Source organism: Mirounga angustirostris, unplaced genomic scaffold (assembly GCF_029215605.1).
Source record: "Mirounga angustirostris isolate CCGP_5_RB_7025 unplaced genomic scaffold, mMirAng1.0.hap1 SCAF_6, whole genome shotgun sequence".
Classification (NCBI taxonomy): domain Eukaryota; kingdom Metazoa; phylum Chordata; class Mammalia; order Carnivora; family Phocidae; genus Mirounga; species Mirounga angustirostris.
In genome coordinates this window covers 70,534,561-70,678,739 of record NW_026991714.1, presented here as the reverse complement: position 1 = coordinate 70,678,739, position 144,179 = coordinate 70,534,561, and positions in this window count along the sequence as shown.

Below are 144,179 nucleotides of genomic sequence, written 5' to 3'. Positions count from 1 at the left end.
CTATCCCTATACTATGAAGAGTTCCGATCAAGAAACGATGCTATACTTTGTCAAATACTTTTTCTGCATCTATTGAGAGGATCATATGATTCTTGTTCTTTCTTTTGTTAATGTATTGTATTATGATTGATTTGTGGATGTTAAACCAACCTTACAGTCCAGGGATAAATCCCACTTAGTCATGGTGAATAATCCTTTTAATGTATTGTTGGATCCTGTTGGCTAGTATTTTGGTGAGAATTTTTGCATCCCTGTTCATCAAGGATATCGGTTTGTAATTCTCCTTTTTGATGGGGTCCTTGTCTGGTTTGTGGATCAAGGTAATCGTGGCCTCATAAAATGAGTTTGGAAGTTTTCCTTCCATTTCTATTTTTGGAACAGTTTCAGAAGAATAGGTATTAATTCTTCTTTAAATGTTTGGTAGAATTCCCCTGGGAAGCCATCTGGCCCTGGGCTTTTGCTTGTTGGGAGATTTTTGATGACTGCTTCAATTTCCTTAGTGGTTATAGGTCTGTTTAGGTTTTTTATTTCTTCCTGGTTCAGTTTTGGTAGTTGATACATCTCTAGGAATGCATCCATGTCTTCCAGGTTATCTAATTTGCTGGCATAGAGTTGCTCAATATACGTTCTTATAATTGTTTGTATTTCTTTGGTGTTGGTTGTGATCTCTCCTCTTTTGTTCATGATTTTGTTGATTTGGGTCATTTCTCTTTTCTTTTTGATTAGTCTGGCCAGGGGTTTATCAATCTTGTTAATTCTTTCAAAGAACCAGCTCCTAGTTTTCTTGATCTGTTCTACTATTCCTTTGGTTTCTATTTCATTGATTTCTGCTCTGATCTTTATGACTTCTCCTGCTGGGTTTAGGCTTTATTTGCTGTTCTTTCTCCAGCTCCTTTAGGTGTAGGGTTAGGTTGTGTACTTGAGACCTTTCTTGTTTCTTGAGAAAGGCTTGTATTGCTATATACTTTCCTCTTAGGACTGCCTTTGCTGCATCCCAAAGATTTTGAATAGTTGTGTTTTCATTTTCATCGGTTTCCATGAATTTTTTTTAATTCTTCTTTAATTTCCTGGTTGACCCATTCATTCTTCAGTAGGATGCTCTTTAGCCTCCATGTATTTGAGTTCTTTCTGACTTTCCTCTTGTGATTGAGTTATAGTTTCAAAGCATTGGGGTCTGAAAATAGGCAGGGAATGATCCCAATCTTTTGTTACCGGTTGAGACCTGATTTATGACTAGGATGGGATCTCTTCTGGAGAATGTTCCAAGAGCACTAGAGAAGAATGTGTATTCCGTTGCTTTGCGGTGGAATGTTCTGAATAAGTCTGTGAAGTCCATTTGGTCCAGTGTGTCATTTAAAGTCTATATTTCCTTGTTGATCTTTTGCTTAGAGGATCTGTCCATTTCAGTGAGGGGGGTGTTAAAGTCCCCCACTATTATTGTATTGTTGTCAATGTGTTTCTTTGCTTTTGTTATTAATTGGCTTATATAATTGGCTGTTCCCATGTTAGGGGCATAGATATTTACAATTGTTAGATCTTCTTGTTGGATAGACCCTTTAAGTAGGATAGAGTGTCCTTCCTCATCTCTTATTACAGTCTTTGGTTTAAAATCTAATTTGTCTGATATAAGGATTGCCACCCCAGCTTTCTTCTGGTGTCCATTACCATGGTCAATGATTTTCAACCCCCTAACTTTCAATCTGGAGATGTCTTTGGTTCTAAAATGAGTCTCTTGCAGACAGCATATCGATGGGTCTTGTTTTTTTATCCCATCTGATAGCCTGTGTCTTTTGATTGGGGCATTGAGCCCATTTACATTCAGGGTAACTACTGAAAGATAGGAATTTAGTGCCATTGTATTGTCTGTAAGGTGACTGTTACTGTATATTGTCTGCGTTCCTTTCTGGTATATGTTGTTCTTAGGCTCTCTCTTTGCTTACAGAACCCCTTTCAAAATTTCTTGTAGGGCTGGTTTTGTGTTTGCAAATTGGTTTTTGTTTGTCCTGGAAGCTTTTTATCTCTCCTTCAATTTTCAATGACAGCCTAGATGGATATAGTATTCTTGGCTGCATATTTTTTTCATTTAGGGCTCTGAATATATCCAGCCAGTCCTTTCTGGCCTGCCAGGTCTCTGTGGATAGGTCTGTTGCCAATCTAATGTTTCTACCATTGCAGGTTACATATCTCTTCCCCCGAGCTGCTTTCAAGATTTTCTCTTTGTCTCTGAGACTCGTAAGTTTTACTATTAGATGTCGAGATGTTGACCTATTTTTATTGATTTTGAGACGGGTTCTCTGTGCCTCCTGGATTTTGATGCCTGTTTCCTTCCCCAAATTAGGGAAGTTCTCTGCTATAATTTGCTCCAATATATCTTCTGTCCCTCTCTCTCTTTCTTCTTCTTCTGGGATCCCAATTATTCTAATGTTGTTTCGTCTTATGGTATTGCTTATCTCTCGAATTCTGCCCTCTTGATCCAGTAGTTGTTTCTCTCTCTTTTTCTCAGCTTCTTATTTTCCATCATTTCATCTTCTATATCACTGATTCTCTCTTCTGCCTCATTTATCCTAGCAGTTAGCGCCCCTATTTTTGATTGGACCTAATTAATAGCATTTTGATTTCGATTGGGTTAGATTTTAGTTCTTTTATTTCTCCAGAAAGGGTTTCTCCAATAAATTCCATGATTTTTTCAAGCCCAGCTAGTATCTTTAAAGTGATGATTCTGAACTCTAGATCCGACATCGTACTAATGTCCGTATTGAGTAGGTCCCTGGCAGTCAGTACTACCTCTTGTTCTTTTTGTTGAGGTGATTTTTTCCGTCTTGTCATTTTGTTCAGAGGAGAACAGATGAGGAAACAAAATGCTAACAGGGTAACAACGTCCCCAGAAAATATACTCTAAACAAATGAGAAAAGACCTGAAGCCGGGAGGAAAGAAAGGGAAAGAAAGAAAAAGGAAAAAGAAAAAGATAAAAACAAACAGAAACAGAACAAAACAACCAAACAACAACAACAAAAAAACAGAATATGACCAAATATGATCAGGCTGCTGCATAGATCAGTGCCACACACTAGATTTTGGGTGTATTTTGGTCTGTTAGAAGAAAGTGCCTCCCAAAATTTTAAAGAAAGAAAAACTTGTATATGTACAAAAATAAGGGTTGATATGATGAAGGGATGGAATATGACTGTAAAGATGGAAATTATAAAAAATTTTATAAAAGGAATTGATAAGAAGTTGTTTGAAAAAAGAAAGAAAAGTATTTTTTTTAAAAAAAGGGAGAGAATGTGATCAGGCAGGAGAGTAGAAAAAAAGCATACACTAGAGATTTAGGGTATATTTTGATCTGTTAGAAGAAACTATCTCAAAATTTTAAAGAGAGAACAACTTATATATATATGCCAAAAATACAGGTAACTACTATGAAGGGATAGAATATGATTCTAAAAATGAAAAATAAAAATGTTTTTTAAAAAAGGGATTGATAAGATGTTGGTTGAAAAAGGGAAAAAGAAAATTCAAAAAAAAAAAAATTAACATTGAAAGACTAAAGAATCATGGTAGAAAAGCCATGGATTCTATGTGCGTAATTCCCCTAGCACTGGAGTTCTGCCGTTCTCATTGATCAGTAAACTTGGTCTTGGCTTGCTGTTCTCGCTGATCTTCTAGGGGAGGGGCCTGTTGCCATGGTTCCCAAATATCTTTGCCGGAGGCAGAACTGCCCCATCTTTGACAGTCCGGGCCAAGTAATCTGCTCGGGTTTGCTCTCAGGAGCTTTTGTTCCCTGCAAGCTCTCCATACAGCTTTGGAGGCCGAGAGTGAAAATGGCGGCCTCCCAATCTCCGCCCCAGAGGAGCCGAGAACTTGGGGCCCTGCTCCTCAGTGAGCCCCCAGAGAAAAGCAGTCAGTCACTCCCAACTCCCGGCCACACTCTGTGCTCACCCGGCCCGTGACCAAGCATTTCTATCTCTGGCACCTGACTCGATGTGGAGTCTCCAAACCCAGCAGATCCCTGTGGTGTGCTCCTGAGCCGCTCCTCCTGGTGGAGGAAGAGTCTCCCCGGATCTGCCGCTTGTTGGGTCCCTGCTGGAGCAGCAGTGGCCCTACTGTGCCCCAGATCACGGTTTATGGCAACCCCGAGCTGAGAGCCTGCACCTCAGCTCCGTCTGTGCAGCTGGCTTCCCCGCTCTGATACCTGGGAGCTCTGCCACACTCAGGCACCCCCGGTCTTTTGTGACCCCGAGGGTCCTGAGACCACACGGTCCCACGAGGATTCCGCCCCCCGCTTAGCCACCGGAGTGATGTCCCTCAGCGGAGCAGACTTCTAAAAGTTCCGATTTTGTGCTCCACGGCTCTATCACTTCCCTGAAGTGGCCGACGGAGGCCCCTCCCCCGCCTATCATCCCAAATATTGCCTCGGATTCACTACTCTGCACATCCTACCTTCCAGAAAGTGGTCGCTTTTCTGTTCAGAGTTGTTGCTATTCTCCTCTTCAATCTCCTGTTGAGTTTGTAGGTGTTCTGAATCGTTTGATCCCTACCCAGCTGAATTCCTGAGACCAGACGAAATCCAGGTCTCCTACTCCTCCGTCATCTTGCTCCCTGGTTGTGTCTGCATTTAAAATGGACGGGAGTCTCGGCACCTAATGAGAAAGCCTTGTGAAGTCTCACACATTTTGCATTACATCTTACTTCACGCTTAAAAATTACCCCTCTACAGCATAATTTAAAAGTGTGACATGGAAATCAATGTCAGAAAAAAAGAAGTGGAGAAATAATTCACTGGAGATTTAGATACATATAATTTTTAGGTTTTGTATCTAATGAAAAGGCACCATTTGAAAATAGTTTCACCAGGTATAGTCCCAATTACTACACTTGAGAAGACGTTAAAAATTACACCCCTTCTGGGGCGCCTGGGTGGCTCAGTCGTTAAGCATCTGCCTTTGGCTCAGGTCATGATCCCAGGGTCCTGAGATCAAGCCCCCACATCGGGCTCCCTGCTCAGTGAGAAGCCTGCTTCTCCCTCTCCCACTCCCCCTGCTTGTGTTCCCTCTCTCACTGTGTCTCTCTCTGTCAAATAAATAAATAAAATATTTAAAAAAAAAGAAAATTACACTATTTTAAAGACAATTAAAAACTGCCTTTTGAAGAACTACATGAAAGCTCATCTGAGCAATCCTTTCATCTGTGACAACTGAGTATTCAGAATCTATGGAAAATCGCTGCCTATCACCAGCATGCCTCTGGAAACAGTGGTCAGAGTGCACCAGAATGTACCAATTTCACAGTCAGTTCAATGCAACAAGCATCTGTGCAGCATCTGCCGTGTAACAGGAGTAATTCTAGGTGCAGAGGGAAACTCAGGGAGGAGCAAAACAATGCCCCCAACCCTGTAGGAGTCCACCACCTAACAGTGTAGACAAAGATCACACAAAGTACCTGTCCTGGAAACAAGAGCACTGGTAAGGAGCCGAGACGCAAGCAGTGATGTCAGATGCAGGGGATTACAGGAGGATCATGAAGTGACACCTGAGCTGGACCGTGAAGGCAGGTTAGGATTTCAACAGGTGGAGATGGAGAATTCTAATCTCAGAAAATAATAAGCAAATACTTTGGACGTGTGAAACTGCATTTGTAGAACTAGAAGGACTGCCTGAAAGTTACAAGGCAATGGACAAGCACAGCTAGTCTGGGCTCAGATCTCCAAGTCCAGAACACTTGACTGGGCAGAGTTGGCAAGTCATGCCATTGATGAGTAGCACGCTGCTCCTTAATGCCTCTGTTTATTTTCATAACTCTTACTTTGTACATTGCCATTCTGTTTTTCCATGAGAGTCACTTCAAAAAACAAAATATCTACAGATGTGTTTTTCTCTCAAATTTTTATAAAAGCTAAGCAGATATTAAGAAAAATTATGCATTCTTACTTTTTAAAAATTTGACCTAATATATCAATGATAAAATTATATTATTTTTCAGCTCTCATCTGGGCATGTTGTGAGGGGTTTTTTACACATCCTTTTGTCTGTTTAAAAATTAGATAAGTACATATTATACATAATTCCCACTGTGAGCCATTCAGGTAATACACAAGTGTGTGAGTAGACTATGGCAATATTGTTCACAACCCATCTTACTCTTTCCATACCTTTAAGTGGGACCCTAGTAACTACATAGTGTGTATTCTGCTAGTTGTTTATTATACATAAAATGTAAATGTAACCCTAATATAGCAACTGTTTTGAATTTTACTTTTTCTAATTAGCAATGACTTAGAGGTGTTTAAATCACCCTTAATTCTATTCTCCAAAAACTCCAACTATGAAAATGTGTGCTCATTTATCTTTCTCCACATGTGTAAAAGTTTAGTTTGTAAATTAAAACAGTTTAATACACATATAAACTTGAAAGACTTTACTCAGAACATCCAACTTTCAGTAATCTAATGCTCAGAATTTTTAAAAGTAATTTGATATCAAATCATACATGTCATTAATCCTTTTGATGTATACTTTTTCTTCTCCTTTTCTGAAAGCTGTCCTGTTTCTTTCTTTTTTTTAAATATTTTATTTATTCATTTGAGACACACACAGAGAGAGAGAGAGAAAAAGCATGAGCAGGGAGAGAGGCAGAGGGAGAGGGAGAAGCAGGCTCCCCGCTGAGCCAGGAGCCCGATGTGGGGCTCGATCCCAGGACCCTGGGATCATGACCTGAGCCGAAGGCAGACGCTTAACCATCTGAGCCACCCAGGCGCCCCAAGTCCTCTTTCTTTCCATATACTTTTCTGCCTTATGTTACTGAAGTTAAAACCTCTTAATAAAACTACCATGTTTGTCTATATTTATATAATCATACACAAGCAGACAGATGGATACATATCCATACATGAATACATATATGCAATAATCTATGTGTATAGATATTTATCTATCAATTTATAGTTTATCCTCATTTCTCTTGGATTCCGTATTTGAGAATACCCCTACTCACTACAATTTATTTGTAACCTGCAAACACCACCATCCACAGCACTTCCACTGTCACTCTTGGACATGTACAGAGCAGTGGAAGCTCTGAGCTACCCAACCCACACACCTTCAGCCAAGACTCAGAACGATGGTACTCATCCTTCCTTATTTAGCTACCACAAGGTAAACGAGGGTCCTTTCTGCAGTCTTGTTAGTTCATACTTTTTTAAATTTTTGTGCTTTGTGTTGCTGATTTCACTCATCAAAATGGTGCCAAGTGTGGTGCTGACATGCTATAAGTCCAAGAAGGTTGTGATGTGCCTTATAAAGAAAATATGTGTATTAGATCAACCTCATTAGGCATGAACTATAGTGCTGCTGGCTGTGAGTTCAATGTCAATGAATCAACAATGTATAGGAGATATTATGTATTTAAACAGGAACACACAAAAAATAAGTTATGTGTTGACTGGATAGCAAAAATGTTTTGGCCAAGAGCTCCCAAGAACCTAACCCTATGTTCATTTCCCCTGGGAGCAACTGTTCCTAATTTGCTGATTCAGTATTTGTAGCAACTACAGAGTCCATAACTACCACAAATAATAAGAATTGACAGTATCAATATCTATCCAGCTATCTATAGTTTCATCTTTTTCATAATATGGACTGTATTTTATAAGAGAATTGACATAAGTTTCTGGTTAAGTGTTTCAATATTATTTATGTACTATATTTTTCACTTGAGATTTAACTAAACTATTATAATCATATGGTATTTCTATTCTAAACTATCCCTTTAATGGTTTACATGAAAATATTTCCTGCAATTGTAGCACTCTAGCATTCCTGAGATAAAGCACAGTTGGAAATACACAACATACCTTTTTTTCAAAAATATTTAGCAAAATATAAATAACAAGTAGAAATTTATATATATATATATAAATCATAGTATATATAAATCATATATATATGTGTGTGCATATATATATCTGTATTATTGTACAACAGGATTAATTCATCACAAACAAGCTCACATAATCAGCACTGAAATAAAAAAAAAAAAGGAATACTGGCAGGTCAAACAAAAGCCCTTATTCTGTGCCTTCTCATTCAAAAACATCCATGTTTCCTAGGGAATTGAGATGATTATGCACATACAAAAGTAAGATGCATGCTTAGAAAAAGATCTGAGAAGACCCTAAGCTTTCACCTCAGGGTGATCCATAGGTTCAGCAAGCTTAGGTAAGTGTCAATGGTGTGCTGCAGCACCAACAATTTTCAAAGACTTTAGACAAATTTTTGTTGGTTTGTTTGGTTTTTGAAATCCAGCATTCGTTAAAATCTGACAAAATACTAGTTAAATTTGGGCTAAGGGACAGAGACCTCAGAGACCATACATAACAAGGAATATAATCTTTGCAAAATACAGTCTGTAAAGTCACTAAAAATTTAGACTACTACAGCCTTCAACAATCAAAAAAAAATCAGCAAATTCTTATAAAATGGGTGAGTCTAATTTCGATATTTACCATATTATATCAAAATATTCAAGTTCCAACAAAAATCACAATGCATATAAATAAACAGAAGGTATAGACTATTCAAAGAACAAAATATATTGACAAAAATCATCCCAAAGTCTACATATTGAATTTACTGGAGAAATGCTTAAAAATCACTAATATACATATACTCTGAGATAAAGGAAATCATACACAAAAAAAGCAAAAGAAATCAGGAAGACAGTATATGAATAAAATAGCAATAAAGATACAGAAAAAGGACAAAAAAGAAATAAACAGAAAACATGGAAGTGAAATTTATAATAACTGAAATTTAAAAAACACTAGTAGTGTTCAAAATCAGACTGGGGCACAGAGAATAAAGAATCAATGAGCATGAAAACAGGACAACTGAAATTGAGTCAGAGGAGCAGAAAGAAAAAAGAATGAAGAAAAGTTAACAGACTAAGATACCTGTGGGAAACAGCAACAACAAAGAATCAACATATGCATTGTAGTAGCCCCACATGGAGAAGAGAGAGAAAAATGCATGAATGGTTCAATGTAAGACAATAAGTCAATATAATATGTCACATTAGTAAAATGAAAGAAAAAATACATGATCATCTCAATTGGAGAAAAAGCATTTGACAAAATTTAACATTTCATGATTTAAAAATTCACTCAGAAAACTGGGTAGAGGGAAAATTCCTTAATATGATAAAAGAGTATAGCTAACATCACACTCAGTGGTGAAAGAGTAAAATCTTTCCCTATAACAACAGAAACAAGACAAGATGCCCACTTTCACCACAACTAGTCAACACTGTACAGGAAATTCTAGAGAGAACAATAGGATAAGAAAAAGATGAGGGAGAGGAGTTCAGATGGTGGAGGAGTAGGGGGTCCCCAGGCTTGCCTTGTCCCTCAAACACAGCTAAATAAATACCAAATCATTCTGAACACACAAGAAGTTGATCAGAGGACTGAGAGAACAAATTGCACAACTAGTGGTAGAAAAACAGCCACCTTGTGGAAAGGTAGGAGCTGTGGAGAGTTGACTTGGGGGAGAAAAGAACTGTGGGTGCTACAGTGGGGAAAGAGCTCTCATCACAGAGAAAGGAGGGAGAGAGAGAGAATGAGTGAAGCAGTACACAGGGTACTGCACAAGAAAAACTCATCCCCAAAGCCACAGACAGGGAAAAGGAAAGGGGCTGAATACCACAAGTCTTTATAAGCAGCGGAGCTCAAAGTCTGCCGTTCTAGGAGTCTAAATCATAGCCAGGTTTATGCCTGGCAGTCTTAGCAATGCTCCTGTAGGGAAGAAGTGTGGAGGCCCACAAGCGGGCAGCATCATCTGAGGATCCCTTGGGTTACACAGAGAGTAGTAATTCCTCTTCTTGGAATGCATTAGGGAGAGGTGGCACAGTCTCTCCAGGGACAAAAGACCTGGAGGGCACCACTGAGCTGCCCTGTTCACCAGCATAGGAACAGAGACAACTGCCAAGGGCAGCAAGCCTTGGCACTGCGTTTTTGCTGCACTTTATTATATACTCTGAACCACTGCACAATCATGCAACTGCTTTTCTGGGACAAAATGGCATGGCCATAGTGCCCCCCAGTGGAGGCTGGGGCCACATACAGCAACCCCGACCCCTTGTGTCCTGCAGGTGCATCTTCACTAGGGCAAGACCAACTGAGAGTCAGAACAGCCAGTGCCTCCTCTTCCCCAGAGGATCAACACAAATCCACACTACGTGGATCCCTGAAGTTGGGAGTTTTGAAATCCAGCTGTGTCTGAGATAAAACACAGGAGTACTGGGCTGCCTGGCAGACAGACAGCTCAAACACAGTCAAGGTAAAGGTGGGGATGTGGCAGAAGCCCAGGATACAAGTGAGGTCATTGCTTGTTCTTCTGTGAGGGCTTCCTGAAGAGTAGCAGGCATGAACTCCCCGCCCTGGGAATGAGAAAGCAGGGTGATACTATGTTCCCCCTACCCATTAGCACTGACTGACTGCAGTGAGCAACACAGTGCCCCCCAATGGGGGCTGGAGCCACATACAGCAAGCACTGACCCCTGTGCCCTGCAGGTACATCTCCACTGGACAAAACCAACTAAGAGACAGCACAGGCCCCTCCCCCAGAAGAATAGCACAAACCCTCACATACAACAAGTCTACTGATCATAGACTGCTGCAAAACTTCAGCTCCAAGGGAAATAGGATCTACCTTCTTTAAACAAGCAAACCAAAACACACCTCGTTAAAATTTGCCACACAGTGGACAAGGTCCAAACACCCCCCACTGCAGGCAAGGAGAAACTCTGCAGAGGACTGATCTGAGGGAAGGAGCAGCCATGACACAACAGCAGAGTGCACGCTCTGAAACGCCCCCCAAAGCACCAGGTCAAGAGAGTATAGGACCTTTTCTTGATATAGGCATTACTCTCAGGATCAGGACTATAACTGTCTTTCCTAACAATGACACACACACACACACACACACACACACACACAAAACAAAAACAAAAAAACAGTGACCTAAACAAAAAGACAAAATGGAGGAATTCACCCCAAAAGAAAGAATAGGAAGAAGTAACACTGGGGATTTACTCAATACAGAAATAAAATGCCTGAACCAGAATCTAAAACAACGATCATATGGATACTAGCTGGGCTTGAGAAAAAACATAGAAGACACTAGAGAATCCCTTACTGCAGAGATAAAAAGAACTAAAAGCTAATCAAGCCAAAATAAAAAATGCTAAAACTGAGATGCAAAACTGACTGGATGCCATGACAGTGAGGATGGATGAAGCAGAGGAATGAATCAGTGATACAGAAGATAAAATTACGGAAAATAATGAGGCTGAAAAGAAAAGGGACAATAAGGTATTGGATCATGAAGGTAGACTTAGGGAACTCAGTGACTCCTTAAAGCGTAATAGCATTTGTATTACAGAAGTCCCCCCCCAAAAAAAGAGAGGAAAAAGGGGGGAAAAGATTCATTTGAGCAAATTATAGCTGAAAACCTCTGTAATAAGGGGAAGGAAACAGACATCAAAATCCAAGAATCACAGAGAACTCCCTTTAAATTCAATAAAGGCCCACCATCACCATGACATATCATAGTCAAATACACAAAATACACAGACAAGGAAAGAATACTGAAACAACAAGGGAAAAAAGTCCAACAAATGAAGACAAATCAGGTTCTTAGAACATCTGTCCACAGAAACTTGGCAGGCCAGAAGAGAATGGCAGGACACATTCAATGTGCTGAATGGGGAAAAATGTGCATCCAAGAATACTTTATCCAGTAGGGCTATTATTTAGAATAGAAAGAGAGATAATGAGATTCCCAAACAAAAAACTAAAGGAGTTTGTGACCACTAAACCAGTTCTGCAAGAGATATTAAAGGGGACTCTTTGAGTGGGGGAAAAAAAAACCCAAAGTAACAAAGATTAGAAAAGAAGAGAAAACACCACCAGAAACATCAACTTTACGGGTAGCACAATGGTACTAAATTCATATATCTCACTATGGACTAAATGCTCCAATCAAAAGATATATGGTATTAGAACAGATTAAAAAAAAAAAAAAAGGCCCATCTATATGTTGCCTACAAGAGACTTATTTTAGACCTAAACACACCTGCAGATTGAAAGTGAGGGTATGGAGAACCATCCCCATCAAGCTAATGGATATCAACAGAAAGCTACAGTAGCCAGACTTATATCGGACAATTCTCTCTTTTTCTCTCTCTCAAATCTTTAAAGAGAGTGGGCACGAGTGGGGGGAGGGACAGAGGGAGAAGGAGACAAGCATACTTCTCACTGAGTGGAGAACCCAACATGGGGCTCCATCCCAAGACTCTGAGATCATGACCTGAGCCAAAATCAAGTAACACACTTAACCAACTGGGCCACCCAGGTACCCCTAGACAAACTAGATTTTAAACCAAAGACTGTAACAAGAGATGAAGAAGGACATTATATCATAATTAAGTGGACTATCCATCAAGAAGATCTAACAATTATAAATGTCTATGCCCCCAACCTGGAAGCACCCAAATATTTAAACCATATAATGACAAATGTAAAGAAACTCAATTGATAATAATACAATAATGGTAGAGGACTTTAACACCCCATTTACAGCAATGGACAGATCATCTACGCAGTACATCAACAAGGAGACAATGGCCTTGAATGACACACGGACAAAATCGATTTAACAGATATGTTCAGAACATTTCATCCTTAAAGCAGCAGAATACACACTCTTTTCCAGTGCACATGGAACATTCTCCAGAATAGATCACATAATAGGTCACAAATCAGGCTTCAACAAGTACAAAAAGATTGAGATCATTCCATGCATATTTTCAGACCACACACTGTGAAACTTGAAGTCAACCACGAGAAAAAATTTGGAAAGAACACAAATATATGGAGGTTAAAGAACATGCTACTAAAGAATGAATGGGTTAACCAGGAATTTAAATAAGAAATAAAAAAATACACGGAAACAACTGAAAGTGAAAACACACCAGTACAAAAAACACTCCGGATGCCACAAAGGCAGTCAGAAAATGGAAGTATATTGCAATACAGGCCTACCTCATAAGCAAGAAAAGTCTCAAATACACATAACCTTACACCAAAAGGAGTTAGAAAAGGAACAGCAAATAAACCCTAAATCTAGCAGGAGAAGGAAAATAATAAAGATTAGAACAAAAAATAAACTATATAGAAACAACAACAACAAAACAGTAGAAAAGATCAACAAAACTATGAGGTAGTTCTTTAAAAGAATTAATAAAATTGATAAAACCCTAGCCAGACTTATCAAAAAAGAAAGGACCAGAATATATAAAATCATGAATGAAAGAGGAGAGAGCACAACCAACAGCATACAAATACAAATAATTATAAGAGAATATTATGAAAAATTATATGCCAGCAAAGTGGGCAATCTAGAAGAAATGGACAAATTCCTAGAAACATACAAACTACCAAAACCAAAACAGGACGAAATAGAAAATTTGAACAGACCCATAATCAGCAAAGAAATTGAACCCATAATCAAAATCTCCCAAAAAACATGAGTCAGGGCCAGATGACTTCCCAGGGGAATTCTACCAGACATTTAAAGAAGAGTTAATACCTATTCTTCTCAAACTGTTCCAAAAAATAGAAATGTAAAGAAAACTTCCAAACTCCTTCTATGAGGCCAGCATTCCTTTGATTCTAAAACCAAAGACCCCACTAAAGAGAATTACAGACCAATATCCCTGATGAACATGGATGTAAAAATTCTCAACAAGATACTAGTAAATCGAATCCAACATGACATTAAAATAATTATTCACCACCATTAAGTGAGATTTATTCCTGGGCTGCAGGGGTGATTCAATATTCACAAATCAGTCAACATGCTATACCACATTAAGAAAAGAAAAGGTAAGAACCATATGATCCTCTCAATAGATGCAGAGAAAGCATTTGAGAAAGTACAACATGCATTCTTGATAAAAACCCTCAATAAAGTAGGGTGGAAAGTAGATGGAACACACCTCAACATCATACAGGCCATATACAAAAGACCTACACCTAATACCCTCAATGGGGAAAAACTGAGAGCTTTTCTTCTATGATCAGCAACAAGACACACTCTTGTGATATCCACTCTCACCACTACTATTTAACATGGTGCTAGAAGTCCTAGCCTCAACAATCAGACAACCAAAAGAAATAAAAGGTATCCAAAACAGCAAGGAAGAAGTCAAATTTCCACTATTTGCAGTCGACATGATACTCTATGTAGAAAACCCAAAGACTCCACCAAAAAATTGCTAGAACACATGAATTCAGAAAAGTCACAGGATACAAAATCAACATACAGAAATCTGTTGCATTTCTATGCACCAAAAATGAAGCACCAGAAAAAGAAATCAAGAAATTGATTCCATTTACAACTGCATCAAAAACAATAAGATACCTAGGAATAAATCTAACCAAAGAGGTAAAGGATCTGTACTCCGAAAAGTATAGAACACTTATGAAATAACTTTAAGAGAACACAAAGAAATGGAAAAACATTCCATACTCATAGATTGGAAGAACAAACATTGTTAAAATGTCTATACTACCCAAACCATTCAAACACTGAATGCAATACCTATATCAAAATACCAGCAGCATTTTTTACAGAACTAGTACAAATAATCCTAAAATTTGTATGGAACTGTAAAAAAAACCCTGAATAGCCAAAGCAATCCTGAAAAAGAAGAGCAAATCTGGAGGCATCACAATTCCAGACTTCAAGCTGTATTACAAAGCTGTAATCATCAAGACAGTACGGTACTAGAACAGAAACAAACACATATATCAATACAACAGAATAGAAAACCCAGAAATGGACTCACAACTATATGGTCAATTAATCTTTGACAAAGCAAGAACGAATAACCAATGGGGAAAAGACAGTCTCTTCAACAAATGGTGTTGGGAAAACTGGATAGTTACATGCAGAAGAATGAAACTGGATGACTTTCTTACACCATATACAAAAATATAAATTCAGAATGGATGAAAGACCTAAATGTGAGACAGGAAACCATCAAAATCCTAGAGGAGAACACAGGCAGCAATCTCTTCGACCTCAGCCATAGCAACTTCCTGCTAAACACATTGCCAGAGGCAAGGGAAACAAAAGCAAAAATGAACTATTGGGACTTCATCAAGATAAAAAGCTTCTGCACAGCAAAGGAAACAACTAACTAAACTAACAGACAGCCTATGGAATGGGAGAAGATATTTGCAACTGATCTATCTTATAAAGGGTTAGGATCCAAAATCTATAGAGAACTTATCAAACTCAACACCTCCCAAAAAGAAATAATCCAGTTAATAAATGGGCAGAAGACATGAATAGACATTTTTCCTTTTGTTTTTTAACAAGTTTTCTTTTCTTTCTTTTAGATTCTATTTATTTGAGAGAGAGAGACAGAGAGAGAGACAGAGCATGCATTAGAGGGAGGAGGGTCAGAGGGAGAAGCAGACTCCCTGCTGAGCAGGGAGCCTGATGTGGGACTCGATCCTGGGACTCCAGGATCTTGCGTGACCTGAGCCGAAGGCAGTCGCTTAACCGACTGAGCCACCCAGGGTCCCTGAACAGACATTTTTCCAAAGAAGACATCCAGATGGCAAACAGACACATGAAAAGATGCTCAACATATCATTTATATTGAAATATAAATCAATACTAAGTACTAGAGAAAGACAAATGTCATATGATTTCACTCATATGTGGAATTTAAGAAACACAACTGATGAGACTATGGGAAGGGAAAAAAAGAGAAAGAGGGAAACAAATCGTAAGAGACTCTTAATGATAGAGAACAAATTGATTGTTGATGGAAGGAGGGAGGTGGGGGATTAACTAGATGGGTGATGGGCATTAAGGAGGGCACTCAGTATGATGAGCAATGGGTGTTATATGTAAGTGATAAATCACTAAATTCTACTCCTGAAACCAATATTATACTATGTGTTAACTAACTAGAATTTAAATAAAAGAAAAAGAAAAAGATGAAAGGTATCCATTTTGGAAAGGAAGAAGTAATATCTGTATTCACAAATCACATGACCCTACACATAGAAAATACCAAAGAATACATAAAACATCTACTAGATCTAATAAACACATTCAGCAGAATTGTAGGGTAGTTGTAGGGTAAGATTGACACGCAAAAACCAGTTGCATTTCCATACAAAAGCAATGAATAATCCAAAAATCAAACTATGAAAGAAATTCCATTTATAGTAACATCTAACAGAATACAATAGCTAGGAATAAATTTATGCAAAGAATGAAAGACTGGTACACTCACTGAAAACTACAATCATTGCACAAATAAATAAAGAACATAAATAAATGGAAAGATACCCCTGTTCAAGGATTGGAGATTTACTGTTATTTATGTACCAATACTACCCCCCAGATCTACAGATTCAATGCAATCTCTATTAAAATTCTAACAGCCTTTTATCAAAAATGTAAAAAATTATCTTCGAATTCATATGGAACTGCAATGGGCCCAGAAGAGCCAAAACAGTGTTGAAAAAGAACAAAATACTCACACTTCCTAATTTCAAAGCAGTCTACAAAACTACAGTAATCAAAACAGTGTTTTACTGGCATGAAGATAAACATATACAGTGATGTAAAATAATTTAGAAATAAACCCATACATCTAAAGTACTAACACTTCCTAATTTTAAAGCAGTCTACAAAACTACAGTTATCAAAAGTGTTTTACTGGCATGAAGATAAACATACATAGCGATGTAAAAGAATTTAGAAATAAACCCATACATCTAAGGCCTATTGATTTTTGACAATGGTGGCAAGTTCATTCAACCGGGAAAGAACAATCTCTTTAATACATGGTGCTGGGACAACTGGATTTGCACATGAAAAAGAATAAAATTGGGTCTTTAATTCACACCATATATAGAAATTAATTCAAAATGGATCGATGTCCTAAATATAAGAGCTAAAACCATAAAGCTGTTAGAAGAAAACACAGGAGTAAATCTTCATTACCTTGGACTGAGCAACAAGTTCTTAGACACGATACCAAAAGCATGAGCAACAAAAGATAAATAGGTAAATTGAACTTCATCAAAATTTAAAAATTTATGCATCAAAAGACATTACCAATAAAGTGATAAGACAACCTACAAAAAGGATAAAATGTTAGCAACTGATATTTGACAAGGATATAATATACAGAATATATAAGGAACTCCAACAGCTGAACAATAAAACCAAATGAGATATATCATTTTTGTACACCAATCAAGATATAGAACTTTTCATACATCAGAAAGTTTCTTTGTGCTCCTTTTCAGAAAATCTGCCTCCCCACCAACCCCAAGACATCGTTTCTCACCATTGATTAGTATTGCCTCTCCTTAAATTCGTACAACTGACTCCTAGGGAATGAACTCTTTTGCATCTGACATTGTTTTTCAACATGATGTTTTTGAGATCACTGTTTTTGCACATGCCAGAAAATGTTCATTCATTCTCATTGCTTAATAGCATTATATTGTATATATGTATCAATGTTTTTTTAAATCATTCTCCTGTTGAAATTTTGGGGTATTTGTAGTTTGTGCCATTATAAGTAAGTGCACTCTGAACATTTTTGTACATGTTTTTTATAACATATAGTTTTATTTTCCTTGGGTAAAAATTTAAGAGTGAAGTTGCTAATCACAGGTAAGTGTATATTTAACATTATGATAAAGTGCCTGAAAGTTCCCCAAAGCTGCTTCCTCATCTTCCACTGCCAATAGCAATGAATGAAAATTACAATTGCTCCTCATCACTGCCAAATTTGGTAATTTTCAGTTATTTTAACTTTGCCTTCTATATTGGGTATTAAATAGTATCCAAATACAGTTTTTTTTTTAATTTTTATTTTATTATGTTATGTTAATCACCATACATTATATCATTAGTTTTTTCCATGATTCATTGTTTGTGTGTAACACCCAGTGCTCATTCAGTACGTGCCCTCATTAATACCCATCACCAGGCTAACCCATCCCCCCAGCCCTTTCCCCTCTCCAAATACAGTTTTAATCTGAATTTCTCTCATGACTAATAATACTGAATACTTTTCTATGGTTACTGACTTTTGCATATATTGTGTATATGTTTGTATATGTTGTTAAGTGCTTATTGAAGTTTTTACTCATTTTTTAAAAGTTTTTACTTTTTATTACTGACTTATAGGAGTTTTTAAATATGTTATGAATATAAGTTGTTTATTAGATTCATATACTAAAAGTGTATTCTCACAGGTTGTGGCATACTTCTGCATTTTTTCATCATGGGAAAATATAGAAAGATAAAATTTATTTTAACCATTTAACATCATTTTACATGGTATTCCCAATAAAAGAGATTTATAATTATTTCTATGCATTTGTCTTTTTAATAATTTGGAAAATAAATAGTGGAGTTACCAAAAAAAAAAAAAAAGTAATACTAGCTTTTCTACCCTCCCATGTGGTTTCTTTTACTGGAGATCTTGTTTCTTCATACAGCTTTAAGTATGTCAACCCACTGCTTTTTAGCCTCCATTTCTGATGGGAAATCCTCTCTTAATCTTACTGAGGACCCATTATATGTGATTAGTTGCTTCTCCCTTACTGCATTCAAGAATCTTTTTTATCTTTGTCATTGGACAGTTTAATTAAGTGTCTTGGTATGGGTGTCTTGGAAGTTATGATACTTGGGATTCACTGAGCAGCATGGATCTGTAGATACATGTCTTTCATTAGAATCAGGGAATTTTTGGCCTTCTTCAAATATTCTTTGTTCCCCTTTCTCTCTTTTTTCCCTCTGGTACTCCTATAATCATATGATAGTCTCCTTTATGGTATTCCATAGGTTCATTGTGTTCTATTCACTTCTCTTCGTTCTTTATTTCTTTCTGCCCATCAGACCAGATAATTCAACTGCCCTATATTCAAATTCACTGGTTTCTGTTTTCTGCCTGCTCAAATCTGTTAAAACTCCCCTCTTCCCACAAAGAATTTTCCTTTCAGTTACTGTACTTTTCAGCTTCAGAATTTCTTTTTGGTTCTTTAAACAATTTAATCCTTTTCTGGACAGTCCCATTTTAATCATACACCATTTTTCTGATTCCTTATAGTTGTTTGCTCTTGTTTACCTTCAGCTCTTGGAGAATATTTAAAACATTTCTTTCAAATTCATCAAGACAGACAAAACAATCAATTATAAAATAAGTGAAAGATTTGAATAGAATTTTCTCCAAAAAAGACATACGAATTGTCACACAGCATACAAAATAATCCTCAACATCATTAGTCATTAAGGAAATCCAAATAAAAACCACAATGAAATACCACTTCACAACTACCGGGATAAATATAATAGAAAAAGGGGAGGTTTAAATAACAATTATTAATACACAAGTATTAAACACATAGAGAAACTGGTAGGAATGTGAAATGGTACAGCTACTGTGGGATAAAGTTTGGCAGTTCCTTGAAAAGAGATGAAAATAAAGATTCAAATAAAAACTTTTTTTTTTTAAAGATTTTATTTATTTATTTGCAAGAGAGAGAATGAGAGACAGAGAGCATGAGAGGGAGGAGGGTCAGAGGGAGAAGCAGACTCCCTGCCGAGCAGGGAGCCCGATGCGGGACTCGATCCCGGGACTCCAGGATCACGACCTGAGCCGAAGGCAGTCGCCCAACCAACTGAACCACCCAGGCGCCCCTCAAATAAAAACTTATATGATAACATTCAATGCAGCATTATTCAGAATAGCCAAAGATGGAAGCAATCCAAATGTCTATCAATAGATGAATAAACAAAATGTAGGGTATACATACAATGGAGCATTATTTAGCTATGAAAAATAAAGCTCTGATATATGCTACAACATGGAAGAACCTAGACAGCATTATGCTAAGTGAAAAAAGTTTGCCACATGTAATCCTGTATTTTTAAATTCCACTTATTTGAATTTCAAGAATAGGAAAATCTACAGAGATATGAAGTAAATTGTTGGTTCCTACGGTTGGGGGGGCAAAAAATAATGAGTTATTGTTTAACAGTTACAGAGTTTCTCTTTGTAGTGATGGAAATCTTTTGGAAATATATAGTGGTTATACTTGCACAATATTTTGAAAGTAATTAATGCTACTGACTAATACACTTTAAAAACAACTAAAATGACAAATATTATATATATTTTACCACAGCAAAACAAATTAAAGATTTATTTTTTCTTCATTTTTTTCTTCATATTTGAAGTATATTCTATAGATGCAACATTAAGTTAAGCATTATGTTCTGGCAGATTTTTGAAGAGGACTGTCCGTTTTCTTTTTTCATTTTATTCTTTTAAGAAATAAGCTATCTTCTTAATCGTTGCTCTTTGAAAGATTGTATTTACCTCTACTTCCACCCACTGGCTACTTTTAAGATTTTCTCTTTAACATTTCATATTCATAACTGTATTCTAAAGATCTCAACTGCAGTTTTCTTTGTATTTATTCTTCTTGGTGTTTACATAAATCCTTCTTTCTCTGTAACTTCCACCAGTTCTTAAAATTCTATGGACACTATCTTTTCAAATATTGTTTCTCTTCTCTTCTTGATACTTCAAATTGCATGTGTGTGTGATGGGCAGAATGTATTTTCTTAAAAGTTTCCATTTGTGTGTTTTTATCAAAGAAGGTTCAACTTCATGCTAATGGGAAGATACTATTGGGCATAACCTCATTAATTCCATCACAGAATGAATACAGAGAATGTCTTCCATCTAAGTTAAGATTCCCACTAAACATAAAGCTACAGCTACATTCTGATATTTGGGGAGGGTGGTGCTCCCCTTGCTTCATATAGCAAAGTGAGTAATTTTACTGGAAAGAGTGACTCACGCTGGTCATTAGGAAGAGTTAGACCTGCTGTTCCATAATAGGGACAGAGAGAAATGTTGCTGTAAATTACTGATCTATTTTGTGTCTCTCAGTGATTTACACATGGGCTGATAACTTTCAGGAATAAAGATTTGGGTCATCCCTCCCCCAGTGCAAGCCACCAAGATCTGAAAAAATGCTAACTCAAAGTAAGGAGACTTATGATAGAAAGAGATTATGAATATTAGTCACAGCCCTCAGGACTAGCTGCAGTAGCAAGAGCTCTAGCTATCTTACTAACTCTCCTGTTGTGGGTTTTACCCTAAATTGTAACTAAAAACAATCATGTGGATTCTGGGACTGAATGGAGCACACTTACTTTGAGAAGTGGAGCTGATCAGTGCAAGGGGTCAACTACCATGAAATATGTTAGTATTCAAATTAGATCTCTTCATGTTCCTTTCCCTGGTTGTGCAAGTCTATTCCCAACTTCTATTAGCTCATTTCCTAATGGTCCACATTTTCAAAATTTATCAGAAAGTAAACTTGGGTAAGTAGAACCACTTTGAATAAATACCTAGAGAAGCACTAAGAACTAGAATGACTGCTCATAGTCAATCAGTCACAGATGGAAGAATATGAAAATGTAGCTTCCTTTCTTCAAGCCAGAATAAACCCTGTAGTCAAAATGATACTTTGGAGTTTCTCCAAAATTGAGTCAAGACTGGGACTTCACATGAAATAACACCTTTGTTTTTCTTCTTCCTCTTCATTATTGTGCTTCTCATCTCCCTTACCAGTTTCTCCTGGAACACCTTCTGAAAAAATCGCTCTCAGATACAACTTCATCTTAGTGTCTGCTTGTAGTAACCCGATCCAGGACAACCAATTATATGATTTTGTGTTGAAGTATGTGATGAACTTTAGAAGAATTATATATAAGTTCATAAAGAAAACATGGATAGCTAAGTATAACACCACAGTTATAACGTGTAGTTTTAGAAAAAATAATATTTTTTACAACTTACCTATGATCTAAGTATATTCTATTAGCAGTATGAAATAATGTCACAAATTTTGGTAACTGTTAATGTAAAATATAAAAAAAAAAAACAGTCATCATATACACATATTATAAATTTCCCCTTCAGACAAGAGGAGGGAAATGACAGGGGCATTTTGTAACAGATCTAAACATGAAGAACTCAATCTCTGTAACCGATCAAAAAAAATGATTCTAGAATATACAATGTGCATATCCACTGAGAATTTCTCCCTTCGTTTAACCTTAAGGACTCTATGCAGAAATGCTGTAGATACAGTTGAGGGTTGGTACATACTAAAGAGAAGTTGTTTCCATGGCAACGATAACCCTAACCTTGAAGAAGGGGTTAAAGACATAAATTCATATTATAACTCAAATAAAATTCACTGAAGTCCATGAAACACAAATGCAATGTGATCAACACAATCTGATATATTAAGAACGTCTTTCCTTTATAGGAGACTGAGGCATTCAATAAAAATCTAAAGTCCATCTGTGTTACACAGTCTATATTACTTCCTATCATTTTCAAAAAAGTGATGCAATAAAAGGAATGTTACCTAATCTTTAGTGTTATTTCAGAAATAGTATATAAATGGGATTATTTTCCATCTATTCAACAAAAGCTTATTTGGTGGCTGCTACATTTCAAGGACTTTGTTAGACAACAGACAAAATGAAAGGACTAAAGCATTGCTCAATATCATTGCAGAAGGCTAGCTGTAATTTTTTAAAAGATATAGCAATAAATAATCTTAATATAATCACCAGATAATTGCCTAATATAGTTAGTTCCCAAATAATTTTGGCACTCCCTGAAACTAGGATCTTCAAAGTGAACATCATCAGCTCCCCACTGATACGGCAGTAGAAGCTGCAGCACCAGCAGCTGGAAAGGCCGCGACTGTAGAACCAGTACCGACGAAACTGAGGAAAAAGGGTAAAGTTCTACCAGTTGTCAAGTTGAACTTGATAACATTTTCTTAAACATCTTTATGTGCTTTAATTACCTGCCATTCATGGGCAACACCTACCATCTATGTTGAGCAAAAGCAGTTTATCTAATTTAGAAAACTTTTTTACAGAAAAACAAAAAACAAAAACAAAAGAACTATCCTCTGTTTGCCAGGGAAAGACGAAGTATACAAATAAGTCAAACTAAAATACTTTCCACAACTAAGCTAGATATAGATACAATTTAAGAATAAAAAGAACTTCAAAATCAGCCAAACAGACAGGAGACCTAAAGTTTATTTTGGGTTCACGTTATGATGGGTTTGGGGGAGGGGGGTCTATCATATAATATCTGAGAATATAAAAACCTCAATTCACAAATGACCGTCATGTTCTGATTGTTATGTTGTTATGGTGGGTAAACTGCTAAAAAAAAGTACGGAAAGCCAGTATCAAAAAGATGGGAGTTTAGGATATCCATAAAACAATACAGCATTTTTGATGCATTATGTGACTGATAAAATAAAATCTGTGATTTCCTAATGACAATTATGGATGATATCTATCCATAAGGTTCCCGCCCCCTTTTTTTAGGCACAAAGTATAGAGCATCAATTACATGTTAAAAAATTGTGGGTCAGACTTAAAATTCTCCAACAAATCAATCACTAAAGTAGCTGTATTGAATTGTATCCTTTTCTTCTACGTGGTGGTGGCACTGAAATATTCTGGTTTCTCTTTACCAAGTTTTCTTAAATTTGGGCATAACTACAAAATCACTGACATCAGATGATTATTATATATATTAAATTTTTATTTCTTTCAGTGTATTTCAGTTAGACTGGTGCAGCTGGCACTACAGTGATGGCTAAGGGCACAGACAACTCATGCCTCTGCTTCGTCAGTAACAGGCATGCCCAGCAAGGGGGGTTAACAAGTCACCGAGATGGAAACTGAGAGGCCCTGGAACCAGGGGGCTAACCAGGAGGCTAAACTAAGCACGCTTTCTCATGTTAACGGCAGAGATGCAAGGGGGAAAACAAAAATACCAAAAGCTTTTTAGGCCTTGGCTCAGAATTGGCACACTGTTACATATGCCTTTCTCCTATTGGCCGAAGCAAATCATGACAGATTCAGTGGGAAGAACCAAAAACCATGTGGCAAAGGCTGTGGAAATACGTCTGTTTCTGGGCAATAAGTTAGACTCCAAACATTAACACCGTCTGAATAGTCTTCTGTCCTAACTCCAATTATTCACTCCCTGGGCTGGGAATGATACATCAAAGCATGCATCCTCTAGAATGACTCAAACATGAGCTGGGAGCAGTTGTTATTCCATGAGTCAGGTCACATCAAAATCTAGGACAGGATGTTATGATGTTTATGACCACTCTGGGAAACAGCCTTCCACAGGTCTGTCTTCTCTTCAAGAATCATCTTGGACCTCACCACATAATTCCTTATTATTGCTTTCTGATATTCATTCTAAAACAAAAAACACTATCTCTCAATTTTGTCTCTTTTGAAATAAAAGGTGTATTTCCTTTAAAAATTGTTCTATGGCTATGTGTTCATAAATTAGAATTAGCTTCAAAACTGATTTGCCAAGTCTGCACCCTTCCCAAATGAGGTATCTGTAACTGGCAGAGGATGGAAACACACAGCAATATGAGAACACAGCCCCTTTCTAGTGCCGTTCTACAAGACAACATTAGCGAGAATGCTTGATGAGTGTGGCTCGTTTAACAAATAAAACTGTTGTGTTCTCCTTGATTTTAACTGGGGGATAAACGGTGTCAAGTATAACAATTACTTCAAATTGCCTATCAGTCCTGCATCTAAATATTCTTAATCCAAATGTCTGAAATACAAAATTTACATTTCTATGATGGCAGGTCAGAATAAATGTCAAATCAGGTCACAATGTATAAAGAAAAAGAGGAGGAACAGAAATGGAGAGTGAGAGATAACTGCATTCTTAAGAAGTCTGATTTTTTCCCCTATTTTCCAATATCATCATTTTCTGTCTTTATTGAGCACTTAATACCTTCCATGCACTGTGATATGTATTCATAAACATTACCTTACTTAATCTTCACAAAACACAAGATATTCAAAATAGGAGTAAAGGTGCCAATAACACACATTTACATCACTTATAAAAGAGTCAGTGAAAAGTTTCATTATTTATCCAGTTATTTATCAATAATCATCAGTAATCTTAGGTTCATTATCAATAACAGAATTCAACACAGCAAAACCTGTGCTCATCTTCATTAATTTTATTATCTATATAATGAGAGCCTGACTTAAATTTTTACTCTCATTATTTATTTTATTGCATAGATTACTTCTATTCTTCCATGGATAACCTTCTTCCTCTGCTAACCGGTAAGGCACTTAAACCCTGACATAGCCAGTGGAGACACAAGCTGGGGAGAGTCATGGAGACTGAGAGCAGGAATCCCCATAAGCCACTGGGCTCAGGCCGCCTGCCATCCAATTCTCCCTGAGGCCGAGAGCGGCTTATCCATGCCATGTCCATATCACTCTGGGCTTGAACTGCCATTCCAGTTTACATCTAAATACTTCAAACATATTCGGATTATTATTTTTTTAAGTCATGGTTTGTTCAGATTTGCTCACATTTGCAACTGTCTTTGCTCTGCGTGAATTAGCACTTTCTATACTTCTTTCTTTTGGATCCACTTCTTCATACTGAAGAAAATATCCAGAAAAGACTTTTTTGAGTTTCTGGGTGTGGTAAGATCTTTGACATGTCTTCGTCCCACCATTATTCATGGAACATAATCTGGCTAGATACAGAATCTGAGGTGAGGAAGTATTATTCCTAAAAAGTTTGAAGATACTCTTCCAGTACATTCAGCTGTGAATGAAGCCATGAGAAGTCTGCTCTCAGTCCAGGTTTTGAGTGTTGATATGGGTGATGTGAGTCCACTTATATATATAAAACCTTAGTTATTAGGAGTCTGAACACTTGTCATCAATGAAAGGCACACACCGTTGCCCTTAAGACAACAGTCATGAATATATAAAATACACACATGCACACCCACGTATTTTGGGTGGAATCAAAAGAGAATGAGCTTTAGAGATAAGCTGGTCTAGATTTTAGCATTTCTTCCACATTAAGATACAGATTTGGTAAAATTCTCAACAGTGTGAACTTATTTGCTCTCTCTGTGATTCAGTTAACAACTGGTAAAATAATCAATGTGTTCTGTGTGGGTGTGGGTGTGTGGAGCCCGGGAGCGGTCTACTCCTGCTCCCTGCCATGCTCAGTGCCTCGCCATGCCAGCGGAGTGCTTGACTCGGTGTCACTGCCCTGGTAATGCTCAGCAGCAGTAATTCTGTTTTTCTCTTCTACTCCTCCTCCCCTCAGACTGGATTCAGCATTCTTGAGAGACAGAATGGGCAGACATACTGCTCCAAGTATGAGGCCGCAAGTGTTCCTGGGCCCGAGTAATCTGCACACAGCATCAGAATAAGCTTCTGCTTTTTCTATTGTCCTTGGTTACCTCTTGTTAAAAAGCAGATTAGTGCACTCACTAACAAGATGGGGATATAAAATAATGTCATTTCCTATTTTTCCTATGAAATTCATTGATGTATTTGTCAATGCTTTGTTGACAGGAGGACCTTGGAGGTTTCACTAACATTCACCGCTTATGCTAAAACCAGTCTGGTGCACAGAAAATTTGATTTCCATGAGACTTGTTATTTAAAATTATGTTTTTAAAAAATGGTTTAACACTGAATCCTCATTTTCCTTAATGACAACTTGGGAAAATGGTGTATTTCAAAGTGATTCCATGGAGTTATCACTACCGTGAGTAGAGGGCAACCTGTAAAGGTAGTTCATCTGTCAACGGGAAATTATTCATTGGCTGGGGACCGAATCACTCGATAATTTTAGGACAGTCTAGGATAAAACATGATCCTGTAAGTAAATTACTGTTATTTAAACAGAAATACAGATTTAAGGTGGCTGCTGATACTGGTCTCAGATGCAATATACAACCAATTTAGCAAAACGGCATGGATTCCATATACCCCACTCTGTCTAGAGATAATCAGTTAAAAAGTCAATTGAAAATAATTGAAATAAAAAATTGTAATCTGATGTTATACAGAAATACATATTCAGTTACTTTTCTCCTAATGAACCTGGTTTTTTACTTATAAAGTATTTGTCAATTTTGTCTTTGGAGGACAACTGAGAATATTACTCTGGAAGTTTCATATGTGGGGTATAATTTAATTTCCAATTTACATGTGACACTTACTTCCCAGTAGTTAAATGTACCAATTCTTAAAATGGGAGATATCTTTCAATAAATCTTTCAATATCTTTCAAAAAGATACTCAATATCTTGAATATCTTTCAAAAATGGCTTAATGTGCTCAGAGCTTGCTTGCAGACCTATAAATAAAAACCAGCAAGTAGCTTTCCCATGGCAGTCTGGAGATGGCATGCAGGAATGGCATCTCAGAAGGGGAGGAAGAGAACTAGTCATCAGCCTTGAACAGCAGGCGCCTAAAGGAGAGGACATATTGGAGTCTGCCACATTCTTCAACCTTCAGTGACACTGTGTCCATGTGACCAATATGTCTGGCAAGGAGACCATCTGCCATGTGGCTGGGGGAAGACAATTAAGGCAGGCCAAATTGCATCCTGGGCCTATGCCCACATGTTGGCCACCCTGAGTGTGGCTCAGTGATGCAAGAGCCGGGCATCACTGCTCTGCACATCAAACTCTGGGTCACAGTAGGAAATAGGACCAAGACCCCAGCACCTGGGGTGCACTCGGCCCTTGGAGCTTGTGCCTGTTTAGGAATGAAAATAGGGCAGATTGAGGATGTCATCCCCACCCCTTCTGACCACACCTGCAAGATGGGAGGTCACCACCCATGAACCTACCCCTCAAGTATTGCTTTCTGTTAATAAACTGTATTTGTGTAAGGCAAAACAAAAACCAGCAAACACCCAACAAATATATTTGCTTGCACATAAACAAGACTTTGGTGGGTAGAAAAAGACACTGGATAAATGGAAGTTACATAAATTTGTCTTAGCATATGCTTGAAAGTTAACTCATATTCTATTAAACCAGACAACTAGTATACCCCATCATAAACACAATCTGTTTTCATGAACAAAACCACAGCATAAATACAAGGCCAGTTTTTGGACATTTAAGTGGCATCAGAAATGCAGACGTTGCAAGGATTCAACGTCTTCTCTTACAAATACATAGGTAAAGTGGAACTGTAACTGCAATGTAAAGTAGAAGATAGTAACTTCCTTCACTTGCTTGCTTTCTTCCACAAAGCATTTCCCAATGTTGGGGGTAGAGGACAGAAACTGGAGGAACTAAGTCACTGAGTGGACACTCTGACTCTAACTGAACGTCCATGAGTTACACCTGCTAAGATCTTTCTGGACTCAATCAATGCAGATGGAGTCAGACACACATGTGCTCCATCTGTTTTGGTCAAAGTGCTGAGGTGTGCCTCAGGAGATGTGGGCCTAAGCTAGAAGGACATCACTCCCGCTGCTCAGCGGAAGAACAGGTAGAGGACTGTAAAGATCCTCAGGGTTGGTGAACGGCAGGCGGCAGAGGCACGCCCATGCCACACACTGAGGGAAAGAACAGAAAGTCAAGACTGAAGAAAATACGTTTCTCACACAAAGCAAGAACATCAAGGCAGTCAGTCCCTACATTGTATTAGTGATGACAACTTTTACAGGACAGCAATCCGTCCAGAATATACACATCCATGTTTTATAGTATCAACAACTTCCGTTAAAACCACTGATTTGATCTGCAGGTTTTAACGCAAACTATGGGATGAAAATACATGAAAGCATCTCTCTTTCTCTTCAGAATATTCTTCTGCCAAGTCCTTGACTCTATTAGAAGAAAAATAAAGACAGAAAGATGAAAAGGAAGGGAAAGGACAGAGAAAAACATAAAATAAGAAGGAAATGGAGAGACTGGGGGGGCAGTGGAGGAGAGGGAGGGAGAGGGGAAAGGAGAGGGAGAAAGGGAGAGGGAGAAGCAGGCTCCCCGCTGGGCACAGAGCCTGACATGGGGCCCCATCCCAGGACCCTGAGATCATGACCTGAGCCAAACTCAAGTCAGATGCTTAACCAACAGAGTCACCCAAGTATCCCAAAATATTTTTAAGTATTTTCCTGGACAATCATGATTTTCTTAGTTAAGAAAATAGGGCATGTAGCATAGTGTCAGGGATATGGAGCTGCTGCTGATGGCCACCGGATGCAGGCACCAACACTGTGCCCAGCTACGTACACTGTTGTCATGGTTAATCCTCTTACTAGAAAAAGCCGAAGGTGAGAACCAGACTTCATAATGATCTTGAACTGATAAAAGGTTTGAACGTCCTACAAAAACAAGATATGTCAAAGTCTTCACACTGAGGAGGGGAGGAACAGAAAACAAGCTAACGGCTGCTGGAGACGTGAGCAGCACGTGAGGCTCTGTATCTTAGCATCAGTGAGCCATTTACCATGATGAGCCTGAGGTCTGCTATAGAGGCCTGATCATTCCCATGAGCCTAGAAAATTCCTGCATACAGCAGAAGCAGCTTGTTGGAAATGCTGATAACCTGGAAAAATGAAGACTGCACACTTGCAATAATAATCGAGGAGAACTTTTCATAAAATATTTCTGGATGATTGTCTTTCTTCTATTTCTGTGTGCATATGTTTGCAGTTATTTTAGTAATTTTTATTTTCATTATTTTTAGTAATTTCTAACACAGGACATGACTGAATAAAAAAAATACCTTTAGGGCGCCTGGGTGGCTCAGTTGGTTGGGCGACTGCCTTCGGCTTGGGTCATGATCCTGGAGTCCTGGGATCGAGTCCTGCGTCGGGCTCCCTGCTCAGCAGGGAGTCTGCTTCTCCCTCTGACCCTCCCCCCCTCATGCTTTATCTCATTCTCTCTCTCTCAAATAAATAAATAAAATCTTAAAAAAAAAAAAAGTCTCATAAAAAAAAAATACCTTTACTTTAAAAAATGATGTTACGGGGCACCTGGGTGGCTCAGATGGTTAAGCATCTGCCTTCAGCTCAGGTCATGATCCCAGGGTCCTGGGATCGAGTCCCACATCGGGCTCCCGGCTCAGCGGGAAGCCTGCTTTTCCCTCTGACCCTCTCCCCTCTCATGCTGTTTCTCTCTCGCTCGCTCTCTAAAAAATAAATAAAATCTTTAAAAAAAAATGATGTTACGATTAGAAATAATATTGTATGCATGTTTTTGGAAACAAAGTATTGGTCTTCACAACATATGAGAATCACAGAGATGTAACATTTCTTTTCCAATGTTTATTTTAATTAGTAAAATACATCTGTGGGCTCTCATTAATGCAACACTGTTTTCATTCACTAACTGCAAAACTCATGCGTGATATAAAGCTGCAAAGAAAAACGGCCCTCTTAGTGGGAGGAGCATAGACTATCTTCAGAAACAGGGGCTTTATATGAAGATATATTTTAAACTTATTTATTCTACCTTTTCTTCCTTAAATGAGGAGCCAAAAGAGCAGAGTTACTTATCTTTTTAGGATCTATACAATGGCACCTTTTAATCTTTTCTCTTAATATAAATAGCACCCTCTCTAGGATAACACGTCTCATATTCTCGTTCAGAGACCATTGTTGGATCCCATGCGGGGGTATTTATTATATATGAAGTTCCCAAACCCTAACACAGATCTAGGCAATCACACACATGACACTGGAACACTGGAATGATTTATGTTTTACACGGGAGCCAAGTGATTTTCTTCGTTGCAAAAGTAGGAGAAATAGAAGAAGACTTGGTATTTGTTGAGCTCTTAAGATTCCAAACACCGTTCATTTTCTGTCTCCTTTAATCCTGAAAATACTCCTATTTTTATTATCTAGCAGAAGTCAGACATCCAGAAGGCTAAAGAGCCTGCCCAGGACAGTGTACAGTGGAAAAGGACATAGAAGTTCTCCAAACTCATGTTTGCAGAACTAGAGATATCAGTGAATCACACAATGTATAGGAACAGGAATTTTTTCTTGGATAAACATACATTTGACTTAATCCACAGATTAACTTTCCTCTAACAAACCTCATCACATATTCTCAATGCTGATTTTGTCATCTTCAAAGGAATGTGATTTTTTTAAAGGCTGAACATTTGTTTTTTTAAAAAATAGCAAATCGTATATAAATATAACATCCCAAATGAGGACAACAAGCAAAGAAACAGTCTAAATATTAAAACCAAATGAACTTTTATAGCTAAACCATATACACAGTAAATTCAGAAGCAGTAAAGTCACTATGAAGTATCTCTCCAGTATCTTGTGAAATATGACCTGAAGAAAACAATTCTCTGGGGTTGCTAGGACCTAATATCAAGTTTTTTGGTGATGTCTGCAAATCTGCCATACAAAAACAGCAAACCAAGTAGATAAATATGAGTAGAAAAGACAGCACACATGGGTTCCCTACGCTCGCCCCACGACCAAGGTTCCGCAACAAGCTAAGGGAGCTGCTACCTCACTGAACGGGACAGAAACCACAAGTACATCCACATGCACCGAAGCATCCGCTAGTATACTGGGGACATTTTGGCAAACATATCATTGAAGAAACTTTTAGTGCTTAGATACCAGAAAATGAGTTTTGTTCTATCAAATATATTTGAATAAAAATAATAGTATTAAAAATTGAACCACACACACAAAAATACTGACATTATAAAATTTTCAATATTTTACTGTATTACCACTGCACGTACAAGAACACACATCTATATATAAAATTTATTAAATGAGATGAAGCTAAGTTTTGCTCAATAGACTCCTCAAATTTTCTTAAATTTTTCTAATTTAACATAGTAATATTTTCCAGGTCTTTCTGTTTTTGCAAGTGAGAGGGCTTTGTTCTACGGTCTTTTAATCTATTCAGATGTTGGATCAAGAGACAATTAAACACCTGTGCTACATAGCTTCGTGCTGATTCAATGTGAAAACTCCAGATTGGCCACACATACTCATTAGAACTAATGAGAACCTCACGCCTAATTCCCTATATGCCAGGATGGATATTGCTCCCTAGCGTTCACTTGCCCTTAAATTGTTCTCATTTCTTACCTGTTGTGCCACCTGTTAATAACTGAATTATGCCATCTGCTTCTTGCACACACCTTAAGAGTAAAGAAGAAGCAACCACTTCTCACGTAGAGAGTATACCCTAGAAATATATACAAAACTGTTTCAACATTCTCGTCTGTTGTTATTTTTTGCAGTCAATACTAATAGAACTAATAGGCGCCTGGGTGGCTCAGATGGTTAAGCGTCTGCCTTCAGCTCAGGTCATGATCTTAGGGTCCTGGGATCGAGTCCCACATCGGGCTCCCTGCTCCTTGGAAGCCTGCTTCTCCCTCTGCCTCTCTCTCTCTCTGTCTCTCATGAATAAATAAATAAAATCTTAAAAAAAAATACTAATAGAAGGAATTCTTAAAGAGTGTTTATTCCTCCTACAAAAATTCTTTATACATTAAAATTCCTGTGTTTGACATTTCCCCTGGGTGAAGGAGTGCTATAGCGTGTGTGAGAGATGAGGCAGAAGTTGGTTAATAAAAGGACAGTCTACTCCTACTGGAAGGAAATACTTTCCAGGTCAGAATATTTACTTCCATTTTTATGAAGTATTTGTTTTGTGACTGACTTGGTTACATCTTTGTCTTTCATAACAGAAAAGCTTCATGAAGATTGGAAGGAATAGCATCTCAGGATCATTACTGTTCCCCTAATGCCTGACACAGGGTCAGGTTCAGAGTAGGTATTGACATTTTTTCCAACTTTGCTATGTTACCATAGCAAAACTATTTTTTAAATTAAAAATGTATACTGTGATGATGCCTGGGTGGCTCAGTTGGTTAAGCGTCTGCCTTCGGGTCAGGTCATGATCCCAGGGTCCTGGGATTGAGCCCCGCGTCGGGCTCCCTGTTCAGCGGGGAGCCTGCTTCTCCCTCTGCCTCTGCCTGCCGCTCCCCCTGCTTGTGCTCTCTCTCTAATAAATAATCTTTTTTTTATTCTTATGTTAATCCCCATACATTACATCATTAATTTTAGATGAAGTGTTCCATGATTCATTGTTTGTGCATAACACCCAGTGCTCCATGCAGAGTGTACCCTCCTCAATACCCACCACCAGGCTAACCCATCCTCCCACCCCCCTCCCCTCTAGAACCCTGTTTGTTTTTCAGAGTCCATCGTCTCTCATGGTTCGTCTACCCCTCCGATTTCCCCCGCTACCTTCTTCTTCTTCTTTTTTTTTTTCTTAACATATATTGCATCTAATAAATAATCTTAAAAAAATGTATACTGCTTCCAGTATATGCTTCCAGTAAATGATGCTTCTAGGTAGCACTTGGTAGGACTGGATACTACCTGGGGAACCAAAGCTCCCCCTTGACAGCAGACATCTACTCAAAGGTATAGAGAGTTCCAGAAACAACAGTGCTTAAAGAGGAGAGAGATTCCAGAGAAGCAAGAAGCTTTCAGAGGAGCAGTGAGCATCGACAGCTGACCTGGCAGGCTTTGGTCCAACCCGGGCACTGGCTGGAGGATTAGATTTGGAGTTGGTTTGCCCATCCTGTCATGTAATGAGCTGGGGAAACAGGCAGACTGGACACGAAAGAGTTAAGGCAATTTCTCTTAAAAACAAAGTGGCTTAAGAGCCTGCAGGAGCCTGATTGGGAAGGCTGGCTAGAGGCTGGGCTAGAGGACCACTAAGAGGTAAAACCTGAGAAGGACAGGGACAATGAAACAGATTTCCAACCACTTTTCTTTCTGAACGAGTGAGTAGGACCTGCCATCTTACTGAAGCTTAACTTGCAAATCTATGATGAAAATGATGTTCAGCACATTTTCAGGTGCTATTTTTTGTATTTTTATATAATTATTTTTTATAAAGTATTCAAGTTTTTGCCTGTTATTAATTTAATGAAAGTTTCTGTATTATAAACGTTGACTTTTTAAAAGGGAGACAAATCCAACAAAACAAAATGAATACATGACAAAGACTATAAAAGTCATAAATTACAGAACAATATTTCTCATGAATACAGATGGAAAATCCTATCTTGTATGAAGTATAAAAAAATTTATTCCACTAAATACAAAAATAAGGTAATGAATCATGACCAAGTGGAATTTATTGTACAAGTGGTTTAACATTAGAAAATTAATCTTTGTGACTCAACATAAGTAAAAAAAAAAAAAAGAAAAAGAAAAATTAATCATCAGGTAGATTCCAAAACTGTATTTGACAAAATTCTAAACTGACAAAGTCAGAATAATAATACATAATTAACAGGATAAAAATTTATCTATAAATCTCTGTAGAAAACGCATGCTAGACTAGCCTGTAAAATGATGAAGAAATTCCTCCTCAGAATAGGAACAAAAAGGATGCCTGTCATCATGATGTCAAAGAAAAAAATGAACATTTAAAGAGAATATTACTAAGGGGCACCTGGGTGGCTCATTTGGTTAAGCGTCTGACTCTTGGTTTTGGCTCAGGTTGTGATCTCAGGGTTGTGGGATCGAGCTCCATGTCGGGCTCCATGCTTAGTGGGGAGTCTGCTTGAGATTCTCTCTCCTTCCTTCTGCTACCCCCCAGCCCACTCGGGCACACTCTCTCTCTAAAATAAATAAATAAATCTTTAAAAAAATAAAGAGAATACTACTTATAATAGCACTGAAACTACCACATATTTAGGAATGAATCTAACAAAGGTCTCCTTTATCTCTATACACAAAAATGTGAAAAAGATATTATTTAAAGAAATTGTTCAAAGAATAAACTTTAAAAAGCAGATACTATGATCGTGAATTAAAGGTCTCACTATAGTAGGTTTATCATTCCCCTCCTCCAAATTATATATTTTGAGAAATCCAAATAAAATCAGTAGAGTGTGACTATATTTGCATATGAACATACAACTTTGTCTCTCAAATTCATGTGAAAAACCAAAGTGTCTATTAATAGTGTAAAAAAAAAAAAAGAACTGCACAGAAAAGAACAAGTCGTATACCAGGTGCAGAGCCCAAGTGTGAAGCTATGTTAACACTGACCAATCCGTGACTGATGGAGGGACAGAGGATGTGTATCAGTGAAACTACCCAGATGATTCATACTTGGACCATGTACAGTCAGTCACATGAAATACAATGAACACGACACTTCAACGCAGTAAAAACTACTATCCTAGTAGCAAGTGCTGCTGGGCTAGCTGGACACCACTATGAACAAATACGTAAGTTCTCAACTTCAGGAGGCATCAGGAAAATACAAAATAAAGCTGCAATAAAATGCCACCACGTGGAAAAGAGCAGGAGCACAGTGGGGAAATCAATAAATATCAAGTTTTGACAACAATGTGGAGCAAGCCATCAACCCCTTTGCTGCAGACAGAACGCTAAATTCATAAAGCCACTTCTGGTAAGGACTGGGGTAAACACGCCCATACCCTATGGTGCAAGAGTGTGGCTGCTAGGTACACACTCCCCTGCAATGGTATACACGTGTAACACAGATATGCGTGCAGGGAGATTATGAGTGTGCACATTAGCACTCCTCACAATGGTTCCAATGGTAAACCTCATAAATGCCAATTACCAGAATGGATACACGCATGCGGATTTCTCATCAGGTGGATTAGAAGAAGGTGGGTATCAGCGAAGAAAACAAATGAACGGTACCTCCCAGCAACAGCACGGATGCATGTCACAGGCAAAATGCTAATGAAATACAGTCCCCCCACTGCCTCCCCACTCCCCGCGGTTTCAGTCACCTGTGCTTGACTGGGGCTGGAAGCAGAGGATCCTCCTGATGAAGCATCAGAAGGGTGTCAGCAGCCTCCCACTGCATTGCGGGCCTACCTCATTCACCTCCTGCATCTGTACACACAGCCATTTTATCACCTCACGTCCTCCCAGCAAGTGCAATAACGTAGTTTGAGAGAGCAAGAGACCACATTCACAGAACTGTTATCACAACATACTGCTATAGTTATTATTGTCATTAACAAATTAAACTTTATCGTGGTGTGTATGTACAGCAAAAAACACAACACATGTAGGATTCCATACTGTCTGCGTTTTCAGGCGTCTACGAGAGGTCTTGGAATGTACCCCCATGGATAAGGAGAACTACTATAAGGCAGACACAAAGGAGTGCCTCAGGTAAGATACTAATTATACCAAGTTTTAAAACAGACAAAAAGATAACTGCTATTAGATGTCAGGACAGTCTTTCTTGTGTGTAGATAATGACTGGAAGGTGACAGGAGGGGGACTTCTGTGATTTCCATACAGCATGGCATTAGACAATCAGTCTATTGAACTTTAATCTAAGAAACTGTATGCCTGGATGTAGGTCTACCTTTTTTTTTTTTTTTTTAATGTGTATTCTGTTTCTACCGCCCCTGAATTTTATTCCATTTTTCTTCCTCTTTATTCCATTCTTGCCTGGCTTCTTTTGTATGGTGTTTTTAGAAATTTATTTTATTTGCTATTTTTACCCATAACATATTGCATTATTTTTAATAGTAATGGATACATATAATTATCCATTTGTCCAAACCCAGAGAATGTACAAAAGCAAGAGTGAATCCTAATGTGTAGTATGGACCTTGGATGATGATGTGTCAATGAATATTCATCAGTTGTAACAAATGCACTGATGCAGTAGGGTGTGCTGATAGTGGGGGGGGGGGCTGTGCTTGTGGGTGGGTCAGGGGGCATATGGCAAATCTCCATACCTTCCTCTTAATTTTACTGTGAAGCTACAACAGTTCTAAAAATAAAGTCTCTGTATTGAAAAAATATTTTGCTAGACAAACCTTAGTCTGGGTTATAACTAGGATTCCCTAAATATCAGTGCAGATCACATTAGTTATAAATTGTTAATAAGATATTAGCTAATATGAGTATTTACCAAGTGTGATATCTTATAAGCCTAATTTATATAACTATATTATTTTATTATCCAAGGAACCCCTGAGATAGCTAAGCATTATCATTCCCACTTCATATATTTAAACAAATATAACAACAACAAAAGAGACAGACAGGACAGTTAAATAATTTCCTCAACTTGACTCACAGAGCTAATAAATTATAAAATTTGGATTTAAAGTCAGCATTCTGCTTTGACAATATGTTTTCTTAACTTATAGCTAATTAATTAAACTACCCAAAAGAATTTGATTCACAAGTCAATTTATTAGCTCATTCATCATTTACTTTGTTAGCTATAAAAGCTAGTTTTAGTCATCCTATATGGCTGAATTTTTTAAGGGATTCTTCCAAACTCAGTTACTTAAAAAGTTAGACACTTGGTCATATGACATAATGTGTATTAGGTAATTTAGAGAGTAATCACACAAAACAATTTTTTTTTCTTAAATATAATCTGACAACCAATAGAATGAAGACCATCTGTTTCAAAGATGAAGGTAGATTCCAGGACAAAACATATTCATTCAATCCAAGTGTTTCAGTTAATGATAAATCACACTTGTTGCCCACATGGTCAATTTATAAGACAACAATGTGTTTTTCCCCTTAAAGTATTTCATACTGCAATCAATCTGCAACTTGCCCTTTGCATATTCACACGCCTGCACAGTCTAAACTTTCTGCATTGAGAATGGTAATAAAATATAATTTCTGGGGACCTGGGTGGCTCAGTTGGTTAAATGTCTGACTCTTGATCTCAGCTCAGGTATTGATCTCAGGGTCGTGAGTTTGAGCCCCGTATGTATACACACACACACACACACACACAATTTCTGATAATAGTATTTAACACATTAAATAGTACCTAAATTTTAAATTGCTTAAGTGACTCATCAGTGATCATAAATTAAGTAAGAAATTAAAAAATTACAAGTACTATTTAAATTAGCATTTGAATGTTGATGTTAAATCATTCTTCAATCTCCTTTTTACAAAAATTAATTAACCTACCCTTTTTAAAAGCATCTTTATTAGAACTTTTGATATTATTTAAAATTAAGTTTGTCTCCATATTTTATATCTTAGATTACAGTTTTAATTTCTCTCAGTTTCAATGGGAGACTCTTTTCTTTATACATGGCTAATGTGTAGCTGTTACTTCAGAAAATTCATTGTTTAAAACATCACTATTTCTTCCTTTCTTCAGGATTACTGCGTTGATTTTAAAGTTTTAAGCATTTATATGATCGACTGCTTTAAAACAAATGTTTTTAATACAAAAGGAACTATCAAAAGCTAGCACAAGATCACAATGCTAAACAGAAGACGTAGCATTATAATTTATGATGTCACAAGTTGTTCACCAAATTGAACAAGACCCTCTGGGCTTGTGTGTCCAGAACCCTTGTTGTGTCACCTATTAAGCTGGTCGTACTGAGAGCCGGAGAGGAAATTTAGCCTCCTCTCTGTAGCGTCGTGTTGGTAACGCCAGGGTCATAATCCCTTCTTGCACACAGCTAATATCTCATGCAGGGCACCATGATGATGCTTCCCACTCGTCTGAAAGCCAAACAGCGAATTCCTGCCAAACACACTTCATCTAAGATGCAGAAGGAAACAAAACCAACCTCACCAAACACTAGCTCTGGACTGAAGTGATTTTTTTTTTAATTGGGAAGGATTTGTGGAGGAGTAAAGTAGTAGGGTTTTTAAGTTCCTAGGCAGAGACAGGAAACATATAAAGTGTTGAAAAAGTGATATTATGTATATATGTATGTGGTTTTTCAAGATCCAGGTTTTACTCAGTTTTCCCAACCACTGGTTTTCGAAATACACAATCTCACAAATTCATGTCTGTTTCATGTAAATAAAACACTGGGGGAGCCAATGTCAGCATTCAAAAGTTAAACACTTTAATTCCAGCCTAAAAATAATTCCATTATAAACAAATATAATATTTTCTTTAGTGAAAAGGAATACAAGTATTTTAGAAAGACACAATTAGGGGCACCTGGGTGTCTCAGTCTGCCTTCAGCTCAGGTCATGATCTCAGGGTCCTGGGCTCCCTGCTCAGTGGGGAGTCTGCTGCTTCCTCTGCCTCTGCCTCTGCCCCTTCCTCCCTGCTTGTGCACTCCCTGCTTTCTCGCTCTCTAAAATAAATAAATAAATAAAATCTTAAAAAAAAAAAAAAGACACAAGTATACTTCCCCACCTCTTTGCACGTAGATACCTGTTGAAGAGCAGCTATGGGCTCAGGAGGAAACTGGACAACATGGGGACCCCACAGCAGCATGTGTGTGCATGTGCGTATGTGTGTGTGCATCTGTGTGCATGTGTGTGTGTGCACGTGTGTCTGTGTCTGTGTGTGCATGTGTCTGGTGCATGTGTCTGTGTACGTGCATGCCTGTGTGTGTGTATGTGCACATGTGTGTGTGCACCTGTGTGTGCATGCCTGTGCATGTCTGTGTATGTGCGTGCCTGTGTGTGCCTGTGTACGCACATGTGCATATATGTGTCTGTGTGTGTGCATGTGTCTGTGTGTGCCTGTCTGTGTTTGTGTGCCTGTGTGCATGTGCACATGTGTGTCTGTGTGTGCATGTGTGTGTCAGTGCGTGTCTGTGTGTGGACGTCTGTGTGTACATGTGCATGTGCATGTGTGTGTCTGTGTGTGCGTGTCAGTGTGTGAGGCTGTGTGTGCATGTGTGTGCATGTCTGAGTGTATGCATGTGCATCTGTGCATGTGCGTGTGCAAGCGCCCGCGGAGCTGATGCAGTCGTAATGCCCAGTTATACAAAGGCAAGAGGAGGATGTGTCCCCGAGCTACGGGGGTAGCATCTGTACAGCTTCTGCTACAACTGCTGATGGGAGCGAATCTGAACTCAGGATTCTGGTGGCCATGGGGCCACGCTCTCCAGAGCCAACTGAGATGAAGGCAAGCTGTGGAGATCAGGACATCACGGAAACCACATTAGGGGAGCTGCAGATCTTTAGAATTAAAGATGCTCCATTTAGGGATTTCTCTTTTTTCTATAATTAACTTTTTTATAAAAAATTCTGAATATACAGAAAATGGACTCATTTTATAGTAGCTCAAGTAAATTGGTTGCTAAATATGTGCTATACACACTGCAGAAATGTGTATGTTTGATCTTTGTAATAGCTAACATGGATACTGTAAGTGATCTCTAGTTTAAAGGAAAGACTCTTAGGGAAATATGGGATGAGGCTTGCCTAATGGTCCAGATTTTCTGTGTAACAGAACTAGAATTTGAACCCATGATTATTTCAGAACCAGTACTCTTACAAACTAGTCTACAAAGACTTCCAGGAACATTAAGTAGACATACTATTCCCCATCCTTCCCACTAAATATAACACACGATGCTGGGCATTTATTATTTTATATATATTTATATTACATTGTAGATTAATATATATTAAAAGGTTCTCTGGAAGGTGTATAGAAAAGTCAAGCTGTGTGGGGACCTCAAGACCCAAGGAAGGGCACAGGGGAGATTTCTCTGGGTATTCTTTTTGACTCCTATATTAGAAATATAACTGAAGAAGCCAGTAACCCAGAAAAGCCAGTAGGCACAAACAGAAAAAGTCCCATCAAAGCATTAGAGAAAGGAGCAGCCTACTAATATGGCAAATATTTAGAAGATAATTCCTCCAATCCAGATAAATATCACAAAAAAACAGACTCCACCTTCACCAAGGCCAAGTGGGGAGCCTATGCTTCCATGTTCTCGAAGACGTAAGATACAATGATGTCAGAGGCGGACATATAGGGGCTGGTAAGTTTATCCCCACCAGGGGTGACAAGCCCACTACCTTGAGGGACAGCTGATGCCTACAGGAACCAGAACCTCCACGCTCACCCAGCACTAACAAAGACCCTTCCGAATGGGCAAAATGTACTTCTGATCCCTCCAAAGTAAGGAGCTGGGGCCCCCTATGTCCTGTACCACAGCAGTGTCCAAGGAAAGCAGCTAGAACAGTAGGTTTAAACAAGATCCAGAGAACCTATTATCCAAAATATGCCATTTTCCATTTAAATATCACACATCAGAGAAAAATCAGGAAAATCTCAAACTGAATGGAATAGGATGATTAACTGAAGCCAATGCTGAGATGAGAGATGTTAAAATTATCTGATAAAGATTTTAATATAGCTATCACAAAATTGCTAAGAAGAACAATTATAAACACACTTGAAACAAATGAAAAGATAGAACATGTCAGCAAAGAAACAGTTACTAAGAAGACCCAAATGCAAACACACTCACTGAAATAACTCAATGAACAGGCTTAACAATACAATGGGGAAGACAGGAATGAGCCACTAACCTGGAACACAGAACAACAGAAATTACTCAAATAACAGAGAGAAAACAGGACTACATAACAAAATATCAGACATCGGAGTCCTGGGAGGATAGTGGGGAGTGCCTGAGATATACTAGCAGAAAGCATGGCTAAAATTTTCCAAATGAGGCAAAAGACATAAACCCACAGATTCAAGATGAGCGAGCCCAAAATAGAAAACACCCAATTCACACAACATCATAGCTGGAATTCTGAAAACTAAAGACAAAGGGAAAATCTTGAAAGCAGCAAGACAGAAATGACAATTTACCTATAGGAAAAAAACCTGAATGACAGGAGTTTCTCACAAGAAACCATGGAGGGTAGAGAAGTTTACAGAGCATTTTTCAAGTGCTCACAGAAAAAGGAGGAGGAGAAGAGGGAGGGGGAGGGGAAGGAGGGGAAGGAGGGGAAGAAGGAGGAGGAAGGAGGAGGAAGAAGAGGAGAAGGAGGAGGAGGAGGGAAAGAAGAAGAGGAAGAAGGAGAAGAAGAACGAATTGTCAACCTAGAATCCTATATGCAATGAAAATGACCTTTTCTGTAATAAACAGGAAACCAAAACATTATCAGATGGAGGACACCTGATGTAATTTGTCATCATCAAACCTACCTTAAATGAATGCCTAAGAGCAAGTTCTCTAAACAGAAAGAAAACAATAAATTAAGGAACCTTAGGACCTCAGTAGGGAAAGAAGCACACAGCTAAGAAAAAACTTGGAAAAATACAATGGACTGTGCTTTTCCTCTTAAACTTTCTAAATTATCTTTGACAGTTGAAGCAAAACTTATAACGTCCTCTGATGTGGTTTTAAATGAATGCAGATAAAATATCTGACATAATTATATTACAAATGGGAGGTGTTGTAAAGGGATGTGGAAAGAGGTGAGGTTTTTCATACTTCACTTATTTTTGGGAATGACTCCATCACATATAACTAAGGACCAATATTCTTCACAGCTACAGATTAAAAAAATACTTTACGGGCGCCTGGGTGGCTCAGTTGGTTAAGCGACTGCCTTCGGCTCAGGTCATGATCCTGGAGTCCCAGGATCGAGTCCCGCATCGGGCTCCCTGCTCAGCAGGAAGTCTGCTTCTCCCTCTGACATTCCTCCCTCTCATGCTCTCTGTCTCTCATTCTCTCTCTCGCAAATAAATAAAATCTTTAAAAAAAAAAATACTTTACAAAATATTATCATATAAAATTCACAAATATGTAAGAAGAATTATACTTCATGCCCTAGTACTATTTATTCCAAGGAAAGAAGTCTGCTTCGATATTCAAAAATAAATAAATGTAATCTACCATACTAACTGGCTAAGGAAAAATCACATGATTTGTCAAATGATGCAGAAAAAGCACTTGACAAAATCCAACAGTCACTCATGGTAAAAACTCTAAAACAAGACTAGAGAGGAACTTCTTTAAATTGATAGTGATTATCCACAGAAAATCCACAGGTAATATAAGTGGTGAAAGACTACTATTCCCTTAAAATTGGAAATAAGATAAGGTTATCTGCTCTCACTACTTTTATTGAACATACTGATGGAAGTTATAGTCAGTGCAATATGGCAAGAAAAGGAAAAAATTTATGCAGATCAGAAAGGAATAAATAAAACTGTTTCTATTTGCAGATGACAGGATTACCTATGAAGAAAATCCAAATGCATCCATAAATAAATTCCTAGGCCTCTTAAGTGGTTCAGCCAGGTTGCAGGATACAAGATAATATAAACTAACCCATTATATTTCTATATAAAAGCAATTAACTCATGGATATGGAATTTAAAATATAATAACATGTACACTCTAAAAAAAGAGAAATTAGGTATAATTCTAATAAAATATGTGTAGTATGTGTATACTGAAAACTACATAACACTGATGAAAGAAATCAAAGAAGATCTAAATAAATGGAGAGACCTACTGTATTTATGTATTGGAAGTATCAACATAGTAAATATGTCAGTTCTCCCTAAACTGATATGTAGGTTTAATGCAATTTCATATAAAAAATCCCAGAAAGATTTTTGTAGATACAGACAAGATTATTTTCAAATTTATATGGAAATAAAAATGCACAAGACTAAAACCTTGAAAAAGGAGAATAAAGTGGGAAGAATCAGTCTGCCCAAGATTAACATTAATTAATATATTTATTGGCTTTGACAAAAGACTATAATATTATATAGCCACAATAATCAAAACTGGGTGGTACTGGCACAGGGACAGACATACAGACCAATGGGGCAAAATCTTTATTGGAAAAAAAAAATCCACAGAAATATGCCAACTAGTTTCTGACAATAGTGCAAAAACTATTGTTTCTACTAGTCAGTAGAGACATGGATAGCTTTCTCAGGAAATGATGCTGGAGCAAGTGGAAATCCATGGGTGAAAGAAAAAAACAGGCTGAAATCTCATGCCTTACACAAAAAATAACTCAAAATGGATAACTGGGTTAAATATAAAATATAAAACTATAAAACTTTTAGAAAATGATTACAAAATATTCAGGATCTAGGGTTAAGCAAGAGTGACTTAGATTTGACACCAAAAGCACAATCCATAAAAGAAAATAATGACAAAATTGACTTTCTCAAATTCTCAAAGTTTGAAAAGCAAGCTACATGATGTGCAAACCAGGTATATGACCAAGAACTTTTATCTAGAATACATGAATGATAATAAAAAATTAATAGTTAAAAATAACAAAAACAATCAGATTAGATAATGAGAAAAAAAGAAATTTGCTGAGGAGTTTATAAGGATGGTAAATAAGCACATGAAAGGATGTTCAACAGTATTAGTCACCAGGAAAAAGCAAAATTAAAACTACAATGAGATCATTATATTTGTTGTGGATAGTTGTGCAGATACATTAGAGAAAAAAAAAAAAACACACATACGATATTTGTAGCCAGGGGTACGAAGAAAAGAAAATTAATGATTAAAGTTTATTAAAAGAAAAATGATAACTTCAGTGAAGGAAACAGGTGTATATTGCAAAATCAAAAACAGCAAAGTCAGAGAGAGCATCTTCCAGCAGGTAGCCCCTATGATCATTAATGAGGGCTGAGGCTCAGGGATGTGGCCGACTGGAGCTGCCCCCACTTATTACATTTCCCTTCGGGTAATAGAAACTACCATTCCTAGCCTAATTTATAGTTTTGTGAGGTCACATAATAAAGATCCGGCCAAGTGAATATAATCTAAAATGGCCTGATCCAAATATATGTCCCCCAGGCTGCTCCTGTGTCTTTTTCCCTTTAGGCTGAAAGGAACAGAGGGGACCTCATGAGCATTCTTGAAACACAATGGCATAAACTCTTATTAGCCTGGGTCCCTAAATGGATGGATATTTCTTTTAATACCATGTAAGAGTCACCATTTTTAATGTATATAACAAAAACAGCTGTCAACGTCACCAAACAAATAGCACTTACAAGACATAACCTAATTTCAGTGTTACCAAATACATGAAAAGTAAAGCACATCTTGGAATTTGTGATATACAATTTATATACTCTGTAGTCTACAAAGCGTTTTCATAAACATTAAAATATTCGCACGCACATGCGCACATGCACACATGAACATGCACACACTCATGCACACACATGCAGAAATGTAATGTCCAAGGGTAAACTGATTTGCCAAAAATTTTAGAGCAATTATGTAGCTAAGACTAGCCCAGAGCCAAAGTTATCTGACGTAAGCCCTTTATGATTTACCTCTTTTAGTAAATACTGTAAGGTTCTATAGTTACATAGCCCGACTGTTAGATGACAATAATGGTTGTCAGATGAAATACCACCTTAGAAATTTACGACAATTTCAGTTTACAATTTCACTGCATCTACATTTCTTGTCAATCTGTTCTACATTCTATGCTGAATGTAAATATAACCCCTTTTAAAAGATTAACACAGTGATCCATACATCTCTTTGGTTACAACCATTTGATGGCTTCATGTAGACTATATATGGACATTCACAATTTCTTCCTATGGTGATCTGAATTCAAAAAGGAATGGAGAGGGGTCCCTGGGTGGCTCAGTCAGTTAAGTGTCTGTCATGATCCCAGGGTCCTGGGATGGAGTCCCACATCAGCTCCCTGCTCAGCGGGGAGTCTGCTTCTCCTTCTTCTGCTTTCTCTCTCTCTCAAATAAATAAATACAATTTTTAAAAAAGGAATGAAGATTTGCTTTCTGTACTAAATAATATCATTGAAGGGATGAATGAAGATATTCTACTAATAAATTATTTGACTTCATTAAATATTTATGGCTGCAGGACTCATTCTCTGATGTGCTGTCCACCGTCCACTATAAACTTGAGCATACCCTGTGGTGTTACCTACTCCTCCTCATCAAACATTCATCGAGCTCTTACTACAAGTCATCGCCTCCACCCTAAAGGTGTTCATATTTCAGGTAGGGGTGCACACTGGTGAAGATAGAAATGAAATTTAAAATCCAGCCTTTATGTGATATAATCTTTATCTTAATAAATTCCAGTGTCATAGTTCAACTGTCATCTTTCAAGAACCCCCAAACCACCACCTCTTTCTGTCCCTTTCTCTAACATTTCTTAACCTAGAACATGAGAATGAAACACAAAGATGGACTTATGTTCAAAATACATGTGCACAAGGGGAGGAAGATGCTTATTTCTCTTCGATTTTATGTGTGTTCGAGCTCACCTTTCGTTTTCCCCTCTTTGATAGTATATTTTGGAATCCTTGTTTCCCTTCTTTCAGGTATTTTAAAATTATGTACTTTTTAATTTTTTGAGAAGCTGGATCAATACTGTTTAACGTTCTCCTAAAGACAACCTCTTCTTTCAAAAATGCCTCTTAAGATGTTTGGTTCTTTATCTAGTTGCTTCTGTTTCATTTTTATTACTAAACCAATCTTCCTGGTAACTTTCGGCTTTCTTATTCAAACAGGTCACTGGGGCAACAGTCTCGAGCCAGTCACTACTGCCTCAGCTGGCGGGAACAATGACCTTGTGATTTAAAATAGTTCAGGCAATTTCCCTATTCAAATTGAATCAAAACTGGTATTTAGTGCTCTTGAAGAAATCTGTGGCAAATGTGCACCTGGCAGTAAACAGTCCCGATCTCCCTCATTTCCACATTTGCTTTAGCAAGTCATGCAACAGCCCCGTATGGAGATGCTTACTGTCGTCCGCCTTCCTTGCTGCCTTAGTCAGTCTGAGCCTCAGGAACCCCAGAGAGCGCATGCTACAGACTTTGCAGGCAAAGGCAGAGGGCTGCAAGTAAGTCCCAAGTGAGTACGTAAGCAAGTAAGCCACAGACAGCATCCACAACGGGCTCACCTGTCCCTGCACACATCCTGGCCACTCTTCCTCAAGACAGCGACCACGGATGGCCCAAGTGCGGAGATAATCATTAGCTACCTGCTCCCCTTACTGACTTATCTACTGGGGTGCACCAATGTTTTGGACACCTAGAGCACAGGATTTGAAAAATCCCTTCTGTTATGGGACAGAATGATTTTCAGTAATATGGATAGTTCAGTAGTTTCTTGATTTGGTCAGTTTTAAACAATTTAACAACCCCAAAAGAATAAATTTCTATTTTAAATATACACCTCAGATTCTTCAAAATGTCTTATATATGAATTAAAATTTTCTCCTTAATGAATATATTACAACTTGCAGTTTACATTATATTTCCCTATTTTAAATTTTAAATACAAATTAAGTATCTAAGTAGATACTAGAACTAATGGATTGAAATGATTCAAATTCTATTTCTTCATTTCTTCATCCTTACAACCACAGTGCTAGCATCATATGCCTTAGATCCAGGGCTGAAGGCCACTGGCAGAGGATGCGGGCCTGTGCAGCCAGTCCCAAAAAATGACAGAGTCACTCATTTAACCCTCCATTATTCTAAGTATTTTCCGCCAACAAAACCATATTTATTAAAGTATAACTGATAAAATAATTTGAAACATACGTGTGTGTACATGTATATATATTAATGAAACACTTCTATAACCATGGTGTCTAAAATTCAGACTTTTTCCAGGAAGAGTACTTTACCACAGATATTGTTTAGGTTTACATGCACATGACAATAAAACAGGCAGAGTGAATTTGAGTCCGTTTTATTATTACTTTTAAGAGTTATAGAGACAATTTACCCTCTTATTGCCTGCACCAGGATACAAACCCCTGCCACCAGTCCTTGGTGAGGCCCCTGACATGTGCCACAGATTCCTCTGGGTGTGGTGCGTGTGATGTACTTATTTCCCGTTGGAAGGTAAGCTTCTTGACTGTAGAGACTCAGGAACTGATGACGCTCTGGAAGAGGTGTGGCTAGCAATCAAAACAACTCATTTTCTATTTTGAATCTCTTAAGTTACAGTGCTTTTGTAAAAATATACACTTAGGATTAACTGATAAGCATTAAAGCCACACTATCACGTGTTCGCAACCTGAACACTATGGAAATTACAATGCTTGGCCTCTGTCTTAGACATTTAAAAACAAAAGATATGTTACCAGTTATAGACAAATCACCCTAAAATACGGAATGCAAAATTTAGACATGGCGTTATACACACACAACCCTAATGCTCCCAATTTTTATTTAAAAACTAAATGGACATTCCTATCTTGTTCCTGACCACAGAGGAAAAGCTCTCAGTTTTTCTCCATCGAGTATGATTTTTCCTGTGGGTTTTTCATATATGGTGTTTATTATGTTGAGGTTCGTTCCCTCCAAACCTACCATACTGAGGGGTTTTATCATGAATGGATGTTGTACTTTGTCAAATGCTTTTTCTGCATCTATTGAGAGGATCATATGGTTCTTATCCTTTCTTTTATTAATGTGTTGTATCATGTTGATCAATCTACAAATGCTGAACCAATCTTGCAACCCAGGAATAAATCCCCTGGTCCTGATGAATGACTTTTTTAGTGTATTGAGGGATTCAGTTTGCTAGTATTTTATTGGGACTTTCTGCATCCATGCTCATCAGGCCTGTAGTTCTCTTTTTTAGTGGAGTCTTTCTCTGGTTTTGGTGTCAAGGTCATGCTGGCCTCATAGAATGAGTTTGGAGGCTTTTTCTTCTATTTTCTTCTTCTATTTTCTGAAATAGTGTTTGGTTGAATTTTCCTGTGAAGTCATCTGGTCCTGGACTTTTGTTTGTTGGGAGTTTCTAATTACTGATTCAGTGTCTTTGCTGGTTCAAATTTTCTATTTCTTCCTATTTCAGTTTTGGTAGTTTATATGTTTCCAGGAATTTACCCATTTCTTTTAGGTTGTCCAATTTGTTGGCATTTAGTTTTTCATAATATTCTCTTATAATATGATCCAGCAATTGCACTACTAGGTATTTACCCAAAGAATACAAAAATACAAATTCAAAGGGACACATGCAACTTGATGTTTATAGGAGCATTATCTACAATAGCCAAATTATAGAAACAACCCAAGTGTCCATCAACTGATGAATGGATAAAGAAGATAAAGAAAATGTGTATATACACACACACACACATACATTCACATACAATGGAATATTATTTGGCTATAAAAAGAATGAAATCTTGCCATTTGCAATGAAATGGATGGAGCTAAAGAGTATTATACTAAGCGAAACATGTCAGAGAAAGACAAATATCATATGATTTCACTCATACATTGAATTTAAGAAACAAAACAAAGGGGCGGGGCGGGGGGAGAAACAGTGGCAAACCAAAAATCAGACTTTTAACTACAGAAAACACTGATGGTCACCAGGCGGGGATGAAGGAGCGCACTTGTTGATGAGCACAGGGTGATGTTTGGAAGTGTTGAATCACTATATTGTACACCTGACACTAATACAACACTGTATGTTAACTAACTGGAATTTAAATAAAAACCTAAAATAAATAAATAAATAAAATGGACATTTGAGAACAGATCCAGTTACCTTTGGCATCAAATTACAATTCTTTGTAAATTTAACCTTGTATGCAGAGTGATGTTCGACTGCAACTTTATTTTACTTTACAGACAGCATTCAGCATTTTCTGTATTTTAAAAAGTTATTTCAAGTGGCCAATACCACTGTAATAGCCTAAAGTAATTTAAGCATTTTAATAGATTTCTGGACTTTCCATCCCTGGGCTAATACTGCACTGCTTTTAGTCGACATGGCTTCATAGCATGCATTAATACATGGTGGTATAAATACCTCCTGTCATCTACCTTCTCCATAATGTATCAGTTGTTATTTTACCAAAAATTTTGAACTGGTATACCTAAATTAGCTTTATCTGGAGTTTCCTTTTTAAAATAAATTTTGGTACCAATATTATTTTCTCCAAATATGATTAGGTTAGCTATTTTTTCATTGTCTATGCTCTGGATTGGCTTAACATTAAAATGATCTATTATTATGGCAGTAGGAATCGCTATGTAAATTACATCAGGACTGGTGTTTTACATACAAATAGAATTTAGATGATGTTTTTCTCTGATGCTACTATGCTAATTAATCTTTTCTTTATTACCCTTTCTTTTGGAGTCCTTTTGATAAATTCTTACTTTTGATAAATTTGATAAATTCTTACTTTGTAGAAAATAATACATTTTATCCACTTTCACTAAATTAGTTTTAATATAAAAGAACAGCAGTTTCTTATGATACTCTTAATTTTCTGTCTTATTTTTATGGTTATTTCCCTCTTGTTATTTCTTATTTTGTACGACTATCATTCTTTCCCTGTTTATATTCAGTCAGCTACAATCTGATTATTTGGTGTTATTTTTAAATTATTATTTTCTACATTTATCCTCCTTAATTCCTTCCTTCTTTCCTTAGATTATACAATTCCACTGTAAAATTTAAGTTTCATTTTATATTTCTCTAACTTACTATATATTAGGGGTGCCTGGGTGGCTCAGTCGTTAAGCATCTGCCTTCAGCTCAGGTCATGATCTCAGGATCCTGGGATCGAGCCGCGCATTGGGCTCCCTGCTCAGCGGGAAGCCTGCTTCTATTTCTCCCCCTCCCCCTGCTTCTCTTTCTCCCCCTCCGCCTCCTTGTGTTCCCTCTCTAGCTATATCTCTGTCAAATACATAAATAAAATCTTTAAAAAAAAAATGTTTTAACTTACTACATATTATACTTTTCTGGTATTTCTTATCCTTTATTTTTAAATAAAATTAAATATGTGAATTCCCTTATAAGCATTACTTCAAATATTTTCAGTTTCTTCTTTTTTTTTTTTTTTTAAAGATTTTATTTATTTATTTGAGAGAGAGAGAGTGAGAGAGCACAAAAAGGGGGGAGCTGGAGAGGGAGAAGCAGACTCCCCGCTGAGCAGGGAGCCCGATGCGGGACTTGATCCCAGGACTCCAGCATCATGACCTGAGCTGAAGGCAGTCACTTAACCAACTGAGCCACCCAGGCGCCCCAGTTTCTTCTGATGTACATTATTTACAAAAATAGTCTTACAAATATTCAACCACTCAAGTTTTGAGATTTAATCTGTAATCCAAGAATTAAGAGAAAGTACTTTTATTTGTTGTTCCATTTTCCTATGGTTGGGACACTTTCTTTTCTCAATTTGTTTTTAGTATCTTATCATAATATTCTTACTCAGAAACTGGCTTTGCAGCATGTTTACTCTTCGGAAAATATGGGTATTTTAATTGTGGGCAATGTTTGTTTCCAAAATGGGACTGTGAAGAGTCAGATGGAGATGGTTCCTCACTATCAATGACATTCCTTTGCTGGTACAACTGATTAGTGCGCACCGATCTTGTGCCCCAAGGTGTGGATGAACTCATTTACTGTTCTAACACATTTTCTAGAGAATTTCTTACAATTTTTTAGATAACATAACGGGCCAACTGTAACTATAGATTTTTATCCTACTGTGAGAGCCTTTTAACTTCTTTTTCTTCAGTAATTTCTCCATCTAGAGCCGCCAGTACAATGCTGAATAGAAGTGGTGAGGGTAGATAGCTGGTTTTGTTCATGATCTTGGGAGGAGGGCAGCAGGTAGACATGTAGTCTTCCATCACTAATTATGACATTAATGTGGGTTTTCATACACAGTGTTTATCTGATTGAGGAAATTCCCTTCTATGCCTAGTTTGTTGAGTGGTTGTGGAATGTTGAGTGGAAGTGTTTTGAATTTTGTGAAATGCTTTTTGAGTCTATTTAAATGACCATAGGCCATTGGTCTTTATTCTATTAATACAGTGTGTTAATCAGTTAGGGTCCAGCGGAGCTGCAGAACTAGTAAGAGATCTGTATTAAGGAGTCTATTGGGAGAAACTAGCATACGCAGTTGTAGGGGCAGGGTGGGCCAGTCTTAAATCCACAGGGTGAGGCTGCTGAGAACAAGGGCATGGCTGAAGCTGTTGCCCATCGGCAGAATCTGTCCTTGGAGGAAGGCTCAGCTCTGTTCTAAAGCCTCTCAACGGATTAACTCAGATCCTCCCATTTTGTCTAGTGTAATCTTTTTTAAGTGGAATTGTATTTTATTTACTTATGAATTATCAACATATTTTTAAGTGTTTGCCTTTTCTTTTTTTAATTTTATTATGTTATATTAATCACCATACATCATTAGTTTTTGATGTAGTGATCCATGATTCGCTGTTTGCATATAACACCCAATGCGCCATGCAGAACATGCCCTCTTTAATACCCATCACCAGGCTAACCCATCCCCCCACCCCACCCTCCCCAGGACCCTCAGTTTGTTTCTCAGAGTCCATAGTCTCTCATGGTTCGTTTCACCTTCCTATCACCCCCCTTCATTTTTCCCTTCCTACTATCTTTTTTTTTTTTTTTTTAACATACAACATATTATTTCTTTCAGGGGTACAGGTCAGTGATTCAACAGTCTTATACAATTCACAGTGCTCACCATAGCACATACCCTACCCAATGTCTATCACCCAGCCACCCCATCGCTCCCACCACCCCCCACTACAGTCATCAAAAAAACCGAAATCTTGCCATTTGCAACGATGTGGATAGTATAATCTTCTTTTTAAAAGTCAACTGATTGAGCAAGATGGCGGAGGAGTAGGAGACCTGGATTTCATCTGGTCTCAGGAATTCACCTGGATAGGGATTCAAACCATTCGGAACACCTACAAACTCAACAGGAGATCAAAGAAAAGAATAGCAACAACTCCCTGAACAGAAAAGCGAACACTTTCTGGAAGGTAGGACGTGCGGAAAAGTGAATCTGAGATGATATTCAGTAAGGTAGACAGCGGGGGAGGGGCCTCCGTTGGCCGCTTCTGGCAAGTGATAAGAGCAGCAGAGCACAAAATCGCAACTTTTAGAAGTCTGCTCCGCTGAGGGACATCACTCCAGTGGCTAAGCAAAGGGTGGAACCCTCCGGGACAGTGTGGTCTCAGGACCCTTGGGGTCACAGAAAGACCGGGGGTGCGTGAGTGTGGCAGAGGTCCCAGGTATCGGAGCAGGGAAGCCGGCTGCAGAGTCAGAGCCGAGGCGCGGGCTCTCAGCTCCGGGTTGCCATAAACCATGATCCGCGGCACAGTCGGGCCACTGCTCCTCCAGCAGGAACCCAACAAGCGGCAGATCCGGGGAGACTCACCTTCCTCCCCCGGGAGGAGCCGCACGGGAGTGCACTGCAGGGATCTGCTGGGTTTGGAGACTCCACCCGGGGCTGGGTGCCAGAGATAGAAATGCGCGATCACAGGCCGGGTGACCACAGAGGGAGGCCGGAGACGGGGAAGACGGGCGTGACCGATGGCTTTTCTCTGGAGGCTCACTGAGGAGGAGGGCCCCGAGTTCTCGGCTCCTCTGAGGCGGAGATTGGGAGGCCGCCATTTTCACTCTCTGCCTCCAAAGCTGTATGGAGAGCTTGCAGGGAACAAAAGCTCCGAGACCAAACCCGAGCAGATTACTCAGCCCAGACCAGGCAAGGGCGGGGCAGTTCCACCTCCAGCAAAGACATTTGGGAACCACGGCAACAAGCCCCTCCCCCAGAAGATCAGGGAGAACAGCCAGCCAAGACCAAGTTTACCGATCAATGAGAACAGCAGAACTCCAGCGCTAGGGGAATACTGCACATAGAATCCAAAGATTTTTTACCATGATTCTGTAGTCTTTCAAAGTTAATTTTTTTTAACTGGTTTTTTTTTTTGAATTTTTCTTTTTCCCTTTTTCAACCAACATCTTATCAATCCCTTTTTTAGAAAACATTTTTATTTTTCATTTTTAGAGTCATATTCTATCCCTTCATAGTAGTTACCGGATTTTGACATATAAGTTGTTCTCTCCTTAAAATTTTGAGATACTTTCTTCTAACAGATCAAAATATACACTAATCTCTAGTATATGGTTTTTTCCTACTCCCCTGCCTGATCACATTCTCTCCTTTTCTATTTTTCTTTTTTTTAAATCCTTTCTTTTTTCAAAAAACTTATCAATTCCTTTTATAAAATTTTCTGTAATTTTCATCTTTACAATCATATTCCATCCCTTCATCATATCAACCCTTATTTTTGTACATATATAAGTTTTTCTTTCTTTAAAAAATTAGGAGGCACTTTCTTCTAACAGGCCAAAATACAACCAAAACCTAGTGTGTGGCACTGATCTATGTACCAGCCTAATCATATTTGATCATATTCTGTTTTTGTTTTGTTCTGTTTTTGTTTGTTTTTATCTTTATCTTTTTCTTTTGTTTTTCTTTTTCTTTTTTCTCTCTTTCACTTTCTTTTCCCACTGCTTCAGATCTTCTCTGATTTGTTTAGAGGATATTTTCTGAGGACGTTGTTACCCTGTTAGCATTTTGTTCTCTCATTAATCTATTCTCCTCTGCACAAAATGACAAGACGGAAAAAATCACCTCAACAAAAAAAACAAGAGGTAGTACCGTCTGCCAGGGACCTACTCAATACGGACATTAGTATGATGTCAGATCTAGAGTTCAGAATCATCACTTTAAAGATACTACCTGGGCTTGAGAAAAGCATGGAACTTACTAGAGAAACCCTTTCTGGAGAAGTAAAAGAACTAAAATCTAACCAAGTCGAAATCAAAAAGGCTATTAAGGAGGTGCAATCAAATATGGGGGCACTAACTGCTAGGATAAATGAGGCAGAAGAGAGAATCAGTGATATAGAAGACCAAATGATGGAAAATAAAGAAGCTGAGAAAAAGAGAGATAAACAACTACTGGATCACGAGGGCAGAATTCAAGAGATAAGCGATACCATAAAACGAAACAACATTAGAATAATTGGGATCCCAGAAGAAGAAGAAAGAGAGAGAGGGGCAGAAGGTATAACGGAGCAAATTATAGCAGAGAACTTACCTAATTTGGGGAAGGAAACAGGCATCAAAATCCAAGAAGCACAGAGAACCCCTCTCAAAATCAATAAAAATAGGTCAACACCCTGACATCTAATAGTAAACCTTACGAGTCTCAGAGATAAAGAGAAAATCCTGAAAGCAGCTCGGGAGAAGAGATCTGTAACCTACAATAGTAGAAACATTAGACTGACAACAGACCTATCCACAGAGACCTGGCAGGCCAGAAAGGCAGGATATATTCAGAGCACTAAACAAGAAAAATATGAAGCCAAGAATACTATATCCAGCTAGGCTATCACTGAAAATAAAAGGAGAGATAAAAAGCTTCCAGGACAAAAAAAACTAAAGGAATTTGCAAACACAAAACCAGCCCTACAAAGAATATTGAAAGGGGTCCTCTAAGCAAAGACAGAGCCTAAAAGCAACACAGACCAGAAAGGAACACAGACAATATACAGTAACAGTCACCTTACAGGCAATACAATGGCACTAAATTCCTATCTTTCAATAGTTACCCTGAATGTAAATGGCTAAATACCCCAGTCAAAACACAAAGCCTATCAGATTGGATTAAAAAACAAGACCCATCGATATGCTGTCTGCAAGAGACTCATTTTAGACCCAAAGACACCCCCAGATTGAAAGAGAGGGGGTGGAAAACCATTTACCATGCTAATGGACACCAAAAGAAAGCTGGGGTGGCAATCCTTATATCAGACAAATTAGATTTTAAACCAAAGACTGTAATAAGAGATGAGGCAGGGAACTATATCCTACTTAAAGGGTCTATCCAACAAGAAGATCTAACAATTGTAAATATCTATGCCCCTAACATGGGAGCAGCCAATTATATAAGGCAATTAATAACAAAAGCAAAGAAACACATTGTCAACAATACAATAATAGTGGGGCACTGAACACCCCCCTCACTGAAATGGACAGATCGTCTAAGCAAAAGATCAACAAGGAAATAAAGACTTTAAATGACACACTGGACCAAATGGACTTCACAGACATATTCAGAACATTCCACCCCAAAGCAACAGAATACACATTCTTCTCTAGTGCCCATGGAACATTCTCCAGAATCGATCACATCCTAGGTCATAAATCAGGTCTCAACCGGTACCAAAAGATTGGGATCATTCCCTGCCTATTTTCAGACCACAATGCTTTGAAACTAGAACTCAATCACAAGAGGAAAGTCGGAAAGAACTCAAATACAGGGAGGCTAAAGAGCATCCTACTGAAGAATGAATGGGTCAACCAGGAAATTATAGAAAAATTTTAAAAATTCATGGAAACCAATGAAAATGAAAACACAACTGTTCAAAATCTTTGGGATGCAGCAAAGGCAGTCCTAAGAGGAAAGTATATAGCAATACAAGCCTTTCTCAAGAAACAAGAAAGGTCTCAAGTACACAACCTAACCCTACACGTAAAGGAACTGGAGAAAGAACAGCAAATAAAGCCTAAACCCAGCAGGAGAAGAGAAATAATAAAGATCAGAGCAGAAATCAATGAAATAGAAACTAAAAGAATAGTAGAACAGATCAAGAAAACTAGGAGCTGGTTTTTTGAAAGAATTAACAAGACTGATAAACCCCTGGCTAGACTTATTAAAAAGAAAAGAGAAATGACCCAAATCAACAAAATCATCTGTCCCAGGGCCAGATGGCTTCCCAGGGGAATTCTACCAAACATTTCAAGAAGAATGAATACCTATTCTTCTGAAACTGTTAAAAAATAGAAATGGAAGGAAAACTTCCAAACTCATTTTATCAGGCCACCATTACCTTGATCCCAAAACCAGACAAAGACCCCATCAAAAAGGAGAATTATAGACCAATATCCCTGATGAACATGGATGCAAAAATTCTCACCAAAATACTAGCCATTAGGATCCAATAGTACATTAAAAGGATTATTCACCACGACCAAGTGGGATTTATCCCTGGGCTGCAAGGTTGGTTCAACATCCGCAAATCAATCAACGTGATACAATACATTAACAAAAGAAAGAACAAGATTCATATGATCCCCTCATTAGATGCAGAAAAAGCATTTGACAAAGTAGAGCATCCTTTCTTGATCAAAACTCTTCAGAGTATAGGGATAGAGGGTACATACCTCAATATCATAAAAGCCATCTATGAAAAACCTACAGCGAATATCATTCTCAATGGGGAAAAACTGAGAGCTTTCCCCCTAAGTTCAGGAACGCAGCACGGATGTCCACTATCACCACTGCTATTCAACATAGTTTTGGAAGTCCTAGCCACAGCAATCAGACAACAAAAAGAAATCAAAGGCATCCAAATCAGCAAAGAAGAAGGCAAACTCTCCCACTTTGATGATACGATAGTTTATGTGGAAAACCCCAAAGACTCCACCCCAAAACTGCTAGAACTCATACAGGAATTCAGTCAAGTGGCAGGATATAAAATCAATGCACAGAAGTCTGTGGCATTCCTATACACCAACAACAACACACAAGAAAGAGGAATTAAAGAGTCGATCCCTTTTATAATTGCACCCAAAACCATAAGATACCTAGGAATAAATCTAACCAAAGAGGCAAAGGATCTGTACTCAGAAAACCATAAAATACTCATGAAAGAAATTGAGGAAGACACAAAGAAATGGAAAAACGTTCCATGCTCATGGATTGGAAGAACAAATATTGTGAAGATGTCAATGCTACCTGGAGCAATCTACACATTCAGTGCAATTCCCATCAAAATACCTTCCATTTTTTTCAAAGAAACGGAACAAATAATCCTAAAATGTGTATGGAACCAGAAAAGACCCCGCATAGCCAGAGGAATGTTGAAAAAGAAAAGCAAAGCTGGAGGCATCACAATTCCGGACTTCCAGCTCTATTACAAATCTGTCATCATCAAGACAGTATGGTACTGGCACAAAAACAGACACACAGATCAATGGAACAGAATAGAGAGCCCAGAAATGGACCCTCAACTCTATGCTCAACTAATCTTTAACAAAGTAGGAAAGCATGTCCAGTGGAGAAAAGACAGTCTCTTCAACAAATGGTGTTGGGAAAATTGGACAGCCACATGCAGAAGAATGAAACTGGACCATTTCCTTACACCACACACAAAAATAGACTCCAAATGGTTGAAAGACCTCAATGTGAGACAGGAGTCCATCAAAATCCTAAAGGAGAACCAGGCAGCAACCTCTTTGACCTCAGCCGCAGCAACTACTTCCTAGAAACATCGCCAAAGGCAAGGGAAGCAAGGGCAAAAATGAACTATTGGGACTTCATCAAGATAAAAAGCTTTTGCACAGCAAAAGAAACAGTCAACAAATCCAAAAGACAACCGACAGAAGGGGAGAAGATATTTGCAAATGACATATCAGATAAAGGTCTAGTATCTAAAATATATAAATAACTTATCAAACTCAACACCCAAAGAACAAAGAATCCAATCAAGAAATGGGCAGAAGACATGAACAGACATTTCTCCAAAGAACACATCCAAATGGCCAACAGACACATGAAAAAGTGCTCAACATCACTTGGCATCAGGGAAATCCAAATGAAAAACTCAATGAGTTATCACTTTACAGCAGTCAGAATGGCTAAAATTAACAAGTCAGGAAATGACAGATGTTGGCGGGGATGCAGAGAAAGGGGAACCCTCCTACGCTGTGTGGGAATGCAAGCTGGTGCAGCCACTCTGGAGAACAGTATGGAGGTTCCTCAAAAAGTTGAAAATAGAGCTACCATATGATCCAGCAATTGCACTACTGGGTATTTACCCCAAAGATACAAAAGTAGGGATCAGAAAGGGTACATGCACCCTGATGTTTATAGCAGCAATGTCCACACAATAACCAAACTGTGGAAAGAGCCAAGATGTCCATCGACAGATGAATGGATCAAGAAGAAGTGGTATATATATACAATGGAATATTATGCAGCCATCCAAAGGAATGAGATCTTGCCATTTGCAACGACGTGGATGGAACTGGAGGGTATTATGTTGAGCGAAAGAAGTCAAACAGAGAAAGACATGTATCATATGATCTCACTGATATGAGGAATTCTTAATCTCAGGAAACAAACTGAGGGTTGCTGGAGTGGGGGGTGGGGTGGGAGGGATGGGGTGACTGGGTGATAGACACTGGGGAGGGTATGTGCTCTGGTAAGCACTGTGAATTGTGCAAGACTGTTGAATCTCAGATCTGTACCTATGAAACAAATAATGCAATATACGTTAAGAAAAAAAAAAAAGAAGATAGCAGGAGGAGAAGAATGAAGGGGGGGGAAATCGGAGGGGGAGACAAACCGTGACAGATGATGGACTCTGAAAAACAAACTGAGGGTTCTAGAGGGGAGGGGGGTGGGAGGATGGGTTAGCCTGGTGATGGGTATTAAAGAGGGCACGTTCTGCATGGAGCACTGGGTGTTATGCACCAACAATGAATCATGGAACACTGCATCTAAAACTAATGATGTGATGTATGGGGATTAACATAACAATAAAAAATAAAAAAATAAAAAGTCAACTGATTGTGGACTTTAGTCACATCTACAAAATACCATCACAGCATATAATTAGTGTTTGACTGAATTACCGGTAACTGCAGCCCCGGTCAAGTCGACCCATCAAAAGGCCATCGGTTGTTGTGTTACGTCGATTGATGGATTTTCACACATTAAACCACGTGGCAAATCCAGAATAAGTTCCATTTGTGCCGGGCATGAGTCACTATTTTCATTTCACAGATAAGGAAACAGACTCAGAGAAATAATATCATTTTCTCAAGGTCCTAAAACTCAGAAGTGATGGAACTCAAATTGGAACCCAGATCGTATGAGTGCAACATTGTCATTCTAACTCCCAACTAAATTAGAGATTCTAAAGTTCTAAGTAATATTTTAAATCCAGGAAGAACGATAAAGCTGCAATGTAGTGGTTTCCTATTAAATTTCAGAAACTGATAAAAAAAATTGAGGCAGAAAGAATGGTATGACTTTTTGTCGAATAACATCAAGCCAACAAAATACTACAACAAAACAAACACCATCAGAACTACCATGTTTGCATGAAGCAGATATTAACTCCAAGAAACTGGATGGGCATACCGTCTGTCTGAAGAAGGATAGACGGTTGGTACAACTGACAAGCACACGCAGGCTACAGTGCCATTTTAAGTATTTTCCATGTGTGACTGTAAATACATGGAAATGTCTCAGACCTTTATTTGGGAACTGCTCTTGTATAAATAATGATGTTGAGAGGGGGAGGGGGAAAAAGGGCGGGGGAAAAAGGGAGGTAGGGAGAGAGGGTGGGGGGAGAGAGAGGGAGACACAGTCAGGGAGGAACAAAGGGAAAGAGAGGTCGGATGTGTGCAGACGGAAAGGAGCAGGAGTTACCAAAGAAACTATAGAGACGTTATTCACCTGGAACATATAAAAAGCTGACAGCTGACTCCATCTCCAATCTAGCTAAAATGTTTTAAAGCTAATCCTGGAAAAGGGCTGTTCTTTAAAAAGGTTTTCAATAGGACTGAACTGCAAATGTCTTTTTGCTTTTATATGTACAAGTATATGTACATGTAAGGCTGTTCTGCAGTTTCTCAGAATTACACTAGTAGAAATGACATTCTCAAATGTCAATGGCAAGACAGTGTCAGAATAATGAAACTCTAAACCAAAGACATTTAACAATCAACTAAGTAACGTATATTAATATATACTTTATGCTTCTGTATTGTGAAAGCAATGCTATTTTCTTTGACAATTGCCTTGTTACTGAAGAACTTCCTCGAAGTCATCATAACCCCTGGGGAAATACTAAAAAGTGGCAACACAGAACAGAGGCAGCTCATATACTGAAGATTTCAATACGAGCGGCTGCCTGGCATGCTGAATGCTCAGGGATCACAGTAGCGATGCTAGACACGGGTGGCCAGCATCAGGTACCTTGGCGCTAGGCTCACGAGATGACAGCCATCCGTCCTGCGAGAGCATCAGGACAGGACAGCAGGCGATGATGAAAACTCCACCACACTGAGGATTTTGTTCAAGATCAGGTTTCAGCGATTCAGTGTCTGAGAAAATGTAGGCACTTACCTAACAAAGCAGAAGTGTTTATATTTAGAATCATAATTAGTAAATAGTAAAGACTTATTAAAATTCTAATAACTGATTTGGCTTTAAAATAAAAACCAGACTATGCTACATTGAATTTGGGTAATTTAGTATAATATTAATAGACAGTGAATAAGATGTTTCACAATTTTGAAAAGAAAAAAAAATAGCAGTATTTTTAGATCCTAAAATCTATTACATTAATTGTCATTTAAGACTTTTTTTTTGAGATGTGGTCCATATTTACAATGGAGTATTACTCAGCCATCAGAAAGGATGAATACCCAACTTTTACATCAACATGGATGGGACTGGAGGAGATTATGCTAAGTGAAATAAGTCAAGCAGAGAAAGTCAATTATATGGTTTCATTTATTTGTGGAACATAAGGAATGGCATGGAAGACATTAGGAGAAGGAAGGGAAAAATGATGGGGGGGGAATCAGAGGGAGAGATGAACCATGAGAGACTATGGACTCTGAGAAACAAACTGAGGATTTTAGATGGGAGGGGCTGGGGGGAGGGGTTAGCCTGGTGATGGGTATTAAGGAGGGCATGTACCACATGGAGCACTGAGGGTTGTATGAAAACAATGAATTGTGGATCACTGCATCAAAAACTGGTGATGTATTGTATGGTGACTAACATATCATAATAAAATAAAATTTAAAAAAAGTTTAGAAATATTTAACTGAAGGTTAAAAGCATGCTTTTATCCTTGTAAAATATCAATATAATAATCACAGTGATCTGTGACATATTCTAAAAATTCATGAATAGAAACATCTTGGGTTAGTTTAAAAAGCATTAGGATTAGACTCTGACCATTCGGGTTTTAATCTAGCCAAACACTGCCCTTCTCTGAACCTCAGTAACCTGAAAAATGAAGGGTTCTATCTGCAATCTGTTAAGAGTCCTCCTTCCAAAAGTCACCATTTCAGGTCCTAGAGAGGGAAATTACACATTTCTAATAGGAATGGAATTGAACAATAATACCTCATCTTTTAGTCAATCTAATTAAAATAGGAACATTTCAGATTTTAGGTAGGCTCCACGCCAACATGGAGCCCAATGTGGGGCTTGAACTCAATGACCCTGAGATCAAGACCTGAGCTGAGATCAAGAGTTGGATGCTTAACCAACTGAGCCACCCAGGTGGCCCAAGAACATTTCATATTTTAGGTGGTAAATTTGGCCAAATTTTTTCAAGTTAATTTGTCGATTCTGATTGGATGATTATTATAGAGTCAGTACTGTGTCCAAAATGCTGGGGGTGAATTAGTGAAAATCTTGACCCTTGAGAAAATTACAGTAAGGGGGTCAGGCATATGAAGTGATCATCTAAGTCTACGTGAATCTATTCTAGACAGAGTGCTGAAGAGATGAACGTAGATACACTGAATTTTCTACTGTCTTCATTTTTCCAAGCAGTAAAATTCTAAGCTCATTAAAATGTAAAAATCTGAATGTAAAGTCCTTTGGTGGCTCTTAATAACTTGTGTAACGTATTTTATCTGAACTTTAGTTTTGTTCTTTCGCCTTCAAACTTTCAACAGGCCTCTTTCAACTTCATGGCTTAAGTTTTAAAACCTAAGCCTTAGGGGGTGTCTGGGTGGCTCAGTTGTTAAGCGTCTGCCTTCGGCTCAGGTCATGATCCCAGGGTCCTGGGATCGAGCCCTGCATCGGGCTCCCTGCTCTGCCGGAAGCCTGCTTCTCCCTCTCCCACTCCCCCTGTTTGTGTTCCCTCTCTCGCTGTGTCTCTCTCTGTCAAAAAATAAATAAAATCTTAAAAAAAAAAAAAAAAAAAAAAAAAACACCTAAGCCTTAGTACCTAAATCCTTTTCATTTGATTTAATCTGTATCTATCCTTGAAAAAGCCATACTGAAATCTCCTGATTATATATCAATGAAAGTTTTACTTGTCTTTGAAAGTAGTATCTTTATGATTCAACTTATTCTTGGGTTCATCCCAGGTTAACAGTGTGAGTTACACATTAGTGCTAAAGTAGGCTCCCAGTAAAAGGTTCAAGCCAAGAAAACTCCTCATTTGTTTTTCTGGTCTGCTGTAGTATTTCTGAGGTGTCCAGATATTTGGTCAAATGTTATTCTGGGTGTTTCTGTGAGGGTATTTTCAGATGAGATTAACATCTAAGTTAGGAATCCTTGAGTAAAGCTGATTGCCTCCCATACCGTGGGCCTCATCCCCCATCAGCTGCGAGTCGGAATATCACAAAAAGACCAGCTTCCCCCGAGCAACAGAAAGAAACTCCCAGGGGCACCTGGGTGGCTCAGTCGTTAAGCGTCTGCCTTTGGCTCAGGTCATGATCCCAGAGTCCTAGGATCGAGCCCCGCACCAGGCTCCCTGCTTGGTGGGGAGCCTGTTTCTCCCTCTCCCACTACCCCTGCTTGTGTTCCTGCTCTTGCTATCTCTCTCTCTCTGTCAAATAAATAAATAAAATCTTTAAAAAAAAAAAAAAGAAAGAAAGAAAGAAAGATAGAACTTCCCAGCAGGCTGCCTTCAGACTTAGTCAGCAACACAGGCTTACTGTCCCAGTAGCAGGCAGCCTCCACAGCCGATCAGAAGCATCCGCCGGGCCGGGCTCTACCCTACAGATTGGGGGGATTGGACTTGACAGTCTCCATAACCGGGTGAGTCAATTTCTAAAACAATAAATCTCTTTCTATATTTAAATATAAATTGTGATCTAAAATATAAGTAAAATATTATATATGTCTCCCACTGGTTCTGTTTCTCTGGAGAAACCTACTACAGACTTGGTACCGAGGGGCTGGTTATAGAAGAACAAAAGCTTAAGGATGAATTCCCACGTTAGATCTAGGTGTTCTGGAGCTGGTCTTCTAGTCTGATTAGATCTAAAGTCACTCATGAATCTACTTCTGGTGGTAAAGAGATCACTGAGATAGGTGTATTATGGGATCTGGCAATAGAGACCCACAAAATATCACTAGTGGATGCTTCTAATCAAATACTTACAAGAAACAGGGGCCTGGTGACTGTGTTTAGGATACATTCCAAGATATCTGTTAAAGTAATAAGTATAATAAGATGGACTGGTTGCTTCTAACACTGGGGACAAAGTGAAGAAAGAAAAGGATGAGTTGAGGAATTAGAATTCCCAGCTCCAGAGCCACACAAAGGACCTAAAGCTTCTACGTCTGTACTGAAGAAGGCCACAGAGCTGAGACTGCTAGAAAGTCAAAATATAGTATTTTCCCATAAAAATGCGGAGGAAAACTAATTCATCTTAGTTTAATTAAGATAATCTAAGTATATTAATGTTGTTTAATTGTACCTGTGTCCTGTCAAAAATAAAATGAAAACAGAGGAAACTGGTATTTCCAATTCTAGAACATACTTGCACCATGTTTTTACGGACCTGTTTTCGGTCACTGTAAGTTAGTTTAGGTTTGTAGAATTTTATGTAAATGGAATCATGGGTTTTGTACATTTGGGGGAGGTTGTGTCTTCTTCACAGTAAAATTATTTTGAGACCCATCTACCTTGTATCAACAGTCCTTTTATTCCTCATTATTGCTGAAAAGGATTTCCTTGTATGAATGTACCACAATTTGTTTATTGATTCACCATTTGATGGGCATCTGAGTTGTTTCCAGATTTTGGCTAGTAAAAATTAGCCTGCTAGAAACATCCATGTACAAGTTTTGCATGGACATACACATTTATCCTTCATGAGTAAACACAGTAGTGAGATGGCTGGAGTAGATGCTAACTATATGTTTAACAGTGTAAGAAACTGCCACACATTTCTCCAGAGTGATCGTATTATTTTCCATTTCCATTATATTTATTTTTTGTCAACAAAATGTGTTTTTATTTGCTAGATCTGGCAACCTCACCTGAGTTTAAATTCTGCCCTAAACATAATACAGTGTTATCTTAAGAAGTCATTTATTTTATCATTTATTTCCCCAATGGTATTAGAAGGAGATAAAACCATACTGTGTTGTAACACATTTATGCTATGTTATAGAATAAGAATTAAGTAATAAAATCCATGTAATCTTCACCACAGTATATGAGACAATAAATTATATTGAATTGTAGCCACCATGGTAATCTTAAATTCTAATTATAGCAATGCTTTTCCTTAATTTTAAAAATTATGCCTATTTTTCTACAGGAATATTGTAGGACACCGTGAACTATACATAAAAGAGCAAAAAGCATCTGAGTTTCAGACACATCCACTAGTAAGACCTCAACGTGTTTCCTCCCAGCCTGTTCCAATGCCTCTATTTTCAAATTTGTCATTTGTCAAAAACCATTTTTAAATCTTTTTTTGGCTGTAGATATAATTATGTTTCTCACCTTTTGATAACTTCTCTTAAAAACTATATTTTGTGAGAGCTATTGTATGGTATTAATGATAAGAACTAATAGATAATGAATGTTCATTAAGTATCTTATCCCTTTTATTCATTTGTAAATGAACACTTCGATTAGATTATCTCATTTGACCTCATGACCAACATATTTTCCTTAACTATTATAAAAACTTACTTTTAGAAATTCAGGCTATTTTGATTGGACAGCCACATGCAGAAGAATAAAACTGGACCATTTCTTTACACCATACACAAAAATAGACTCCAAATGGTTGAAAGACCTCAATGTGAGACAGAAGTCCATCAAAATCCTACAGGAGAACATAGGCAGCAACCTCTTCGACCTCAGCCGCAGCAACTTCTTCCTAGAAACATCGCCAAAGACAAGGGAAGCAAGGGCAAAAATGAACTATTGGGACTTCATCAAGATAAAAAGCTTTTGCACAGCAAAAGAAACAGTCAACAAAACCAAAAGACAACCGACAGAATGAGAGAAGATATTTGCAAATGACATATCAGATCAAGGGCTAGTATCCAAAATCTATAAAGAACTTATCAAACTCAACACCCAAAGAACAAAGAATCCAATCAAGAAATGGGCAGAAGACATGAACAGACATTTTTCCAAAGAAGACATCTAAATGGCCAACAGACACATGAAAAAGTGCTCAATATCGCTCGGCATCAGGGAAATCAAAATCAAAATCTCAATGAGATACCACCTCACACCAGTCAGAATGGCTAAAATTAACAAGTCAGGAAACGACAGATGTTGGCGGGGATGCGGAGAAAGGGGAACCCTCCTACGGTGTGTGGGAATGCAAGCTGTTGCAACCACTCTGGAAAACAATATGGAGGTTCCTCAAAAAGTTGAAAATAGGGCTACCATATGATCCAGCAATTGCACTACTGGGTATTTACCCCAAAGATACAAATGTAGGGATCTGAAGGGGTACATGCACCCCGATGTTTATAGCAGCAATGTCCACAATAGCCAAACTGTGGAAAGAGCCAAGATGTCCATCGACAGATGAATGGATAAAGAAGATGTGGTATACACACACACACACACACACACACACACACACACACACACACTGGAATATTATGCAGCCATCAAAAGGAATGAAATCTTGCCATTTGCAATGACATGGATGGAACTGGAGGGTATTATGCTGAGCGAAATAAGTCAATCAGAGAAAGACATGTATCATATGACCTCACTGATATGAGGAATTCTTAATCTCAGGAAACAAACTGAGGGTTGCTGGCGTCGTGGGAGGTGGGACAGATGGGGTGGCTGGGTGATAGACACTGGGGAGGGTATGTGCTATGGCGAGTGCTGTGAATTGTGCAAGACTGTTGAATCTCAGATCTGTACCTCTGAAACAAATAATACATTATATGTTAAAAAAAGAAGATAGCAGGAAGGGAAAAATGAAGGGGCGGAAATCGGAGGGGGAGATGAACCATGAGAGACTATGGACTCTGAGAAACAGACTGAGGGTTCTAGAGGAGAGAGAGGTGGGGGGGATGGGTTAGCCTGGTGATGGGTATTAAAGAGGGCATGTATTGAATGGAGCACTGGGTGTTATACGCAAACGATGAATCATGGAACACTACATCAAAAACTAGTGATGTAATGTATGGTGATTAACATAACATAATAAAAATAAAATAAATAAAATAAAAGGCAAATGATAAAAAAAAGATTCAGGCTCTTTCTACAAAGTCACTCTTATTAAGTGACTAAAATATCACTTCTCTAAATCTGAGAACACTTCAAAGGCTTTCTTCAATGTAGAGTCCAAGTAGTGAAATTACTGGAATAAATATATTTCAGTAATTATGCACAAAATAAAAATATTTAAAAAGTAAATACTGTATATTATCATCAATATATTTACTTTGTATATAATACATACACATATTTAAAACTCTGCCAAATGGATTTTAATCATTCTGTTTTCAATTAACTCCAATTCATTATGGTTTTTTACAATCTTTATACTGTTCTATTACTGTTGAAGTTAACTCCTTAGAACTGCAGAGACCAACTAAATTTTCCATTCGAAATCTGCCACAGGAAACCATTTCTCCCTAACAGCAAGCCAATGGGGTCAGGGTTCACCATCCACAGTTAATATCCCAATGTCTACAACTAAGGCCATCTTCAACATGTTCACTTCAATGTGCATGGGACAGATGACCTGAATAAGACAGCATGTCAGCAGGTAGATCTTGACCTAGTAACTCTCGAGTATTATTTCAGAGCACATAGCTAACACAGGCTGTAACACAGAGACATGTGGGATGATTCCATGTGAAAGTGACCCGAGCTGTCCAGATGATCAAAGCTAAGTACGCGCAGCATGTTGTGGGGCAGGGAAAAGCTTGCAGAGACAACACTGACAGGAGACTGAACTCAAGGAGAGTCATGTGAGTGGAGCTTGAGAATTCTATAGGAATGATCCTGAGAAAATCAAGAGTTAGTCTCAAAAGGAATAGAAAGGCTCCTTGGAAATAAGTTGTAAAGTTTTCACTTAACTAATTATGTTTCCTTTTGACAAGTTATTAAACTTTTCTTTAGTACAATCAAATGAGTAGATGATGTGATTTATAAGCTCCCTGGAAATTTGAAAATTAGACAATTATGACACAATCTTGGAAGAGCACTCACTTAGAAATGAAGTAGGCTTATTTCTTACATTCTTTCAAACATTTCTTAAATGTCAACTACGTGCAAAGCAGAGTTCTAGCACATAAAAGAAACCCAGAATGATAGCAAAGCCGTCTGCACTCCCACAACCCAGAATAAGGGGATGAGTAACAGGCAGCAGTGAGAGTCCTTTAGTTCTAGAAAAGAACGTGCCCTCACCCCCATGCGGCCTCCGTGCCCATGGTTGAAGGGTAGTCAGACAGCTGTGGAGGAGTGAGGTGGGCCTGAAGCAGCTTGTGTAAACAGAGGTCTAGGACATGGAAGAGCCCCCACATGGAGTGAAATGTGGTCAGGAGTTTACGCAGATCCCGCTCCTGGGCACTGTCAGTAGCTGATAAAATCTAGGGCTCTACTGACTAAAAGGTCTCTTTTATTTATCCTGTTCCAGGACAGTAGAAACTAGCTCGACAGATTTAGTAAGTAGGGATGGGGAGCAATGCTGGGGACTGCTGTTTATAACAAAAGTTCTTTCTTATTTAATATGAAACTATATTTTTCACTATTCATTTCATGTGGCTTTTTTAAAACCTCAAAATAAACTAAATATATACCTCAAAGACAAACTCTGTTTCATGACTTTTTTTCAGAATATTTTAGTATAGTACTGAACACCTAGAAGGAACCTAAAACATTGGCGGTCCTTCTAGAAATCCGTGTCAAGCTAAGAACACACACACACACAGAAACTAATGAGCCTACTTCATGCTCTCTGCACGTGCTAATTTCTAAACAATCCTATAAGAATCGTGTGCATGTATGCATCTGTAGTTTGGAGGAAACTGTTCATTATTAAATTTTAAAAAGCTATTTGCTTATTTACATAAAAGTGATGTCTTCCTTAGCGTCTCTCTAGTTGCCACAGACACTATTTCTAGATAAACCCTATGTTACTGTTACCACGGCTCTACACTCCAGAGTAGCATTAAGCATAATCGATCATCAACTATAAATACCTGTGATTTGTCACAGACATCACATTGAATCTGAAACACGATTAAAATATCTGGATGCATGACCTCTTACATACTGTAATTAACACTCATTTATTTCCAACAATTTTACAGAAGGAAACGGTGTGCGTGTATGTGTGTGCACACGCGTGCACGGCATCGGACTTGAGGTGCAAATCAAAGAACCAAGGAATGGAGGCTGCCAAGAAAAGTGATAGATATCTGAACCTCCAGTTGTGTGCTTAAGCCGCATAGTAAAGAGGCATGAACAGTGAGAACCAAAAGTGGGTGGCTAATAATTGTTCGGGGTCTAAACCACAGTGCCTATCATACACTAGATATTCAAAATATATTTTTAAATAAAATAATGTACCAGTACATATCCTCAAAAAGTCCCAAGAGATTCATATCATTGCTTTTTAAAAGTGTTCAGGTATGGCTGCCCGGGTGGCTCAGTCAGTTAAGCGTCTGCCTTCAGTTCAGGTCATGATCCCAGGGTCCTGAGATTGAGACCCGCATCAAGCTTCCTGCTCAGCAAGGAAACTGCTTCTCCCTCCCTCTAACCCTCCCCACTGCTCCTTCTCTCTCTCTTTCTCTCAAATAAATAAAATCTTTTAAAAGAAAATGCTAAGGGATTGTTACAAATCCAGGGGAGAATAAATTTAAGAGAAAGAGCATTGTTACGAGGAGCAAAGTGTAGATCTTTCATTACAAACAGAATTACAAGGTAGGATAGGTTTTCTTCCCAACTTAGCACTGTTCCTAAGGCAATCATTTATCTTTTCACAAGCTTTTACATAAAGTATCTGAGAATCTAGCAATTAGTTCACCCCTTTCTTATATTTTTCCATAAAGAACTTTGCATATTTAGAAAAGAAGAAAGAGGCAGAGATAATTGTTAGACACTCACACTTAAATCAAGATGCCCTGTGAGGTCATGGAGCCTCCACATGCTCTGACAGTCACAAATAAATAAAGGTTTTCCTCTGATTATACACAAGGGCGTGGATCAAACAGTACTGTCTCATTCCTCAGAAAGATACATTCTTCAGATCATGATTTTATTGCTTATCTTTGAAGTAAGAATCACTAGTTTCACTTAAATAAAGTAGAACATAATTTTACTTAACGAGATTGTTTTCTCTTGGAAGGACAGTGATGTTGCCAAGTTAATTAAAGAGAACTGTCAAGTCAGGCATATCATAAGCAAATTCCCCAGAACTTCATGCTCAGACCTCAAATGAATGCAGAGTCACAGAATGTTAAATATGGTGGTTCACGAGGCATTATTCCAACCTACAACCTTTCAAAAGATTTAAAAGCTTTTAAAAAATGATGATTAATATATTCAAGGCTCCCTATTGCCTGGGAACCTCCTTCAAGATCTATTTGTACTTTTATTTTTTTTTTTAAAGATTTTATTTATTTATTTGAGACAGAGAATGAGAGAGAGAGAGAGAGGATCAGAGGGAGAAGCAGACTCCCCACCGAGCAGGGAGCCCGATGCGGGACTCGATCCCGGGACTCCAGGATCATGACCTGAGCCGAAGGCAGTCGCTTAACCAACTGAGCCACCCAGGCGCCCTCTATTTGTACTTTAAAATATTGGCTCCTCACACTGCAAATGACTTATGAAGAAATCCCAGAGATAATATAACAGTAATGAGTTTGTCTGCTGAATATAGTTCGTGAACTATGGGGGTCTAAGAGAAGATAAACACAACTCCAGGAGCACTGCTATCCCACAGGCTCCGGAAGATGTGCTACCGACAAGCCCAGAAAACACCACACTCCACACAGCCCGGCTTGTGCTGTCTCTGCTCACAAGACGGTGCCAACTTCCTGGGCCTGATGGTCTACTGCAGGTATGTACGCTGCTGAGAAAACAAAAACGAAGGGTACACAGGCCATCTCTGAACTACTGTTGCAGTTTTCTGTGAATGTATAACTATTTCAAATTTAAAAAGTTAAAAAATGATTTCATTAATTAATAGAAAGGGTTTTATCACCATGGGGTAAAAGGAAGGTTCAAAGTAATATATGATATTTCTAACATTCCCTTTGCATTTTTTTTCCTTCTAAATTAAAATGTTAGTTTATCTGGAACATCATCTACAGGTGGGCAGATCTGTGAATTCTAGTATTTAGGATTAGGTATTTAGTATTAAGATGTGATGCCATCTGTAAAGTAGAAAGGTCTTCCAAGTAGTACTGATGTGCTGACAAGCAGGCAGACCTGAAGGGCAAGCAGGGGCTCGTTACCGAGACTTCTGAGGGCACTTCCAGCAGTAGAGGTGGCCTCTGAAATGGTTTAGAGGAGTGGACAGGGGAGGGATGCACCACAAGTCACGCTCTGTGCCTCGCATGTCAGAGTGGCCACAAAATGAAGTGTGCAGGAAGGAAAGGGGATGGTTGTGGGGAGGAATCAACCCACCAACACAACCGTCTGTCAGCCCATTTAACAGCTCATCGTCTTTCAATCATTTACACCTCACACCTCATTTCTGAAACTCTCCTACCTGACAGTGAGGAAGGGAAACCCGTGTGGTTTTTTAAAAAGTGATGTGGAGGGGCGCCTGGGTGGTGCAGTCGGTAGAGCATCCAACTCCTGTTTTGGCTCAGGTCATGATCTCAGGGTCATGGGATCGAGCCCCACATCCAGCTCCATGCTCAGTGTGGAGTCTGCTTGAGATTCTCCCTCCTCTGTCCCTTCCACTTATGCTCTCCCTCTCTAATAAATAAATATTTTTTTAAAGTAATTTGGATACATTGATTTAGGATCATCATTTTCTATAATTTTACTAAATAGTTACACTTCTAAAGATCTACAATGAAAGCAAAACAAAGTAAATCATTTCATATAGTTATCTGAAAAAAAGAAAAGTATATGCATGCACCTGTCAAAAACAGTGTTATTTATGACAATGAGGAAACAATGTCACATACAGGGCTGTGCTGTGCACTGAGTAACAGCCCCAGAGATAAGGTTCTAATCCCAGAACCTGTTATTAAGGCAGATTCCATGGTAGAAGGAACTCTGTAGGTGAAATTAAGTGAAGGGTTTTGAAATTGGGTGACTATCCTGGATAACCCTACCTGGGAAGGCCTGACGGAATCACAAGTGTGCAGATGGGGAAAAGGCAGGTCAGAGCAGGAACAATGCCAGGCTACAGATGGGGAAGGCGGGGGGGGGGGGGGGGGGGCTGGGGCAGTCACAGGCTCGGGAAGGAAGGAAGGCTGTCTCCAGAAGTCAGAAACGCAAGGACTCGGATTCTCCTCTACAGTCTCTGGAAGAAACACCAGGTTCCAAACTCACTGCAGGCTTCTGACCTCCTAACTATAAAATAACTATTTATATTGTTTTAAGTTACTAAAGTTTTGGTAATTTGTTTCAGGCTGTATAAGTTTTGTGGTTCGTTGGAACTTCAAAAATTACATGACATGATGTCTCTAGTACAAAGCTAAGTGAAAACTAAATTAGTCTTAAGTGTGAGCTACACCAACACTAATAACCATCAGAGATGTACCACAAACTCTGCCACAATCCACTACATCTACTATGACCATTGCATTTATAACTGAGTGGTAGAGTGATGGGCATTTTAGGCTGCTTCTATCTTCCCATATTTACCACTTTTCTCTAATGATTATTTATTTATATTAAATAATAAATCATAAACTGTTCTTTACAATTCTTAAAAAGAGACTAAAGACCAGTTAGACTTGTTTGTAAAATGATTATCTGCCAGTTGAGCCTTTTCCAACTCCTTCCCCATTAAATCACTGAACTGCCTGATTGATTAAATAAGTAAAATCTGACCTTATCTAAGAAGATTGAGGCACAAAATATGTTAGAAAGGAGATATTTTCTTACTTCAATGGCACCGTACTTCTATGCCTCACCAAAAGTGCCTTTCTACCGTGATTATATTATTTCTCATTTTCCCAGAGGTGATAGGACTCTACCAAAATATCATCTACTTCCCATGACATATATTTAAAATTACTTTTCAGGAATAGAAGCTAAAATTGTAGCATTTGGATGCTTAAAAAACAGAATAAATGGGCACCTGGGTGGCTCAGTTGGTTAAGCGACTGCCTTCGGCTCAGGTCATGATCCTGGAGTCCCTGGATCGAGTCCCACATCGGGCTCCCTGCTCGGCAGGGAGCCTGCTTCTCCCTCTGACCCTCCCCCCTCTCATGTGCTCTCTCTCTCTCATTCTCTGTCTCAAATAAATAAATAAAATCTTTAAAAAAAAAAAAAAAAAAAAAAAAAACAGAATGAGGTGGCTGAGTCTTAAGAGGTTAATTAACTTGGCCCAGGATTGTCATCAGGGGAAAGTACTTGGACTAAATATCATAGCTGTTGTGAGCCTGGAAACAGTGCCTGGCGAGGGAAGGATATATAGTCTGTACAAGAGGTGATGGCAGTCAGGGCCAAAACAGCAGATGGCACACATTCACTTAAGCACGGCTTCTGGAAGCGCATCCAGGGACGCTGCTCCTATAAGCTTTCCTATATTTACTCACTGTCAGTGGTCACTGTGACCTCGGTGAATTCAGTGTGGCCCTGCTGTACTAATGCAGATTCGAGGCCATCAGATTTTTACCTAAATTGACAGAACATTTCAACCAAAGCATCTGGACACATTATACTACGAAACATAATCACCAAATATCTTAATCCACCTCTCCATGGAAGGGGATTTTTAAATCAATGTGGGAAAGATGAATGAAAAACATGTTTGGGAAAATGTTTAATTTTACTTCTTTTTTTCTAAAGATTTTATTTATTTATTTGAAAAAGAGAGAGAGAGAGAACAAACAGGAGGTGCAGCAGGCAGAGGGAGAGGGAGAAGCAGACTCCCCGCTGAACAGGGAGCCCGATGCGGGACTCGATCCCAGGACCCTGAGGTCATGGCCTGAGCTGAAGGCAGATGCTTAACTGGCTGAGCCACCCAGGCATCCCATGATTTTACTTCTTAAATGTAATTACAAATTGTTGCAAATTTACTCGGGTATTTTCTATAGATAAGTTTATTTTAATCATTTAAATATTGTGCTGTTGTGATAAAATAATTTTTGTTCATTTTTAAATCCTGCTCCTGGTCCCTGAATATTAAGTGAATTTTTTAACTCTTTGAGACAGAAATAAGTATTTTTTCTAAATTTGGCCATGTGGGTTCCATGAATAACAATTTCAAGATTTAAGATGAATAAAGGCATGACTATATTTTGGACAGATATGTTTTGTTTGACCATTATTTAAGTTTTATGAAAAGTAGGCCAATTTTACTTTTTTTAACATTTAATTTACCGATTTGAGAGAGAGAGCATAAGCAGGGGGAGCAGTAGAGGCAGAGGGAGAAGCAGACTACTTGCTGAGCAGGGAGCCCGATGCGGGACTCGATCCCAGGACCCTGAGATCATGACCTGAGCCAAAGGCAGACGCTTAACTGACTGAGCCACCCAGGCACCCAGATTAGGCCAATTTTAAAACTGAGGATATTTCACTTCAAATTGAGATTTCTAGTTTTTCTTGAATAACTGAAATTTCTGGCAATATATAGCTCACAAAGAAGCATGACCACAACCAGAAGAACCTGAAGAAAATGTTCATGCCTTGAAAGACATGTACACGAATGTGCAATTCAAATTTCCCTAAAAGCCCATCAGCATTTGTAGAACTCATGAACATGATTAATTATCTACCTGATCCTCACAGGCTTGCATTTTATGCTCATTTATATTAGACATCATAAAGTTCCACAGTGAATAAGGATACAAAAGTGAAGGGAGGCTTGCAAATGGGGTATGTAGAGGTTACAAATGAAACCTTAACTTTCTCAATAATTTTGTAACTATATTATTCTTCATCTGTCAGAAAGCATTGGATGTGGATTTGACATTTGCAGCATGCCGGTCTCAAATGGGCTGGAAAAGTTCTATCAAAGAGGAGTTAGACTATTACTTGTATCTTTCTTTATTCTTTCTTTCTTTGATCAAGAATGGACATTGACATTGCCTTCCAGCCCTGACCTTTTAATCCATAAGGTCAACTGCGGGGGCTTATGGAGAGTAATTCTGTAAGAAATGGTCATTCCTGCTGTACAACACCGAGGGCTGGCAAACGTGTTATGGGATTTCTCAACTGTATCCTTAATGACACACGTGCCAGTATGTGATCATCAATAATTTACTGGAATGAAAGCAATACAAATACATAACAATTCCCTGACTGCAAAGGAGAGTTCACAAAATCTACGCTTTGCAAAATGCAGACATGGCAGGCGTTCCAGAAAAACTGACCACACACTTCAATTTTACAGCCAAGGAAAGAGTGTCTCTTGAGAAAAGCTTCGGGGTTGTGGGTGCAGCTCTGCAGAGAACAGGAGATTGCTCTACAAGCTTCGCTGAGAGGAATTTATGTAATAACTTTATTACATAGAAACACAATTTACATGATCAAAACTAACAAAAACAGGTTTATTTCACAGAGTATTTACATTTATGAAGAAAAACAATGAATCTGATATCTGTGTTTTAGTTTACAAACTGCTTTCACTTATTTCTTTCACCTAACTCTTAAAAACCTTTAAGCCAAAATTAGATAGAAATGTCTATCTTGTGGAAATGTACTTTCCTACAAAGGCTATCACAAAAGATATTCAAAATATAAAGAAAGAAAATACATTCCTGGATGTGTTTTCATTGAGGTGCTGGTATGACTTATTATTGTCTGTCTATAATGCAATTCTCTAGGGTCCAGGTTAATTTCTTGATTTTTATTTAACAGAGATGCAAATCACTTCTGACCAATGGAACAAATAACTACAATGGTATGGTTTATGGTCTTTTGGGATATTAACTAATTTAATATTTAACCAGAAATATTGGGGGGGAAAGATGGCAGAGGAGTAGGAGACCCTATTCCAACCAGTCCCCGGAATTGAGCTGGTTATCTATCAGATGACTCTGAACACCCACGAAATCAGCCTGAGATGTAAGAAAATAGATCTGGATCTCTACAAACAGATATTGCAGGCGGTTGGTTTCGAGGTAGGAATCCGGGAGTGGTGATTCCACAGGCAGATATTGGAGGATAAACGGCAGGGGGAGGGAGCCAGCCGTTGGGATCCTACATCGCCCGTGAGCGATAGCCTCCTGCGCTGGGGACGGGGCACAGCCTCACAGACTGGTAGCTGCGGGGAAAGGACTTTAGGGCAAACCCCCAGAGAGAAACCGGAGCAGCGGGACCCTGCAAACTGGGGATGGCTGGCGGTTTTAGAAGCACAATGGGCAGAGGCGGGCACTTACTTGGAGGCGAGGACTAGGAGCCCTGCTGAGGGGCGCACAACCCAGGACGCTGCAGTTTATAGAAGCACGGACAGAAACAGAGATGGTGTGGCTTGGAGAGCTCACTGAAGAACAGACGGTGATCTCTCTGCTCTGAGGCAGAGGGTTGGAAACGGTCTCTTTTGCTCTGACTCTTGGAAGAGACGTGGAAAGCCCAGAGGGAAAGCCGCCAGAGAAAAAAAGGCCCCCAAAACCGGTTTTCACTCAGCCCATCCCCCACCACAGGGGGGCAGGGCAACACTGTCCAAACAGGGTTGCCTGAGTAACAGCGCAGCAGGTCCCTCCCCCGGAAGACAGGCTGGGAGAACAAGAGGCCAGCAACTCTAAGGACCCTATAAAACAGGTGCATCTTGCTTGGGTTGTGGTCAATAATTTGGACTCAATACATTCCCTCAACTAACCCTCAACAGAATAACTAGGAGGAGGAACCTCCAAAATAGGAAAGACTCAGAGATTATGACTTATGCCGCAGATTTACAAATGGATTCAGATATAACCAAGCTGTCGGAGATGGAATTCAGGCTAGCAATTGTGAAGACAATAGCTAGAATGGAGAAATCGATCACTGGCAAAAATAGAGTCTCTAATGGGAGAAATGAAAGCTGAATTGGCAGAATTTAAAAATACTATCAATGAGATCCAATCTAATCTAGATAATCTAACAGCTAGGCTAAGTGAGGTAGAAAAACGAATTAGTGACCTAGAAGACCAGATAATAAAGAAAAAGGGAAAAGAGGAGGCCAGGGAAAAATAACTCAGAATCCATGAAAATAGAATCAGAGAAATAAGTGACACCATGAAACATTCCAATGTCAGAATTACTGGAATCCAGGAGGGGGTGGACAGAGAGAGGGGACTAGAAGATATATTTGAGCAAACTACAGCTGAGAACTTCCCTCATCTGGGGAAGGAAACAAACATTTGTGTCCTAGAGGCAGAGAGGACCCCTCCCAAGATCAAAGAAAAGGGGCCAACACACCCCGAAATGTAACAGTAAAACTCGCAAATCTTAGAACCAAGGAAACCAGGGCACCTGGGTGGCTCAGTCATTAAGCGTCTGCCTTTGGCTCAAGTCATGGTCCCAGAGTCCTGGGATCGAGCCCCGCATTGGGCTCCCTGCTCAGCTGGAAGCCTGCTTCTCCCTCTCCCACTCCCCCTGTTTGTGTTCCCTCTCTCGCTGTGTCTCGTTCTCTGTCAAATAAATAAAATCTTGGGGGGAAAAAAAAAAGAACCAAGGAAACCATCTTAAAGGCAGTTAGGGGGAAGAGATTCCTTATGTACAGAGGGAGGAACAGCAGAATAATGTCAGACCTATCCACAGAGACCTGGCAAGCCAGAAAGGCCTAGCAAGACATAGTCAGGGTACTAAACGAGAATAACATGCAGCCAAGAATATTTTATCCAGCAAGGATGTCATTCAGAATGGATGGAGAGATGCAGACCTTCCAAGACTGGCAGAAACTGAAAGAATATGTGACCACTAAGCCGGCCCTGCAAGAAATATTAAGAGGGGTTCTATAAAAGGAGAAGGACCCCAAGAGTGATATACAACAGAAATTTACAGGGACAATCTATAAAAACAACGTCTTCACAGGCAACATGATGACAATTAATTCATCTTTCAATAATCACTCTCAACGTGAATGGCCTAAACGCTCCCATAAAACAGCACAGGGTTGCAGATTGGATAAAAAGACAGGACCCATTCATATGCTGTCTACAAGAGACTCATTTTGAACCTAAAGATACATCCAGACTGAAAGTGAAGGGATGGAGATCCATCTTCCATGCCAGCAGACCTGAAAAGAAAGCTAGGGTAGCAATTCTTATATCAGACAAACTAGATTTTAAACTAAAGACTGTAGTTAGAGACACAGAAGGACACTATATCATTCTTAAAGGGTCTATCCAACAAGAAGATCTAACAGTTGTAAATATCTATGCCCCCAACATGGGAGCAGCCATCTTCATAAGCCAACTGTTAACCAAAATAAAGAGTCATATTGATAACAATACGTTAATTGTAGAAGACCTCAATACTCCACTCTCAGCAATGGACAGATCATCTAAGCAGAAAATCAACAAGGAAACAAGAGCTTTGAATGATACATTGGACCAGATGGACCTCATAGATATTTACAGAACATTCCACCCTAAAACAATAGAATACTCATTCTTCTCGAGCTCACATGGAACTTTCTCCAGAATAGACCACATACTGGGTCACAAATCAGGTCTCAACCGATACCAAAAGATTGAGATTATTCCCTGCATATTCTAAGACCACAATGCTCTAAAACTGGAACTCAATCACAAGAAAAAATTTGGCAGAAATTCAAACACTTAGAAGCTAAAGACCCTCTGCTCAAGAATGTTTGGGTCAACCAGGAAATCAAAGAAGAACTTAAACAATTCATGGAAATCAATGAGAATGAAAACACATGGTCCAAAACCTATGGGATACTGCAAAGGCGGTCCTAAGGGGGAATTACATAGCCATCCAAGCCTCACTCAAAAAAACAGAAAAATCCCGAATTCACCAACTAACTTTACACATTAAAGAACTAGAGAAAAAGCAACAAATGATGCCTAAGCCACACATAAGAAGAGAAGTAATTAAGATTAGAGCATTTATCAATGAATTAGAAACAAGAAACACAGCAGACCAGATCAACAAAACTAGAAGCTGGTTTTTTGAAAAAATTAATAAGATCAATAAACCACTGGCCAGACTTATCCAAAAGAAAAGAGAAAGGACCCAAACTAATAAAATTATGAATGAAAGGGGAGAGATCATGACTAACACCAAGGAAATAGAAACAATTATTAGAAATTATTATCAACAACTATATGCCAATAAGCTGAGCAACCTAGATGAAATGGATGCCTTCCTGGAAACCTATAAACTCCGAACACTGAAACAGGAAGAAATTGACACCCTGAATAGGCCGATAACCAGTAAAGAGATTGAAGCAGTGATAAAAAACCTCCCAAAAAACAAGAGTCCAGGGCCTGATGGATTCCCTGGGGAATTCTACCAAACATTCAAAGAAGAAATAATACCTATTCTCCTGAAGCTGTTTCAAAAAATAGAAACAGAAGGAAAGCTTCCAGACTCATTCTATGAGGCCAGCATTACCTTAATCCCCAAACCAGGCAAAGACCCCATCAAAAAAGAGAATTTCAGACCGATATCCCTGATGAATATGGATTCCAAAATCCTCAACAAAATCCTAGCTAATAGGATCCAACAATACATTAAAAGGATCATCCACCACGACCAAGTGGGATTTATCCCCGGCATGCAAGGGTGGTTCAACATTTGCAAATCAATCTGTGTGATGGAATACATTAATAAGAGGAAAAGAACCATATGGTCTTCTCAATTGATGCAGAAAAAGCATTTGACAAAATACAACATCCTTTCCTGATTAAAACTCTTCAGAGTATAGGGATAGAGGGAACATTCCTCAAGTTCATAAAATCCATCTATGAAAAACCCACAGCGAATATCATCCTCTATGGGGAAAAGCTGAGAGCCTTTCCCTTAAGATCAGGAACACGTCGGGGCGCCTGGGTGGCTCAGTTGGTTAAGCGACTGCCTTCGGCTCAGGTCATGATCCTGGAGTCACAAGATCGAGTCCCACATCAGGTTCCCTGCTCAGCAGGGAGTCTGCTTCTCCCTCTGACCCTCCCCCCTCTCATGTGCTTTCTCTCTCATTCTCTCTCTCTCAAATAAATAAATAAAATCTTTTTAAAAATAAAATAAAATAAAAAATAAATTAAAAAAAAAAAAAGATCAGGAACACGTCAAGGATGCCCACTCTCGCCACTATTGTTCAACATAGTACTAGAAGTCCTAGCAACAGCAATCGGACAACAAAAAGAAACAAAAGGTATTCAAATTGGCAAAGAAGAAGTCAAACTCTCTCTTTTTGCAGATGACATGATACTTTATGTGGAAAACCCAAAAGACTCCACCCCCAAACTACCAGACCTCATACGGCAATTCAGTAATGTGGCAGGATACAAAATCAATGCACAGAAATCAGTTGCTTTCTTATACACTAACAATGCATCTGTAGAAAGAGAAATGAGAGAAACGATTCCATTTACAATAGCACCAAAAACCATAAGATACCTCGGAATAAACCTAACCAAAGAGGTAAAGGATCTATACTCTAGGAACTACAGAACACTCATGAAAGAAATTGAAGAGGACACAAAAAGATGGAAAAACGTATCTTGCTCATGGATCGGAAGCATCATGTTGCCTGATTTCAAGGAATATTACAAAGCAGTGTTCACCACGACAGCATGGTACTGGCACAAAAACAGACACATAGACCAATGGAACAGAAGAGAGAACCCAGATATGGACCCTCAACTCTATGGTCAAATAATTTTCAACAAAGCAGGAAAAAATACCCAATGGAAAAAAGACAGTCTCTTCAATAAATGGTGCTGGGAAAATTGGACAGCCACATGCAGAAGAATGAAACTCGACCATTCTCTAACACCATACATAAAGATAAACTCAAAATGGATGAAAGACCTCAATGTGAAACAGGAATCCATCAAAATCCTAGAGGAGAACATAGGCAGTAACCTCTTTGACACTGGCCACAGCAACTTCTTTCAAGATACATCTCCAAAGGCTAGTGAAACAAAAGCAAAAATGAACTTTTGGGACTTCAAGATAAAAAGCTTCTGTACAGCAAAGGAAACAGTCAATAAAACAAAGAGGCAACCCACAGAATGGGAGGAGACAGTTGCAGATGAAAGGCTGATATCCAGTATCTATAAAGAACTTCTCAAACTCAACACCCAAAAAAACAAATAAGTCAAAAAATGGGCAGAAGACATGAAAAGACACTTCTCCAAAGAAGACATACAAATGGTTAACAGACACATGAAAAAATGTTCATCATCATTAGCCATCAGGGAAATTCAAATCAAAATCACATTGAGATACCACCTTACACCAGTTAGAATGGCAAAAATTGACAAGGCAAGAAACAACAAATGTTGGAGAGGTTGTGGAGAAAGGGGAACCCTCTTACACTGTTGGTGAGAATGCAAGTTGGTACAGCCACTTTGGAAAACAGTGTGGAGGTGCCTCAAAAATTTAAAAATAGAGCTACCCTATGACCCAGCAATTGCACTACTGGGTATTTACCCCAAAGACACAGATGTAGTGAAAAGAAGGGCCACATGCACCCCAATGTTCATAGCTGCAATGTCCACAATAGCCAAAAAGTGGAAAGAGCCGAGGTGCCCTTCAACAGAGGAATGGATAAAGAAAATGTGGTCCATATATACAATGGAATATTACTCAGCCATCAGAAAGGATGAATACCCAACTTTTACATCAACAGGGATGGGACTGGAGGATGTTATGCTAAGTCAAACAAGTCAAGCAGAGAAAGTCAATTATATGGTTTCACTTATTTGTGGAATATAAGGAATAGCATGGAGGATATTAGGAGAAGGAAGGGAAAAATGAAGGGGGGGTATCGGAGGGGGAGATGAACCATGAGAGACTATGGACTCTGAGAAACAAACTGAGGTTATTAGAGGGGAGGGGGTTAGGGGTATGGGTTAGCCTGGTGATGGGTATTAAGGAGGGCACGTACTGGGGCGCCTGGGTGGCTCAGATGGTTAAGCATCTGCCTTCGGCTCAGGTCATGATCCCAGGGTCCTGGGATCGAGTCCCACATCGGGCTCCTGGTTCAGCGGGGAGCCTGCTTCTCCCTCTGACCCTCTCCCCTCTCATGCTGTTTCTCGCTCGCTCGCTCTCTAAAAAATAAATAAAATCTTTAAAAAAAAAAAAAAGGAGGGCACATACTGCATGGAGCATTGGGTGTTATACGAAAACAATGAATCGTGGATCACTACATCAAAAACTAATGATGTATTGTGTGGTGACTAACATAATATAACAAAATTAGATTAAAAAAATAACCAGCAATTTCATACTATTGCCTGTAAACACCTGTTTTTTTTACATTCTCCTTGAGTATTTGGAACATTTTAGGGATTCCTTCATTAATTAATAAGATTCATGAACATTTTATATGTTCATGATTTTACCTTTTAGAAAATTACACATTAAAAACTTTTATTTACAGGACTTCCAGGGAAGATGGTGGAGTAGGAGGATCCAAAGTTCACAGGGACCCATGTATACAACTAGTTAATCATACATCAGTGTTTTGTGGCCAAATATGTGATCTATTCTGCAGAATGTTCTATGTTCTCTTGAAGGGAATATGTATTCTGCTATTTCAGGATGGAACACTGTGAATATATCTGTTAGATCCATCTGGTCCAATATGTTATTCAAAGCTTCTGTTTCCTTGTTTACTTTCTGTTTGGAAGATCTATCCATTCCATGCTTATAGACTGGAATAACAAACATTGTTAAAATATCCATACTTCCCACAGCAATCTACAGATTTAATGCAATCCCTATCAAAATACTAGTATTTTTCAAAGAACTAAAAAAAACAATCATCACCTTAAAATTGGTATAGAACCAAAAAAGACATCAAATAACCAAAGTAATCTTGGAAAAAAAAAAAAAAAAACTGGAGGTATCACAATCTCAGATATCAAGATATATTACAAAGCTACAGTAATAAAAACAGTATAATACTGGCACAGAAAGAGACAGATCAGTAAAACAAAACAGAGAGCCCAGGTATAACCCTACAATTGCATGGTCAATTAATCTTTGACAAAGCAGGAATGGATATCCAGTGGGTAAAAGACAGTCTCTTCAACTAATGGTGTTGGGAAAACTGGACAACTACCTGCAGAAGAATGAAACTGGACCACTTTCCCACAACGTACACAAAAATAAACTCAAAATGGATTAAGGGCCTAAATGTGAGACTTGAAATCATAAAAATCCTAGAACAGGGCCCAGGCAATAATGTGTCAGACATTGGCCATAGCAAAATTTTTCTAGATAGGTCTCCTGAAGCAAAGGAAACAAAAGCAAAAGTAAATTGTTGGGACTATTTCAAAATAAAAAGCTTCTGTACAGCAAAGTAAACAATCAACAAAACAAGACAACCTATGGAATGGGAGAACAGATTTGTAAATGACATATATGATAACAGGTTAGTATCCAAAATAGAAGAACCTATCAAACTAAACACCGCCCCCAAAAAAAATCCAGTTAAGAAATGGGCAAAAGACCTGAACAGGCATTTTTCCAAAAAAGACATCCAGATGGCTAACAGACACATGAAAAGATGCTCAACATCACTCATCATCAGGGAAATATAAATAAAAACGTTAATGAGGTATCACTTTATACCTGTCAGAATGACTGAAATCAAAAATACAAGAAACAACAAGTGTTGGCGAGGATGTGGAGATAAAGTAACCCTCAAACTCTGTTGGTGGGAATGCAAACTGATGTACACACTCTGGAAAACAGTATAGCAGTTCCTCAAAAAGTTAAAAGTTAAAAACAGAATTACCATCTGATCCAGTACTGATCCAGTAATTCCACTGCTGGGTATCTACCCAAATAATGTGAAACCAAATAATATATGCACCCCTATGTTTATTGCAGCATTATTTACAATAAGCCAAATTTTGGAAGCAGCCCAAATGTCCATTGACTGATGAATGGATAAAGAAGACGTGGTATGTGTGTGTGTATAGAAAATGTGGTATATATATATACATATATATATATATATATATGAAGATGTGGTATGTATGTGTGTGTGTGTATATACACGCACACACAATGGAATATTACTCAGCCATAAGAAGGAATGAAATCTTGTCATTTGCAACAACATGGATGGATCTAGATAGTATAAGGCAAAGTGAAACAAATCAGTCAGAAAAAGACAAATGTCATAGGATTTCACTCACATGTGGAATTTAAGAAACAAAACAAATAAGCAAAGCAGGGGAAAGAGAGAGAGAGAGAAACCAGGAAACAGACTCTTTACTTTAAAGAACACACTGATGGTCACCAGAGGGGAGGTGGGTGCAAGATGGATTAAACAGGTGATGGGGATTAAGAGTACATGTATCATCGTGAGCACTGAGTAATGTTTGGAACTGTTGAATCACCAAATTGTAATTTAAAAGTATTTCTTTAATATAAGTCAATTTTCCTTTCTTCTTATCAAGACTGAACATCTCAAACTTAAAACGTACTGATGCTATGATAATATTGCAATATATTGCCATTACCAATATATATAAAATAGCTTGCTGTGATTTTGAAATAGTAAAAAATAAGATATATATTAAATGACAAAATATGTAAGATATATGCTGAGTGATATGATTATATAGACAGCATTTCCAGTGGATTTTTAGAACATAAAAGTCAAATAAAATTCGTAATAGTTATAGAAAACCTTATCACAGAAGTCGGTAGTAAGTCACCTTAAAAACATTGCACTCTGGGCGCCTGGGTGGCTCAGTTGGTTGGGCGACTGCCTTCGGCTCAGGTCATGATCCTGAAGTCCCGGGATCGAGTCCTGCATCAGGCTCCCTGCTCGGCAGGGGGTCTGCTTCTCCCTCTGATCCTCTTCCCTCTCATGCTCTCTGTCTCTCATTCACTCTCTCTCAAATAATAAATAAAATCTTAAAAAAAAAAAAGTTAAAAAAAAAAAAAACATTGTACTTTGTGACTTTATTAAAAAGCAATAGAAGGGGCGCCTGGGTGGCTCAGATGGTTAAGCGTCTGCCTTTGGCTCAGGTCATGATCCCAGAGTCCTGGGATCGAGTCCCGCATCGGGCTCCCTGCTCAGCGGGGAGCCTGCTTCTCCCTCTGCCTCTCTCTGTCTGTCTCTTATGAATAAATAAAATCTTTAAAAAAAATAAAAAATAAAAAAATAAAAAATAAAAAAATAAAAAATAAAAAAAGCAATAGAAGCTGTTGGTGAACAGAGGAGGGACATCATGTAAGTCAGACTGGCAACTGAATATTGGCTTGGGAAATATTCCCAAAGAAGTGACTCCTAGCTGTGCAAGGAGACCAGGCACATGTGGGGGCAGGGGGTGTGCGAACTCTGTACTGTCATCTCAGTTTTGCTATGAACCTAAAACTTCTCTAGAAAACAATGTATATTTTATATATATACACACACATACATACATATATGTGTATATATATATTATAATGTATATTACATATAGCCCATATATTATATATCTAGCATAAATTTAATCCAGTTGAACAATACAGTTATATAGGAAAATTAACATAATCTGAGATTATAAATAGAAGGAAAACAACAGTGATGGGAAAAGCTGAAAAAACTTACCATAACTGTTTATTATATTCACATGAACATGCATACAAGCTAAAGGCCAGTATATGTCTGAACAGTGAAAATAGTTAAAAATCTGTTAGAATATAGTCTCTATGCATTTTAACTTCTATGTATGTTGTAGCTCAAGAGTCTTTCCGTGGAATCACTTGACCTTACAAGGGCAGAAGACAACTGGGAGAGGACCTTACACTCAGTAACCTCTTCAGAAACACCTCCCCAGTTTATCAAGTCACAGATGTCAACCAGCAAGTAGTCTGTGCTATCTCTGAGGTATTACTATATTTAATGTGAACTGTGTGACTAATTCAGGGAGCCCCTGCAATATACCCACCATTTTACCACAAAGGGACAAATCATGTAGAGAGAGAACAACTTAGCTGACCTCTGATACACTCAAATACCACTACAGAGAACTGAATGACTTGCTTCTACAGCTACTGAACTTTGCACATTAATAAGGAGAGCATAGGGGCACCTGGGTGGTTCAGTCGATTAAGTGTCTGCTTTCAGCTCAGGTCATGATCCCAGGAGCACAGGGCTCCCTGCTCAGCGGGGAGTCTGCTTTTCTCTCCCTCCCTCTACCTCTCCCCCAACCCCGCTTGTGCTCTCTCTCCCCCAAGTAAATAAATAAAATCTTTTAAAAAAATAAGGGCAGTGTAAAGTTACAACTCCATTATAGACAGATGCATTAAGTTTTGCTGGTCAGTGATAAAAATTACTTAAACTTTTAATGTTTGCCTTTTGGGGGTACCAAAATGGACACAAAGGTTATCAGAAAAATTTAATAGTCTACTTGTCCAATAAGAAGAACAACTAGAAGACACATTGATCAATTCAAATTATTTTTTCATAAGTGTTTTGTTATTAAAAGTAGTTTAACAACACATATACAGAATGCCTAAGTATTAATTTCAATAAAAATTATTGATTTCAAGTGCAGTAGATACTTGTATTTGCTGAGCAGCATGTCTTTGCCTTGTAGTAAAATCTTCACCAAGAAAACAAACTATAATCAGGGTTTGGATAGTGAGCATTATTGCAGAATCGGGAGAGTTGACTGATCAGTCAAAATGAATTATTTCCAAAAATATGGTACTTTATGCATTCATTCTACTCTATAGAGAAAACCTGCAAGATCCAAAAGATATTCCTTTTTATAGGTCTTGGGATTTTTCTATTACAGAGAGTACGAAGTGTAAAGACCCATACTCTCCCATGAATATTTTATACCCCTTACAATTCAATGTCAGCACTAGCCTTCTGGTTGCATTTCTTTTTCTCTAAATATCTGCACAAACCTGACATATGAGTGAACATTATTTTCACAGCTAATCTCCTTCTCTTTATCAAAGACACAGAGCTTGTTTGACGTGAACACGTGTTAGGCAATCACTAAATGTCGCAGGAGACCGACAAAGAAGATTCCATACCTAAGGATAAACTAAATAGTTCATTTAGGTTACCATCATCCTTCCAATCTTTTGATAAAAGGAAACACCAATGCATACACTGATGAATAGAAATACCAGACATTACCCTTTTGGTTTCATTTTTCTGTGAATTTCTTTATAGTTCCTTAAGCCTCTGTACTTCGGAATCCTGTTGCATGGTACATTTTTTATTTACTTTTCTGAAAGGTATAACAATGTAATTCCAAAATATTATTCTAAGTTGAAAAATTCTATTCTTTTGGGAAAAATGCATCAGGAGAATTAAAATTTTACAAAAATCTAAATGAAATGTTTAAATACAACTTGGAAGAGATCAAAGCTGCATTTTTAAAAAATATTTTATTTATTCATTTGAGAGAGACAGAGAGAGTGAGACAGCACGAGCAGGAAGGAGGGAGAGAAGCAGACCCCCTGCTTAGCAGGGAGCCCAATGTGGGACTCGATCCCAGGACCCCGAGACCATGACCTGAGCCGAAGGCAGAGGCTTAACCAACTGAGCCACCCAGGCGCCCCTCAAAGCTGCATTTTATATAATACGTGCTTCAAGATACATGATGAATACTTCATACTGCAAGTTCCTGCAACAAAGTGTAGTGCATGTATCAGTAAGATTCTACTGTCTAAGGACCTCCACAACATGCTACAAAAGAAATATATATTGTATGCTTTGATCTGTTTAAAAAGTAACAGACTCTTCTACATTGAACTTTTTTAGTTTTATATTAAGTGCTATGAACGTTAAAGGGAATCAAAATTATCTGTGCACATTTCTATTTTAACACATATGTATCTTCTTTTTCTAATTGCTTTTTATATTTAATGATGAGAGGAATCTGAAAGCAAATCAACTTGCCTCTCATTCAAAACTCTGCTATTGTCAGAATAGTAAATACATCCCCTGCTGGTGGTAATTTTGAAATAAAGAGACTGATTTATTATTGTATTGCTGCAACATTTTGTTCTAATTTCATACTTACAATATCTTATTTTGGATGCTGGGCATTAAGGTTTGTTTTTCAAGTGAAAAAAGAATGTTAGTAAGTAAGATATTCACACCAATACTAAAATAAGAACTTGGAAAAGTGACCTACTATGATAAACATTAAAACATTATATAGGTTGTGATGTTGCATATTATTTTTCAAAGCTGAGTATTATGGGCTTTTTTTTAAGATTTTATTTATTTATTTGACACAGAGAGAGAGAGACAGTGAGAGAGGGCACACAAGCAAGGGGAGTGGGAGAGGGAGAAGCAGACTTCCCGCCAAGCAGAGAGCCCAATGTGGGGCTCAATCCCAGGACCCTGGGATCATGACCTGAGCCGAAGGCAGAAGCTTAACAACTGAGCCACCCAGGTGCCCCTATTACGGATTTTTAAAAGCAGTCCTGCTCTCAAATGAGATATTCAGATGTATTTCCATTCCATTTATGCAAATTATAAGGATAAAAGACATAAAGGAAGAAAATTAATACCGATGGGATTTTTTTTTTAATTTCATTTTTTTTATTCTTATGTTAATCCCCATACATTACAACACTAGTTTTAGATAAAGTGTTCCATGATTCATTGTTTGTGCACAACACCCAGTGCTCCATGCAGAATGTGCCCTCCTCAATACCCACCACCAGACTAATCCATCCTCCCACTCCCCTCCCCTCTAGAACCCTATTTGTTTTTCAGAGTCCATCGTCTCTCATGGTTCGTCTACCCCTCCGATTTCCCCCGCTTCATTCTTCCCCTCCCACTACCTTCTTCTTTTTTTTTCTTAACATATATTGCATTATTTGTTTCAGAGGTACAGATCTGAGATTCAACAGTCTTGCACAATTCACAGCGCTTACCAGAGCACATACCCTCCCCAGTGTCTATCACCCAGTCACCCCATCCCTCCCACCCCACCCCCCACTCCAACAACCCTCAGTTTGTTTCCTGCGATTAAGAATTCCTCATATCAGTGAGATCATATGATACATGTCTTTGGTTTTGTTTTGTATTGTTTTTTCAGTGAGATTCATTCCTCTTCCCTTCACCCAAAATGAGGTTCTGTTTTTGGAGAATTAGTGGAGTCACTAAGTACACGAGGTGATCCAGTCCCTTAGCACATTCAGGCTGCGGTCACCACAGACTGGGTGACCCCTTCCTCCCTTGGCCAGGGGTCCAAGGTCAAGGCTGAGGCAGATCTGTGGTCCACTGTCAGGTGTCCTCATGTGGTGGAAAGGGGACAGGGCGCTCTGAGGTATCTGTTATAAGGCACTGATCCCACTCACAGGGGCTCCCCCTCACACCCTACCCATCCCAAAGTCCCCACCCTAAACCATCACACTGGGGGCTAGGATTCAACATGCGGATGTCAAGGGCACACAAACATTCAGTCCACGGCAGCAACCCTCTGGTTTGTGTAAACTTTCTTGATTAAAATATCCACAACTTAAAATACCATAAACACCAAAAAATCAGTTCTTGCTCAGCCCTGTTAGCCATTTTTGTCTCTTTCTTCTTATGTTTATTTTTATTCTATGTATTACTAACATTGACAAGGCCAGTTGGGAGGTAAGGTGCTTCACTATTTCCCCATGTGCAATATACATTCTATTTGCCTCACAATCAATTTTACTTTGTTTCTAATCCAAGTTCTCTTAGCCTGTCCATTGTGTGTCTAATGTTCAGACCACTTAATTTCCTTGAAGGCCCTCACTCAACTCTTTCCAGGTACTTGAGCTCTCTCCACAGAGGCCAGAAAAGGATGATCCTCACTTCTTCAAGGTGCTCTAAAGATGTAAGGATGAAAATAAATGAAGCACGTGAAATTTCTAAGGCTGTTTCTTCATTATGTACCGTTCCACATTTATGACATAAGTTCCCCCAAATTATTTTAATTCCATGCATACTTTCAGAGTGGAAATTCTGGGCTAGAACTTCAATAGAAATTTGTGTCTGTGTGTGCATGTGTGCACGTGTATGTGTGTCTCTGTGTACGGAGGGGTGTGTGTGCACACGTGTGCACGTGTGTGTGTCTGTGCACATAGGTGTGTGTGTGTGCAGGTCTGTGGGGTGTATGCACATTTATGTGCGGAGTGCATGTGTGTGTGGGGGGGTGTATATGTCTGTGCCTGCAATCCCAATCTCTACGAGCTTGCAGCTTCTATGACTTCGCATCAGTCTTAATGAGAACTCCAGTGCTCGCTCCAGCAGCACATATATTAATGAGAACTCCATGTGAATTCAGGAGGCACAGACCTCGAGCTACTTTATACCTGTCGAAGTCATCAGCAGAGACGAGGAAGTCTCCTGCATATTAGTTCTGAAAAATCCTTATGTATGTTAGTCATTGCTTTATATTGATGTCCTAAGAAATAAAAATCATAATACCTATGGCAGAAAACTCAATAGATCATGTTAGAGCTGAGAAGCATACAGTACAGTGTGTTTCTAATAAACACTCATGGACACGTCTATACTTCTGTGAGCTATTTCTGCTGGCACAGGGTTTCCTTTCACTTCATCTGCATTTGAATGTGTCATAATAACTTTTACTACAGTTCTCAGAAGACACTGACAGACCCTAATAAAATGGTATTTTCGGAATGTTACCCCTTCAGCCTTCCCATCACTATGGGTTTGTTGGGAACGACTGTGGAAGACTAGTCTGGCAAGCTCACTTAGGACCAGCACTGCAGCCCTGAGTCCGAGAACAGCAGCTCTCCCCCACCTCACCCAAGGCTTTGCTTGAAGATGAACAGCAAACAAAAGGCCTGAATTCCCCAGCAACCACAGAGCTCTAGCTAGGCTGAGGGGAGGCCCTGAGAGCAGCGGTCTAGCTAACTCAGGATCAAGTGAGATCAGCCAAAGTGTAGAAAGCAACTAAGACGTCCTGAGCAACCATCTGCCATGTGTACTGTGGTTCCTACTCATATGGCTGAAGGAGCTGAGGCATGAGGCCGTCCGCTAAAGGGGGCTACAGCTGGCAGCTCCAGACATACCTGCTTCGCTGCAGAGCCCACGTCCCATCATCAGCCGCTGGGGCCACATGGAGGGAACACAGAAGGACAGTGGGGAAACTGAGTCAGAGGAGGCACGCAGGACCAGCTGTCACTAAGTGTGAGAGCAAAGTATTGCTTTTCCTGAACCTTTCCTGATCTGTTATGGATTTTCCTGTGTTTGAACTAATTTTACACTTTTTTCAAAACAGAAAAAGTATTTAATACTTTATTTTTATTTTTTTTAAATATAGGCTCTAACAAGAACACAAATTTAAAACTTAAAATCATCTCCAACCACAGGTAACAGCTATTAATTACTTACAGAAAACCTTCCAAAATTTTATGCATTTTTGTCTATGTATAAATAACTACAAATGTTTACAAAAATAACATCTTTACAAGATAAAACCAGTAGTTCATGCTTTGTCATCTTTCAACATGAACAATATAGATTTACACCATCCTTTTGGGTAGTCCATATTATTTCTTTAAAAAATGTTTACTATTCCTCTGTTTTAGGTCATTAAGTTCTTTGGCTGGCTATTAAATACAAGTGTGTTGCTATAAATATGCTGAAAAGCACATTTATGCTTACTTAAGCAACTAATTTCTGAATATGTATTTTTCGTGAGTGAACTGGTGGGTCACTGACACATATTTTCATAACTAGTTTTCCAGAGAGTACTCCTAAAGTGTAAAGTATGCCTTTTACCTCAGTTACTTACTCATACAAATCATTCCATACCTGGAGAGCTACTTCCAAATAAAATGGAAAAGATATACCACTATTTTAAATTGTCCTTTTTAATTCATTAATGAGAGAAAACGCCTTAGCCCACCACCTAATGGTTTGTCATCTCTTTCTCAATAATGCATATAAAGTCTGCATAGAGAAAGGATATTAACCCTTTCTATGTCATCTGTGTGGCAAGGTTTGATCAAATTTGCCATTATTTTTTAAAATGTGGAAAATGGTTTTGTGTCACCGAAGTTTTAAAGATTCCTGGAGTCCAATTTCTCCTCCCTTCCTCCGCAGTTTCAAGCTGTGGCATCGGTGTGACTTTTGGGGGTGGCCTGCAGGCCCCTAGGTCACAGGCAAGAGCCAGCTCTGGTCTGTGACTTTGTGAGGGCGAGCGAGCGACGGAAACAGAGGCCAGGCCCCCAAGTAGCTCCTGACGCCCTCCAGAAACCACCCTGGCCTGAGCAGGGGCCGCCAGAATCATGGCAAGGAAACAAGTCTCCTTCGGTTTCAAGAGTGCCAACCTCCAGAGACTGAGGGTGACCACGCCAGCTGCAGCCTGTGGTCACCATGTGGTCACTGAGAGGTCCTCACTGTCTTTCCTCACAATTCTTCCCGCAGAAACATACAAGTTCCTTGTATGTTCCTTCCATACACACACAAGTTCCTTGTAAAACACAGGAGGCAGACGGCAACCATTATTCCATGCCTCCCACATATGTTAGGACTGACGCACGCTCCGGGAATCTAAGTGACTCACCAAAAATCTAACTCAGACCCTGCACTTATTTTTAAATAAAGGCATTAGACAAATATTCATTGATTTCTTTCTATGTCCCAGGCAGTATTCTAATCTCCAGGGACAGAGCAGAGGAAAAAGAAGACAGAGTAGCGGTTTCAGTCACTCTGCCAAAGGCATGAGAAGATGGTCCAGCAGGTTTGACAGAGAACACACATAGGTAAAACTGTATTTACAGGTAGGTAAAATTAACTATATATGAGTAACTGAACAAACTTCCTTCCCAAACCCCATGGGATAGGCCTCAAAATCTAAGCTTCTTCAGCACAGTTTTCCCTGCCTGAGACTTGAGTACTTCATTTTGTCATTTTTATTCTCAAAATCATGTAAAATTATACTTCCAAGGATTGTCATACCTGAATTCAAACTAATAACTTAATGGAATTTTAGTTGGATTGACGTTCCTAAAAACAGCAGATTTTTTTTTTTTTTTTTTGAGAGAGAGAGAGAGAGATCATGCTTGCGAGTTGATGGGGGGGAGGGGGTAAAAGGAGGGGAAGAAAGAATCTCAAGCAGAATCCACACTAAGTGCAGAGCCCAACACAGGGCTGGATCCCATGACCCATGAGATCATGACCTAAGCAGAAACCAGGAGTTGGGCGCTTAACTGGCACAGACTTTAAAGACGGCGAAGTAGAGCACTACAATGGGACCTCGGAAGGGACAATGAAATACTGGATTACACACCAGAGTCCAGAAAGCCCACTCCAACTACATCATCAATGAAGCAAGCAAACATGTACTATGTGGTCTTACTGCCCAAGGCCCAGACACATGCTGAAAGTATTTTATAAAAATCAGTACCATGATGTGAGAGATTTTATAAAAACCATAAATGGTTAAAAAGTAACTAGATCACTCTGACTCAAAAAAAAAAAAGAAAAAAAACTGCAAAGAAAACACTTGAACATACCCAAATCTATTTACAAACAGCAGATTTCCCATCAAGACATAGATTCTTCAAGGTAGTTGAAAGAAAACAATTTACTCAGAGGTAGTCATTATATATATTACATATTGAATCAACTATCCTTCAAAATATTACCATTAATATAAACAATGGCTACTGTTTCTGCAGCTCATTAATATTCTATCAAAAATGGAATCAAGGGATATGAATAGATTACGTTTGTGTATAATGGCAAATGGCATATTTCCTAGGAATTATGACCATATTGTCATTGATTGCAACACTTTAAAACAGACTCCACGTCAAAAGTGGTGTTGTGCTTCATACAACACAAAGAAAATTAGCTTCCACAGGATTTCAACACTAATGTGCAGTTAATTGCTCTCCATAAATTATTCATTATGAATTACACAGACATTAATCAAAAGTTGCTAACAGTTTTAACCCCCTGAAAAGAAGCACTAGAAATTAAGCCCAGAGCTATATTTTCAACTACAGTAATTTATTTTCTAGAAGGGAAATATGAGAAAAAAACATTTAAATAACAGTCCATTTTGGTGTTTAATTCTTAGGAAACTACAAATCATTATGTTAATTAAAATGCATTGTAATGTAAACTGTTTAGAGAGGACAATGTTGAAAAATGTCAACTCTTCTGGATTTCACACACAGAATCTTCCAATTTGCCAATTTTTGATTCCTAAAGACCTTTTGTTCCAGATGGACACAAATTCTTGACGATGGTTAATACAGCAGCATCTTCTCTAGTTGAAAGGAGTCAAATTCCTCTCAGAATGAGTCAACCTGGCTTGTGACGTGGCTTTCTTTTAAACATGTATTTTCTAACAGAAGTGAGTGTTTTCTAATAATATACAAAGCTGCTTCATTTATTTCTGTTATTTATTTTTCTTTATGAGACAGGTCTCTGTGGATGGAAAAATTGGTAAACACTGATAGTTTAACAGATATTTTCTATAGGTGACTATATGGTTTTTACTAAGTTTGAATTTGGGAGTTTTTTTCCCACTATGTGTAATTTTACTCAGTCAACTAAAACACTAGATTTCTTGGCAGAAGAGCAGAAAAAAGCAGATAATGCTGATGAGGATACAGAGAGGTACTCACTGAATCAACCCCTAATGGCTTCTGAACCAGCTGGCGTGAGTCTATGCACCGAACTACGTGCACAGACAGAACATCTGGGCCACAGGGACCATGCGTGGCTCTTACGGGGAAGACCTGAATAATCCCCCAAGGACTTTCACTGATCTGACACTGGACCCACAACCCACAGGAAGCTGATCAGAATCTGGGGCCAAACTCAAGCAGGTGGACTGCCTTCAATAAAAACAAAGGGAAGCGATATCGCAAGACCCCACCACAGGATTTATACAAGACGTACGGTGTCAAACCAACTACAATCGAAACTTACTCCCCACATGTACAGCCCACAGAGCCCGATGCCAAGATAACACAGATAATGAAACAATCTGACAAAGACTTCAGAACCGCTATTTTAAACTACCCAACAAATAATGGTAAATGCTCATTAAATGATTAGGAATATAGCAATTCTCAAATAATTCTTGAGAATATTTTCCATTGCTTATTATTTATTATTAAATTATAATTTTTTTTAAATTCAGAAAAGGGTATTGAATTTAACTCCCAGCATCTACTGAAATAATCAAGGATGTTTCTTCTTTAATCGATAATTCTAACAATCTTACTTTGAGTATATTTAAAATAATGTGCTCTGCGCTTGAATCTATTAATTAACCTGGAACACATAAGGCTCATGGCTAATTTCAAGGGAGATCTGAAGAGTACTTCACATGTACAAACATGCTCATATTCAAACAGGATTCGAAGCTGGAAGACACAGCTTGTGTGTGCTGCACTTATCGCCTGGACCACTCCTCTATGCTTCAGTCTGGTCATCGGTGCACAATTGTGTTCACACTGAAGACCCTCCGTACACTCCCACTATTTTACCAGGTTCAGACCCCTTCCCCCAAACCGGCTCTCCATTGCTACCGCTTCTAATTAAACATTTTTACTGGAGGATTTTACTGACTGAACAGAGCAAAAGAGAAGATGAATACAATGGAATAATAGACATAAATATAAGGAATAAGGAATTAATATTTATTTGTAGATCACATGACTACACATGTAAAAGTTCAAAGGAACCAACAAAAACCTGCTAGGTTTAAAAAGCAAGGTCACCAAGGTCTCAGAATACAAGATCAAACATCAGTCAGGGGCACCTGGATGGCTCAGTTGAGTGTCTGAGTCCTGATTTCAGCTCAGGAGATAACCTCAGGGTCCTGTATGGAGCCCAGCCTCAGGCTTCAGGCTCAATTCTCCCTCTCCTTCAGCCCCTCTCCCTGTACTCTCTAAATAAACAAATAGATAGATAAGATAAATAAAATCTTTTAAAAACTAAAAATAAATAAAATTCTTAAAAAATCCATATTTTTTTAATTAGGAACAAATTAATTTATGTACATTAGAAATAAAAATTAAATTTTAAGACTATTTCCAGTGGCATCAAAAATGGCAAATACTGAATCATGGATCACTACATCAAAAACTAATGATGTACTGTATGGTGACTAACATAATAAAATAAAATAAAAATTTAAAAAAAAAAGAAATGAAAAGAGGAAAAGAAAAAAAAATAAAGAAATTTCCTCACCTTCATTTTAAAGGGATTAGGTAATGGACTGAAAAGAAAATCAAGCTTTAGCAGTAGAAAAAATCTAAATATCTTCCTTTTTCTATAAACTCAAAATAAATTAAATAAGCCAGTGTGAAAAAAAAAATGGCAAATACTTAGGAACAAATTTAACCAAAAAAATATAAAAATAATCCTACACTAAAAGCTACAAAACATTGCTGATAGAAAAAATCATGATGCAAATACTGAATACATTTGCCAAGCTCATTGGTAAGAGAACTAATTGTATAAAGCCATCTCTCTGTCAAAATTGAGTTTGATTTCAGGGGCGCCTGGGTGGCTCAGTCGTTAAGCATCTGCCTTCAGCTCAGGTCATGATCCCGGGGTCCTGGGATCAAGCCCCGAATCGGGCTCCCTCCTCGGCGGGAAGCCTGCTTCTCCCTTTCCCACTCCCCCTGCTGTGTTCCCTCTCTTGCTGGGTCTCTCACTGTTAATAAATAAATAAATAAAACCTTTAAAAATACTGAGTTATTCAGCATAATTTTTTCCAGATATTTATAAGACACTGTTAAAATTTATATAGAAATAGAGTATTTTCAATTTTGTAAAGGACACCAAATGGAGGAAATTAATACTACATGAATTTGTCTTACTGTAAAGCTACAATGACAGAGTGTGGTATTGGCATAAAGTAGTAAAAGAAAGTTTAATTAAACGTTAAAAATGCCACCCTCTGTGGTTGAACATTTAACAAAGACAATAATTCAACTAAATAGGAAAGAAAAAGGTTTCTTTTGGATGATGATTTTGTATCAACTGGCTTTTTTTTTCTAAAGGAGGGGCTTATTAACCTTATATCATACACTGAAGGTAACACAGACATAAGTATACAAGCCAAAATTATAGTTCCCAAAAGAAAGCATAGAGGAGTAGTTAACAATCATAAAATAGTGCTAAATGGAACTTCATTAAAAAACGTGTTTATCGGGTGCCTGGGTGGCTCAGTTGGTTAAGCGACTGCCTTCGGCTCAGGTCATGATCCTGGAGTCCTGGGATCGAGTCCCGCATCGGGCTCCCTGCTCGGCAGGGAGTCTGCTTCTCCCTCTGATCCTCCTCCCTCTCATGCTCTCTGTCTCTCATTCTCTCTGTCTCAAATAAATAAATAAAATCTTTAAAAAAAAAAAGTGTTTATCAAAAGATAATGGAAATGAAAAAGCAAGTCTCAGACTGAGGGGAAAAGATATTTACATACACATTTCTGACATAACCATGTATACAGAATGTGTAAGAATATCCAACAAATCAATAAAGAAAAAGAAAGCCAATGGGGGGAGAAAAAAAAAAAAAACCCACAGCAACAAAAAACAAACAAAAAACCTTGTACAGACCCCACGCCCAAGAAGCACAGAAGAAGATGGTCAGCAGCACTCATCAGCTGAGAAATGCTGGCAGACCCCCAGGAAGGTGCCACAGCGCGTCACTGCTATGGGAAAACACTAACGAGCAACGCGTGAATCCCAGAAGACGTACTCAGTAGTCTGACCCTTCACGTATTACTGATGGGAATGTAAATTTGTGCAACTCTGGAAAATTATTTGGTATTTAAAAAATAAACTTATTATTACTTTTTATGATGCAATTCCATTCCTGTGTTATTTTTTAAATAAAAATATATATCCATAAATATGGATTGATTGTAAGAATAGTCATTGCAGCTTCAGTCATGAAGGCAGTATTTTGAAGCAACTCAAACATCCCTCACAGGAGAATAAAGATTGTGATATGTTCCTATACTGGAATATTACCCAGAAGTTACAATCAATGAACTTACTAATTCATACAGCATAAAAACTTTAACTGTTGAGTGACAGCACTCTGATTTCATTTACATGCAGTGTAAGTAATCCCCAGAGATGCAAGCCAGAACCGTGACTGCCTCTGAGATGAGAGAAAGGGACATATAAAAGTGCTTTTAAAACTAAAAATGATTATATAAATGTAAGGTGTAAGGGACAGCATTAAGTGGAGGGTGGTACTGCATCAGTCATTCACACATGTAGCCATTCATTCACCCCACGGACCCTGATACCCTGTAATGCAGAGCTATAACATACATGGTAGAACAAGCCAAACTTCAGACGGAGGAATCCAGAAGAGATCATGGAGCTCACCTTGATAATAATTTTTAAAAACTGGATAAGCTACAAAGTCATAGTTTTAAAACCTAATCAGACATCTACAGACATAAAGGAAACTAAGCTCCAAAACGCAGCAAGCCTTTTGTATGAGCCAAGAGGCCCATGTTCCCATTCCTGGCAGACCATGAGACAAGGAAAGGTAAAATCACCCAAATTGCTGTGGAACTGGAAGTGCCACGCTGGCCAAGCACTACGGACTAGAATCCCGAGGAACCAGAGTCTGCACCCATGGCTCGTTCTTCCAGACTGATCCTCCCCCAGTGCAGCAGAGGAGGGCCGTGTGGCTAGCACCAGGTGTTGCTGGGGCCTGGTAAAAAGGAACAGCTCTTTGACCAGGGGCGGGTCCCCCCAAAAGGCAGGACCAGGCAGAAGAGCTCAGAGTAATTCCAGACTGGCACTGCCAACTTTGGACAATGGAGCTAGAGAACACTTCAACACCTCACACCTTAAAAGAGTGCAGGACCAAGGCCTTTAAACACCACGGGAGGAACAAGAGATCCCTTAGGTTAAAAACAGACAAGGGACAGAAGGGCAAAAGTCACCTCCCAGGGACCAAAAACATCTGTTATCTGGGCTTGAAAACAGCAAGTAATCTCCCACGGTTCTGGAAGAGGACAGCTCAGCAGCAACAACAGACAGACCTCCAGTGCTTTACCAATGCCGAATTTTTCGACCCTTTCCAGGGGAAAGGACCTGTCCTATCTGCAAATGTCTGAAGGTAGTAGGGAACCAAACCAAACTAAAGCTGCAACACAGCCCAGATACCGCTCAACCGCCTATTGGACTGGCTCAGACCCCGCTCCAGCTGCCTGGAAGAGGAAAGGGTGTGACTTTTATGCAGAAGGTGTGGCCTACAACTGAAGATGAAGAGACAGGGAAGAAAAAGAAAGTAGCAACTCATCAGGAAAGCAGAAATCAACAGAATCAGGACTAGGAACTATCCAGATATTGAAAGTGTAAAAAAAAGGATAAAGTAGTTTTGATAAAGATACAGTAAAAAATGTGGACAACTTACCCAAAAATATTAAATTTCAGCAAAGATAGGAAAACTAGAAAACAAAACAAATGGAAATATCAGAAATGAAAAATATGTAAAAATGAAGAAAAAAAACCTTGTCAACTAAGAATCCTATATCCAGTAAAACTGTCTTTAACAATGGGAGGCAAAGTAAGGATCTTCTCACACACCCTCACACTTCAGGAGATACTAACAGAAGCTTTTTGGGCTGAAGAGAATGATGCCTGATGGAGTTCCAGATGTGTAGGGAATGGAGAACATTAATAAAGGTATCGATGTAGGTAAAAATAAACGAGAATACTCATGCTCCATGCAGAAATGTACCAATGTCTTATGGTAAATATGTCAATAAAACATAAGACAACAAGAAAACAGGATGGGTAGGAAGGGAGTCAAGAGAATTATATAGGTATATATTCTTCAATGGTTCATGTAACAGAAGTATTGAGGACAGAATAGGACAGCTTAAAGATGCACACTGTCATTTCTTCAACAATGACTAAACAAGAGGGCCCCTGGGTGGCTCAGTCATTATGCGTCTGCCTTCGGCTCAGGTCATGATCCCAGGGTCCTGGGATCGAACCCTGCATTGGGCTCCCTGCTCAGTGGGAAGCCTGCTTCTCCCGCTCCTACTCCCCCTGCTTGTGTTCCCTCTCTCGCTGTCTCTCTGTCAAATAAATACATAAAATCTTTAAAAAAAAAAAAAACAGTGACTAAACAGGAATATGATGAGGTACAGTTACAAACATGCATGTGTGTTGGGGTGCCTGGGTGGCTCAGTTGGTTAAGCAGCTGCCTTTGGCTCAGGTCATGATCCCAGGGTCCTGGGATCGAGCCCCGCATTGGGCTCCCTGCTCGGCGGAGAGCCTGCTTCTCCCTTTCTCTCTGCCTGCCGCTCTGTCTACTTGTGCTCTCTAGCTCTCTGTCAAATAAATAAATTAAAAAACCTTAAAAAAAAATGCATGTGTGTTTGTACATATACACATGTGTGTGCATGTGTGTACACGTGTGTATAGATATGGGGAGAAAGAAATGTAATCATACATATTACTCAATTCATCATAAAATAAACAGAAAATAAGGAAAAGAAGAACAAAAAGCAAATGGTATAAATTAAAAGCAAAAGTCCAGAAGAGATTTAAATTAATTATATCATTAATTACATTGACTATAATGGACTCCACAGTCTAATGAAAAGACACATAATAGCAGGCTGGATTTTATTTTTTTAAAAAACAAAAATCCATAAAAAGCAAGATCTATATGCTATTTATAAGAAACATGCTTTAGGGAGGGGCGGAGCAAGATGGCGGAGGAGTAGGAGACCTGGATTTCGTCTCCTCTTAGGAATTCAGCTGGATAGGGATCAAACCATTCTGAACACCTACAAACTCAACAGGAGATCGAAGAAAAGAAGAGCAACAACTCTCTCATCAGAAAAGCGACCACTTTCTGGAAGGTAGGACGTGCGGAGAAGTGAATCCGAGGCGATATTCGGGAGGATAGACGGTGGGGGAGGGGCCTCCGTCGGCCACTTCTAGCAAGTGATAGAGCCATGGAGCACAAAATCGGAACTTTTAAAAGTCTGCTCCGCTGAGGGACGTCACTCTGGTGGCTAAGCGGGGGGTAGAACCCTCCGGGACAGTGTGGTCTCAGGACCCTCGGGGTCACAGAAAGACCGGGGGTGCCTGAGTGTGGCAGAGCTCCCAGGTAACGGAGCAGGGAAGCCGGCTGCAGAGATGGAGCCCAGGCGCGGGCTCTCAGCTCGGGGTTGCCATAGACCATGATCCGCGGCACAGTCGGGCCACTGCTCCTCCAGCAGGGACCCAACAAGCGGCAGATCCGGAGAGATTCACCTTCCTTCCCCGGGAGGAGCTGCGCAGGAGTGCACCGCAGGGATCTGCTGGGTTTGGAGACTCACAAACCGGGGTTGAGTGCCAGAGATAGAAACACAGGATCACAGGCCGGGTGAGCATGGAGTGCGGCCGGAGACCGGGGACACGGGAGTGACTGACGGCTTTTCTCTGGGAGCTCACTGAGGAGCGGGGCCCCGAGTTCTCGGCTCCTCCAGGGCGGAGATTGGGAGGCCGCCACTTTCACTCTCTGCCTCCAAAGCTGTAAGGAAAGCTCGCAGGGAACAAAAGCCCAGGGAGCAAACCCGAGTAGATTACTTAGCCAGGAGGGGGCAAGGGCGGGGCAATTCCGCCTCCGGCAGAGACATTTGGAAACCACGGCAATAGGCCCCTCCCCAGCGAGAACAGCGAGCCAAGACCAAGTTACTGATCAATAAGAACGGCAGAACTCCAGCGCTAGGGGAATAATGCACATAGAATTCATGGCTTTTTTACAATGATTCTTTAGTCTTTCAAAGATAAGTTTTTTTTAACTGTCTTTTTTTTTTCTTTTTTTTGAATTTTTCTTTTTCCCTTTTTCAACCAACATCTTATCAATCCCTTTTTTTAAAAAAAAAAATTTCTTTTTCATTTTTAGAGTCATATTCTATCCCCTCATAGTAGTTACCCATATTTTTGGCTTATATATATAAGTTGTTCTCTCTTTAAAATTTTGAGACAGTTTCTTCTAACAGATTAAAATATACCCTAAATCTCTAGTATATGGTGTTTCCTATTCCCCTGCCTGATCACATTCTCTCCTTTTTTTTTTTCTTTTTTTAAATCCTCTTCTTTTTCAAACAACTTATCAAATCCTTTTATAAAATTTTTTATAATTTCCATCTTTACAGTCATATTCCATCCCTTCATCACATCAACCCTTATTTTTGTACATATATAAGTTTTTCTTTCTTTAAAATTTTGGGAGGCACTTTCTTCTAAAAGACCAAAATACACCCCAAATCTAGTGTGTGGCACTGATCTATATACCAGCCTGATCATATTTGATCACATTCTGGTTTTTTGTTATTGTTGTTGTTTTGTTTTGTTTGTTTTTGTTTTTATCTTTTTCTTTTTCTTTTTTTTCTTTTTCTTTTTTCTCTCTTTCCGTTTCTTGTTCCACTGCTTCAGGTCCTTTCTGATTTGTAGAGTATATTTTCTGGGGACGTTGTTACTCTGCTAGCATTTTGTTCTCTCATTAATCTCTTCTCCTCTACACAAATGACAAGACGGAAAAAATCACTTCAACAAAAAGAACAAGAGGTAGTACCGACTGCCAGGGACCTACTCAAAACGGACATTAGTACGATGTCAGAACAAGAGTTCAGATTCATCACTTTAAAGATACTAGCTGGGCTTGAAAAAAATATGGAAGTTATTAGAGAAACCCTTTCTGGAGAAGTAAAAGAACTAAAATCCAACCAAGTAGAAATCAAAAAGGCTATTAATGAGGTGCAATCAAAAATGGGGGCGCTAACTGCTGGAATAAATGAGGCAGAAGAGAGAACAGGAATATAGAAGACCAAATGATGGAAAATAAAGAAACTGAGAAACAGAGAGATAAACAACTACTGGATCATGAGGGCAGAATTCGAGAGATATGCGATACCATAAGACGAAACAACAGTAGAATAATTGGGATCCCAGAAGAAGAAGAGAGAGAGGGGCAGAAGGTATAATGGAACAAATTATAGCAGAGAACTTCCCTAACTTGGGGAAGGAAACAGGCATCAAAATCCAGGAATCACAGAGAACCCCTCTCAAAATCAATAAAAATAGGTCAACACCCCGACATCTAATAGTAAAACTTACAAGTCTCATAGACAAAGAGAAAATCCTGAAAGCATCTCGGGAGAAGAGATATGTAACCTACAAGGGTAGAACCATTAGACTGGCAACAGACCTATCCACAGAGACCTGGCAGGCCAGAAAGGACTGGCAGGATATATTCAGAGCACTAAATGAGAAAAATATGCAGCCAAGAATACTATATCCAGCTACGCTGTAGTTGAAAATAGAAGGAGAGAGAAAAAGATTCCAGGACAAACAAAAACTAAAGGAATTTGCAAACACAAAACCAGCCCTACAGGAAATCTTGAAAGGGGTCCTCTAAGCAAAGAGAGAGGCTAAAAGCAACATAGACCAGAAAGGAACACAGACAATATACGGTAACAGTCACCTGACAGGCAAAACAATAGCACTAAATTCCTATCTTTCAATAGTTACCCTGAATGTAAATGGGCTAAATGCCCCAATCAAAAGACACAGGCTATCAGATTGGATTAAAAAACAAGACCCATTGATATGCTGTTTGCAAGAGACTCATTTTAGAACCAAAGACACCCCCAGATTGAAAGTGAGAGGGTGGAAAACCATTTACCATGCTAATGGACACCAAAAGAAAGCTGGGGTGGCAATGCTTATATCAGACAAATGAGATTTTAAACCAAAGACTGTAATAAGAGATGAGGAAGGACATTATATCCTACTTAAAGGATCTATCCAACAAGAAGATCTAACAATTGTAAATATCTATGCACCTAACATGGGAGCAGCCAATTATATAAGGCAATTAATAACAAAAGTAAAGAAACACATCGTCAACAATACAATAATAGTGGGGCACTGAACACCCCCCTCACTGAAATGGACAGATCGTCTAAGCAAAAGATCAACAAGGAAATAAAGACTTTAAATGACACACTGGACCAAATGGACTTTACAGACATATTCAGAACATTCCACCCCAAAGCAACAGAATACACATTCTTCTCTAGTGCCCATGGAACATTCTCCAGAATCGATCACATCCTAGGTCATAAATCAGGTCTCAACCGGTACCAAAAGATTGGGATCATTCCCTGCCTATTTTCAGACCACAATGCTTTGAAACTAGAACTCAATCAAAAGAGGAAAGTCGGAAAGAACTCAAATACAGGGAGGCTAAAGAGCATCCTACTGAAGAATGAATGGGTCAACCAGGAAATTAAAGAAGAATTAAAAAAATACATGGAAACCAATGAAAAGGAAAACACAACTGTTCAAAATCTTTGGGATGCAGCAAAGGCAGTCCTAAGAGGAAAGTATATAGCAATACAAGCCTTTCTCAAGAAACAAGAAAGGTCTCAAGTACGCAACCTAACCCTACACCTAAAGGAGCTGGAGAAAGAACAGCAAATAAAGCCTAAATCCAGCAGGAAAAGAGAAATAATAAAGATCAGAGCAGAAATCAATGAAATAGAAACCAAAAGAACAGTAGAACAGATCAACGAAACTAGGAGCTGGTTCCTTGAAAGAATTAACAAGATTGATAAACCCCTGGCCAGACTTATCCAAAAGAAAAGAGAAATGACCCAAATCAACAAAATCATGAATGAAAGAGGAGAGATCACAACCAACACCAAAAAATACAAAAAATTATAAGAACATATTAGGAGCAACTCTATGCCAGCAAACTAGATAACCTGGAAGAAATGGATGCATTCCTAGAGATGTATCAACTACCAAAACTGAACCAGGAAGAAATAGAAAACCTGAACAGACCTATAACCACTAAGGAAATTGAAGCAGTCATCAAAAATCTCCCAACAAGCAAAAGCCCAGGGCCAGATGGCTTCGCAGGGGAATTCTACCAAACATTTAAAGAAGAATGAATACCTATTCTTCTGAAACTGTTCCAAAAAATAGAAATGGAAGGAAAACTTCCAAACTCATTTTATGAGGCCAGCATTACCTTGATCCCAAAACCAGACAAAGACCCCATCAAAAAGGAGAACTACAGACCAATATCCCTGATGAACATGGATGCAAAAATTCTCACCAAAATACTAGCCAATAGGATCCAACAGTACATTTAAAGGATTATTCACCACAACTAAGTGGCATTTATCCCTGGGCTGCAAAGTTGGTTCAACATCCGCAAATCAATCAATGTGATACAATACATTAACAAAAGAAAGAACAAGAATCATATGATCTTCTCAATAGATGCAGAAAAAGCTTTTGACAAAGTACAGCATCCTTTCTTGATCAAAACTCTTCAGAGTACAGGCATAGAGGGTACATACCTCAATATCATAAAAGCCATCTATGAAAAACCTACAGCAAATATCATTCTCAATGGGGAAAAACTGAGAGCTTTCCCACTAAGGTCAGGAACGCGGCAGGGATGTCCACTATCACCACTGCTATTCAACATAGTTTTGGAAGTCCTAGCCACAGCAATCAGACAACAAAAAGAAATAAAAGGCGTCTGAATCGGCAAAGAAGAAGTCAAACTCTCACTCTTTGCAGATGATATGATACTTTATGTGGAAAACCCCAAAGACTCCACCCCAAAACTGCTAGAACTCGTACAGGAATTCAGTCAAGTGGCAGAATATAAAATCAATGCACAAAAGTCAGTGGCATTCCTATACACCAACAACAACACAGAAGAAAGAGAAATTAAGGAGTCGATCCCATTTACAATTGCACCCAAAACCATAAGATACCTAGGAATAAATCTAACCAAAGAGACAAAGGATCTGTTCTCAGAAAACTATAAAATACTCATGAAAGAAATGAGGAAGACACAAAGAAATGGAAAAACGTTCCATGCTCATGGATTGGAAGAACAAATATTGTGAAGATGTCAATGCTGCCTAGAGCAATCTACACATTCAATGCAATCCCCATCAAAATACCATCCACTTTTTTCAAAGAAATGGAACAAATAATCCTAAAATTTGTATGGAACCAGAAAAGACCCCGCAAGCCAGAGGAATATTGAAAAAGAAAAGCAAAGCCGGCGGCATCACAATTCCGGACTTCCAGCTCTATTACAAAGCCGTCATCATCAAGACAGCATGGTACTGGCACAAAAACAGACACATAGATCAATGGAACAGAATAGAGAGCCCAGAAATGGACCCTCAACTCTATGGTCAACTCATCTTTGACAAAGCAGGAAAGAATGTCCAGTGGAACAAAGACAGTCTCTTCAAGAAATGGTGTTGGGAAAATTGGATAGCCACATGCAGAAGAATGAAACTGGACCATTTCCTTACACCACACACAAAAAGAGACTCCAAATGGTTGAAAGACCTCAATGTGAGACAGGAATCCATCAAAATCCTAGAGGAGAACACAGGCAGCAACCTCTTCGACCTCAGCCGAAGCAACTTCTTCCTAGAAACATCACCAAAGACAAGGGAAGCAAGGGCAAAAATGAACTATTGGGACTTCATCAAGATAAAAAGCTTTTGCAAAGCAAAGGAAACAGTCAACAAAACCAAAAGACAACCGACAGAATGGGAGAAGATATTTGCAAATGACGTATCAGATAAAGGGCTAATATCCAAAATCTATAAAGAACTCATCAAACTCAACACCCAAAGAACAAAGAATCCAATCAAGAAATGGGCAGAAGACATGAACAGACATTTCTCCAAAGAACACATCCAAAGGGCCAACAGACACATGAAAAAGTGCTCAATATCGCTCGGCATCAGGGAAATCCAAATCAAAACCTCAATGAGATACCACCTCACACCAGTCAGAATGGCTAAAATTAACATGTCAGGAAACGAAAGATGTTGGTGGGGATGCGGAGAAAGGGGAACCCTCCTACACTGTTGGTGGGAATGCAACCTGGTGCAGCCACTCTGGAAAACAGTAAGGAGTTTCCTCAAAAAGTTGAAAATAGAGCTACCATATGATCCAGCAATTGCACTACTGGGTATTTACCCCAAAGGTACAAAAGTAGGGATCCGAAGGGGTACGTGCACCCCGATGTTTAGAGCAGCAATGTCCACAATAGCCAAACTGTGGAAAGAGCCAAGATGTCCATCGACAGATGAATGGATAAAGAAGATGTGGTATATATATATACAATGGAATATTATGCAGCCATCAAAAGAATGAGATCTTTCCATTTGCAACAACATGGATGGAACTGGAGGGTATTATTTTGAGTGAAATAAGTCAAACAGAGAAAGACATGTATCATATGATCTCACTGATATGAGGAATTCTTAATTGCAGGAAACAAACTGAGGGTTGCTGGAGTGGGGCGTGGGGTGGGAGGGATGGGGTGACTGGGTAATAGACACTCGGGAGGGTATGTCTTCTGGTAAGCGCTGTGAATTGTGCAAGACTGTTGAATCTCAGATCTGTACCTCTGAAACAGATAATGCAATATATGTTAAGAAAAAAAAAAGAAGAAGAAGAAGGTAGCGGGAGGGGAAGAATGAAGCGGGGGAAATCGGAGGGGTAGACGAACCATGAGTGACGATAGACTCTGAAAAACAAACTGAGGGTTCTAGAGGGGAGGGGGGTGGGAGGATGGGTTAGCCTGGTGGTGGGTATTGAGGTGGGCACATTCTGCATGGAACACTGGGTGTTATGCACAAACAATGAATCATGGAACACTTCATCTAAAACTAATGATGTAATGTATGGGGATTAACATAAGAATAAAAAAAAGAAAAAAAAAGAAACATGCTTTAATTAAAAAGATAGGATCAAAGTAAATGGGTGGAAAAAATTTACCACAGAAACACTAAACTTAAAAAAATAGCGGTAGTTACATTAATATAAAAAAAAATACCCTTTCAGTTAAAGAATACTGTGAAAGACACAAAGGGACATTTCACAATGGGTATCAAAGAAGTCCACCCCACCCCACTCCACCCCCAAATAAAAATAAATAAAAAATGTGTATACTCACAAGAGATCTTTAAAAACTGTGGAAGAGGGCGCCTGGGTGGCTCAGTTGGTTAAGTGACTGCCTTCGGCTCAGGTCATGATCCTGGAGTCCCGGGATCAAGTCCCGCATCGTGCTCCCTGCTCAGCGGGGAGTCTGCTTCTCCCTCTGACCCTCCCCCCTCTCATGCTCTCTGTCTCTCACTCTCTCTCTCTCAAATAAATAAATTAATTAAAAAAAAAATTTTAAAAACTGTGAAAGAACAAGTTACAAAACTTAAAGGGAAAATAAAACCAATCCACAGTCCAATTTGCATATTTATATACTCTCTCTCAGTGACTAACAGAACAAGCAGAACAAAATCAGTAAAGGCATGGAAGGTATGACCAAGTGACCTAATGAACATCTGTAGAACATGACACCCAATAACTGCATAAAATAAACATACAAACCATAATCTGGGAAAAATATTTTCAGCATGTCTCTATCTCACAAAGGGCTTGTATCCAGAATACATAAGGAACTCTTTCAACTCAAGAATAAGTTCACAATCCTTTCACAAGGCATACATATAACAAATCATCCCACTGTACACTTTTAATATTTTGCAATTTCATGTGTCATTTATACCTCAATAAAGCTGGAAAAAAAAGAATAAACTTAAAAACAACTAAATAAAATGGTACAGAAGATCTGGACAGGCAATTCAACAAATAAGATCCATAGACAGCCAGCCAACAAGCCCATGAGAATATGCTTATGAAAATGTTAAGGAAAAAGACAAACCTTTTAAATTTAAAAACTGGGCATGGGACTGCATAAACTATTTCAAAGTAAGATAATGACTGGCCAATAAACATAAGAAAAGATATTCAACATGATTAATCACCAGGAAGTTCTTTTTTTTTAAATATTTATTTATTTGAAAGAGAGAGAGAGAGCCCAAGTAGGGGGGAGGGGTAGAGGGAGAAGGAAAGCAGACTCCCAGCTGAGCAGGGAGCCCAACACGGGGTTCCATCCCAGGACCCCAGGATCATGACCTGAGCCAAAGGCAGACGCTTAACCGACTGAGCCACCCAGATGCCCCAATCACCAGGAAATTCCAATTAAAACCACAATGAGATACCACTTTAAACCTGCTGCAGTAGCATAAATAAAAAAGACTGGCGGGCGCCTGGGTGGCTCAGTTGGTTAAGCGACTGCCTTCGGCTCAGGTCATGATCCCAGGGTCCTGGAATTGAGTCCCACATCCGACTCCCTGCTCGCGGGAAGTCTCCTTCTCTCTCTGCCTCTGCCTGTCATTCCTCCTGCTTGTGCTCTCTGTCAAATAAAGAAATAAAATCTTAAGGGCGCCTGTGTGGCTCAGTTGGTTAAGTGACTGCCTTCGGCTCAGGTCATGATCCTGGAGTCCTGGGATCGAGTCCCGCATCGGGCTCCCTGCTCGGCAGGGAGTCTGCTTCTTCCTCTGACCCTCCTCCCTCTCATGCTCTCTGTCTCTCATTCTCTCTCTCACAAATAAATAAAATCTTAAAAAAAAAAAAAAAAAAGAAATCTTAAAAAAAAAAGGTTAAGCATAGATAGTAAGTAATCCAGTATCTTGTGAATTCAACTAGAAACTCAGAGGATATGGTAAAAACAGATAGTGAGAAAGAGCTTAAATGTTACAGGCAGAACTCATTCATACTATATGTTAAATTTAGATAGAAAGTAAATTAATAATACATGACTTTTTATAGCAATAAAGGAATGGAAATACTACATCCTAAGGTATGAATATGGCATCATTCTGTACCTAGGTCATCCCTAAACTGGCCACTCATCAGTAACAATATGTCCCATTCTGCCCAGAGTGACCATATTTTCTACAAAAAAGTGCCCTACTTTGTTTTGTCCTTTCCAATTATCCTCAATGTTGTGACATGTTCTCAGGGGTTATTACTCGATGTTCTGAAAAAAAAAAATTTAGCTTCTACCTATATGAACTTTCTCTCATTTTTAAATTTCTATTTTAATTATTTTATAATGTGTGTAACATCTAAGTAGAAAGGTACATGTACAAACTTTAAGTAAAAGAGTAAATATTTGGAGCCTTCAGAAATTAGTATATCTGAAAGATTTTCTTTTTCTAAAGACAGTAACTTGGGCACCTGGTTGGCTCAGTGTCAAGTGTCTGCCCTCAGCTCAGGTCATGATCCCAGGGTCCTGGGATCGAGTCCCACATCAGGCTCCGTGCTCAGCGGGGAGCCTGCTTCTCCCTCTCCCTCTGCTGCTCCCCCTGCTTGTGTGCACGCTTGTTCTCTCAATTAAATAAAATCTTTAAAAATAAACAAACAAAATAAAGACAATAACCCCATGAGCTCTTGTGTGTAATAGTAATTGCACTAGAAATGAAAATGCTTTGCAAGAACACTTCCCCATGGTATATGCACTATTTTCTTGCTCAGCTGTTCTGTTTCCATGATTTCTATTCTGAATGATCTTCTGTATGTATTAATGGCATGGAGTAGAATGTAGATGTATATATACATTCTAACAAATTATTTAACATTGTGTTCAAGATAGCGGGCAGCCAGTTATTTCAGCGATATCATCATTTGCTTCCCAAGCCTCTTCAGTGACCCTCCCACCAATAACGCCTAACATACTGGAGGAGCCAAGAAATCATTTCCACCTCATAAGACTCATTTATTTCTGTAACAAATGAAGATTCATTTACTTCCATGAGCAATCTGATCCTTGAAAATAAAAAGTTGATTTCTAGATCAAGAATGAGGTCTATTCATTTCAGGAAAGCCCAATAATAACACTCTATCAGGCATGTTTAAAATCATTATAAAATATCAGCAACTTGGAAAAATACCACAGTAGTTTTACCATACATTTCAGCTTTCTGCTTATACTTTTGATCCTTCTTTCCTAGATTTTTAATATCCTACAAATATACTGGTTTTTTTTAAAGATTTTATTTATTTATTTGTGAGAGAGAATGAGAGACAGAGAGCACGAGAGGGAGGAGGGTCAGAGGGAGAAGCAGACTCCCCGCCGAGCAGGGAGCCCGATGTGGGACTCAATCCTGGGACTCCAGGAGATCATGACCTGAGCCAAAGGCAGTCGCTTAACCAACTGAGCCACCCAGGCGCCCAAATATACTGTTTCTGAACTTGTAATCTATCTGGATTCTGAGTCGTGTTTTCCAAACCTATCTACACCATCTGGGAAGCCTCACAGCAATATAGTCTCACAGGGCCTGCCCCCAGGAATTATGTCTCAATAGGCCTCTATTAGGGTACAGGAAACCAAACTGTGAACAGATTTCTCTACAAATACATTTGCTGGCTAGATGGTTTCCTCTTATAGCTAAATCCATCACAGAGCCACTGACTAATAACTTTCTTGGCTTACTTAGTTTGTTGTTTCTAAACATGAAGTGCTATATTAATTCTGGATTACTGGAATATTTTCTTCTTAGGAGAAAGGAGATAAAGCTCCTCTAGTGGACAGCTGAGTGCGAGTCTAATCTGGCTTCACCTACATTGAGAGTACGTCTCAAATGTCTGGTACAACAATAAAACGTTGGCACCAATAACTCTCTTTCCTAAGAACTGATACTAAGGGAAGTAAGATTCAAGGCAAGCACATTTTACCCAGTAAGTTGAAATATCTAAGAAAACAAGTTTTCTTCCATTATTAAACTGTGAGTCCCAATACCCTGCTCTTCTAGATACAGAGACACAGAGTTATCTTTGCCTCGATGATGAGCAGCTAGAGATCTAGGGGGCAGAGCGAACAGATGCCCCAGTGTGTGCCTCTATAGGGATCTCATGTGTTCAAAGTTATACCCGGGGCTTTTCACAGAGCTTCGGGTTGAGCCCAAACTTCATAAATCACCACAGTAAACTAAAGATATCTCAAAGCCTTTAAACCTTATTTCATTATTAAAACAGAGATATAAAGATGGTAACTACAAACATGAAAAGTGGTTCCAGATCATTAACCATCAATAAAAACAAAGATCACAAGGGGATCTCACTGCACACCTATCAGAATGACGAAAACAGAACAGCACAGTAACACCAAATGCTGGTAAGACACAGGAAACACTGGATCACTTCTACGCTGCTGATGGGGATGTCAAATAGTATGCCACGGTGCTCAGTCTGGCCATTTCTCATGTAACTAAAAATGCAATTACCATATGACCCACCAACTGCATTCTGGGCATTTATCCCAGAGAAATGGAAATTTATATTCACACAAAAGCCTATACATGAAGGTTCAAAGCACCTTTTTTTTAATAGCCCCAAAGAGGAAGAAAAGCTGTGGTCCATCCATAGCACAGAACACTGCTCAGCAACAAAAAACAACAAACGACTGATATGTGCAACAACTTGGAGGAGTCTCCACTTTAAATTCAAATTAAACAAAGTGAGAAAAGCCAATCTCAAAGATTATGTCCTCTGTGATTCCATTTATAAAATATCTGTAATGACAAACTCTATGAAGAGTACTGGTTGCTAGGAGTCAGAGATGGGAGAGATGGAGGAGAGAATGGGACGGTGTTTTCACGAGAATACAACAAACGCTTGCAGCAATGGGACTGTTTAGTATCCCAACTGTGAAGATGGACACGCAAAACGACACATGCGACAGAACGGTACAGAGCCAAGCACATGCCAAGCCAGGGAAACCTGCACACAAGTACTTGAGTGTATGATGTGCAGATCCTGGTTGTGACCTTACACTGCAGTTTTCCAAGGTCTTACCATCAACATGCACCTGGAATTACAACTGCATGTAAATATGCGCTCTCTCAAAACCACTACTGGGGACCGGGGGGGGCGGGGTTTGAGGGGGGCTCATGGAAACTTCATCTGGAAGACTGCTGGGAAAAACATCAGAATTACTGCCAACAGCTTTATATTTGAACTTCAGCTTTAAGTTTCATAAAGGTATCAAATATTCATGAAGTTAAAAATATGTGTATATTGTTTAAGCAACTAGACTTAGGGACTCCTGTTACGCAGGAAGACTTTTGCAGGAGCTGTGACGGTTAGTGCCTGTTTTCGGACAATACTGATGAGAGGAGACCACCGAAAATATGCAGAAATTTTCAATTCATAATGAAAACCTTCTCATCAACAAGAACACTTATAAGATTTCTGTCTCGGCAAAAAAGAGTCTTTGGTATGGAATCTATCTTTATATCAATAACAATTAAGAAATTGGGAAAAATATGCAAAAAGTTGCAGACATTATAAAACATGCAACATACAACTGTAAGCGATGCGGGCAATATAAACCTTATAATTTCCCTGAATTCCTGCCTGGAGGCAATTTCTCATTTGTAGCAGAAAGAGGCACCACAGAAAGAACCCAACAATCTCTCAGGATTGAGAAAAAACACAGTCAGACTTAGGAGAGAGGCAAACCAACTAAAATTCATATGCATAGTAAGTAAGAGAAGGGAGAATAAAATAATAATTAATCTAGGAACTGAAGAAATGGAAGAAATATATTTTAAAATGGCAATTCTAGAGAAGAAAAATCTCAGTATCCAAAACTACATAATCAGTGAAGGGGCTATTATGTAATCCAGAAGACAAGATCAGTGATCTTGAATACAGAGAAATCAAAACTATTCAAACTGAAGCACAGAGAGAAAACTATATTCACAAAAAATGGGTATCTCCAGGCATACACCCCAAGTCCCTGGGCCACTGGCTTTACCATCTCTAAGGAGAAATGAAGAAGTTGTATCACAATTAAGAACAGGCTCCATTTTGAGTGTTTGATAGATGACAGCCTATAAAACAAGATATCCACATAAGTAATCCCTGAATCCCTATGGCAACATGATTGGGGAATAAGAAATTTATTTTCAAAGATAATAAAACTGAGGCCCTGTGTATTTCACTAGCCTGATCAATACTGGTACTAATATTCAGTTCTATCCTAGTCACTATGCAATTCTGGTTTTGTTCAAACCACAGAAATCTTATCTGGAAATGCAGAGCTGCCATTAGGAGTAAAGTTATTAATTAAGTTATATCATTTTATCCATAAGTATGTCTCTCATGGAGCCTAATGTGCCACCATTAAGTATCCCTTACGTTGAAAAACAGAACATGAATAAAACGTGAATTTAAAGACTGCACCCTGTATGAACTATTTGTTATCTAGCTAAAAACAGGGTTATGGTAAGTACCAGTAGGATAGAAAAAGTTATCCAAGTATCAGGAGAAAATTCCTCAAAGCCAAGATCTGCCATTCCCCCTACTTTTAACCTTGGTTCTAGCCACATGACGGAGGACTGTCACTGACACTCACTTTCAGTATCTGTAAAAGGAAATCCAGAATCTCAGTCACAGATGAGGATGAATAGTTCAACGTACCTGCAGGCCACATTTAATTGTTTAGATTCTCTCATAGGTGATGATACAGAAACTCCTGTGTTTGCTAAAACACTACCTGAGAATGAAGAATTTGCATTTAAAACCTAAGAGACATAAAGTGAGTTTGTATTTTGACTTTTTTTCCCTCTGTTTTGTTTCCTCTCCAGAAGGAAATTGTAAGAACATCTGTAATGACTCAGCTGATGTACACATATTTCCCTTTTATCAGAATGGCCTGGAATGGGGGGGAACAATACAGGAAGAGAAAGACCCCGAGTGGGACAAGGTCCGTGAACGTGCTGCACACACGGGCCCCACAGCCACTGCTAACATGTGTGCCCTGGCTCCTGCCGAGCTCCACTCCCAACACAGTCCTCACCCGCACAAGGACCAGGACGCCAGGCCAGTGCAGGGGATGAAATCATCCCACTTCAGCTCCTGCAGGAAATCTGACCTAATTCCAAATCTGGAATGGATCAAAAGTGGGTTACGATTCTTGGCCATAATGTGTAATTGTCCTGATACTTCCTTCACATCCAGCACAAAAGGGAAGCAGAGAGTCCTATGGACATAAGAGCACCAGTGTCTGTTCCCTGCAACATATGCACGAAAAACAGTAATATTCAGTATCCACAAGCATTAACATGATGAGTTCACCATTTTAACCACTGTGCTAAGTCATTCATGGATTCTATCAACTTTTACTCACAAGAATACTACGGGAGTGACGGCGCCATTTATGAATGAGAAAACCTAGGAAGAGGAATTATTTGACTTGGTGAAGACGGCATAGATTTGGGCAGGAATATATACACCTGGCCAGTCCACACCCATAGCGCTCAGCAAGATGGTGGGGCTCAATGACAACTGTCGTCTGGAAAATATGCACCCTCAGTATGGTCTTCAGATCCCCCTTGCTCTCCCTCGCCCTTCTTCTCTCCCTCATATTTGTGTGTGTCTCACAGTTAAATCTCTTGGATTCACTTTAAAAAATACGTCCACCATTTCTCAAAGAAAAGAAATTCTTTACCTGAATTTACAATTGAAGAAGCAGAAAAGCAAAACAAAATATAAAACAAAAGATTATAGAGGTGAAACTCTCCTTTAATGCCTAATCTCCAAAGTGCTATTTTCTAAGTAGGATTATGAATGCTGGAACTCTGTTCAATAAATCATTTATTAGGCCAAGGTGACTGATGCAACACTCGTAAAGTGCTCTTCATAGAAAACATACTGCACAAGAAAACAGCTAAATAAAATGGGTCGTAAACATGGCCTCCGCACAGATAAATCAAACAAGAGACCTGAACAAAAGGGACAAAACAATAGAAAATAAAGAAAATAAAGAAGGGACTGAGGGAAGGCCTTTATCTTTTATTTATACTTACGAACAAATGAGGCAGGCTTGATACCAAGAGATAAACCATCTTCAAATGAGGGATGCTCAAAGAAAAACAATAATTAATAGCTATTATGTAAAAGCCTTTTTATCTCCCAGAGGAAGGATGTGCTGTGGAAATTTAAACATAATAAAATAATGACACTGAAGGACTTGGTGGATTTGCCAGTCCACAGAAGTCACCTTAAGTTTCCACTCGAAGTTCGTGTCATTAATGTTCACGGTGAATCACCACAGGCACTAACTCTGAAGGACATGATAAGGCCCACACTGCTATGTCATTCTTTCGGTGAGACACCATGCTGAGGAACAGCTTACATTTGCTTTGCTGCTTGAAGTCAAGTTCTTTGTTAATCCCACAAACAGGTACAACTTCTAGGGAATTAATTACATTATGGGCAATAATTGACCATGTTGGAGAAAAGTAAGAAAAGAGAACTGCCTGATCTCATTTGTGGACAAACTATTATTTGTTCCAAAATGCCTCCTACCTTTAAAAGAGAAAGCACCACATTGGTTTGATGGCCATTCTACCAGCCTGACCCTTGTCATTCGAAATAATAATACCATAATACGCACATACAAAGATGTGAGGAGAAATCTTTCATTTTGATCACTGTCACTGGCAAATGTCCATGGAGCAGAAATATTAGAGTGTGGATACTCTGTCCCCCTGAGAGAAGGTGGACAGTCTAGCTCTTTTCCAGGAGGTGAGACAGCAAGCCCAGAGCTGTGCATTCAGGCTGGCACACAAGGCTATACTCCACAGGCAGAGTGAAACAGACAGTCACTGAAAATAACCAGCTTTCAGAGCAAGCCCTTTCTTTGGATGGGCCCATTATTTGGAAACCTGTATTTCATTTTTACCTTATTTGGGAAGAATGCAGAACCTCATAATAAGGTATCTTTCAAGCCAAGTAGAAATTTGAGATCAGCCAGGACTGGGCAGTAGGCTGGGAACCTAGGAATCACACAGGGTCAAAGTGGTCAAGACGCCATGAACAAGACTGTGGCCTACAGCAGGCTCAGCACCTCGACACCTTGGATACTCTTCTCAGCTCTCCTTGGTGCGCTACCTCCCATCCAGATTCTGCTCCCTCAGAGACTAACGTGGGACGTTTCCCCCAACCCTGACAGAAAGGAGAGAAGTTTTGTTCTTTGTCATTTGACACGCCAACCTCATACTTCTTTTAGATCTGTTCTCTTGTGTGTGTTGACTTCATTCTCTGTGGTATTCTTATCTGGCATTTAAAATTCCCAGCTGCAAACGCATCTCCAGGAGGAAGCCAAACCTGTTCTCTTTCCAGTTCTTTCTCTCTCTCTTACAGATATCATTTTGCAGTGAGGAGGATAGGCAAGGACACCTGTTAATACTCATGAAACAGATTACTTTCCAGATGACAATTTAAATAAAATTATTTCATTTACATGAATACCTAAGTTGCTTAAATACAAATATGAATAGAACAATGCTTTATTAAAGAAAAGGAATGCCTTGTAATACAGAATGGTGAAATGCCCTTGTAAAGCCATCTCTCATCAAAGGCTAAGGAACTAAAAACAGAGTGACTCCAGCAGCCATGTAGACAGACAATGGACATCCAGTAACGCTGTCCATTCTCTCTTCTCACGCTGGTGCCAAAGACTGTTCTTCAGTGTAACACGACTGTGTTTTTCCTTGTATGTGAGAATCTGAGCCATCCTTTTGTGATGTCAGGACAGTTACTCTGCACAGTACCCTGGGGGGCTCTCTTACTGAGATCTAGCTTTTCATATATTTGTGTCTTTAGTCTCCAGACCAAATTATCTAGAAGTTTATAAACTCCAGCATTTTTTTCTTTATTTAATCTCTCCCTACCACCCAGGAAGGTGGCTTGCACTTCATAGCTACTGATAGATTTGTTTGGTGTCTGAGTATACTCACATCTTGTATTTCTAGGATAAAGGCATTTCCTCTACAAAATACTACTTCTGGATTAATACATTCCTGACACCACATATTCAATGAAATCCTAACTTTTCAGAATGAAATGGCATTATCCTAGTAGATTAAAATTAGCTGTCTGGGATTTACCCCCCAATTTAGTAATCCATTATTGTCCTTTGCTATGAAGATACCTGCTGACAAAGGTATCAGGGATCTATAGACCATAAGTTTAAAAGTATTTGGCTAGGATAATAAAATTCCACCTTTTTAAATAACACTTTAAAAATTGCACTCACCATTGGCCTTGGTACCCTATTACTGAGTTAATTCTGTGCCTGAGAACCACTTTAGACTGTTGTAATGATTTTTTCCCATGGATATTCACCTGTTCTTAAACTTCTAGATAAAAGTGTAATCTCATATTGTCCCTCAATTCAAAGTAATTTGGTAGTCCTAAATGTATTATTAGTTTTCAATTTACAAAACACAGTCTGTAGTATTAACTCTACTGAGGCTTTCTCAACTTCCATCAGATCAAGTGAACATAATTTACAAAGCAAAATAAATTCCACTCTATAACCACCTAATAAGAATTATCACCATCCAACAGTACTGGCTCTAGATCTGGTTCACCACGCATGGTGATGATACCCTGGAAATACATCCTCTGGTAAAATTATTTCAAAATGGTACCTGGATATTGACAGTGAAATTCAACCTTTATAAAGTAGGCTGGGTCACAGGCCGAACAGTATATCAATCTCAAAGTCTACTCATTATTTTAATTTTTGCTATTTCATAGTTGAATAATCTAGACAGGCCACACAATATGATTATTCAAAGAGTACAATTTAGTGTCGCCCAAACACAAATTATTTATTTCCTACAAATGTGTTCTCTTCCAAGGCACTCACGTTCTGAATGGTGGTTTACTTTTCTGACTTGAGCACTCATTCCAACACTCATTTTTCCCCAGTTCCGTGCACTTCTGTGAGAATCGAGCTACATGAACTTCTTGGTTTTTATTTCCATTTTGGGATTAAGTACATACAGTGCTCACAAGTTGAAGGTGACTTCCTTGCCATCTCTACCAGAATATGGGAAGACAGAAATCGCCAGACTCATTCCTAACGCTGCCTACCCAGTCCTGATCAGTTCTGAGGATTGCCCGCGGGGTCAGGACACGGCTAGCATGTGTCACTTCTAGCAGCAACTTACACGGGAGACAACAGATGAGGGGGCAGGCCACTAGCGAAACCCTGATTCCTAAACACATCACAGAGCGTCCGTGCTTCTGGATCAGTGACCAGGCTGGTTCTGAGACACAAGTGAGTATGAGTTTTAATAGGAACCATAACATGGACATTGGGTACTGAGATCCAGTTGGCATGAGTGTCATAGAATCCACTCAACACTAACACGGAGGCCTTCCATTCAAGAGAAGACCGCTGCCATTAACGAAACATGCATCCAAACGAGAGCCATGACAAAATAACAGCCACCTCTTAAAACAGTAAGCATACAAGTGGAAGGGTGTACATGCCCCAGTTTCTCCACACGGGCCTGAAGCTCACGAGCTCTGCTGACGTCTGGGCCCTTCGGGTGAATCCGGAAGGTCAGCAACAGTGGCTGACAGCACACAGCTTCTCTCAGGACAAGGACTCGGCTGCAAGAGCGCGCTCAGCCTTTCTCCATAAAGGTGCCCTCCGTCTGTCCCACCCCCACTGGCCACACCAGCTCATGCAGAGGCCAAGCCTGTTGTTTACGAAAGGGAAAGGATCAGTAACTTATGAGCTATATAAATTTTAGACTTTGCCAATCTAGTGAAGTCTAGGCCACTTTGACACAGACATCACTTGACTACCATGCCATGGAGGACCCTTTGTGGCCCATCAACTATGCTGAACGTTGGATGAACACATGGTCTCTGACTTCACTACAGGAACACAGGAAGCACGACTACAGAAGAGAGTGAAAACAGGGACTGGGATACAGGTCCTGCGCAGCCACCCCGTGCTTGCAGGCTCTGACACTGGCAGACCGCTACTTGATAATTCTCTTTTATAAGGTTCAGAATCCATGTCAACTTTTTTAATTGAATAAGAATGTATTGGTTGGGGCACCTGGGTGGCTCAGTTGGTTAAGCGACTGCCTTTGGCTCAGGTCATGATCCTGGAGTCCCAGGATTGAGTCCCGCATCGGACTCCCTGCTCGGCGGGGAGTCTGCTTCTCCCTCTGGCCCTCCCCCCTCTCATGCTCTCTCTATCTCATTCTTTCTCTCAAATAAATAAATAAATAAAAATCTTAAAAAAAAAAAAAAAGAGTGTATTGGTTGTACTGTATTGCTTTCAGGTGCATACATGGTGACTCAACGTTTGTATACATTACAAAGTGGTCAGCACAGGAAGTCCATACAGACTGTCACAGTATTACTGACTATTCCCCTTCAGTGCACCCTCCTCTTATTTATTTTCCAGCTGCAAGACAGCATCGCAGAATCCCCAACACCCACACCGTCCATTCTTATTTAAGTAAAACTGTGTTCAATGTTGGAACAAACAAGATACCACACTAAGGGGTACAATCACACATAAGTAAGAAATGGGTCTGACGTGTTAAAGCTTTAAAGATAACATATAGGTGCATTAAATAAAAGAAACAGAAGAAAGCGTCAACAAGGTTCAAACAAGTAAAACTAAATATATTTACTAACTCCATGAATACTGAATTTCAAAATCTACAGTATGACTTTTATCAACTGTTTCTCTGGTCCCTGAGTCCATTCTTCACGGGTCGGAGCCACGCTAACTCATGAGTAGAGAACCACGGCTAAATTTATGGAGCCAGCAGTTCCTCCCTAGCACGTGCAACCTGAAGACAGGCACAACTCAAGGCAAGCAGGAAATGAGTAAATCACCAGGTTTTTGACCTCAGCAGTATCACAATGCCAGATTACCCCAAAATATCTTCTCCGTACGTATACCTGTGATGGACCTCAACACGTCTGTCTCCCTGTTTTAGACTGCTCTCTGCTCCCAGTTTCTGACATGGTCTCTACGCTGTCTCCTGAAGATTCGTTCACACCCCTCACACAAACACCAAAACACTGCCCTTTTTGACTACACTTCATGTATTAACAAATGTAGTCATCCATGTTCCAAACCTGAAAGACTTCTTCAGAAAAAAATCTACTTCTTAAATCAATGACAGTCCATAAGCTTTTCCACAGTATTTTTTTCTATAAAATGCAAAATTATAATGTAGAAATTGGACATTTTGATAAACCATTAAAATCCACTGAATAAATACACGTGACACAATCAGGCTCTGTGGAGATCGTCACCTCGCAGGATCTACTAGCTTCCTACATAACACTCCTGCAGCTTATCCACCCTAGAACTGGATCAATGCTCGTTACTAAAACCAGTCCCTATGAATTATTTTGAGAGCACAGCTTCAAAATAAGAATCCATTACCTGATCATTTTTTAATTAAATTTTTAATTCCAGTTAGTTAACATATGGTGTAATATTAGTGTCAGATGTACAATATAGTGATCCAACACTTCCATACGTCACTCCGTGTTCATCAGGACAAGTGCACTCCTTCATCCCCAGCACCTGTTTAATCCATCTCCCACCCACCTCCCTTCTGTGTTTTCTGTTGTTAAGGGTCTGTTTCTTAGTTTCTCTCTCCTTTTTTTTTTTCCCTTTGCTCACTTATTTTGTTTCTTAAATTCCAGATACGACTGAAATCATATGGTATTTGTCTTTCTCTGACTTACTTATTTTGCTTAGCATAATACTCTCTAGTTCCATCCATGTTGTTGCAAATGGTAAGATTTTATTCTTTCTTATGGCTGAGTAAATTTCATTGTGTGTGTGTGTATATATATATAAATATATATACACACACACCACACCTTCTTTATCCATTCATCTATCAATGGACACTTGGGCTGCTTCCATAATTTGGCTCTTGTTCATAATGCTACTATCGACACAGGGATGCTTGTATCCTTTGAACTAGTGTTTTTTAATTTGGGGGGTAGATACCCAATAGTGTGATTACTAGATCATAGTGTAGTTCTATTTTTAACTTTCTGAGGAACCTCCATACTGTTTTCCACAGTGGCCGCACCAGTTTACATTCCCACCAATAGTGCGTGAGGGTTCCTATTTCTCTGTATGCTCACCAACATCTGTTGTTTCTTGTGTTTTTGATTTTAGCCATTCTGACTGGTGTGAGGTGATATCTCCTTGTAGTTTTGATTTGTAATTCCCTGATGATGAGTAACATTGAGCATCTTTTCATATGTCTGTTGGCCATCTGGATGTCTTCTTTGGAGAAATGTCTATTCACATCTTCTGCCCATTTTTAATTGGATTATTTGTTTTTTGGGTGTTGAGTTGTGTAAGTTCTGTATATATTTTGGATACTAATCTTTATGGGATATGTCATTTTCTTTTTTTTTTTTTTAGGTGATATGGTAAAAAGCCATCAAGTTTATCTGATGTCAAGATACCAGTACTCTCTCCTTTACACCATTTTTTTAAAATTATGTTCAGTTAGCCACTGTATAGTACATCATTAGGTTTGGATGTAGTGTTCAGTGATTCATTAGTTACATATAATACCCAGTGCTCATCACAACATGTGCCCTCTGCAATACCCATCACCCCCAGCCCCCTCCCTTCTGAAACCCTCAGCTTGTTTCCCGGGGTCCACAGTCTCTCATGGTTCATCTCCCTCTCTGATTTCTCCCCCTTCAGATTTCCCTCCCTTCCCCTACAGTCCTCCATGCTATTGCTTTTTTTTTTTTTTTTAAGATTTTATTTATTTATTTGACAGAGAGAGAGAGAGCACAAGCCAGGAGAGAGAGGGAGAGGGAGAAGCAGGCTCCCCACTCAGCAAGGAGCTCAACGTGGGACTGATCCCAGAACCCTGGGATCATGATCTGAGCCACGGGCAGATGCTTAACTGACTGAGCCACCCAGGCACCCCTGTATATGTCATTTTCAAATATCTTCTCCCATTCAGTAATTACCTAATCATCATTAATGAAAGGTATTTATAGCCCATGATCCAAAAATATACCATGATCTTAATTTTATTAAATGTTTAATTTTTAAAATTTGCCATTACATTGCATCCCAGAGAAAAGAGGACTTAAAAATGAGGCTGCAAGGAGACTATCAAAACTCTGGGAAATAATACAGTATATATAGAGTAATCTTTGGTGAGGAAACTAATGGAAAGAGAAATAGCTTGTTCGGTTTAACAAAAAAACAAATACCTAGACATCTGTCCACACTTACTGACAAATACTCTAAACCCTGTGCTTCAGTACTGAATTACTGATGGGCTCTGATGTGACACTTCTTACTTTTCTACCCTCTCTCCTACAAGAACTGCAAAGTCACCCTATGAACCAAAATTAAATTGAGTTTTTCTACACGTTACCACTAAAAAAATTTATATCAAAGTTTTTTTAAAAAAACTGCTGATCACGCACAGCAAAAAGCAGAATCTGTACTTTTTTGGGAAAGTATATTAGCTCTCTGTAATGAGCAAGCACAGTCCCTAAGCTAAGCTTTAGCCCTGATTCTATAAAGCACTGCCTAAATGTCTGTAACTGGGAAATATATAAAATTAGGAGAAAAAAAAAGGTATGTTCAAATTTATTTTCTTACATCCTTGAATACAATTTATATATTTTGTTGCTTTCACAATTGTCAGTCTATACATTATTTCCACCCAACAAAAAGTAGATTAAAATGTTAAACATCTGAATGACCAGTACGGCACCGAAACATTCTCCACACGAAGAGCTGTTTACCCATATTTCACTAATCTATGTGTCTTCTTACTCTGTCTTAAAGAATGTGATTTCACATTGTGTATTTCAAGTTAGTTTTATGTATTATATTTTATTTTTTTTAAAGATTTTATTTATTTATTTGACAGAGAGAGACACAGCGAGAGAGGGAACACGAGCAGGGGGAGTGGGAGAGGGAGAAACAGGCTTCCTGCTGAGCAGGGAGCCCGATGCGGGGCTCTACCCCAGGACCCTGAGATCATGACCTGAGCCGAAGGCAGATGCCTAACCAACTGAGCCAGCCAGGCGCCCCTTATACTATAAAGAATAAGAAAATCCCAACCTATAACATTTAGAAACAAAGAAATTTGGTAAAATCCAGTTTTCCATGTAATTCTTTAGTAAGAAATAGGTCAGAGTGAAGTAGATAAACAGGTAATTAATGTAATTAATGGAAATGTATACATGAAGGAAAAAATCCTTAAGAAGATATTTGGGGAGAGAAAAACAGGGCAAAATGGGAAAGTGGTATCAATCTAGGCCCAGCATTACGCTTTCAGCAAGAAAATCTATAGGTGATTTCTGATGACCAGGATTAATCTCTAGTGAATAGCTCTTCCTCGTAACAGATTTGTGCCTTCCCAAAATTAATTTAAAAAAATACTTAGGTAGGCATTTGGAAGAGTTTTAGCGGAAGGACAAAGTCAGAGAACAAATGAAAAAAGATGGGTTTCTTTTAGTCATCAGCCCGCTCACCTCTGTGCATCTACTCATCCAACTATCCATGCCCTTACTTCCACCATCTTGGATGGTGCCCAAAATTTATAAAGGCCTCCCATCCTCCTGTTTTTCTTCCTATGAGAGCAATGGTGATATACTTTCTTTGTTGTTATTTGTTTCTCTGACTATTCTGAACACTTAAATTCTGAGTTCTTCGTGGTACTAATGAACTTAAATGCAAGACTTAAGTTTGAGAGGGGTTTAAACCCAAGCATAAGAGGTATTTCAACCACTCAATGTTAGATTGTCAAACCTGAATACAAAGATAAGTTATCACCACTTGATTAGCTTTTGGACCTATGAAAACGTTACTGACCCCTGGAAACTTTCATTGTGATCTTGTTAGAAAAAATGGTTTTTACAGATGTAATTAAGCTAAGGATCTCAAGATCAGAATATCCTAGTTTAGGGTGTTCACTAAGATCAATGTCAAGTTTTCTTGTAGAGAAGAGAATGAGAGAAAGCCATGTGAAGACAGAGACAGAGACTGGTGGGATACTGCCACGAGCCAAGAACACCCACCCCCACGAGGGGCTGGAAGAGGCAACAAGGAAGTGTGGTCCTGCTGACACCGTCGTTTCAGACTTGTGACATCCACCACAATGAGAAGACACACCTATGACCCTTCAAGGTACTAACTGCATCATCATTTGTTACCGAAGCCCTAAGGTACTAATACACAAACACACCTCCCTTATCAAGTGAACAGAACTGCAGTGAGCATTTGGTGCATTTGGTTAAGTGGGCTCACACGTGTCACCGTGCACTGATGGCCATCATCCTAAGGGCCAAGCTGTGGAGATCCAGTGTTTCAGGTGAGAGATCACTGCAGCCTGGACATGTGCAGTGGGCGTGAACAGAGAGAAACCTGAGACCTATTCAGGAGGCAGAAGTCGCAGGACGTGATGATGACTGGCATGCCCAAGGCTGTGGAAAATGGAGGGCTCAACCATGACTCTCCGGGGTCTGTACTGATGGAAACTAGAGACACACCAACTGTACATCCACTCCTCCATGCGTGGAGGACAGATGAACACTACACCAACGGGCAAGCTGTGGGACAATATGGAATATGCCACTCTCCGTAAAGCATTAAGTTTGGAGAACTTTAAAGGAAAACAGCGATGATGGTTATTCTTTGGGCCATTTGGCTGAACAGTTGCATTCTTTTAATATCACCTTATATTTCCATGGTAACAATTTCCTTTAGGTCTGAAGCAATGGTCTGAACACAGATGTTTTATTTAACATTTGAAAATCCCATTGCATTTCCACCATTTGTTTGTGGGGCAGAAATGTTAACAATGTATTCATCTTGTTAATGTAAAAGTTTTTCCTCTTCACTGAGGAGCACCTCTGCTTCTACCTTATTCCTAACGCCTGTGAATTAACTCACAAGAGAACACATTTAAATAATGTTCCACATTTGATCCTTGTTTCAGAACACTCGGATATGCACACGACAGAGGAAAATCAAAGGTTCCTTGTAATGACTACACAGAGCATTAAAGGGTAAATAAAGCTTACAATTAGAATCCTATTAAAAAGGTCTAGATAAAATCTCGTTAATAATCAGACCGCAGCATCAGATTCCTAAGTAGAGAACCCCACAGGTGTACAGTCTGAATGAAGAGTTGCCCAGGAAAGCACTTGGTGACAAGGCTGTGTCTCTCTTACCTGATTGAATCACTAAAGAAGAAACATTTTTTTTTAAAGATTTTTTTATTTATTTATTTGAGACAGAGAGAATGAGAGAGAGAGAGCACATGAGAGGGGGGAGGGTCAGAGGCAGAAGCAGGCTCCCTGCCGAGCAGGGGGCCCGATGCGGGACTCGATCCAGGGACTCCAGGATGACCTGAGCCGAAGGCAGTCGCTTAACCAACTGAGCCACCCAGGCGCCCAGAAGAAACATTTTTTAAATGATGATGTGAAGCCTTATAAGGCAAGCTTGGAAAACAAAACAAAGTTGGATACCACTCCCTTAGAGAAGTAATACAATAGGAAAAACAGTATCACCTTGCCCAGTCACTATTTTTAAGCCCCGATGAGTCTACTCTGGCTCTGCACTCCTTATGCACATTCATTTCCTTCTCACTTGCTTCTTTCAGAAATTCAACAGTCCCTCCCACAAGTGAAGTTAGGTACATTTCCTACTTACTTAGTACTACGAAACCACTTGCAGTTTCTATCTTACCGTTATTGCCAGTTTGTCTTTACTTTGCTTTCCTTTTGCCTCTATCCCCACTGTAACTCACCTGACTCTTTACTGAGTACACATCCTCACACGAAGGGAAATGCCCCCTTAGATCAGTCTCACACCTAAGGTTTTTTTCCTTCCACACTGAATCCTCAGTATCTGTTTCATCATTTAACTGTCACTAGCGAAGATTCTGCTCTTTAGACAAGTGATGAAATTCTTCAGAGCATTTATAAGGTGGCTGAAATTAGTGATGTTTCTGAATAATGCTAGTTTAAAATCCTACGATTATTATGAAATTGCTAGTTCAGTTCTGAATATCTTTGAACCAACAGTTTTATAACCACTTATATCTGGGAACACTTCCCACTGTGGGGACAAAGAAATGAGAGGAAAACATAAGTAGATTCTCAGAATCTTCTGAGTGGTATCTGCTTTTCCTGGAAGATTTGAGATGTCCAATTTGGGAACCACTACCTCCTACAGTTTAACAAACCCCTGCTACTACCATCACTCTGTGCAGAAAAACATAAGCAAAAATAAAATTTTAACTGGATGACTCATATGCTCAGTTTTACTGGAGTACTGAAGAGGCTGATAAAACATGTGAGTTACAAACCATTACCTGTTCCCAAGTCATGACAGGTGTTAAACATATGTATTTGTTTTAGCTCATCTGGTGGATCCCTCTCCCATTCCCCCTGCTTGTGTTCCCTCTCTCGCTATGTCTCTGTCAAAATAAATAAATAAAATCTTAAAAAAAAATCATAAACCACAGATGTTTAAAGAAACACATTCATGAAAATATCAGGATCAACCATAAAAAATGAGAAGCTTTTACCTTATATAAAAATTCAGCATATTTATATTGAGTTCTATGGTAAAGTCATGGATATTTTTAAAGACAGACAAGAACAATGTCTAGTTATTTTTTTGGTAAAGATTTTATTTATTTATTTGTTTATTTGAGAGAGAGAGAGCATGAGCAGGGGAGAAGACAGAGGCAGAGGGAGAAGCAGACTCCTCACTGAGCAGGGAGCCCCATGCGGGACTCAATCCCAGGACCCTGAGATCATGACCTGAGCTGAAGGCGGACGCTTCACCGAATGAGCCACCCAGGTGTCCCTTGTCTAATTATCTTCTAGACAGAGATTAAAACAAACTCTAAACATATTATTACATTTAAAACTTTACTTTCCAATTCATCTTCATGAAGACTACATTTCAAATTTACCACAATGATGTCTTCTGTGATGTCAGAATAGCTGGAAAAAAGAAGGCTACTGTATTAATCTCCAGTAAGGGGCATCTTCGGCATAGGATAAAGCTGAATGATGCTTTAGTAAGTTTTGAAATGATGAATGACATGTGTTGGATCCAGGAACCACTCTTACTGATCTTAGACTATTAAGAGAATCTAGAAGAAAAGATATCTTTATATAAGTACAGAACAATGTATGTCATTATTGCTGTACTCATCTGTTCTGGAGAATCTCACTCCAGGCAAATTTAAGTGATATGGTATATATGGATCAATATAAGAAACATTTCCCAAGAAAAAACAGTCAATGACGAGAGGTATTTATTTCATACAGAGAACTGAATGTATGGGGATTTAGATCTTTTTTCCAGGGGCGTCTGGGTGGCTCAGTTAAGTGTTCAACTCTTGGTTTTGGCTTAGGTCATGATCTCAGGGTCATGAGATTGAGCCCCGTGTTGGGCTGGGTGCTGAGCATGGAGCCTGCTTGAGATTCTCTCCCTCCCCTTTGCCCCTCCCTCCCACTCACGTGCACTCTCTCTCAATTTTTTTTTTTAATTAAAAAAAAAAAAATTTTTTAATAAATATATTTTCCCTATAGAAGTCTCTTTTGAAAAATCACATAAGGTAAATAATGGAGAGAAAAATTAAATACATCTTTGTTGTTAAAAAATAAAGCTAAGAGAAGAGCCAGATATTTAAAGTGCCTGTTTCCTTAACCATGATAAATTAGACTTTAAAAGATACATAGTGTTTGGGCGCCTGGGTGGCTCAGTCATTAAGAGTCTGCCTTCGGCTCAGGTCATGATCCCGGGGTCCTGGGATGGAGTCCCGCATTGGGCTCCCTGCTCAGCGGGAAGCCTTCTTCTCCCTCTCCCACTCCCCCTGCTTGTGTTCCCTCTCTCGCTGTGTCTGTCAAATAATAAAATTAAAAAAAAAAAAAAAAAAAAAAGTTTCTTTCTTACCAGTTTGTTGAGATACATGATCTCCTCTTGTTTCAATGCATATCATTGCCATGCATTGCACTGATGTCATCAAAGTTTATTAAATATGTGCCCATTTCCAGTAATACCAGTGAGTTCAAATTAAGCAGTAGGCTTCACTTTTCTTACTGTCCACTTAGGCCATCCTATAGCCACTAGCTCAAGCAGTAATCTATCCCCACACCCTCTACCGGGTCCTCCCCACCCCTGAGTCTCAAATACTGCCCTTGTTTCAGTGCAGAATAGTCATGTTCATCTTCTTCTGAAGACCTACCATCAGTCACCATCCTGTTTTCCAAATCATGTGTCAAGTCCTTGTAAGAAACTCTTCAAAACAAACACAGACTGCCCTTAATGGAAAGCGGGTGACAGTACATACAATATTCCAACACCCCGTATATATTTCCTGTTATATATCAATTCCACTGCATTTTAAATGATGGAGTATTTGTCGTATTTGTCTTATATGTGGACATGTTCCCCTTATTTAGTAACAGATAGCAACCTGTTTTCACAAAACAGAATTTTGTAGGGATGATCTTTTGGACAACACAGATTTAGATGAAAGTAAGCATATTTTCCAAACCTGTATCAATGTAAAGTCTCTTTAGATTAAGTTCAGAGAGGTAGCTAGTCTATACCATACCCAACAAAATATCCAAAAAGCTTTCAAGAATTAATGCTTTTGCACTATGAAAAACCTTTAGTCCTATAAAGAAGTTACATCCAACTCTTAGACAAAATTCATCACCATAATCTTATCTGGTACATTATTTAACTGGTGTTTGTTTCTTTCCCATATATGACAACTACAATGTAAGCTTCGAGAAGGCAGAAATTTCTCTTTTTAAAATTCCTATGTCCTATTTCCTAGAACAGTGGTAAGTACATGAATGCATGATAAATATTTGTTGAATGAATATTCATTATAGCAACAGTGAATACTTAATTCCAGTACTTTATTTCCATTGCTGATATTATATTTGTTTTAACCTTGTCATACGAATTTCTTTGTTGACAGGCTATGTTTCCCTCTGAATGATTATGAAGAATATAATGGATTAAATGAATGCTCTGGTAAGCAAAATACCGAAGCTACTTTCACTCCACATATAAGACAAGTAAGACTATCTTGGAATTTATAAGTTGAAAGCACACTTGAAGAAAAGATGCAATCTAAACTCTGAATTTTTGCTCCACCATGTCAAGCAAGTGACAAGCAAATTTCTAAACTTTGCCATATCTTTGTTCTCTTATGCATAAATTGTGAGACTTCTGAAATACAATTGTTGAAGATTAGATGACATAGTTCATGGAACGACCAATGACCTGATAGTTTTTTCCAAGTATTATCTCTATAGAGAGGTTGTTACGTGTTTATATGTTTGGGCTGAATAGTAACTAGCCTTCACCACGGTGTCCTCTCCAGTATGCAGAAAGGGGTGTAGTCAATAATACGACTGTTCCAGGTTTGGCCATCGGGAGCCCTTTAAGACTGGCTTCAATGTCCTTTGATATGATGACATCCTTTAATTTAGTTACTTCCGATCACTTCCTTATTTTCAGGAACCGTAAGATACTCCAGGTTTAATTTTGTATTCTCTGTCCAGTCCTGCAATCTACAGATTCTCCATAGAAGCCTGATTTATCTATTGGAAATTGGGATCTATTCCATTGGTTTTGCTCATTACAACAGTTTCTGGGAGACATATATAAATATACCAAACATGCGATACATATAGCACGTATATTAGCATGTATATATACTAACCTGCTGCCCTGCATATCCGTATGCGTCTCTATTGGTTTTGTACCTGAGACCCTGTACATTACATGTACATGAGACATTCATGTAGAAGCCTCCACATCGACCCAGTGTCACGGGGTGGGTTCCAGCCTCCCCCTCTGTAACCACTTACTCGCTCAGAGAGCCCAGTGTCTCACTGTTACAGTGTACTTCCGGACTTGATCAAGCCCACTATGCGTACACATGGTTCCAGAAATGCTAGGCACAGCTCTGTGAAAAACGAATCTAACTACTAGATCACAGTGTATGTGCAGAGTGCATGGTCTTTAGCCACACAACAGCCAGTTAGAGTTTTCCAGTTACTCAGGTTAGCTCCTTTCTTCTCCACACCCCTCACCATGCCTATGGGTTGCATCCAAATTCTCTTCAAGTCCTGCTTGATCTATTTTTAGAATGTTGCAGGAAATTTTCTTTAGAGCCTCCCTATGGAGGAGCTGGGCCTCACCTCCACCTGCCGCACCGTCCCACCCCGCTTCAACCCCAGGCTGGCTGCCCCTACCTGCTGCCAGACATGCCCTGCCATCCAGGGCCCTGTCGCTGGTGAAGCTGGCCTTGCACCCGCTGGAGTCCTTGTCGCCCAGGAGCACAGCACGGTCCTCGCCCACCGTGAGCTGCGGAGAGAAGCAGGCCCTGAGCAGGGTCAGGTGGGGCCACCCCGTCCCCTCCCCTCCACTTGCGCCCTCCCCAACCTCTGCCCCGGAGCTCCTGCTCATCTTGGACACTGTGCCCTTGGGCAGCAGCGGTGTCAGCATGGTTTATTCACCTAACGTGTGATTTTTACTCTGTTGAGTTCTGACAAATGCACAGGGTCATGTACTGACCATCACAACCTCTCAGAGAAGAGCTCCATCACTGCCAGAATGTCCCGACTCCCCTTTAGTCAGCCCCTTCCCTAGGGCTCCTCCTATCCCACAGTGTCATACAACAGGTAGCTGTCTGAGTGTGGATCCTCTCACTCAAACATGCTGAAGATTCATTACTATTCTATGAACTGATACTTCATTCTTTATCAGTCAGTGCTATGCCATTGCATGGATGCTTATCCATAACTGGTTAAAGGAGATCTGGCTTGATTCCAGCTACTGGTGATTGTGAATAAAGCTACTATAAGCATTTGCATACTGATACATATGTGACCAAAGTTTTCATATTTCTGGAGGGGGAATTCCAGGGTCATATGATAAATGTATGTTTAACCATATAAGAAACTGCCAAACTGCTTTGCAAAGTGGCTGTGGATTTAAATTACTAATTTTATTGAGAACCTCTATATCTTTGTTCGTGAGGAATTTGGGCCTGTATTTTGCTTTTCAAGTAGGCTACATGCCCAACATGAGGCTTGAACTTATGACCTGGAGATGAAGAGTTCCATGCTCTACTGAGCCAGCCAGCCGCCCCTTACTTTTCTTATAATACCTTGTAATACATTAGGAAAATGCTAGTCTCACTAAATGAGTTGAGAGTGTTTCCTCCTCTTCTAATCTCTGGAAGAGACTATGGAGAATGAGTGCTATTTCATCTTTAAATATTTGTTAGATATTTGCCACTGGAAAAAAAATCTAGATTGGAAGTTTTCTTTTTTTTTTTTAAAGATTTTATTATTTATTTGACAGAGACAGACACAGCGAGAGAGGGAACACAAGCAGGGGGAGTGAGAGAGGGAGAAGCAGGCTTCCCGCAGAGCAGGGAGCCCGATGCGGGGCTCGACCCCAGGACCCTGGGATCACGACCCGAGCCGAAGGCAGACGTTCAACGACCGAGCCACCCAGGCGCCCCTAGATTGGAAGTTTTCTTGTTGGATGGTTTTTAACTATGAGTTCAATTTTTTTAACAGGTATGACTACCTGTTCTTAAGAGATTTTGTTAATTTTTGTCTTCATGAATTTTAAATACTGTATGTTTTCTGGGGTTTTTTTTATTTAAGAAAACATAGGCAGATCTCAAAGATATTAACAATTCACTTCCAGACCACAATAAAGTGAGTATCGCAATAAAGGGAGTCAAATGAATGTTTTGGTTTCCCACTACATATAAAAGTTATGTTTATATGATACTGTAGTTTATACTGTAGTCTAAGTTTGCAATAGCATTATGTCTAAAAGAATTTACATACCTTAATATTAAAAATCCCTATTGCTAAAAAATTCTGGCCATCATATGAGCTTTCAGTGATTTATAATCACTGGTCACAGAATCACTGTAACAAATATAACAACAATGACAAAGTTTGAAATATTGTAAGAATTACCAAAATGAGACATAGAGTGAGCAGATGCTATTGGAAAAATGGTGCCAATAGTCTTGTTCAACACAGGGTTGCCGCAAACCTTCAATGTGTAAAAAATGCAGTCGATGAGGTACAATAGGACAAAGCACAGTAGGACACAAGTATGCCTGTATTAAGATTAATCAGTGGACAGGATAATTTTAGAAACTGCAATGTAAATTAATTTGGAAAAGTTTTTCAAAAAGCTTAATTCTGCTTATCTCCTCTGTATCATAAACAACATTATAAAAGTACAAAAACAACTGGTATAGGCTTTTTAAAGTTTTCCTGTATTTTCTAAAATATATCATCTCAGTTTTTGCCATAGCTTAATCTTACCAAATTAAATTTCTGGGAAGTCCACGCAGGGGAGGAAAAATTTTTTTTTCTACTCTTCTAGGTTCTTTGGCTTGTCTAATAATTTAATTGGCATAAGACAGATGAACAGAAGAAAAACAAACTTAATTTTGTACATATAGGAGCCCCATAAAACTATGAAACCCAAGAGCAGGAGGTGCAGTCGAGGCTTGTGTGTCATCCTGAGCTAAGGAATGTGTGGAGGCCTGGGCTTCAAAGGGCAGGAGGGATGAGGGTAATTCACAGGACACTACGAAGAGCAGATGTCTGGTGATCAGATGTTTGCCCTGCCATACAGCAGGTCATTCAAATAAACGTTATCTCTGGGAATAGCACTCTCAGAGCCAGCCCCCACCCCCATCTCAGTTATTTTAGGTAGTTTAGGGAGAGGTAAAAAGATTTTTATTTTTTTTTATTTTTTTATTCTTATGTTAATCCCCATACATTACATCATTAGTTTTAGATGAAGTGTTCCATGATTCATTGTTTGTGCACAACACCCAGTGCTCCATGCAGAACGTGCCCTCCTCAATACCCACCACCAGGCTAACCCATCCTCCCACCCCCCTCCCCTCTAGAACCCTGTTTGTTTTTCAGAGTCCATCGTCTCTCATGGTTCGTCTACCCCTCCCATTCCCCCGCCTTCATTCTTCCCCTCCCGCTACCTTCTTCTTCTTTTTTTTTTTTCTTAACATATATTGCATTATTTGTTTCAGAGGTACAGATCTGAGATTCAACAGTCTTGCACAATTCACAGCACTTACCAGAGCACATACCCTCCCCAGTGTCTATTACCCAGTCACCCCATCCCTCCCACCCCACCCCCCACTCCAACAACCCTCAGTTTGATTCCTGCGATTAAGAATTCCTCATATCAGTGAGATCATATGATACATGTCTGGTAAAAAGATTTTCTTGAGGCTGCTAGATCTTGATGGCTGTCAGCTCAAAATAATACATGTGCTAAAGTGACATATTTTGGGGTCACATATTCTTCCCTTCATCCAAAAGAATTACTTGAATATAATATTCTTTAAATAAATCCCAAGACCTGGGAATCTTTTAGACAGAACAAGAAGTGAGCCCTAAACCAGTACATTTAGTAAGTAAACCCTAGTGCCATCCAGAGAAGGCACTGATCTTTGATACACAAAATTTTAAAAGGCCTATTAAAAGGCCTAGAAACCTAAATTTCAGTCCCTGAGTAGGAATTTCCTATTGAAAGTTTAAATCCTGCTATCTAACCTATTAAACAAAATTCATCTGATAGACCATTATTAAAGTCCCACACAAATAAAACAGAGACATACTGAAGGAAAAGTTAGTCATTTGAGAAACTGAAAGCCACCAAATTGTACTTAACAAGAGGAGAGGGGAACTGCAATATCTGAACCCTAACTCGAATCTCTTCACATTGCTGAGCTCTTAGCTTTCCTCCTACTTAATGATGTTCTCACCACTTATAAAATAAACAATATGTGCACTAATGGTTTAAAATATTATTATTACTGAAAACCAAGCTGCCCTGCAGAACAGAAGCTCTAGCTAGATGCTGGCAATCAATCAAGACAACAGTAACGGAAGAAGACAGAAGCACAGAGGAGTGCTGAGCAGTCCAACATGTGAACTTTCCGGAAAGTTGAAGTCCAGCCCTACTGCCCACGGAAGCTAGTAATGCTCACCACCCCCGCCTCTACCAAGGGCAGAAGAGGAGCCACCTAGCGAAGGCCCCATTCCCAAACAACAAAATATGAATAAAAATAAGTCACTGTTGCTGTAAGCCAATAAAAAATTTAAAAGTCAATATATTTCTATGCCAGCATCATACTCTTTTAAATAGGAAAATCCTACAATATTCATATTTTTCAAAATATTTTTGTCGAACTTGTTCACTGAAATCCTTTCTCAAAAAAACCTTTACTGTATATTCTGATTTTAAAAGTAATGTAAGCTCATTGTAAAGATTTAAAATTATCATAAGGATTTTATAAATATACCAATAGCTTTATTTTGTTTCTGATTTTAAATATGAATGTGCAAAGATCTGGTTAGGAGGAATTAAAAAGAGAAAACAGCTTTGCAGTATACAGATTAAAACAAAGTTCTATGGAATTCCTTAATATATAAGTTCTCTGGGGGCGCCTGGGTGGCTCAGTCCTTAAGCGTCTGCCTTCAGCTCAGGTCATGATCCCGGAGTCCTGGGATTGAGTCCCGCTTTGGGCTTCCTGCTCAGTGGGAAGCCTACTTCTCCCTCTCCCACTCCCCCTGCTTGTGTTCCCTCTCCCTGTGTCTCTGTCAAATAAATAAATCTTTAAAAAAAAAAAAAAAAGTTGACTCTTTTTCCTATGCTAATATGTATTTTAAGTCAGTAGGAAATGTCTATTGCATGTAGCATTCCTAGATTATTGAAAATTTTTTTCTTTTTTTTTTTAAGATTTTATTTATTTATTTAATTGACAGAGAGAGAAAGAGAAAGCGACAGTGAGAGAGGGAACACAAGCAGGGGGAATGGGAGAAGGAGAAGCAGGCTTCCGGCCGAGCTGGGAGCCCGATGTGGGGCTCGATCCCAGGACCCTGGGCCGAAGGCAGTCGTTTTAACCAACTGAGCCACCTAGGAACCCCTAGATTATTGAAAATTTTTCAGTGAGGAAGGTTGGAAATTGTTATGGTTACTATTTCACTAATGATGAGATATGATTTGGCTATTTGATATACGATTCTCCACTATATTAACAATACGTTCTTATATTTTGAATTAATTAAGATTATCATTCTAATATCCAGAAAAAGATGTCTTTGGACATTTCCCTCTTTGCTTTTAGTAGTGTATTATTAAAAGATTTAGGATAATAAAGTATCCTTGCGTTCCTACCTAAAGTCATGTAACGTTTGGGAAGACATTCAAATTTGTCATTGGAAAGAAGTCAAAGCTAAGCTAAACCCTACATCAAAGTCAGAGTTAAGATCTAGGCTGGCCCCAATTGTGAATGTGGAGAATTAGGGAAGGATTCCAGCAAAATAAAATAAAGTGAAGTATATGTCCATTTTTATTATGCCAACCTATGACTAAGGTGCATAGAGACTTGTGATATATTTATCAGATGTTGGTTTCCAACAGCATATGCTTCGTATGTTTCTGTAATGGAAGATATTCAACTTTAATCATACTCATGCCTTTGTTCAATATAAAACATCTTTGCTCAATATCAAGCCATGATACATGTGAGCAATAATGTCTGCAGTTCACAGAGAGCCGAATTGATGTCATCATATATTTTCAGAGCCTTTCAGATACACTTTATTTTTCACTTATTATTCTGTATATTTTCTGAGCTGAATCACATTTATATTTATATTTATATTTACAAAGCCGAATCTTTCTAATTCTCTGTGATTAAATAGAGTAAACGTCAGAATGAAAGCTAATAATGAGTAACACATTGATTTAATGTTACATATCCATTTCCCACTAGAATGAATAAATTAAAGCAATGTTAATTTTCTTTCAAAGTATGTTTGATACAACAGTTCTAATTTATTAAAGGAAATACCTTAACTTCCACAGTGTTCAAGCAAGTGTTGAGAATACTGGGAGGAAATAAGAGTGTAGTAGAGCAGTGGGAAAGGATAAAACTCTTCTACATAATGTGTGAGTCTATCAGATGTCAGCCTGATGAAGCCTGAGTGTTCGTAAACCCCAGCAAAGAGAGGGCTACCCTTGGGTGATCAAGCCTCACGGACAGAAGCACAGAGAGTCCTGGTCTGGAGCTGCTGAAGTTCCCACACACAGCGGAGCTATCTCAATGAAGACCTTGGGAACCACTGAGGCTGGACAAAGATCTGCTTCAATTTTTAATAGCCCAAGGTTATGTGAAAAGGATCCTTTAAAGGACCCACCAGAAAAACAGAGGACCAGATTCTACTGGGAATTCAAATGATTCATAAACTGCTTCTCAGTATCTATTGTTCTCTCTCTCTTCCTACCGAACTATGAATCCCTATGGCTTGTCTCAGATCCCAGTTCTCACTTGATGGAATGAGCTCTGGGTCACTGCAACTGATGAATCATTAAATTCTACCTCTGAAACTAAAAAAAAAACCACTGCCAATCTGGAGAACAATTTTAAATAAAATACTGACATATGATTTTAGCCATAATTTCACAAGCATATCCTCTGGGTGGTAAAATAAGAACCTTAATTTTAAAAAATAAACATGAAATACATATTTGTATTTAAATAAGTATTATTTTAAAATGTGTTATTTTGGAAATAATCAAAATGTCCAGCCACATGTGTAAAGTAATAATAGTAAATGCACATGATGAAATACTATGCAGCCATCAAGAAATATAATTACATACCAGTTATATGTTTAATATACACCCAGTATGCATAAAAGTAACATAATAATGTTCATACATATCTACACATACACACACGTCTAGAGTGGTCTTAATTTTATGTCTTTATTTTCAGATTTCTCTACATTGATAAGATATTGCTTCAGTGAAAAAGTTAAAATTTTGGAGGTTTCCCAAAATTACCAGGAAGCCATAGGTATAGTACTCAGAGCTGATTAACAACAGATTCAAACTTCTCTATTACTATTTGGCTTTTATCTTCTCTATCTAGGAACATGATTTTCTGTCTAAAATAGAGTGACTGAATATTACTGAGAGGACTCTCAATTTTCCTACAGTTGAAGAATTGTGAGACAGCTTTTACATGACACACGAATCCATGTCTTGGCCAGAATGGAAAGATGGATCGCAAACTGACTCTCGGCAGATGTGATCATTACAGAGTTGGAAAGAACAGGAGAGAAGTCAGAAAGCCAAAGATGGGCAAAGGATCAGTTTTCCAAAAAGATGAAGGCGGACACCGCAAAATATGCATCAGTGAAGTTAAAGTAAGCCAAAAATAAGATTGTAGAATGGCTATTTAAGATGACAATTTATCATATCTGCAATTACAGAAATGAGTTTTCTAAAAACTAATTAATGAGCCACCTTCCCTCTTTGCTTTTTATACACTCATTACCATACTTAGAGATTCTGGAAATATGCTACAAGTAGTAAAGCTGAATTTGAGCAAAGAATAAGTTTTCCAAAATAGTTTTATGAGAGAGACATGGGCTTTGTGCTTGTCTAATAAAATTTTAATCAATATTAAATTATAATACTCAAGTACAATTTATAATCAATTTTAAATTGGACATTTCAACTATTATAATATGTTTAGCCTGCTTCAATTTACTATAACCCTGAGAAGGTATAAAAGTGTATTTCTTTAGGGGCGCCTGGGTGGCTCAGTCGTTAAGCATTTTTCTTCGGCTCAGGTCATGATCCCGGGGTCCTGGGATTGAGCCCCGCATCGGGCTCCCTGCTCAGTGGGAGGCCTGCTTCTCCCTCTCCTGCTCCCTCTGCTTGTGTTCCCTCTCTCACTGTGTCTCTCTGTGTCAGATAAGTAAATAAAAGCTTTAAAAAAAAAAAGTCTATTTGTTTATATTTGAGGAAGACACAAAGCTGGAAGGCTGTTGAACATGTTTGATAACATATTAAAAGAGATACTGGCAGATCTAAAGCAAAACATTAATATTCATAAAATAAAAATGGTGATAAGTTCAAGATCCTATACTTGGGTCTAAAAAGTGGTATATTCAGAATGGAGAAAAGCTAGCTAAACAATAGTTCATATGAAAAGGTTAAAAACTAAATTTATTCAACACAATTCAGAAGTATAAGTTCAAGCAATGGATGTCTTAATTTACATTCCACAAGAGAGGCGATCATCCTATTATATACCAGACAGAAAGGCCATTCACAAGATTTTGTATTTCATTCTGGACAGTACTTATCAGGACATAATTTACAGCATGAGTATATTAAGGTAACAAAAACAATAAAATGAGAAACAAAAGATTTGTTTGCCTGTAAAAAAAATCCTGATGGATCAGAAGATAGAGTAACTATTACCATCAAGTATTTCTTAAGCCTTCAGATGAAGAGGTACATGATAAATGACATTGGTTGGGCACAAAGAATCTAAGCTAGAGCAAGAAAGATTTCATCTCAATGAGAGTGTGGATTTATTATTATAGAATCAGTTGCGAGGTGCAGCAGCCGAGGTACAACTTTCTCATCAGGGAGATCGGTATGTAGGATGTGGTCCTGTCACTTAATGAATGTGCGACCCCAGGAAACTGAGGCAACCCTCTGAGCTTCAAATCCATCCTCTGTGAAAGGTGGGTAACAGTACTTCTACTGAAGTATTGGAAGGATCAAATGATACTGTGTATAAAATCCTTAGCACAGTGCCGGTTACAACAGAGAACACTCAGTACATAGGGACTATTTTTTTTTTTTTTAAAGATTTTATTTATTTATTTGACAGAGAAAGACACAGCGAGAGAGGGAACACAAATGGGGAGTGGGAGAGGGAGAAGCAGACTCCCTGCCGAGCAGGGAGCCCGATGCGGGACTCGATCCAGGGACTCCAGGATCATGACCTGAGCCGAAGGCAGTCGCTTAACCAACTGAGCCACCCAGGCGCCCCGGGACTATTTTATAGTTGATGTAATTCAACAAATGTGCCTCACCAGTCATAATTCTTGGTAGCAAACAACAGAAATGTCCTCTGACTCTGTTACCTAGAATTAAGTTTGGCTGCAAGTGACAACAACAAATTCTAAAATCCCAGTTGCTTAGAGTTGTAACCCACTAAACAAAGCCTTTTATTGGCTACTGTCACTTACTTTTATTACTTTTACACTCACTTATCACCTTCCAAATAAATACTAGACTGGAACACACAAACTTATGTGAGAGTCTCATACTGGAAGGATCGATCTTAAAACAACTCATACTAGGGCGCCTGGGTGGCTCAGTTGGTTAAGCGACTGCCTTCGGCTCAGGTCATGATCCTGGAGTCCCGGGATCGAGTCCCGCATCGGGCTCCCTGCTCGGCAGGGAGCCTGCTTCTCCCTCTGACCCTCCCCCCTCTCATGTGCTCTCTGTCTCTCTCATTCTCTCTGTCTCAAATAAATAAATAAAATCTTAAAAAAAAAAACAACTCATACCAGAAATGATCCTAAGAATTAGAACCCTCACCTGGATTTGATGAAACTGGATCACCCTCTGAGCAGACAGTAACAAGGACCTCATGCTTCTGACGGTGTGAGGGTAAAAACAAAAAACACGTATTAAATAGCCCTTACAAGTGTCCTGCTAAAAATCAGGACAATAGCAGGGAAGAAGTCAGACCTTACAACTTAGGATGGGCTATTTGGTTGGATGTTTTGAGATCTGCAACCCCCCAAATTTACCTGAGCAATCTGTGATAAAGAAATCCTTGCCTCTCACACTTTAAGAAAGCTGCTTCCTCTGGCCTGGAGACAACACAAACCTTCACTTGGTGAAAACATCAGAAGATGGTGTTTATCCCCCCCTTGAGATCTGCCCTCATGTCCCCGAGATGCTTTTAGTCTATGACTGATAGTCAGGTATGTGCAGATAGCCTGGTAAGAGAAATGCTGTCCCTGTTTGGGGGAAAGAGATTGAAAAGCACAGGGGGACATAGCCCATGTGTACCAAGTGGATCTAGAAAAGTCTGCACAGGAAGGGAGCAGGGTCCCTCAGGCTTACTGGGAAGATAGCAAATACACCACCACCTAACTAAGAGCACTGCCATGGACCCTGCATGAAGAATAAATAAGGTGTTGCTGTTGTTTAATCACTGAGATTGTATCCTTTCCTTGAAGGGATTAACTCACAACTAATAGAGATACCACCATTTAAACATACAGTTGACTCTGGAACAACATGGGTTTGAACTATGAGGGTCCACTTAGATGGGGATTTTCTTATAAATACAGTACAGTACTGCAAATGTATTTTCTCTTATGAATTTCTTAATATTTTTTCTCTAGTTACTTCATTGTAAGAATACAGTAATATAATACATATAACATACAAAATATATGTTCATCCACCATTAATGTTATCAGTAAGGCTTTCAGTGAACAGTTAGTAGTTAAGGTTTGGGGGATTCCAAAGTTATAGGTGGATTTTGGGCTGCAGGGGTGGGAGGGTCAACTGTATACGGTCATAGGCTAAAGACTGGGAGTTGAAGGCCTATACTTGCATGCAAACCTTCAGTGCTTAGCAGACACTGTCAAATGTTTAAAGATAGACAGGAGGGCGCCTGGGTGGCTCAGTCGGTTAAGCGGCCGACTCTTGATTTCAGCTCAGGTTATGATCTTGGAGTCCTGGGCTCCGTCCTCAGTGGGGAGTCTGCTTGAGATTTTCTCTCTCTCACTCCCTCTACGCCACCCCCAACTCGCACTCACGCTAGTGCTCGCTCACTCTAAAATCAATCAATCTTGGGGCGCCTGGGTGGCTCAGTCGTTAAGCGTCTGCCTTCGGCTCAGGTCATGATCCCAGGGTCCTGGGATCGAGCCCCGCATCGGGCTCCCTGCTCGGCGGGAAGCCTGCTTCTCCCTCTCCCGCTCCCCCTGCTTGTGTTCCTGCTCTCGCTGTGTCTCCTCTGTCAAATAAATAAATAAATAAATAAATAAATAAATAAATAAATAAATAATAAAATAAATCTTATTTATTTATTTAAAGAGGGCATGTACTGAATGGAGCACTGGGTGTTATACGCAAACAATGAATCATGGAACACTGCATCAAAAACTAATGATGTAATGTATGGTGATTAACATAACATGAGAAAATAAAATAAAACCTTCTTAAAAAATAAAAAATAAGTAAATCTTTTAAAAATGGTAAGAAAATATAGCACTTAAAATGCCTTCATCTGGGTCATGCCCTGTCAAGATCATTTGCCAGCAACGTCTCCAACAGTCTTGTACCTGTATCCTGCAGGTTTTGTTTAGCTGTATAATTCCTGAAGACATTTGAGACTATAATCCTCTTTTTAAATTTGAAACTATTTTCTATCTCTTTTATGCACATGTACTAAGTATTTCCAAAATGAATACTCCCACATCATTCCGGATCTTCCTACTGCTTAGCACAAATATGTGCTTAATAAATGTTCATTTAATAATGAATATGTTTGGAATTTCATACAAACTTTGTTTCATTTAGAGCATGCCTTGATTACCTATTACAGAGGATATAAGTATTCTGCATAATAACTAGAAAACCATAATATTTTTTCCATTCCTGAATACTCTTTTATTCCCATTTTTTCCTCCTTTTATTTTCCTTTTTTTTTTTCATTTAAGACTGATCAAACTGAATGTATACGATATTTTAGTATTTACTTCATGTTTATGTTTCTTCCACCTCTAAGAATTTAAGTTCCATGTGGGCAGATATTTTGGACTATTTCATTCACTTTATCTCCTCAAAGCCTAGAATAGGGCCTGGAACACAGCTAGTGACTGATAAACATTTGTTCAAGCAATAAATGAAATCTAAACAGCACTTATATAGGAATGGAGAAATTGTATCAGAATTCAAAATTACACTTCATAGTGAAGCCATCATGGTGAAACCAGAGGATGAAAGGGTCCGAATCCCTCCTACTTAGAGTCAAGTAATTATGTGGCCCCAACATGCTGCCCACAACAAACTGCATATATCCAAAGAGTAAAATGTGATCAACGTGACATACGACAACACCTGTGAAACCACTGCTACAGTCGAGAAAACATATCCATCACTCTGAGAAGTATCCTCATGTCCTCTGCTACCCTCCCTCCTGCTCCTCTCTACCCACCACTAACCTACCTCCTATGTCCAACCACTGATTGCTCGTCCGTCACTAAAATTAGTCTGCTTTCGATAAGATGAGCTAGCATTTATTGTGAGTAGTAAGCATTCATTTAGCTCACAAGTCTGCAGGCTATTTAAAGGTTGACTGGTCTAGACTAGACTTACACCGGCTCCACACATCACTCATATTCTCAGAAGACAAGTCAGTTAGCTCAGGTATGTGGTCTCCTGGTGATGGCAAGAGCACGAGGGAAGATTCCCAAATCTGAAAACAGTTTCCGACCATGCAGTCAAATCCCACCTCTTAACATTCGATTGGCCAAAGCAAATCTTATAGTCAAACTTGCAAAGTCAAGGGGTGGGAACATCTACTTTTCCTCGTTAGTGGAAGAAGCTGTGAGGCACATGGCAAAGAATGTTGATTCAGACAGGAAGGGGGGTGAGAAGTGAGGAGTTGTGCTGTAATTAGCCACACCATGAGACAGAGCGGCCTACTCAGTTCTGTGAATTCCCATACCTTCCATAGTATCTTCTTCTGAAATTATCCTAGTGATCCAATAATTCTTTGTGCCAAACAGAGTTCTCAGAAACTTTAGAACTCAATTACCAAAAGATTTTATCCCTCTTTATCAAGCAAGACTGTCAAACTTTCTTCAAAGTATTATATTCCATAAATGTAGTTGATTTGTAATCCTTAAATCTCCAATTTCCCCAGAACATTTTTTCAATACATAATAACAACAGACAAAGCAATAACACATGATGATTAAATGAAAGGATTACTAGCTAACCCTTGCTTATTTTATTTCTTCATGCACATTTTAATAATCTATAATTGTAAGTAAATTTACTAACTCCTGTTATGACTTCCATGATAATCAGATCTTTTGGTGCGAAAAATAATCTTTTGTGCTTATGTTCTCTGTTTTTCCTTAAACTCTGCCTCCCATTACTATTTTTTAAGTCCTCTTTTTTTTTCCTCACATTAAGCCAACAAAAGCAGACTTGTTTATACAGATTACCTTGTTTATCAATGTGCAAAATGGTCAAATGTAAAATTTAATAAGCAACTACTGATATACATGTAAGTGTCATGTACTTGGAATCCTAAGTAGATACTAATCATAATGTATCAGACATTGGAACTACAGGGTACTAAAATAGTTTGAGTTAAAAAGTATAATTTTATACATTTTATACTTATATTTTGGAAAGTATTTAAAAATATTTCAATCACTAAAAATCAATAGTCTAAACTTCATTGAATTTTTGCTATTACATAAACTTAGCATGCTAACTCATCACTGTTTCAGTATTAGGTAAACTTTCTTTTTTAGA